Raw genomic sequence first — 125,101 nt, forward strand, 5'->3', positions numbered from 1 at the left:
ATGCTACAAATAAACTTTCACTTGTTCCAATATCTCAAGATAAGCTACTTTGAAAAACAGTGCTGTTCGCTCAAACGTTGTTGAGAATTGACAGATTCGTAGACATTTGCTTTCCAAACAGTAGGTCTACGTTTTTCTCGCTATTGTATTTTGAAATGTGTGAAGGGCAAACTGACAGCCATACAAATTTAATCCATAGATGGCAGTTCCCATTCAAGTCAGGACTGGCAGCTATTGCTAGTGTACACTTTAGTTTAACTGTCAGTGCCAGGGTTAGAGGTTCCAAAATCATTGTATGGATTGTGTCTATGGCCACAATGCAACAAGCTGTTCTACATTTAGCGCTCGTACTGCCCAAATTGTGGCCTTCCCGACTAAGTGTTTGTGATAACTTAATCCACAACAATTTTTTAGAAGCTATTGATCCTCTGTAGCTGAATTTCTTTCTATGTGGCTGTTCAGACAGGAGTAAAAATATTTTTTGACACATTTTGGCAACATTATTTACATTTATTAGCACCCCCAGAACCCCTACTTCCCACAGCTATGTGCATCAGAAAGTCTTTCGAGGCTCTTAGAAAATATATATCATCTGTTCTGCCTTTGTCTCCTTCCCATTAACTGGACTGGTTGTTAAAGACTTGACCAGGTGAAAACCAGCCTAATGATGAGCTTCCACTAGCTGGCTTTCACCTTGTCAGTTTTTCAGACTAGTGCAGATAAAGGAGAGGGGGTGAGGAAAGGACCCCTGAGAAGATCCTTTTGCTTACCGTCATGGTATTTTTCACCACTTGAAGTGCATTGCTTTTAAACGAGACCTCTGGTTCTCGTTTCAAGAAGGACCAATTAAGATCGCTATGCAGATCAGACTGAAGAGAAACAAAGACATGAACAATAATGAAAACCATAACCTAGATAGAGAGAATGTTCAGAGAAAACAAGACAGTATAATAATGGAGTCGTTTTAAAAAGAACATCTTGAGGACTTTCTGAAACCTGTGAAATATCCAACCTAAAATGATTCTGTTCTGCCTCACCTTTCTTTTGTCAACACAATTATAGTTAGAGCCATTAGTGGTCAACTCCACTCACCCCTCCATTGCCGTTACAGATTCCAACCTCAACCCTCTTGGTCAGGTCACAATCCACAGATGGCTCTGAACCTGGCTGCTTGGCCTTGGGTCGCTGGCGTCCATCCTCCAGGTCAACAAGCTGCCAGCTCATGAGAATGTCCGTCTCCGCAGTGACGGCAACAGGGCTTTCCTGCTGGGCCCGGCAGGCATTGAGGCGCGGGATAGCCCTCTCCCTCATGACTTTTATCTTGATGCAGCTCCCAGCATTCCTCAGGACAGTGACAGCCTCATGGTGGCTGACCTCCTGCATGTCCAGGCCATTGACCTGGATGGACAAGTGACAAATGATCCGGGTTGTATGCCAACAAACGTAGAAGCAGGGGTCAAGGGTGGGTAATAGAAGCTATCGCATCAAAATGTGCATTCACTGAAAATAAACAGGTATATTTATGGGCCCACAATAGCTCATTCATATCCACATTTGGTCTAAGAGTTTGACATTTAATTTGTAGTGCCAATGAAAGGTCAATTCTTTGACCAATATCAATATCACTCATATATAGATTTTTGTATACTTGCTTTTAGAGCAAAATATTTTTTGTTCTACAAACCAGCATAACTCCGTTGTAACAGTAGCCTATACATGCAGAAAGAGAAGCTGTCTAACACTGCAGCCAACAGTTTGTGCATTTGTGTCCATCTAATGGCACCCTCCGCTGGCCAGGAGGTGAATTGCAATGGCCTCTTTTACTAAGCCTGGTATGGAGGGGATGTAGGCTGGTGATTTAACATATGGTGGTCATAAGACCTACATGTAAATAATCAGATCGGCTAAAACTATAGGGACTATAAACATGGGAGGATGTTTGGGTCCAACCTCCAGTACTCTGTCTCCAATGTGGACCCCCGCCTTTTCTGATGGCCCTCCTTTCGACACTCTGGAAATAAAGATGCCCTGAAAAAGGAACATATACACTAGTAGTAGTACAACAACTGGCATTTAAATGGTGAACATGATAAAGAGAATTTTTTTTATCAACTGTGGTTTCACTGCGCCTCCAATAATCGAAATCTGGATTTGTCTGCATCTCTCATGCTTCTTAAATAAGTCAGCTGAGACCTACCACTGAAATGTAATATCAACTGCTTAAGTAAATATTCTGCTATATTACTGCTGGTTAACATTCCTGCCATTTATAAATGCCACTCCACAGATATTGTTATTAGCTATGGTTATAATGCAGGAGGTGGTGCTTCGATTGGAGTTGCAGCAGTGCTGCATCAAGTCTGACAGCTCTGCTGCTCCTGCGAAAAGGCTGACCTCATCATGCTCCTTGTAAGGCAGGGAGCCCTTCCCTCCTGCAATGCTGATTCCCAGACTGCCCCTCTGGCCGCAAACTTTGATCTGTAGCTAAGTGGGAAAAAACACAATTAGAGTACAAATGAGGCTGTATCTCAACAAAGCGACCTACAGAAAGAACTTGGCCTGCATACAAATGAAAAATTATAGTACACCAATATCACAAAGTTTCTATACCATGGGACTTGCATTGTAACACTAGTAGGAACTGAAGTTTGAAAAACAAATGGAATACATTATATCATAGGGCGTGCAGATTTACTCTTAAGGGCACTTTGGAGATGACCGATTCGTGTGACGAGGTCCTGTCGGCAGCCCCAGCTTGGACCTGTTTCCCGGAGCTAGCAAGGTTTTCAGTGCTATGTGGGGGGGACTGGGGACTGGGCCCTGCTTGCTGAGCTCTGCATCGCTGCAGTTTCCTGTCCTCCTGGTTGTCTCCTCTGTCATGCCTGAACCTCCTGGGCATCCCCTCTCCCTCAGAGAAATGGACAGAACCATCCTGGGAGAAGGGAGGAAGAGAAGGAAGAGGGAGAGAAAGGAAAAAGTAGCAATCTGTAGCTTTCAGCAGCTTAAGTACAACCTTTTGATCTTGACCTCTGGAGACAATAAATATACTCAAAAAAGTGGGACGTCAACAAAGTGAGACCTCAAAATCTAAAGAAAATCTAATCAAAAGAGTACACTCACGTCTTCAAGCTGTTCCTCCTCGATCTGCTCAGCATCCTTCTCTGGACTGGAGCAGCGTCCCCTCACGCTGTCATTGACGGGGAACAGGTTGAGGCCCCCATGCAGGAGCTCCTTGGAGGCTCCCACCCAGCGCAGGCCAGAGATGGGCCAGTTGTGGCTACTGCTGCCACTGGAGGATGTGTTAGCCTGAGCATTTCTACACCCCTGGAGAGTCAGAAAATATCATGCATAGCTAAACATGTTATGATTAGTCTATAATGATTGCAGATTAGTCTGATTGTGGATCAGAGCTCATTTTGCTGATTGAGATTACACTTCAAAGATAAATAAATCTACTTTAAAATTGTGTCATTTAGTTTTAAACTGAAATAGTGCACAGTAACACAATAAACATTTGTACATACAAGTCAGCTTACAACCTGCCTTTACTTTTCTTTTAAATTCATAAGCAGGAATGTACTCTATATACACAAAAGCATGTGGACACCACTTCAAATTAGTGGATTCGGCTGTTTCAGCCAACAACCGTTGCTGACAGGTATAAAATCGAGCACAAAGCCATACAATCTCCATAGACAAACATTGGCATTAGAATGGCCTTACTGAAGAGCTCAGTGACTTTCAACGTGGCACTGTAATAGGATGCCACCTTTCCAACAAGTCAGTTCATCAAATTTCTGACCTGCAAGCGCTGCCCCAGTCAACTGTAAGTGCTGTTATTGTGAAGTGGAAACGTCTAGGAGCAATAACAGCTCAGCTGTGAAGTGGTAGTCCACAGAATGGGACCTCCGAATGCTGAAGCATGTAGCGCATAAGAATTGTCTGTCCTCAGTTGCAACACACACTACAGAGTTCCAAACTGCCTCTGGAAGCAAAGTCAGCACAATAACTGTTCGTCAGGTGTTTCATGAAATGAGTTTCCATGGCCAAGCAGCCGCACACAAACCCCAAGCGTCGGCTGGAGTGGTGTAAAGCTCACCGCCATTGGACTCTGGAGCAGTGGAAATGCATTCTCTGGAGTGATAAATAATGCTTGAATCCGGGTTGGGCGGATGCCAGGAGAACGCTACCTGCCCCAATGCATAGTGCCAACTGTAAAGTTTGGTGGAGGAGGAATAATGGTCTGGGGCTGTTTTTCATGGTTCGGGCTAGGTTCGGGCTTTGTTCCAGTGAAGGGAAATCTTAACGCTACAGCATACAATGACATTCTAGACAATTCTGTGCTCCCAATTTTGTTTGGGGAAGGCCCTTCCCTGTTTCAGCATGACAATGCCCCTGTACACAAAGTGAGGTCCATACAGAAATGGTTTGTTGAGATCGGTGTGGAAGAACTTGACTTGCCTGCACAGAGCCCTAACCTCAACCCCATGAATTGGAACGCTGAATGCGAGCCAGGCCTAATCGTCCAACATCCGTGCCCAACCTCACTAATGCTCATGGCTGAATGGAAGCAAGTCCCCGCAGCATTGGTCCAACATCTAGTGGAAAGCCTTCCCAGAAGCAGAGAGGCTGTTAAATCAGCAAAGGGGGGACCAACTCCATATTAATGGACATGATTTTGGAGTGAGATGTTCAATGAGCATGTTTGCACATACTTTTGGTCATGTAGTGTATGTGGACTGTGTCCAAGTGCTGTGAAATAGTAGCCAAGACCACAAAAGCTATTTAAATTTGTACATTCCAATTATCTCCATCTTAAAGGCCTAGAGCAGTCAAAAATGAGATATTCCTGTGGTTTATATATATATATAATACTGAAATTGTGAAAATGATAACACCCTTTTAGTGTAAGAGATGTTTGAAAAGTCCAGCTGAAATTTCTGCCTGTTTTGGTGGGAGGGAGTTTTGGCCTTTCATGGTAACACATGCAGTAAATGAGTTAATAGACCAATAAGAAATAGTTCCACAACTCTCTGCCAATAACAGCTAATTTTCAGTTTTACCTTCCCCACTCAAACCACTCCTAGACAGTCCTAGCAAAATCCTTGTTCGAGAGGTTTTTCTTTGCTAAGAAGCTATTTCTTAATTTTTTTAGATTTTAATTTAAAAAACAAATCAGGTACTTAATTGTTACCCAGAAAATATTTGATAAAGTCAAAATAGCTGAATTGAACCTTTAAGGCATTGCTGTTCAAAATTAGATAAATCCAGAAGTTATTGTACAATAAGAATACAAAGCCAGGAGAAAACCAGATGCACATTATACATAAATTATACTTTAACACAGAAAAATGTGTTAGATTATGTATTGTTAAGCAGCAATAAACTTTATTTGATTATGAACTAAATTTTTATCTACCTTTAGATCATTGGCACTAATAATGCTCAGATTAAATATTTGTATTTTTGAAGGATTAAAATGGAATCATGATACAGTGAGTTCACTGTGCAGGGACTAGACAGGTTGCCAAAAAAAGCACCATGGCATGAGGAGGAATGCTATGTAATGTAGCAGTACTGTTTTCAGAGATAATTAGTTCTTGTGAAATGATGTTCTTACCGGGACGGTATATCTGTCTACATTTCAGATGAAAGGAAACTTTGTTTTCCAGTCTCAATTAGTTTACATTCTTCTTAATTAATTTACACACTTGAGAACTGCATGCTCATGCAATTCAGTGCCGGTCACGACCAGCTCTTGCATTATTTATCAGTAGTTGATTGTACACTGCTCAAAAAAATAAAGGGAACACTAAAATAACACATCCTAGATCTGAATGAATTAAATATTCTTATTAAATTATTTTTTCTTTACATAGTTGAATGTGCTGACAACAAAATCACACAAAAATTATCAATGGTAATCAAATTTATCAACCCATGGAGGTCTGGATTTGGAGTCACACTCAAAATTAAAGTGGAAAACCACACTACAGGCTGATCCAACTTTGATGTAATGTCCTTAAAACAAATCAAAATGAGGCTCAGTAGTGTGTGTGGCCTCCACGTGCCTGTATGACCTCCCTACAACACCTGGGCATGCTCCTGATGAGGTGGCGGATGGTCTTCTGAGGGATCTCCTCCTAGACCTGGACTAAAGCATCCGCCAACTCCTGGACAGTCTGTGGTGCAACGTGGCGTTGATGGATGGAGCGAGACATGATGTCCCAGATGTGCTCAATTGGATTCAGGTCTGGGGAACTGGCAGGCCAGTCCATAGCATCAATGCCTTCCTCTTGCAGGAACGGCTGACACACTCCAGCCACATGAGGTCTAGCATTGTCTTGCATTAGGAGGAACCCATGGCCAACCGCACCAGCATATGGTCTCACAAGGGGTCTGAGGATCTCATCTCGGTACCTAATGGCAGTCAGGCTACCTCTGGCGAGCACATGGAGGGCTGTGCGGCCCCCCAAAGAAATGCCACCCCACACCATGACTGACCCACTGTCAAACCGGTCATGCTGGAGGATGTTGCAGGCAGCAGAACGTTCACCACGGCGTCTCCAGACTCTGTCATGTCTGTCACGTGCTCAGTGTGAACCTGCTTTCATCTGTGAAGAGCACAGGGCGCCAGTGGCGAATTTGCCAATCTTGGTGTTCTCTGGCAAATGCCAAACATCCTGCACGGTGTTGGGCTGTAAGCACAACCCCCACCTGTGGACGTCAGGCCCTCATACCAGCCCTCATGGAGTCTGTTTCTGACCGTTTGAGCAGACATATGCACATTTGTGGCCTGCTGGAGTTCATTTTGCAGGGCTCTGGCAGTGCTCCTCCTTGCACAAAGGCGGAGGTAGCGGTCCTGCTGCTGGGTTGTTGCCCTCCTACGGCCTCCTCCACGTCTCCTGATGTACTGGGCTGTCTCCTGGTAGCGCCTCCATGCTCTGGACACTACGCTGACAGACACAGCAAACCTTCTTGCCACAGCTCGCATTGATGTGCCATCCTGGATGAGCTGCACTACCTGAGCCACTTGTGTGGGTTGTAGACTCCGTCTCATGCTACCACTAGAGTGAAAGCACCGCCAGCATTCAAAAGTGACCAAAACATCAGCCAGGAAGCATAGGAACTGAGAAGTGGTCTGTGGTCAGCACCTGCAGAACCACTCCTTTATTGGGGGTGTCTTGCTATTTGCCTATAATTTCCACCTGTTGTCTATTCCATTTGCACAACAGCATGTGAGATTTATTGTCAATCAGTGTTGCTTCCTAAGTGGACAGTTTGATTTCACAGAAGTGTGATTGACTTGGAGTTACATTGTGTTGTTTAAGTGTTCCCTTTATTTTTTTGAGCAGTGTATTTCATTTCTGTTAGGTTTCAGAGGCAAAGCACCACGTACATCATTGCAGCTGTTTAGACCAAAGGATATTGTAGAAATCTAGAGGCTTTAATCGATTATAGAAGTCTACTGACATGGCAGGAAACAGTGAGCTCTGCCTTTCCAGGAATGATGAAATCAGAGAGACAGTCCCTTTGGAAGATGTATACACTTCCTTTACAAAATGGCAGATAAGGAAAAGTAAGCTATACAGTTCCATTGGTTATCTATTAAGGACCAGAACACTTCAGAAGCAGGGTGATATCGTGCCTTCAGAAAGTATTCACAAACCCTTGACTTACATTTTGTTGTGCTACAGCCTGAATTGAAAATGTATTAAAATGGGATTTATGGTCACTGGCCTACACACAATACCCCATAATGTCAAAGTGGAATGAAGTTGTTTGAAATGTTTACAAAGTAATTCAAAATGAAAAGCTGAATTGTCTTGAGTCATTAAGTATTCAACCCATTTTTTATGGCAAGCCTAAATAAGTTCAAGAGTACACATTTGTTTAACAAGTCACATAAACTGCATGGCCTCTGTTTAATAATAATAGCGTTTAACATGATTTTGGAATTACTACCCCATCTCTGTATCCCACACATACAATTATCTTTAAGGTCCCTCAGTCCCACGGTGAATTTCAAACAAAGATTAAACCAGAAAGACAAGCAGGTTTTACAATGTCTCACAAAGAAAGGCACCTACAGTATTGGTAGATGGGTAAACATATCCCTTTGAGCATGGTGTTTCAATACACCCAGTCACTACAAAGATACAGGCGCCCTTCCTAACTCACTTGCCGGAGAGCAAGAAAACCACCCAGGGATTTTAAAACAGAGTTTAATGACTGTGATATGAGAAAACTGAGGATGGATCAACAACATTCTTGTTACTCCACAATACTAACCTAATTGATAGAGTGAAAAGGAAGAATGTACAGAAAACTATTCCAAAACATGCATCCTGTTCTCAATACAGTGTTATGTTTGGGGCAAATCCAATACAACACTTTTTAAAATAAAAAAATGAAACCTTTAACTAGACAAGTCAGTTAAGAACAAATTCTTATTTACAATGACGGCCTACAGTGGGTTGTTCAGGGGCAGAACGACAGTATTTACCTTGTCAGCTCGGGATTTGATCCAGCAACCTTTCGGTCACTGGCCAACACTCTAACCACTAGGCTATCTGTATACTCCATATTTTTCAAGCATAGTGGCGGCTGCATCATGTTATGAGTATGCTTGTAATCATTACGGACTGGGGAGTTTTTCAGGATACAAAAAGAAACTGAATGGAGCAAAGCACAGGCAAAATCCAAGAGTAAAACCTGGTTCAGTCTGCTTTCCACCAGATAGTGGGAGATGAATTCCCCTTTCAGCAGGACAATAACCTAAAACAAGGCAAAATCTATACTGGGGTTGCTTACCAAGAAGACAGTGAATGTTCCTGTATAGCCGAGTTACAGTTTTGACTTAAATCTATTTGAAACCCTAGGCAAATCTTGAAAATGGTTGTTTAGCAACGATCAACATCCAATTTGCCAGCGCTTGAAGCGGTTTGAAAATAATAAATGGGCAAATAGTGTACAATCCAGGTGTGCAAAGCTCAGACTTGCCCAGAAAGACTCACAGCGGTAATTCTAACTTGTATTGACTCAGGCGGGTCAATACTTATGTAAATTAGGTATTTAATTTTCAATAAATTAGCAAAAATGGCTAAAAACATGTTTCACTTTGTCATTATGGGGTATTGTGTGTAGATAGGCGGGGAAAAAATATATTTAAACCATTTTGAATTCAGGCTGTAAGAACAAAATGTGGAATAAGTCAAGAGGTATGAATACTTTCTGAAGGCACTGTAGACTTGAAAATCATACAAGCTGTTCAGGGGATATAATTTGCTTTTAAAAGCCTAAATAAAACCAGGGCACGGTTAGGGATAACGATACTCATTGCATTGTATTAATACAATATAAACATCTACTTGAGATAAACACATGGAATTTAAACTTTGTGAATGCAACATTGAATGCAGTCCATACTTACACTCTCATTTCAAGACAAGCAGACTTCACATACAGCACATGACAGTTAGGTGAGGTGTTGCATACTATATACACAAGTCATGCAATGCAAGTTGGATGGACAAAACAGGAGATGAATGGTTGAGGAAAAAGTACTAATGTGTGTATGTGAATGACCACCCTGATGAGTTCTTTATCAATGGGCTTTGTTAAAACTGAGTGATTTCCTTTAAAAAAAAATAATTAAACGGTTAAAGTCTAATCCAATTTTAATGGCAAATACATACAGTATTTAAGAATAATCAATGATAACGGGCATGTGCGGGTTGAATACAAAAAATATGGCATTTATGATTTGACATGTTAACAGTTATGAGACGTTAGATGACATGTTAACAATTGTGAGATGGTGAAGCAAAAACGGAAGGTCTACATTTTTCATAAAGGACTAAAGGCTGAAACTCTAAAGACTAATGGACTAAAAACGAAGTTAAGGGGAATAATGAATCATGTTTGGTTTTAAACCCATTTTATTTTTGTGGTTAAAAGTAATCCAAATCTGTAGGCTCAGTGTCCATGCCAATTTCAAATTGTGTTTTTGTGCAGCTTGATCATTAAAGATGAACTCCACATTAAAACAAATTTATATGGTCCTCTCCTTGAAATACATTTAAAACAAAAAAAGTTAAATCAATGTTGTAGTGTACCATTTGAAGAACAATCTGTTTTTATTAAGACGCAATAAACTTAAAGTAGTGCATTAGTGTATGCTTAAACTGCATTTTCAAAAGATTCCACCCTGGTCCTTATTACCTTGTTTGTAATGAAATTGGCCATTGAAAGTCTAAGCTCATATGCTAAAGGGAGAAAGTGGCAAATGTTAAAATGCAGCTGTTTCTGGTATTAAGAAAACATTTCAACGCAGTGAATCGCAATGAAAAAAAGTAAGACAGCCTTGTCACTTCCACTCAATCTGTTGTGGGAGAGTGGTTATGGTACATGTTCCAAACTTAATTACAAAATTACCAAACATGTCTATATAAAAGTGAGTTTAGGATTTGATTAAGAAGTTAGACAATGGAGTAGAAAAGAAGATTCGAGGCTGTCTACTCACCCAAAGGGAATTATATTGTTTTGATAAAACATTAGCAACTGCATTTTTGTTAATTTCTTTACTTAAAAAGAAAACACTAAAAAGGAAATAAAATACGTACCAAATACCAAGATATAACATTTTTTTTTAAATTCTGCGATAGTTTAAGAAACTTGCTATACATTGTTTTAATTTACAACATCTGAGCTGCCAAAAAGTATAAAAGTATCAATATTCACAAATGACTATACAATAATTCTTAAATCAGTAGGTCCAAAACTAAGTATCCCCAAAATGTAAAAAGAAATATTCCCCCAGTGTTTAAAAAATAAAACAAATATATATAAAGATGTCAACAATATTTAATATACTTAAGACTTACAGTAGTGCAACTACCTATTGTCTGTAAAAAAAGGAAAAAATACATCTTTAAAAAGCACTAACTTTAAAAAATACCTTTAAAAAGGAGCACACCTGTGCATATTATTGCTGTTTGAAAAGATAGCACAATAGTTTGAAAAGAAGGCACATAGGCCCTGGTAGTCTGAGCCAGATACCGTGCAGGGTATTGGAAATGAAGTAAGATACTGGACAAGAGGATCACAGCAGAGTCCCAGGGATGAGCTGCAGGAGGGGTAGGTAGATCGCAGAGGGGTTTGTGGGGAAATGTAGGTTCAAGGGGTTGTGCAGGAGAACATGGCGAGAGACACAGGAGGTAAGAATGTTTCTGAGGTAAGAGTCACACAGACGTGGTGACTGTAGCATTATTGACCTCGTTTTTGTTGGAATCCAGGCCTTTGGCGGCGTTCAGGTCGTTGCGGAGGTTCTCCGCTGCTTTCTTCATAGTCTTCAGCTCGCCTGGGTGAGGAGTGGCCCGTCGCATCAGCGTTCCCTGTGGGGAGGAAACAAAGAGGGACAGGGAGGAGAAACAGTGAGACGGATCTGTATGACTGAATGGACCCAGATTATACAACAGGTCTGTCATTCTGTCATGTATTATATTACCTTCATAGCAACGTATATAATATGTTATACACTCAATCACCAGTTTATGCATGGTTCGTTTCTACAGACAGTGAGTCACATGGCCATGACTTGCTATATACTGTAAAGCAGGAAGACAGGCATTGAGGCATTCAATTACTGTTCGATTGAACATTAGAATGGGCAAAACGGGTGACCTAAGCAACTTTAATCGTGGTATGATCATTGGTGCCTGGTGCGCCGGTTCCAGTATCTCAGAAATGGCAGCCTTCTAGGCTTTTCATGCACGGTAGTGTCTAGGCTTTCCTGAAAATAGTGCAAAAAACAGCTTGTTGATTAGAGGTCGAAAGAGAATGGCAAGAATCGTGCAAGCGAACAGGTGGGCCACAAACCGGCAAATAATGGAGCAGAACAACAGTGGTGTGAAATTCGCATCTCAGTCCTTGTCACGGATGGGCTATTGCAGCAAATGACCACACCAGGTTCCACTCCTATCAGCTAAAAACAAGTGGCGGCTCCAGTGGGCACGCAATCACCAACACTGAACAATTGAGGAGTGGGAAAAAAACATTGCCTGGTCCGACGAATCCCGGTTCATGTTGTGTCATGCTGATGGCAGAGTCAGGATTTGGTGTAAGCAGCATGAGTCCAGGGCCTAGTACACCTTAGGTCGCTTGATACCATTTGAGCAACATTTCCATGTCCCCAAAGAATTCAAGCTGTTCTGGGAGCAAATGTGGTTATGATCCGGTACTATATGGGTCTACCTAATAAACTGGCAACTGAGTGTACATATGCACTTGGACATACAGTAAGGTCCCAAATTATTGGCAACCTTGATGAAAATGTTTTTCTCTAATACTGTATATATATTGTATGCTAAAGAAAATGGGGATACCGAAGATAACAACTATCCATACGTTAAAAATAAATAAAAATGCTCACATGACTAAGTCACTTTAGATAAAAGCGTCTGCTAAATGGCATACTCTATTATTAATGGAACTGAGCCCTTTTCTAAAAATATTTTATGAGACTTGAATTGAAGAGGGCTAGTCCATAAGCGCAGACGAATAATTTTGACTCTTATCTTTGAGGAAAAATAATATTAAATTGTTAAACAAAATCTTTATCTGAGCAATTGTCTTTTTTTCCTTTTACATACAATATAGCTCAGTATTTGTATTATTTATTTTATACAGTCTTTTTTTGCTCATCTTTATCAAGGCTAACAATCATTTTGGACCCGACTGTACTTTAAAAGATCTGAAAGACTAAACCTAGTTTTCAACCAGTTAATGGACTCAACAATGCTTTATATTAGTTGAATATATATATATTTTTAAATCTCTATTCCTTGTTTAGTGAGTATTGACAGTTGACGCTTCAAACGACCCCTGTGAATGGTGAAAGGTCTTTCCTACCTCATCGCCTCCTGTCATTCCCCTTCACACACTCCTCACCACAACCTTAGTCTCTTCACACACTTCTAGCGCTTTACCTCACCTTTTCATCATCCTCGTCATCGTCATCATCCAGGAAGTGGATGGCACTGATCCTGTTCATGGCCCTGTCATCCCAGGTGTCATCAACCACATCATTCACCAGGCTCTCCAGAGCACCGCAGCGAGCCAGGTTGTCTGAGCCTAAAACAGGATACATTTGATGTGTGTGTGAGGATAGTAATCATTCACATCTTTATTAATAATTGGCTTTTCAAAATGATGTTTACATGCACGCTTGAAATGTAAGACCTGTGTGAAAACTAACACAAAAGTGGCCTGAATTCTCCAACTGATTAAAATCAACGTGTTTGGTATGATTGCATCACTCAATCTGCACCCCCAAACCCCCCAGATGAGCACTTGGAACCATCCAGATCACAGTTTCAAATCCCAGTTTAGCCACAAGCTTACAGCTAGACAATCCCCCCCCAACTCGAGCTCACTGACTTGACCTCCACAAGTTTTAGATCCTCATCTGCTGCTCCACAAGTGAATGAGGGTCATGGAATGGAACATAAGCACATAGTCCTCTCATTCCGAGGCACGTCAGGGACTAAGGGGGATGGGCGTAACAAGAAACATGCTCCGTAGTCATTCTCTCAATGATTCAAATAAAATAAAAACATGACATATGGGTGCAGCAACCAGGTTGTGGAGATTGCGCAAAATAATCACTATCAACAGTTGGATCAGGCCTAGATTCCACCAGGCCTCAGCTGAGTTAGAGAGCGAGCCTCTCCTCGCCCAGCACAGAAAGATTTTAATGGCTGAAGTTCAGTCGGGAGGTAAGCCTCTATCTGGGGCAGCAGGCAGCCTACTGGTTAGAGCGTTGGGCTAGTAACCGAAAGATGGCTAGATCGAATCCCCGAGCTGACAAGGTAAAAGTCTATCGTTCTGGCCATGAACAAGGCAGTTAACCCAGTGTTGCTAGGTCGTCATTATAAATAAGACTTTATTCTTAACCGACTTGCCTAGTTAAATAAAAATAAATATTTCTGAGGTCTTCTAATTTTCCAATACATAGCAGAGGAGCAGACCCTTGGGGGCAGCGTAGGATCAGATCAAGTATGGAATCCCACTTAATCCGGCCCGCAGGTGGTTGAATAAAAATGCTATAAAAATGTTATACAGTGCACTCGGAAAATATTCAGACGCCTTGATTTTTTTCTACATTCTGTTACAGCCTTATTGTAAAATTAATTAAATATATTTGTTTTCTTCTCATCAATCTACACACAATACACCATAATGACACATTTTATTTTGATATGTTGCACTTTTTATTTTTATAAACTGAAATATCACATTTACAAAAGTATTCAGAACTTTTACTCAGTACTTTGTTGAAGCACCTTTGGCAGTGATTACAGCCTCAAGTCTTCTTGGGTATGACGCTACAAGCTTGGCACACCTGTATTTGGGGAGTTTATTCCAATCTTCTCTGCAAATCCTTTCAAGCTCTTTCAGGTTGGATGGGGAGCGTCGATGCACAGCTATTTTCAAGTCTCTCCAGAGATGTTTGATCGGGGTAAAGTCTGGGCTCTGGCTGGGCCACTCAAGGACATTCAGAGCCTTGTCCCGAAGCCACTCATGCATTGTCTTGGCTGTATGCTTAGAGTCGTTATCCTGGTCAATGGTGAATGTTCGAACTTCGTCTGAGGTCCTGAGTGCTCTGGAGCAGATTTTCATCAATGATCTCTCTGTACTTTACATCGTTCATCTTTCCCTCGATCCTGACTAATCTCCCAGTGCTTGCCACTGAAAAACATGCTGCCGCCACCATGCTTCACAATAGGGATGGTGACAGGTTTCCTCCAGATGTGACGTTTGGCATTCAGGCCAAAGAATTCAATCTTGACCTCATCAGACCAGAGAATCTTGTTCCTCACGGTCTGAGAGTCTTTAGGTACCCTTTGGCAAACTCCAAGCGGGCTGTCATGTGCCTTTTACTGAGGAGTGGCTTCCGTCTGGCCACTCTACATAAAAGCCTGATTGGTGGACTGCTGTAGAGATTGCTGTGCTTCTGGAAGGTTCTCCTACATCTACAGAGCAACTCTGGAGCTCTGTCAGAGTGACCATTGGGTTCTTGGTCACCTCCCTGACCAAGGCCCTTCTCCCCCTGCTCAGTTTGGCCGGGCGGCCAGCTCTAGGAAGAGTCTTGGTGGTTCCAAACTTCTCCCATTTAACATGCTGACTACAATGCTCGTGTCGCGTGCGCGAGCATTGCAAAATACATTTAGAAATCTTTATTATTCAATTATTGCACCCACACTGCTCGCGAGCATCTGCGTTGCCAAGGGCTAAAATATAAGTCAGTTCTATTTGTGACGCAGATCACACTGCCTCTCCCATCTCCTCATTGGTTTATAGAAGCAGGTACCCACATGCCATCTCCTCATTGGATATACCCACGTGGGTGACTGAAAGACGAACGAGTTCAGTGGCAGTAATGCACCTAATATATGAAAGTTGCCAATCGCAATATAAAGCCAAGAGAAGAAAAGGCCTAGAAGGAGAGATGACTAGAAACAATTTGGTTGACACTTTTATGTGTGGATTAATTGTCAGAGTAGAGGACTTTGTGCATTGCAGGTAAAATAACAACTCAATGTTTATATCCCAGGACAAATTAGCTAGCAACAGCAAGCTAGCTAAATAGGACAAATTAGCTAGCAAGTGCAAGCTAGCTAGCTAAATTGCCATAAATGTTTAATGCTTTTCGACCTGTCCGTCCCCAAATTAATGTCAATGGTTCAGAGTTTGTTTTGATATTTTAACCTGCGTGTCGTGATAGCGTTTGGTGTGGTGGGACAAAATACATTTATGCCCGATGGTGCACGCACGCAGCCGGTTTGGGTTCCGTGTAAGAATGACGGTGCCCACTGTGTTCTTGGGGACCTTCAATGCTGCAGACATTTTTTTGTACCCTTCCCCATATCGTGCCTAAACATAATCCTGTATCGGGGCTCTACGGACAATTCCTTCGACCTCATGGCTTGGGTTTTGCTCTGACATGCACTGTCAACTGTGGGACCTTATATAGACAGGTGTGTGCCTTTCCAAATCATGTCCAATCAACTGACATTTACCACAGGTGGACTCCAATCAAGTTGTAGAAAAATCTTAAGGATGATGAATGGCAACAGGATGCACCTGTGCTCAATTTCGAGTCTCACAACAAAGGGTCTGAATACTTAAGTAATTAAGGTATCGGTTTGTTATTTTCTATAAATTACCAAAAAATCTAAAAACCTATTTTTGCTTTGTCATTATGGGGTATTGTGTGTAGATTGAAGATGATTTTTTATTTTATTTAATCCATTTTATAATAAGGCTGTAACATAACAAAATGTGTACAAAGTCAAGATCTCGGAACACTTTCCGAATGTGTACACACACACGTCAAACGTTTTAGAACACCTACTCATTCAAGGGTTTTTCATTTATTTTTACTATTTTCTACATTGTAGAATAACAGTGAAGACATCAAAACTATGAAATAACACATATGGAATCATGTAGTATCAAAAAATGACATATTTCAGATTCTTCAAATAGCCACCCTATGCCTTGATGACAGCTTCGCACACGCTTGGCATTCTCTCAACTAGCTTCATGAGGTAGTCACCCAGAATGCATTTGAATTAACAGGTGTGCCTTGTTAAAAGTTCATTTGTGGAATTTCTTTCCTTCTTAATGCGTTTGAGCCAATCAGTTGTGTTGTGACAAGGTAGGAGGGTATACAGAAGATAGCCCTATTTGGTAAAAGACCAAGTCCATATTATGGCAAGAACTGCTTAAATAAGCAAAGAGAAATGACAGTCAATCATTACTTTAAGACATGAAGGTCAGTCAATACGGAACATTTCAAAAACTTTGAAAGTTTCTTCAAGTGCAGTCGCAAAAACCATCAAGCACCATCATGAAACTGGCTCTCATGAGGACCGTCACAGGAATGGAAGACCCAGAGTTACCTCTGCTGCAGAGGACAAGTTCATTCGAGTTACCAGCCTCAGAAATTGCAGCCAAATAAATGCTTCACATAGTTCAAGTAACAGACACATCTCAACATCAACTGCTCAGAGGAGACTGCGTGAATCAGGCATTCATGGTCAAATTGCTGCAAAGAAAACACTACTAAAAGGACACCAATAATGAGACAAGACTTGCTTGGGCCAAGAAACACAAGCAATGGACATTAGACCAGTGGAAATGTGTCCATTGGTCTGGAGTCACAATCTGAGATTTTTGGTTCCAACCGCCGTGTCTTTGTGAGACGCAGTGTGGGTGAACGGATGATCTCCGCATTTGTATTTCCCACCTTAAAGCATGGAGGAGTTGTTATTGTGTAGGGGTGCTTTGCTGGTGACACTGTTGGTGATTTATTTAGAATTCAAGGCACACTTAACCAGCATGGCTACCACAGCAATACACCATCCCATCTGGTTTGGGCTTAGTGGGACTGTCATTTGTTTACAACAGGACAATGACCCAACACACCTCCAGGCTGTGTAAGGGCTATTTGACCAAGAAGGAGAGTAGTGGAGTGCTGCATCAGACGACCTGGCCTCCACAATCCCACGAGCTCAACCAAATTGAGATGTTTGGGATGGAAAAGCAGCCAACAAGTGTTCAGCATGTGGGAACTCCTTCAAGACTGTTGGAAAACATTCCCGGTGAAGCTGGTTGAGAGAATGCCAAGAGTGTGCAAATCTGTCATCAAGGCAAAGGGTGGCTATTTGAAGAATCTCAAACATAAAATATATTTAGATTTGTTTAAAAAATTTTGGTTACTACCTGATTCCATATGTGTTATTTCATAGTTTTGATGTCTTCACTATTATTATACAATGTAGAAAAACCATTGAATGAGTAGGTGTTCTAAAACTTTTGACCGGTAGTATTACAAAAAATAATCAGGGAAAAACAATCTCCGTCAACATTGAAATGACTAAAACCAAATCTCAACTGTGTAGAAATTACAATAGACCTACATTTATAGTCTCTTCACTCTGTCCAGCAAGCTAACAGTCACACTAGAGTCAGGGGTGAGCAACTCCAGTCCCCGAGGACCTGATTGGTGTCACACTTCTTTCTCCATCCCTAGCAAACACAGCTGATTAATCAAATTGCATTCTAAACTGAAGATCAAGATTATGTGATTATTGGAGTCAGGTGTGTTAGCTGGGGCAAAACTGTGACACCAATCAGGTCCACTAGACAATCAAGGAGCATAACGAATTCCAAAAGCGAAGGATAGGAAGAAAATGTTAGTACATTTTGACGGAGAGGAAAATGTACAGCCCTCCGGACCTCGGTGAAGACCGAATGCAGCCTGCAGGAAAAATGAGTTTGACAACCCTGGGTTAGAGGCTCTGTGATCCCCACTTCCCCCTCTTAATATGCATCACCAATACAGCGACGGATCAGGGATACAGGACACTGTGTGCTTCTCCAAGTAGATCATGTGATAAGTGCCCCACGGTTTTGATCATGTTAAGACCGAATCTATTGCTTGTAGGACTCTGGAGAATATGCAAAGGAGTGACGTAGAATGGGAATAGGATATAACCTGTAGGATTAAACAAATTTCACTATGGGGTAGAATTTGGAGTAAAGGCGCTTATAGCTGATCTATAAATGATTACATACAGTAGGTGTATAGAGAGGCCAGTGACCCCTGAGAAAGCTTTTAGGTGATGAAATTGCCAATGACCAAGATCACGTAATACAAATTGAAACCCATATAGAAATAATCCCTGTGACATTACAGGTCTCTTTTTACTGTAGGCAGCTGCGGTATAGCTAGTGGTCATAGTGGTTTTGACAGTAGAACATACAAAGCTCAGTGACGGCTTAAAATATGATATCCTGGTATTTTTATCATTTTTGAAGGTAGGACGGTATGAGGTTTCTGAATAATAAAAGTTCTAAATATGCTTTATGGGTAGTGCATGGCCCTAGGATGGCATTAAATTAATTCCAAGTGGTTTGAATGGGCTTTTCTCCATTCTGATTGCTTTTTACTGTTCAACAAAAATAATAGGACAAAACTGACAGTGAACTAGTCCTATTTGTAGAACATTGCATAGGAATTAAAATCCCTTTTTGTAGCCTCAAATTCCAGAACTCAACCAATGGTTTTCCATTTGCATAGTTATTTGTTCAATTCCATAATTTATGAATTTCTTACATTTCCTGCACTCATTTGTTATTAATTTACACATGGCGTTGCGTTTCTTTTGTTCTAGCATGCATCTATTTCACCCCCCAACCAAAATTCCTTTATCAGAATAATTATTCTCCTCAGACCGTATATTTTCGGTTTAACTGCAGTTCTAACTTTCGTTGGATGATTTCCAGGGGTCTCTATTTGGCAAGCTTGCCCTCCCAAAGTTGTTTACTTGTTGTGCTAGCAAGTTTGCTAGCAGTTCTTAGATGTTAGCAGTTTCTTACTGGTGATGAAAATGGATGTTTGTTAGATTTGAAAGAAATTATGGCAATGTAGATTGATGATAGTCTTTCTAAAAATGTCTTTATGCAAAAGTTTATAAACATATTTTACACACACACTTATTTTCACAATTTGAAATACAATTATCAAAAATATACCAACTTCAAGAGAAATAGCCTGGTGGTGGCAGCAGTGCACTGTTTAATGACATGTACAGTACTAGTCAAAAGTTTGGACACACCTACCCCTTCAAGGGTTTTTATTTTTTACATTTTAGAATAATAGTGAAGACATCAAAACTATGAAATAACACATATGGAATCATGTAGTAACCAAAAAAAGTGTTAAACAAATCAAAATATATTTTAGATTCTTCAAAGTAGCCAGCCTTTGCCTTGATGAGAGCTTTGCACACTCTTGGCATTCGCTCAACCAGCTTTACCTGGAATGCTTTTCCAACAGTCTTGAAGGAGTACCTAGATATACTGAGCACTTGTTGGCTGCTTTTCCTTCACTCTATTGTGTTATTGACTGTACGTTTATTTAGGTGTAACTCTGTGCTGTTGTTTTTGTCGCACTGCTTTGCTTTATCTTGGCCAGGTCGCAGTTGTAAATGAGAACTTGTTCTCAACTGGCCTAAATAACAGTGAAATAAAAAATATTCTCTTAAATTAAAAACTGCAGTCCAACTCATCCCAAACCATCTCAATTGGGTTGAGGTCAGGTGATTGTGGAGGCCAGGTCATCTGCTGCAGCACTCCATCACTCTCCTTCTTGGTCAAATAGACCTTACACAGCCTGGAGGTGTGTTGGGTCATTGCCCTGTTGAAAACAAATGATAGTCCCACTAAGCCCAAACCAGATGGGATGGTGTATCGCTGCAGAATGCTGTGGTAGCCATGCTGGTTAAGTGTGCCTTGAATTCTACATAAATCACAGACCGTGTCACCAGAAAAGTAGCCCCTCACCATCACACCTCCTCCTCCATGCTTTACGGTGGGAACCACACATGCGGAGATTATCCCTTGGGGTTGATAGGTACTACAATGCCCATAGAGTTGTCATGTTATGTTGCTACTATGATAATAAACAGGGACAACCAGCTATCTAAGTGAATCGGGCCATACAAAACAAATTGGCCCACTCACACGGATCTAGTGTGTTTGGGAATGGAATAAGCAAGCTAGCTACTACAACGCAATCAACAGAATACTGCACATTTTGCAGAAATGTATAGTCAAATACTAAATCTGATTGTCATTCTTTATTTCAAGGTACACTACGTGACCAAAAGTATGCGACACCTGCTTGTCGAACATCTCATTCCAAAATCATGGGCATTAATATGGAGTTGGCCCCCCATTTGCTGCTATAATAGCCTCCACTCTTCTGGGAAGGCTTTCCACTAGATGTTGGAACATTGCTGCAGGTATTAGTGAGGTCGGCACTGATGTTGGGCAATTAGGCCTGGCTCGCAGTTGGCGTTCCAATTCATCCCAAAGGTGTTCGATGGGGTTGAGGTCAGGTCTCTGTGCAGGCCACTCAAGTTCTTCCACACCGATCTCGACAAACCATTTCTGTATGGACCTCACTTTTTATTTTATTTCACCTTTATTTAACCATGTAGGCCAGTTGAGAACAAGTTCTCATTTACAACTGTGACCTGGCCAAGATAAAGCAAAGCAGTGCGACAAAAACAACAGAGTTTTACAATGCCCCCGTGCTTTGTGCACGGGGGCATTGTCATGCTGAAACAGGAAAGGGCCTTCCTCAAACTGTTGCCACAAAGTTAGAAGCACAGAATTGTCTAGAATGTCATTGTATACTGTAGCGTTAAGATTTCCCTTCCCTGGAACAAAGCCCAAACCATGAAAGAAAGCCCAAGGCCATAATTCCTAATCTACCAAACTTTACAGTTGGCACTATGCTTTGGCGCAGGTAGAGTTCTCCTGGTATCTGCCAAACTCAGATTCGTCCGTCCGACTGCCAGATGGTGAAGCATGATTCATCACTCCAGAGAACGCATTTCCACTGCACCAGAGTCCAATAGCGGCGAGCATTACACCACTCCAGCCGACGCTTGGCATTGCGCATGGCGATATTAGGCTTACGTGTAGCTACTTGGCCATGGAAACCCATTTCATAAAGCTCCAGACAAACAGTTATTGTGCTGACGTTGCTTCCAGAGGCAGTTTGGAACTTTGTAGTGAGGGTTGCAAATGAGGACAGATGATTTTTATGTGCTACGGGCTTTTTTACCTTTATTTAGCTAGGCAAGATATAACTTGCAGGATATCATTGTAGCCAATGTGTGTTAGCCAGTATACCTGTATTTACTGTTACTGCTGCTAATAACATTAGCAATGTTAGCCCTCGGGCTAGCATGTGGCTAGCTATAGCTACCATCGGCCAACAACAGAGTTTTAGCCAGTTTGGTCAAATCAAATCAAATTTTATTTGTCACATACACATGGTTAGCAGATGTTAATGCGAGTGTAGCGAAATTCTTGTGCTTCTAGTTCCGACAATGCAGTAATAACCAACAAGTAATCTAACCTAACAATTCCACAACTACTACCTTATACACACAAGTGTAAAGGGATAAATAATATGTACATAAAGATAAATGAATGAGTGATGGTACAGAACGGCATAGGCATGATGCAGTAGATGGTATAGAGTACAGTATATACATATGAGATGAGTAATGTAGGGTATGTAAACATAAAGTGGCATAGTTTAAAGTGGCTAGTGATACATGTATTACATAAAGATGGCAAGATGCAGTAGATGATATTGAGTACAGTATATACATATGAGATGAGTAATGTAGGGTATGTTAACATTATATAAAGTGGCATTGTTTAAAGTGGCTAGTGGTACATTTTTTCATAATTTCCATCAAATCCCATTATTAAAGTGGCTGGAGTTGAGTCAGTATGTTGGCAGCGGCCACTAAATGTTAGTGGTGGCTGTTTAACAGTCTGATGGCCTTGAGATAGAAGCTGTTTTTCAGTCTCTCGGTCCCTGCTTTGATGCACCTGTACTGACCTCGCCTTCTGGATGATAGCGGGGTGAACAGACAGTGGCTTGGGTGGTTGTTGTCCTTGATGATCTTTATGGCCTTCCTGTGACATCGGGTGGTGTAGGTGTCCTGGAGGGCAGGTAGTTTGCCCCCGGTGATGCGTTGTGCAGACCTCACTACCCTCTGGAGAGCCTTACGATTGTGGGCGGAGCATTGCCGTACCAGGCGGTGATACAGCCCGACAGGATGCTCTCGATTGTGCATCTGTAGAAGTTTGTGAGTGATTTTGGTGACAAGCCAAATTTCTTCAGCCTCCTGAGGTTGAAGAGGCGCTGCTGCGCCTTCTTCACAACGCTGTCTGTGTGGGTGGACCAATTCAGTTTGTCCGTGATGTGTACACCGAGGAACTTAACTTTCCAACTTCTCCACTACTGTCCCGTCGATGTGGATAGGGGGGTGCTCCCTCTGCTGTTTCCTGAAGTCCACAATCATCTCCTTTGTTTTGTTGACGTTCAGTGTGAGGTTATTTTCCTGACACCACACTCCGAGGGCCCTCACCTCCTCCCTGTAGGCCGTCTCGTCGTTGTTGGTAATCAAGCCTACCACTGTAGTGTCGTCCGCAAACTTGATGATTGAGTTGGAGGCGTGCATGGCCACGCAGTCGTGGGTGAACATGGAGTACAGGAGAGGGCTCAGCACGCACCCTTGTGGGGCCCCGGTGTTGAGGATCAGCGGGGTGGAGATGTTGTTACCTACCTTCACCACCTGGGGGTGTCCCGTCAGGAAGTCCAGGACCCAGTTGCACAGGGCGGGGTCGAGACCCAGGGTCTCGAGCTTGATGACGAGTTTGGAGGGTACTATGGTGTTAAATGCTGAGCTGTAGTCGATGAACAGCATTCTCACATAGGTATTCCTCTTGTCCAGATGGGTTAGGGCAGTGTGCAGTGTGGTTGCGATTGCGTCGTCTGTGGACCTAATGGGTCGGTAAGCAAATTGGAGTGGGTCTAGGGTGTCAGGTAGGGTGGAGGTGATATGGTCCTTGACTAGTCTCTCAAAGCACTTCATGATGACGGAAGTGAGTGCTACGGGGCGGTAGTCGTTTAGCTCAGTTACCTTAGCTTTCTTGGGAACAGGAACAATGGTGGCCCTCTTGAAGCATGTGGGAACAGCAGACTGGGATAAGGATTGATTGAATATGTCCTTAAACACACCAGTCAGCTGGTCTGCGCATGCTCTGAGGACGCGGCGGGGAATGCCGTCTGGGCCTGCAGCCTTGCAAGGGTTAACACGTTTAAATGTTTTACTCACCTCGGCTGCAGTGAAGGAGAGCCCGCAGGTTTTGGTAGCGGGCCGTGTCAGTGGCACTGTATTGTCCTCAAAGCGAGCAAAAAAGTTATTTAGCCTGTCTGGGAGCAAGACATCCTGGTCCACGACGGGGCTGGTTTTCTTTTTGTAATCCGTGATTGACTGTAGACCCTGCCACATACCTCGTGCCTGAGCTGTTGAATTGCGACTCTACTTTGTCTCTATACTGGGACTTAGCTTGTTTGATTGCCTTGCGGAGAGAATAGCTACACTGTTTGTATTCGGTCATGTTTCCGGTCACCTTGCCCTGGTTAAAAGCAGTGGTTCGCGCTTTCAGTTTCACGCGAATGCTGCCATCAATCCACGGTTTCTGGTTTGGGAATGTTTTAATCGTTGCTGTGGGTACGACATCGTCAATGCACTTTCTAATGAACTCGCTCACCGAATCAGCGTATTCGTCAATATTGTTGTTGGACGCAATGCGTAACATATCCCAATCCACGTGATCGAAGCAGTCTTGAAGCGTGGAATCAGATTGGTCGGACCAGCGTTGAACAGACCTGAGCGAGGGAGCTTGTTGTTTTAGTTTCTGTTTGTAGGCTGGAAGCAACAAAATGGAGTCGTGGTCAGCTTTTCCGAAAGGAAGTCCTCAGGCTAGCATGTGGCTAGCTATAGCTACCATCGGCCAACAACAGAGTTTTAGCCAGTTTGGTTATCGACGTTCAATGTCTACTATATAAAGAAATGCTGATATGCTGAACTGCTAATAAGTGATTTGTTTCAAGGCTGCTAGTGGTTAGCTAGTAGAGGTAGGCCAGCAGCAGTGTAAAAGGGGCTATGCTAAAAGCCTGCACGCTGTATAAGTGCAACTTTTTTTTAGCTGACAAAGAATTTTTTTAAATCACAGGATATGGTCAAATGATAAATTGGCTTTATTCAGAATGCCAATTTATTTTTGCAAAAACAATGAGGACTCGATATAAGGGTCTTTACCGTCTAATGTGGACAGTGGCTTCATTCTTGCTCGTCTAGTGCTCTTCTTTACATTATATCAAATATACATTTCTCCCGAAATACAAATGTAAAGCGATATGTCGTATTGGAAGGATAAAATAAATCTTCCCTTTAATGCAGAGTGCCAAGCAGAGACGAATCAGGTCACATTTTTACAGTCTTCAGGCTCCCGAGTGGCGCAGCGGTCTGAATCTCAGTGCTAGGGGCGTCACTACAAACCCTGGTTCGATCCCAGGCTGTATCCCAACTGGACGTGATTGGGAGTCCCATAGGGAGGCGCACAACTGTCCCAGCGTCGTCCGGGTTAGGGGAGGGTTGGCCGGGGTAGGCCGTCATTGCAAAATAAGAATTTGTTCTTAACTGACTTGCCTACTTAAATAAAGGTTAAATAAAAATGACTCGTGCCCCAATCCTCCAATCTCAGGGCGGATACTCTATCCACAAGACCACAGAGTTGGTAGTACATGAGAAGACCTTACCTTTACTGTCAGGTTCTGAAGGCTGCTGGGGCAGGAGAACACAGGTGAGCACTTTTTCCCCCGACTCTGGATCCATGTCATTCTGGAAGGTGAGTAGAGGCTGGGACTGGTTCTCTGACAGCCACAGGGCCTTGAGTCGCAGCATGGTCAGAGATATGGGTAGGTGGAGTAGTCTGGAGAGAGATGATAATGTGTTATTTAAAGACTGCAGAGAATATTTTGTGACCCTTATTGATTTGTGGACAGCTCAGAGTCTACGTTAGTGTCAAATATTATGACTTACTTTGCTACATCTAAAAGCATTACTGGGTCTGGTGTATAATAAGATAAATAATATACACTACAGGTTAAAAGTTTTAGAACTCATTCAGGGGTTTTTCTTTCTTTTTACTATTTTCTACATTGTAGAATAATAATGAAGACATCAAAACTATGAAATAACACATACGGAATCATGTAGTAAGCAAAAAAAGTGGCTATTCTCCAAATAGCAACCCTAGGACTTGTGTGTGCAAAGCTGTCAACTTGGATATTCTCTCAACCAGCTTCATGAGGTAGTCACCTGGAATGCATTTCAATTAACAGGTATGCCTTGTTAAAAGGCACTGATAGTCCGCCATAGTAAATAAGAATTTGTTCTTAACTGACTTGCCTAGTTAAATAAAGGTTAAATAAAAGTTAATTTGAGCCAATCAGTTGAGTTGTGACAAGGTGGGGGGGGGGGGGGGGTATACAGAAGATAGCCCTATTTGGTAAAAGACAAAGTCCATATTATGGCAAGAGCAGCTCAAATAATGAAAGAGAAACGACAGTCCATCATTACTTTAAGACATGAAGGTAAGTCAATACGGAACATTTCAAGAACTTTGAAAGTTTCTTCAAGTGCAGTCACAACAACCACCAAGTGCTATCATGAAACTAGCTCTCATGAGGACCGCCACAGGATTGGAAGACCCAGAGATACCTCTGCTGCAGAGGAAAAGATCAATAGAGTTACCAACCACAGAAATTGCAGCACAAATAAATGCTTCAAATCAAATTTTATTGTCACAGTTACAAATAACGTGAAAAAAACCCCCACACAATTGGTTAGGAGTCCGTAAAATGGCTGCCATCTCTTCCGGCACCATTCTAACACAGAGTTCAAGTAACAGACATCTCAACATCAACTGTTCAGAGAAGACTGTGTGAATCAGGCCTTCATAGACGAATTGCTGCAAAGAAAGCACTACTAAAGGACACCAATAAGACGACGAGACTTGCTTGGGCCAAGAAACACGAAAAATGGACAGTAGACCAGTGGAAATTTGTCCTTTGGTCTGGAGTCCAAATTGGAGATTTTTGGTTCCAACCGCCGTGTCTTTGTCAGACGTGGTGTGGGTGAACGGATGATCTCCGCATGTGTATTTGCCACCATGAAGCATGGAGGAGGTGGTGTTATGGTGTGGGGGTGCTTTGCTGGTGACACTGCTTGTGATTTATTTAGAATTCAAGGCACACTTAACCAGCATGGCTACCACAGCATTCTGCAGCGATAAGCCATCCCATCTGGTTTGGGCTTAGTGGGACTATCATTTGTTTTTCAACAGGACAATGACCCAACACCTCCAGGCTGTGTAAGGGCTATTTTACCAAGGAGAGTGAATGAGTGCTGCATCAGATAACCTGGCCTCCATAATCACCCGACCTCAACCCAATTGAGATGGTTTGGGATGAGTTGGACTGCAGACTGAAGGAAAAGCAGCCCACAAGTGCTCAGCATATGTGGGAACTCTTTTCCAACAAAAATGGTTGGAAAAGCATTCCAGGTGAAGCTGGTTGAGAGAATGCCAATAGTAAGCAAAGCTGTCAAGGTACAGGGTGGCTATTTGAAGAATCTAAAATAAAAAAATATATTTTGATTTCTTTAACACTTTTTTGGTTACTACATGATTCCATGTGATATATCATAAGTTTGATGTCTTCACTATTATTCTACAATGTAGAAAATAGTAAAAAATTGAGAAAAACCCTTGAATGAGTAGGTGTTCTAAAACTTTGACCAGTTGTGTATATGATATAATGTGAATATGATCACAGGCTAATAAAGATGCATATAATTTAATTTCTATGTAGCCTACCTATTTCCAGACACATCAAACACATGCAGTTCTGTGGCCTGAGAGATCTCAGAGGGAATTCTTGTCAGCCTGTTCCCTCGAACACAGAAGACATTCAGGCTACTGCAGCCTCCAATCTGGATTAGGGAAGAAAGGCATACAAATAAGACAATTTAAAACTCTAAAAAGACACTGTTTTAATTTATCATCACACACCCACAAAATTCCATATACGAACAGAGAAGGTGTTCTTTGAGGCACACAAACATCTTGAGCAGTGAGGAGTAGGCTTTGGTAAGAACAGTTCACGTAAAAAATATCAAAATTAAGTATTTACCTTTATACCGTAGCATTTTCTAAATCACAGAAAATGAATTTATGTTTATAAAAATTACCTTAATTGTTCCAAAATATATTTAGCATAATGGGCATAGATAGGTAAACCATTAAGAGCATTTGGGAGCTTTGCCACAGAATTGGGCTATGGAGTTTGGCAAAGTAGGAGCTAAAATTAGCTGCAATTAGTAGTGTGTTGAAGTAGGGCCCGGATGGGCCAGCTAAAGTGCTGTAGTCAGACTGTAATCTACTATCAGCCAGCGGCCAGACAGACCTGAACAGGGAACAAATACAGTAATGGAGTCTCATCGTTTTAAAAGGATCTGGCTAAGCTCATGCCCTCACTGGAGTACTTAAGATTGATTTAAAGAGGTGCCTTGAAGAGAAGTCAAATATCAGCAGGAGTTACAGTTAATAGACTACACACTGGTTCTACTCAAAGCCTAGCCATTAGGGGGGGGTCAATACTAAATGAATATGCAACTGTTCAATTAAAATGGAAACAAGCCAAGGTTCAGCAGATATCTTACCTTGAATCTGTGGATTTAAAATCACAACAAGATCAGGTTTTGAAATTTTTAGCCAATTATCAGTCATGACTATTAATTAAAAACATAGCTACATCCCGACACCTGTGGTAAACAAGTAGTTGTCTAGTACTATGTTAATGGTTAGAGATAATAAAACAATGACATTATCTGTGCAAAGTGCTGTGTACTCACAGACACAGGGGCATTGTATAACTACTAAAGGGCTCTTTCAGATTAAACTTTAACCAGAGGGAGCTTGCCTTCGCTTTAAAAGACAAGAGGGTAGAATCAACAACAGTATCTCTCTCTCACACACGCACACACGAAGCAGGCATTCTGGGACAATAAACCAGTGCTGAATACACCAGAGAACTGCAGTCAGTGTGTGTGTGCACTTGTTTTGTCTGTGCTTGAATCCCCTGGAAACAAAAGATAAAATGCCAACAGCCGGAGAGCTGAAATCATGCTCAAGTACAGACAGACAGTCAGTCAAGTCACACACACACACACACAATGAAGAGTCACACAGCCATGTCTAGGGTGAAGACAGTCACAGTGGGAGATGGCTTTTGTGCCTGTGAGAGTGCTCCAGGTCAGGTCGATATAACAAATCGACCTTTGCCTGCATAGTACCACTGTGGCACTGAATGGGATTCAGCTCACAGAAACCAGATTTGCTGGTTAGCAGGTGTAAGGATTAGCCTTTTTACAATACCCATTAAAATCAGATGGGGTCAGGTTTAGTCCAGCAAAGCTCTGCATGCAAATCATACAGTGATCACTGGGGGATGCACTAACCAGATTCCACTGACTCATGACTGAGGCTTCTATGATTTTACATCAATTTTTCCGAGCAGTAGGGTAAATCATGAAGGCAAAATGAGATGCAATCAAGGTTTACACTAGCTTTTTCTGAGCATGTTCAGGCCTAGCATGCACAAGCATTTTGCTTACAGTATTGGGGTAAAATGGTTAACATAGCATTACATATAGGCAACTTCACTCACACATTGACTCTAGAGCACCCACAGAAGAAGTGGCTCACTGCAGCAAGGGAAGAAATTGCTTTTGGATCTAGTCCGCACTCATTCAGATAATACAAGAACGGGGTGGTAAATCACAATGTACAGTGGAACTACTTCACTGCTGCATCACAAAACGTGATCGATAAGGTAAGATCACAACGGGAGATGGAATAATTGGAATATTTTTTATGGAATAAAAAACTTTGAGCAATAAAACAAAAAAAACAAGGACAAGTGCTTGTATCCCAGAAAGAAACTCAGAAGGAAGCAGCCTCATGTCCTGACAACATAAAAAATATAGCTAAGATAATAAAAGCTTGGCACAAATACACTTGCCCAGTGGTTCCCAAACGTTTTATAGTCCCATACCCCTTCAAACATTCAACCTCCAGCTGCGTACCCTCTCTAGCACCAGGGTCAGTGCACTCTCAAATGTTGTTTTTTGCCATCATTGTAAGCCTGCCACACACACCCACACTATACAATACATTTAATAAACATAACAATGAGTGGGCGTTTTTGTCACAGCCCGGCTCGTGGGAAGTGACAAAGAGCTCTTGTAGGACCAGGACACAAATAATAATCAATAATTTTGCTCTTTATTTAATCATCATACATATAAAACCTTATTTGTTAATCAAAAATGGTGAATAACTCACCACAGGTTAATGAGAAGGGTGTACTTGAAAGGATGCACATAACTCTGCAATGTTGGGTTGTATTGGAGAGAGCCTCAGTCTTAAATCATTTTCCACACACAGTCTGTGGCTGTATTTAGTTTTCATGTTAGTGAGGGCCAAGAATCCACTCTCACATAGGTACGTGGTTGCAAAGGGCATCAGTGTCTGAATAGCGTGATTTGCCAAGGAAAGATACTGAGCGCAGCCCAATCCAGAAATCTGTCAGTGGCTTCTGATTAACTTACATTTTCACAGAACCACTTGTTGCAATTTGATGCGGTTCACTTGTTCAGATATCGGTAAGTGGACTGCAGGCAGGGCATGAAAGGGATAACGAATCCAGTTGTCTGTGTCATCCGTTTCGGGAAAATACCTGCGTAATTGCGCACCCAACTCACTCAGGTGCTTCGCTATATCACATTTGACATTGTCCGTAAGCTTGAGTTGATTTGCACACAAAAAAATCATACAAGGATGGAAAGACCTGTGTGTTGTCCTTGTTAATGCAGACAGAGAAGAGCTCCAACTTCTTAATCATAGCCTCAATTTTGTCCTGCACATTGAATATAGTTGTGGAGAGTCCCTGTAATCCTAGATTCAGATTGTTCAGGTGAGAAAAAACATCACCCAGATAGGCCAGTCGTGTGAGAAACTCGTCATCATGCAAGCGGTCAGACAAGTGAAAATAATGGTCAGTAAAGAACTTTAAACTAGTCTTTCAATAAAAATAAAAACGTGTCAATACTTTGCCCCTTGATAACCAACGCACTTCTTCTGTATGTTGTGAAAGCGTTACATGGTCGCTGCCCATATTGCATAGTGCAGAAAATACACAAGAGTTCAGGGGCCTTGATTTAACAAAGTTATCCATTTTCACTGTAGTGTTCAACATGTATTTCAAGCTGTCAGGCATTCACTTGGCAGCAAGAGCCTCTCGGTGGATGCTGCAGTGTACTTAAGTGGCGTCGGGAGCAACTGCTTGCACGCGCGTTTCCACTCCACCATGTCTCCCTGTCATGGCTTTTGCACCATCAGTACAGATACCAACACATCTTGACCTACAAAGTCCATTTGATGTCACAAAGCTGTCCAGTACTTCAAAAATATCCTCTCCTGTTGTCCTGGTTTCCAGAAGAGGATGTCTTCCTTAATTGACCCCCCATAAACGTAACGGACATATACAAGGAGCTATGCCAGGCCCGCCACGTCTGTTGACTCATCCAGCTGTAACGCATAGAATTCCCTGGCTGTATGCGAAGCAATAATTGTTTCAAAACATCTCCTGCCATGTCACTGATGTATCGTGAAACAGTGTTGTTTGATGAAAGCATTGTCTGTATAGTTATTTTTTGCCTTTTCCCAGCCATATCCGGGGCAGCAGGAAGAATGAAGTCCTACACAATAGTATGGGCTTGCCTGTCCTAGCCACTCGGCAGCTCACCATGTAAGACACTTCTAGCCCCTTCTTATTAATGGTATCTATTGCTTTTATATACGTCTTACTACTTAAAAGTCATCTTAATTCTCGCACAAAAAACTTATGTGGCTTATTTTTCTAATTGGCATGTTTTGTTTCTAAATGAGTGAAGGTTTCATCGAGTTGTGAGATAGTACTTTTGCACATTACACACTGTGGCTGAGGAAAGGCACTACTCCCAATATAAGTGAACCCCAAATCAATGTAATTCTCATCATATTTGCACCTCTTTGATGGTCCAACGTCCCTGTCTGTTGTTCGGTGCTTTCCCGGGTAAGGGGACAGTAGCTCTTCGGCTGCATCAGATTCACAATAGTCAGAGTCCATGCTAGCTGGGCTCACAACAAATGTAGAATTACTGATGCTAGCATCGGATGTGCTTGTGGAGGCAGAACAACTTGTGTCGTCAACAGGTGCAGGTGTAGTACTGCTGGTATGGACAAGGCCTTACTTTCTTTTTTACCATTTATCAGTTTTCAAGCAAACGGAATGAGCAGCAGCTACGTTTGGTTAGTGGAATTCCCGCGAGAGAGTAACGGTTAAGGCTCCCTGTATTTGACATTATGTTGTTATTTCGCTGAACACAGATGGTTTAATTTACATTTTTGGCAGTGAAACGAGGCTACTCAGGCGAGAAAAAAAACTCACCAAAATGTATACCCCCATTGGAAAATATATATGGACTGTTTGAAAATGTGAAGATTATTTTATTTTTTTAATTTAAAAAATAAGTTATTTTGTATGTGAATCACATTTTGTATTGGCGTACCTCCGATGGCATTGCGCATACCCGTACCCCAGGTTGGGAATACCTGCACTAGACTATGGACTGTGGTGCCCTGTGAAGCATGAAGGACATACCATTCATCAACAAGTCTCACATTTGCAAACTATTACATGTAGAAAGACTATAGCATACCTCTTTAGGCAATGACGCTAGTCGGTTCCTATCACAGTTGAAGTTGGAAAGTCTCTTTAGTTTTCCAATACTTCTTGGCAAACTCTAAAGAGAGAAACAACAATTAAGAAATAATACATTAAACATCTACAGTTCGCACATGCAGTAATAGGTGTAGCAGTGACAGTAGACCGGCTAGTGGCCTGAGCATGGGGATTACCTGCACAGTCCCACTGTGAGGATGACATAAACATATCTGATTGGCTAGTGGTAAAGAGGATAGGTTCCTGGTGCACACTTAGATGTTTTTAGCCTATTAGGAAGTGAAGACTAAGGGCATAATGGAGGTCAAAGGTTACACAATAATAACAGAATACATCCCTTCAGAAGTAAAAATACAATTTGTTACAAGATCACAAGGTCTTTCAAAGGACCGAAGAGGGCAGCCATCAGAGTTGAGTTTATCAAATTAAAGTGTTTGTTGTGGGCTGAAAAAGTCAGCCATGTGTCTTGTGATAAAAGAAAAGTAATTGGGTCTTACTTATCAAAGCTGCCCTCATAATAATATGTATATCCTGTATGAGCAAGTATAGCGCAACCACAAATCCACCTGTAGCCGATTCTCAGTGAGCACCAGTTCAGTGAGACTCTCACAGTTCCCAATGCTCTCTGGTAGCTGGGCAAGCCGATTCTGGTCTGCTTTCAATATTGACAGTCGCCTCAGTTTTCCTGCAGAGCAAAAAATAAAAATGTTACATACTTTGATATAGACATATGAGAGTAGTCAGGATAGCATGGCAATCAATATAATTCGTAAAACAAGTTAGTTGATTTGCAACCAACACTAGAGCCTATGGCTAATGAAACGACAGATCAATAAAACATCAAATCATTTTATATGGATTTAATGACTGTCACATTTCATTTTCCATTCATCCAAAGTTATATTGTGCCCTAAGGGGCACATCACCTGTGTTATTAAATCAGTTCAGTTACCAAATGTGGACTATCTTATTATGTGATTCAGATTAACTTCCGGTTTATGCTCAGTTTACATTGATGTTGATCCTATCTTTGACCTAATCAGTTTCAGCATGGTCCAATGCATGACATGGTAAAACAAGTGACCAATAACAAACATGTACACAAACACGCATGCATACAAACGCATGAGTGCACACAACTGCACACACACATCACTCACACGTTTATTTTACTATCCTTGTGGGGACCAAAACAATTGATTCCCATTCATAATTATATTTTCCCCAACCTTAACCTAACCCGAACTTTAATCCCAACCCCTTAACCTAACCTTAACCCTAACTGTAACCCCAAGCCTTTTTCCTTGTGGGGACGAACGAAATCTCCCCACTTGTCCGAATTTCTGACTTCTGATCCCCACAAGGATAGTAAAATCAAAAACACACACACTATTGTAGTATACAGTGCAGCAGCGTGCTGACCTATGCCCTCTGGCAGAGCATTGATGAGGTTCTGGGACACCAGCAGGTCAGTAAGGGAGACCAGGCCACCCATCTCCTCTGGAAGGTGCTCCAGCTTGTTCTCTGATACATCTAGACACAGGAGGCTTTTCATGCTGCCCATCTCCTACGGGTTGAACACACTTCAATTGTAAATACATTTCACAGTCTGTGTTAGTGACTAACGATAATGGTGCAGCTCTTGTGATCACATATCAACAGAAGTCGCAATATTAATTTAGCCTAAAAAATAGGTGTTAGCCTTTCACTTTTTGGGGAATCAAATCATATCATACAAGTTCAACTGTAATTTTTCATTTATTTTACCTTTATTTAACTAGGCAAGTCAACAAATTCTTGTTTACAATAACGGCATACCCCGGCCACACCCGGATGACGCTGGGCCAATTGTGCTGCACCCTATGGGACTCCCAATCACAGCCGGATGTGATACAGCCTGGATTCAAACCAGGGACTGTAGTGAGGCCTCGCACTGAGATGCAGTGCCTTAGACCACTGCGCCACTCGGGAGACCCATTATATCAAGGCACTTAAATGACAATTATTAGTCTAAGTATCTCGTAAAAATCTTACTGCAGGTATTTCAGCCAACTGGTTTCCATCCAGCCACAAGTCCTTTAAGCTGACAAGACATCCTATTGTTTCTGGCTGTGAGGGAGGAAGGATTGGAGGCAAAAGAGAGAGACAGAGACACAGAGAGAGAGAAAGACACCGAGAAAAATGAGCGAGAAAGAGACAGACCGAGAAAAAAAGAGAGCGAGAGAAAGAGAGACAATTATACACGACTGAGGCAAATGTAAACAAGACTGTGGAATAATTTCAACCATGTGTAAACTGTCATTCCCTAGCCTTGTTTGGTTTCAGTCAATCTCTCAGGGAGGGAGTGTGTCTCTGTCTCGGAGTTACCTTTTTATAAACATCAAACCTGACATTATGTTGTAACAGACTATAACTTAAACTCAACGGCCCTGTCACACTCCCCCTTCAGGATGATAAGAGGGAGGCATTTCTATCAGTATACTCAATTAAGTTTCACATAACAAGAAAAGGGTTGAGTGAGATTTGAGGGCTGCCCATTCTACACATGCGTAGCTATGCATATTGTTTTCTTCTGTGTGAATGTTATTCCAAGAAATCAACATCTTTACTGAGATTCGCAAAGTCAGAAACTCACCAAATTGTAAAGTTCATTGTTCCCTAGGTCAAGCTCCTCAAGTCTGTGAAGTAGTGATAGTGACCTGTGGAATGCACAAGAGGGGTTATAAAGTTAAAAAAAACATGACATATAGGGTTTGAAAAAATTAAATAAACAAATCATCATACAGTGACGAATTTATATTGTATCTACTTCTCAGTCTGTTTCACTGCTGTTTAATTTGAACCATGTGCGAGTGAAAATGTATTGGCCACATACCAAGCAGTGAGATGGTTAGATGTTCAGAGAGAGACTGTTGTTGTGCCAACATAAGTCGCGCATTGGCTGAATATAGACCAACAACTCTTTAGAGGGTACACTGAATTCTATATCACCTCTAAAGTCTACACACACACACACGTCATGTGAAACACATAAGGCTTCATCTGTGGTCTACCGAATTTGTTACATGCTTATAATGTAGCCACACAGACGTTACTTCTTACACTTTGTGGAACACAGAGCGTTTGTGGAACAGTGATGTCTGGGGGGTTGGGAGCAGAGCGAAATAAGAACTTCAATCTCGCATGGACTAATAAAGTAGGCCTACTTGTCTTCTGCCTCCAATTAATTTTTTGCCCTGAAACATACAGTACCTATCCAGGGTAAGTACTTACTCTGGTAAATATGTCAGCAGATTCTCTCTGAGTTCCAGTGATACCAAGTTGGAGAGGCTGTGGAGAGAGGCAAAAGAGGGAGGGCCATTTGGTGTTTGTTATTGTCCCCAAATGATCACAACCAACAGAAAATACAGTAATCCTTTTCATGAGGATTACTGATTGAAGCCATCTAGGACAGAGTCAATGAATTCCAAGAATTTAGGCTTTTAGGAGCACAACATGGCTTGGAGGTAATATCTTTGTTCCCAAAAGAAAGGAAAATAGTTGTATTTAGTAATCGCAGCAGCGGAGCTATGAAGCTCTGGTGAGAATAAATTATTATGCACAATCTGTAACTAGACGTTTCTTGCCAAGGTATATATATTTTGATTTTATTTAACCTTTTTTTAACTAGGCAAATATTTGCTTCCAGTCTCAGAAGATATGGCTTGGACATCAGTGTTGAAATATAGGCCTAACTTCATTAGTTAAATGAGCAGAGAAGTCTAAAAATCTTGTGGACTGGAAAATTAAAGCCTAAAATCAAATCGTGGGTTATTGTGAATCAAATGGCACAAAAAGTAAACATGTATACAGTACCAGTCAAAAGTTTGGACACACCTACTCATTCAAGGTTTTTAATTAATGTTTTTACTATTTTCTAAATTGTAGAATAATAGTGAAGATATCAAAACTATGAAATAACACATATGGAATCATGTAGTAACCAAAAAAGTGTTGAACAAATCAAAATCTATTTTATATATTTGAGATTCTTCAAAGTAGCCACCCTTTGCCTTAATGACAGCTTTGGTATTCTCTCAACTAGCTTCACCTGGAAGGCTTTTCCAACAGTCTTGAAGGAGTTCCCACATATGCTGGACACTTGTTAGCTGCTTTTCCTTGACTCTGCAGTCCAACTCATCCCAAACCATCTTAATTGGGTTGAGGTCGGGTGATTGTGGAAGCCAGGTCATCTGATGCAGCACTCCATCACTCCCCTTCTTGGTCAAATAGCCCTTACACAGCCTGAAGGTGCTGGGTCATTGTCCTGTTGAAAAACAAATGATAGGGCTCACTAAGCCCAAACCAGATGGGATGGCGTATCGCTGCAGAATGCTGTGGTAGCCATGCTGGTTAAGTGTGCCTTGAATTCTAAATAAAATCACTGACAGTGTCACTAGCAAAGCACCACCACACCTCCTCCTCCATGCTTCACGGTGGGAAACACAAACGCGGAGATCATCCATTCACCTACTCTGCGTCTCACAAAGACATGGCGGTTGGAACCAAAAATCTCAAATTTGGCCTCATCAGACCAAAGGACAGATTTCCACTGCTTGTGTTTCTTGGCCCAAGCAAATCTCTTTCTTATTGATGTCCTTTAGTAGTGGTTAATTTGCAGCAATTAAACCATGAAGGCCTGATTCACGCAGTCTCCTCTGTTACTTCAACTCTGTAAAGCATTTATTTGGGCTGCAATCTGAGGTGCAGTTAACTCAAATTAACTTATCCTCTGCAGCAGAGGTAACTCTGGGTCTTCCTTTCATGTGGCAGTCCTCATGAGAACCAGTTTCATCATAGTGCTTGATGGTTTTTGCGACTGCACTTGAAGAAACTTTCAAAGTTCTTGAAATTTTCTGGATTGACTGACCTTCATGTCTTAAAGTAATGATGGACTGCCATTTCTCTTTGCTTATTTGAGCTGTTCTTGGCATAATATGGACTTGGTCTTTTACCAAATAGGTCTATCGTCTGTATACCTTGACTACCTTGTCACAACACAACTGATTGGCGCCAACGCATTAAGGAAAGAAATTCCACAAGTTCACTTTTAACAAGGCACACCTGTTAATTGAAATGTATTCCAGGTGACTACCTCATGAAGCTGGTTGAGAGAATGCCAAGAGTGTACAAAGCTGTCAAGGCAAAGAGTGGCTACTTTGAAGAATATCAAATATATAAAATATATTTTGATTTGTCTAACACATTTTTGGTTACTACATGATTCAAAATGTGTTATTTCATAGTCTATGTCTTCACTATTATTCTACAATGTAGAAAATAGTTTTAAAAAATAAAGAAAAACCCTTGAATGAGTAGGTGTCTCCAACCTTTTGACTGGTACTGTTTGTAAATGTCATTTCAGGTTCTTCTTTTTTTTGCTCAAATTTCAAGAAAGCTGTTTTTGCTTTGTAATTATGGGGTATTGTCCATAGATTGACGAGGAGAAAAAACAGTTTAATCAATTTTAGAATAAGGCTGTAACGTAGAAGAAGGTGGAAAAAGTCAAGGGGTAGCTCCACCCTCTTCTCTCTGAAGTTACAGGCAAGTATATGGGTCAAATGTCCCATCCCCTTCGAAATTTTGACAGATGCAAAACTGTGATTTGTTCAAATGATCAGTGATGAAAAATCTACACATCGGAACAAAGTTCCTCCTTAGTCGCATCCCACAGTCTGTTGACAGACACTACGATACAATTTATGTTACGTGCGTCTGTCCACGAGAGATTAACAGAGGTGTAGAAAATAGTTTTCCCCCCCTACAAAATCCATTAAGCCTACACCATTTGGGTGACAGCATTTCAGCCCTCCACAGCTAGATGAGCGAGTGAGTGAATGGATGAACAATCAATATCTGGCCTAACACTGTGCATTTATGCACGAGTAGGTCTGTCTTCTCACATCTTCACCAACTGTCACAGAGCTCTTACTAGGTCACCATGGTAAATCAGATCAACACAGCTTTAATATGACTTAATCGAGCACAATAAGTAACATTACTCAGTCTACAATCTAGACCTACTTATCACAGAGAGAGAAACACAGCTGAATCATTCTGCAAAACACCATATTTACATTAACCATGTAAGGTTATGCTACATACAGTAATCCCTAATTTACAGCAATATGTCAAGTCAAAACTGGGGCCTATTTAGTTTTACACTAGTACAATTTTTTCAAGTGTTCCTTAATTCAAAATCTGTTGCTGCGTTGTGCATAACACAAAAGGGCCCTGTCAACGAGTATAGAACGATATACGGCCGGTGAGTGTTGGAGGTGTCGTATAATATTAGTGTCTCATCTGATGATGAAAAATCCTAGTAGGAGCCTAAAGAGAGATTATGACTGTAGCTGCTGTATGATAACTGCATGATATATTATTCAGTTATTTGAAGGGAGAAAGGGCTGGCATTCTTTTGCAAGTGAAACGTAAACGAACTTGGCAGGCTGGAGGAAATTACACAGGAAATTTCAGGGTCTCTGGGGATAGAGGGGGACAGGAAAGAAGCAGAACTTACTGATACAACTACCCTTGTAAGTTATTATGCCATAAATCAAATAACACCATGAAATTATACAATGGATCGTCATGAAACTACCAAAAGATATTACACAGTAACATAGCAGTATTTATTAAAATAGATGGTCATGGAAACACACACAGCTCCAAACCACGTCCATTGAAGGAGGGTATGAGTGCCAGCAACTTCCAAAAATGTCAGTTACAGACAATTTGTAGTCACAGTATGTCATTACATTGTTCAGAACCTAAAAACAGGAACCAGTTTCATAACCACCTGTGACTAAGAAATATGACCGACAGTAGCATACAATTTCTTACTCATTCTTTTTTATGTTCAAAGTCACAGCCCATTTGAACATCAAAAGCGCATAAGTGAGAACTACATTCCAACCCATTAAACACGTTTCTGTATGACAGGACTATGAAACATTCTTTTTTTTTTATGCCAGAAAGAAGCACTTACTTTCCAATGTTTTCGGGAAGAGCCTGCAATGAAATGTCATTGATGGAAAGGCATGTTAAATTCTGAAGCTCTGGAAAACTCTCAGGCAATCTGCAAAAACAAGAGAGGAATTCAAATCAAAATCAGATCTTTGCAGCTGAAATAAATGGTGGCAGATTCCTGAAAAAAATCAATGGATCCAATTGCATATATAGGCAATAAGAATACTATAAAATATACTAAAGCTAATACAGGTTTACTACTTTCCTCTCTGACAGGAAAGTTTAATCTATCAACAGGAACTGTAACTTTTTCTTTCCATTTGATGACAGTGCATTTGTAAAGTATTCACACCCCTTCACTTTTTGTTACGTTACAGCCTTATTCTAAAATGGATTAAAAAATATATATAATAATCCTCAATCTACACACAATACCCCATAATGACAAGGTGAAAACAGGTTTTTAGAAATTATAAATACCTCACTTACATACGTTTTCAGACACTTTGCTATGAAATTTGAAATTGAGCTCAGGTCCATCCTGTTTCCATTGATCCTCCTTGAGATGTTTCTACTTCTACTTATGGTAAATTCAATTAGTTGGACATGATTTGGAAAGGCACACGCCTGTCTATATAAGGTCCCACAGTTGACAGGGCATGTCAGAGCAAAAACCAAGCCATGAGGTCGAAGGAATTGTCCGTAGAGCGATCTGGGGAAGGGTCACCAAGAACATAGAGGCCTCCATCATTCTTAAATGGAAGAAGTTTGGAACCACCAAGAATCTTCTTCCTAGAGCTGGCCGCCTGGACAAACTGAGCAATCGGGGGAGAAGGGCCTTGGTCAGGGAGGTGACCAAGAACCTGATGGTGACTCTAACAGAGCTCCTCCATGGAGATGGGAGAACCTTCCAGAAGAACAACAATCTCTGCAGCACTCCACCAATCAGGCCTTTATGGTAGAGTGGCCAGACGGAAGCCACTCCTCAATAAAAGGCACATGACAGGTCGCTTGTAGTTTGCCAAAAGGCACCTAAAGGACTCTCAGACGATGAGAAACAAGATTCTCTGGTCTGACGAAATCAAGATTGAACTCTTTGGCCTGAATGCCAAGTGTCACATCTGGAGGAAACCTGGCAGCATCCCTACGGTGAAGCATGGTGGTGGCAGCATCATGCTGTGGGGATGTTTTTCAGCGGCAAGGACTGGGAGACTAGTCAGGATCGAGGGAAAGATGAACAGAGCAAAGTACAGAGATCCTTGATGAAAACCTGCTCCAGAGTGCTCAGGACCTCAGACTGGGGCGAGGGTTCACCTTCCAACAGGACAACGACTCTATGCACACAGCGAAGACAATGCAGGAGTGGCTTCAGGACAAGTGTCCTTGAGTGGCCCAGTCAGATCCCGGACTTAAACCCGATTGAACATCTCTGGAGAAACCTGAAAATAGCTGTGCAGCAACCATCCCCATCCAAACTGACAGAGCTTGAGAGGATCTGCAAAGAATGGGAGAAACTCCCCGAATACAGGTGTGCCAAGCTTGTAGCGCCATACCCAAGAAGAGCAAAGGCTGTAATCGCTGCCAAAGGTGCTTCAACAGAGTACTGAGTAAAAGGTCTGAATAACTATGTAAATCTGATTTAATTGTTATATATATATTTCAAATGCACTGTATAGTTTTAAGCCTTCATGACAGGATTCCCTTCTATCTAAAATGGTCACTCAGAGACAATCTCAGACACACAATGCTTCTGTCAGTGTGAGAGTGTAGGAGTGTGAAAGGTTTGTTTGTGGGTTGTAATGCCATACCACATTACAATCCAAAGCACAACGCTTAACCGTATTATATCATCTGCAGGTCAGAGCACTACATATTCCCTTCCCCAACTGAGTAGCTGTAAAGCGGTCTAACAAGAACATCTAAGCCAGGGGTACTCAACTCTTACCCTACGAGGTCCAGAGCCGACTGGTTTTTCTGTTCTACCTGATAATTCATTGCGCACACTTGGTGTACCAGGTCTAAATGAGTCCCTGATTACAGCGTAACTATGTAAAAATGCAGTGGAACTGGCTTTGAGGTCCAGAGTGAGTTTGAGAGATCTAGGCTATGTTTACTAGGTAGGCAAATTGCACATCCCAGGGCATGGCCAGTCCCAAACTGAACCATATGGCATTGTGACTGCCACCACTAGGGTGCAAACTATACAGACCTCACCATGAGACAGCTGACAGGCAAACTGGGGCAAAAAATGTCCCATACAATATTCATTAGCATAAATGACCTGTTAAATACAGCAGATCTAATTCTGTAGTTCTTCAATGTCATCATTGAAATTGTTACTAAAACAGGTCCATCAGATAGCAGTTCGAGCAAAAAATAAATCCTGTCTGAAAATACCTTTATAAAAGTTACTCCGTTTTCCTCTCAATACAGCTTGTGTTTGAACAACTCCTTCTCTAAGTCATGCAAAGTTCCTAGATATAACTTACTACAGTGCTGCTACGGTATGTTTCTTTTGTTCACTCCCATTTGCTAAACATTTATGGCGACATGAATTCAAAGTTCAGTTACCTTGTTAATGGGTTTCCACTAAAGTCTGCTACTTGGAGAGCTTTACAGTTAGAGATGCTCTCTGGAATTTCCATGATGTCTATATGAGGGATGAAAAGAAATACATGTTGGATACATCTTGATCAACACACACTGTCTATTTATATTTTCCAACGGGGCTATGCATTTGGGTGAGGCTTTTCTCTCACCCGAGTAGCCTCGTTTCACTGCCAAAAATAAAATTAAACCATCTAGCGTTCAGCAAAATAACATCAATGTCAAATACAGGTAGCATAGTCAAATAATTATCATCCAATCACAACCGTTACTCTCTTGCAGGAATTTGACTGACGGTCCGTATGTAGCCAAACGTAGCTGCTGCTCATGTTGGTATCTGTACTGGCGCAAAAGCCATGACAGGGAGAAATAGTGGAGTGGTAACAAGCGTGCAAGTAGTTGCTCCCAACGCCACTTGGGTACACTGCAGCATCCACCGAGAAGCTCTTGCTGCCAAGGGAATGCCTGACAGACGACCATGTAATGCTTTTACAACATACAAAAGTGCGTTGGTTATCAAGGTGCAAAGTATTGACACGTTTTTTTAAATAGAGACGAGTTTAAAGTTCTCTGTACTGACCATAACTTTCACTTGTCTGACCATTTGCATGATGACGAGTTTCTCACAGGACTGGCATCTAGTGATGTTTTTTCTCGCCTGAATGATCTGAATCTAGGATTACAGGGACTCTCCGCAACTATATTCAATGTGCGGGACAAAATTTAGGCTATGATTGAGAAGTTGGAGCTCTTCTCTGTCTGCATTAACACAGACAACACACAGGTCTTTCCATCACTGTATGATTTTTTTGTGTGCAAATGAACTCAAGCTTACGGACAATGTCAAATGTGATATAGCAAAGCACCTGATTGAGTTGGGTGCAAAATTACGCAGGTACTTTCCCGAAACGGATGACACAAACAACTGGAATCGTTATCCCTTTCATGCCCTGCCTCCAATCCACTTACTGATATCTGAACAAGAGAGCCTCATCAAAATTGCAACAAGCGTGAAAATTGAATATAAAATCAGAAGCCACTACCAGATTTCTGGATTGGGCTGCGCTCAGAGTATCCTGCCTTGGCAAATTGCGCTATTCAGACACTGATGCCCTTTGCAACCACGTACCTATGTGAGAGTGGATTCTTGGCCCTCACTAACATGAAAACTAAATACAGGCACAGACTGTGTGTGGAAAATGATTTAAGACTGAGACTCTCTCCAATACAACCCAACATTGCAGAGTTATGAGCATCCTTTCAAGCACACCCTTCTTATTAACCTGTGGTGAGTTATTCGCAATCATCTTCGATTAACAAATAAGGTTTTATATGCAAGATGGTTAAATAAAGAGCAGAATTATTGATTAGTATTATATTATTTGTGTCCTGGTCCTATAAGAGCTCTTTGTCACTTCCCACGAGCCGGGTTGTGACAAAAACTCACTCATTCCTATGTTTAATAAATGTATCGTATACTGTGTGTGTGGCAGGCTTACAATGATGGCAAAAAACATTTGAGAGTGCGCTGACCCTGGTGTTAGAGGGTGTACACAGCTGGAGGTTGAATGCTTGAAGGGGTACGGGACTATAAAACGTTTGGGAACCACTGGTATAGAGAAACAATATAAATAAACATTGGACATAAAATTAAGACAAGTTGTTAGCCAGGCCTAAGCTTTCTTGACCAAACTATAAAACCATTAACCATGACATCCCTCAATCAAGATGACAAAATAGTTCAGAAAGTCCATCCAACTAGACATTACACTTAAAACTACTGATCCAGACAATGTAAACAGATAGACATAAAACATACATAAAGGAGAACTGTCTATTTAAAATCATTTGTAATCGCCACTAAATTATCATGCTTGTTGCGCCAAACATGGAGAGTTGCATGTGATTTGGTTCTGCTGGGAAGCATTCTGGATTTGGTCCTGCTTGGAAGCATTCTGGATTTGGTCCTGCTTGGAAGCATTCTGGATTTGGTCCTGCTTGGAAGCTCTGTGATGGCAGCTTTCTTTGAGGAATGTTAACCCTTTTAGTCCAGACGTTATGAGAGAAACAACACCATTATGGCTCTGAGAATATGTTCAATGTGTACAGTGAAAGCGAGAGGATGGATAGTGCTGAGCATGACTGGTGGTTTGAGCTACTTCTATTGCTTGTCTAGCACTTACTCACTGCATTTTCTAACATATAGGCCTATCATAGTAATAACATCTTATAACCAAGGTCTAGGTTTCTTCCTAGGTTCCTGCATTTCTAGGGAGTTTTTCCTTGCCATCGTGCTTCTACATCTGCATTGCTTGCTGTTTGTGGTTTTAGGCTGGGTTTCTATATAGCACTTTGTGACATCTGCTGATGTAAAAAGGGCTTTATAAATACATTTAATTGATTGATTGTTATCAAAATATCAGCAGTTAAAAAATGTTTGTTCATTCATAGCACCAGTGGTTGAATCAATGTGAGTTTATTTGGTGGGGTTGAAGATCCTTCCAACAGTGTTTAAGACCAGTGGTTCTCTCTTCTCACCATTACGAGAGACATCAAGTTCTACTAGCTGCATGAAGTTTGCTATTTCTGGAGGAAGTCTTTGGATCTCGTTGTCACTCAGGCCCAGCTTTCGTAGCTTTAGCAGCTGAAAAAATGGCTGAAAAAGACAAACACACATATTAGACTAGCTGTATAGTTGACATGGACGTAGTAAAGCATTCAGTGTGAACAAATGAGATAAAATATGGTTTTCAAATATGGTTTTCAATGGCCTACTATTTGTCCCATCCTGAAAATGTTTCCAGAAACCTATGAACCCAATTAAAAAGGGGCAATCTGCAGTGCTACTGTACATCCATTTTGGGGCTTATAAAATTAATGATGTACCACTTGATTCTTGAAAAATATAACTGTCGTCTTTTTATTGGTTTATTTGTATTGCCATTAGCTTTTGCCGAAGCAACAGCTATTATTCCTAGGGTGCACACAACCTAAAACACAACAGTAGACAAGAACAGTCAATCAGAATTCAAAATATAAGCTTGTTTAACTCAAATGTATTTAAACAAACACTATATAACCTCAAAATATGGTTAAAACTATAATTTAATATCATGGATGTTCAGTCCTTGCGTCAATACCTCTGGTCACATTTCTCCAGCCCCATCACTCAACTTTTTACCAAAAGGGGGCAGGGAAATGCTTTGTTATTGTTTCAATTGCGGATTGCCACTTTAAAATGTTGAGTGACTAACCAGGTTTCCATCCAACCATTTCATGTGGATGAATTACCTGACGCATGAAAAAAGTCACAACCGGGTTGATGGCAACAGGAAATGTCAGTAGAATTTTTTAAATGTTGACAGACAATTTGTTTGTTGTTATCCCACTACAACTTGGGAAAGCATGCAGTTTATAAGGCTACAAAAATGCAATAAGTTAAGATGAAATTCACAGGGTGGTGAAAGCGCACGCTGATGAGCTTGATGCTCCTTTCCAATAAATATCGAGGGTTTTGTTCTGGTGACATGATGATCAATGCTTGGCTGCCATTTAACCAACAAAAATAATCTCGCTCTTATCCATAACAACCTCCTCATGTAGGCTATCTGTAAGCAATTTTTTTCAGCGCACGTGCCAAGACCAGAGTGGGCACGTTTGCTATAAAAACAGGGTAGAGTTGAAAATGTGATGGAAACCCATTGAACTTAACTTTTTTTATTTATTCGGTATATGGGAATTTTACTGCAAAATATATTTATATGTGCACTACGTCCTCATACATAGACTTATCTACAACAAGTCAGTTTGATGGAAAAAATGTTTGGTGGGAAAGTGCACAGTTTTTACATTATTTGCATTAAAATCTGTTGCCAACTGGATGGACACCTAGCTACTGTTAAACATGAAATAACAGGCTAACTGAAAGACCATACTTGACCACAATCAACTAACTAAATAAGTTTTAAACAGCAAAAAGTTCAGCAATTAGGCCTAAGAGTGGTAGTCAGTGGTCTGGCAAATATTGTTTAGTTCCTACACAGTTCTCTGATGTAAATCAACTAGCCTATTCTTTTATCTGGATGATGACCTACTTGGATGCTGCCTTATCCTGACACCATCTCTGTTTCATAAATATTAACATTAACCCCAAAAGACTGGTTTCAAAAACATACAGCATTTTCAAGAACACTATGGTTGTGTTTACACAGCCACTTTAAAAACTCAAATCAAATTTTATTTCTATATCTAGGCCTAATCTTTTTTTTCGGACTGTCCACACTCAGTTTTATATTAACCATATCAGAGTTGCATATTCACACTGGTGTAGCCTCTGATTATTGATTGATTTGATTGTATAAAATACCAATTAGTGAAAAAATTATCAGAATTTGGCTGCTTGTGTAAAGGTGGTATAAATTAGATGGATATCAGATATGCAAATAATTGGCAAAAGATCTGAATTAGGCTGCGTTTACAGAGGCAGCCCAATTGTGTGATTTTGCACAAGTATGGGTAAAAGAGCTATGTGATTGGCCAAAAGACCAATTAGTGGAAAAAGATCAGAATTGGGCTGCCTGTGTAAATGCACATTGACCCTAGGAGTAGAGACCTATAGTGAGACTAACAGAAGTCGTGAGGGAATAGTCCTCCACTTTAATTGAATATGAATAATAAGCTACAGCATAACAGGTATAAAAAAATCTCTATTGAAGTAGGCCTATTTTAAGGACAAATAGCTTACTTTGATTGCAAACAATGCAATCAGTGATGGTGAACTGGACTCCAATTTGCATTTTGAAGAGCACACTCAATCTAGGCTTCCATATTTTACATTCATTTAAATGAAAATGTAGCCTAGACCTTCTACCGGTAGGTAAACTTCCAGAAATGTTCAAGGTTTCACAACTTCAGGACAGAAATCGAGTTAGCCTAAATAGCGTAACACACAGGCTAAATAGCCTAGTGGTTCTTAGGTGCTATGAACTCAAAAGGTAATAAGGAGTCATTCAAATACATCAATGTTTTGATCATCCTTTACCATTGATATAACTTTCATAACTATTGCAGGTTGTCTTTATGACAAAGGCCTGCCCATCTTCGCGTGAAGGAAAGTATATCAATACTGGGACTTGAGGCCTACAGCTTCAACACCAACTGTATATTATGTTTGAATGGTAGCCAGGCTGTGATTTGGCCTACTTATAATAATAATCAAATAGAGGTGACAATGACATGCTAAAATGTAAACTAGAGAATGAAATAGGCAAGCTAATAGGCCTACATGTGCATTTCTTGTTGACTGCGTTTGTGCAGTTACCTGATAAAAATATTACATTGTGGTTGAGTTCTTTGGAAATTGACATTTTCCTGTTCACAATAACAAATTCTGCTATGTCAACAACAAACCTAGCCTAATGATAACTGAACTGTAAACTGGTATTCTTGGGATGGAGGCACAGACACACACACCCAGACAATACAACCTTGGCCTAGCCTATCTGATGTGTGGATTAAACCTACACTGGTTTCATAGATGTTTTTTCCTGGCCTGAAACTCATGGTTTCAATGATCCTTAGGCCAGACAGAGGAGCACACAAGCCTCTATTGTGTTCATTATAGACTAGGGATATTCCAATGTCCCGACAAGACAGGTCAATCAGCTGCTCCAGAATACAATGTCAGCTAGCCTAACCTGCTCTTCCTGTTACCGTTATTCACCCCCAGAGCACACCCAACACAAGAAACCCATCAAGAGGTCTGCGCAGGACAGATTTCTTCATCCCGCTACCGCCCACAACCGCAGCTTTTCATACCGTACCCGCCCGCTCCTGCTGGCTTTCTGTCCGACCGCTTCCCCCCAGTCCCGCAAAGTTATTTTAGGCGAATGTGACAGCTCACTTGCCAGCCATGGTGCCAGCTATTTTGCACCCTATAGGCAACATCAAAATGCACACAAATAACTGAAGAAATATTAAATTACCTGCAATTCTCACAGATTTCTTCATCCCGCTACCGCCCACAACCGCAGCTTTTCATACCGTACCCGCCCGCTCCTGCTGGCTTTCTGTCCGACCGCTTCCCCCCATTCCCGCAAAGTTATTTTAGGTGAATGTGACAGCTCACTTGCCAGCCATGGTGCCAGCTATTTTGCACCCTATGGTTTCCAGTTTGCGTGAAGTCCAGTGAAGTTCCTTGAGGGCAGTAGTGAAATCAGCTTGGAGGGCCATCACCATGCTTCCCCGTAGGGATTGTGCCAGGTTTCCTCCAGACGTGATGCTTGGCATTCATGCCAAAGAGTTCAAACTCTTTCATCAGACCAGATAATTTTGTTTCTCATGGTCTGAGAGTCCTTTAGGTGCCAAACTCCAAGCTGATTGCCATGTGCCTTTTACTGAGGAGTGGCTTCTGTCTGGACACTACCGTGAAGGCCTGATTGGTGGAGTGCTGCTGAGATGGTTGTCCTTCTGGAAGGTTCTCCCATCTCCACAGCGGAACTCTGGAGCTCTGTCAGAGTGACCATCGGGTTCCTTCTCCTCCGATTGCTCAGTTTGGCTGGGTGGCCAGCTCTAGGAAGAGTCTTGGTGGTTCCAAAATTCTTCCAATTAAGAATGATAGAGGCCACTGTTCTTGGGGACCTTCAATGCTGCAGACATTTTTTGGCACCGTTCCCCAGATCTGGGACTCAACACAACCCTGTCTCGGAGCTCTACGGAGAATTCCTTCGACCTCATGGCTTGGTTTTTGCTCTGACATGCACCATCAACTGTGGGACCATATATAGACAGATGTGTGCCTTTCCAAATCATGTCCAGTCAATTGAATTTACCACAGGTGGTCTCCAATCAAGTTGTAGAAACATCAAGGATGATCAATGGAAACAGGATGCACCTGAGCTCAATTGAGTCTCATAGCAAACGATCTGAATACTTACGTAAATAAGGTATATAAACTCAGCCAAGATAGAAACGTCCTCTCGCTGTCAACTGCGTTTATTTTCAGCAAACTTGACATGTGTAAATATTTGTATGAACATAAGTTTCAACAACAGACATAAACTGAACAAGTTCCACAGACATGTGACTAACAGAAATGGAATGTGTCCCTGAACAAAGGGGTGTCAAAATTAAAAGTAGCCGTATCTGGTGTGGCCACAAGCTGCATTAAGTACCGCAGTGCATCTCCTCCTCATGGACTGCACCAGAATTGCCAGTTCTTGCTGTGAGATGTCACCCCACTCTTCCACCAACTGAAGAGTTTGACTGTGTGATATTAGGTTGCTTCCTGTGTAAACATTTTCCGTCTGGATTTTAATGATCCGTGACGCGCAGCGTTGAGATTTCCTGCAATGACAAACTCAGTCCGATGATGCTGTAACACACCGCCCCAGACCATGACGGATCCTCCACCTACAAATCTATCCCGCTCCAGAGTACAGGCCTCGGTGTAACGCTCATTCCTTCGACGATGAACGCGAATCCAACCATCACGCCTAGTGAGACAAAACTGCGACTCATCAGTGAAGAGCACTTTTTGCCAGTCCTGTCTGGTCCAGCGATGGTGGTTTTGTGCCCACAGGCGACATTGTTGCCGGTGATGTCTGGTGAGTACCTACAAGCCCTCAGTCCAGCCTCTCTCAGCTTATTGCGGACAGTCTGAGCACTGATGGCGGGATTGTGCATTCCTGGTGTAACTCGGGCAGTTGTTGTTGCCATCCTGTACCTGTCCCGCAGCTGTGATGTTCGGATGTACCGATCCTGTGCAGGTGTTGTTACACGTGGTCTGCCACTGCGAGGACAATTAGCTGTCCGTCCTGTCTCCCTGTAGCACTGTCTTAGGCGTCTCACAGTACAGACATTGCAAGTTATTGCCCTGGCCACATCTGCAGTCCTCATGCCTCCTTGCAGCATGCCTAAGGCACGTTCACACAGATGAGCAGGGACCTTGGGCATCTTTCTTTTGGTGTTTTTCAGTCAGTGGAAAGGCCTCTTTAGTGTCCTAAGTTTTTATAACTGTGACCCTAATTGCCTACCGTCTTAAGCTGTTAGTGTCTTAACGACCGTTCCACAGGTGCATGTTCATTAATTGTTTATGGTTCATTGAACAAGCACGGGAAGCAGTGTTTAACCTGATGAGGACAGAGGGCGCTGTTGTCACTTTGGGGGAAAAACGTGCCCAATTTAAACGGCCTCGTACTCAATTCTTGCTCGTACAATATGCATATTATTATTACTATTGGATAGAAAACACTCTCTAGTTTCTATAACCGTTTGAATTATATCTGTGAGTAAAACAGAACTCATTTGGCACAAACTTCCTGAACAGGAAGTGTAAAATCTGAAATCGATGCTCTCTTCTGGGTCCTGCCTATAAAATGGGCATGATACCTATTAGTATACATGCACGTCATACACCTTCCCCTGGATGTCAAGATGCAGTAAAAGAAGAAATGGAGTGTTTATCTTGGTCTGAGATGGAATAAGTGCTCTTGGAATGACGTGTCACCCATTTTCTGTTTTTCCAAACAACGATTGTTCTTGACAAAGGACACCTTGTACAACATTCTGATGGAAGATCAGCAAAAGTAGGACCCATTTTATGATGTTATGTCATATATCTGTCGAACTGTGTACTATTAGTTTTGCGCCCAGGTTTTGGGCACTCGGTCGACATAACGTAAGCCTTATGTGGTAATGAAGTTATTTTTAGAATTCTAATACGGCGATTGCATTAAGAACTAGTGTATCTATAATTTCCTATACAACATGTATTTTTTAGTTATGTTTATGAATAGCTATTTGGTCAGAATATGTGTGTCAGAAAAAGTGTCCGAAAAGAATCCGGGCGTTGTGGGACAAAATAGCTACGTTAGCACAATGTATAACCACTGATTTCAGCTCTAAATATGCACATTTTCGAACAAAACATAAGTGTATGTATAACCTGATGTTATAGGACTGTCATCTGATGAACCTTATCAAGGTTAGTCAAAAATAATATATATTTTGCTGGTGTGTCACGATCGCTAACTTTTACTGCTGGGAAATGGCTTGTGTTTCTGGCTATTGTGGTAAGCTAATATAATGCTATATTGTGTTTTCGCTGTAAAACACTTAAGAAATCGGAAATATTGGCTGGATTCACAAGATGTTTATCTTTCATTAGCTGTACACCATGTATTTTTAATGAATGTTTTATGATGAGTATTTAGGTATTTCACGTTGCTCTCTGTAATTGTTCTAGCTGCGTCGGTGCTATTTGTGATTGTAGCTGCAATGTAAAACTATGATGTATACCTCAAATATGCACATTTTCGAACAAAACATGGATTTATTGTATAACATGTTATAAGACTGTCATCTGATGAAGTTGTTTCTTGGTTAGTGACTAATTATATCTCTATTTGGTCAGTTTTGTGATAGCTACCTATGCGGTAAAGAAATTGTGAAAATATGCGGTTGAGTCTTTTGCTATTGTGGTTAGCTAATAGAAATACATAGTGTTTTCACTGTAAAACATTTTAAAAATCGGAAATGATGGCGGGATTCACAAGATGTGTATCGTTCATTTGCTGTATTGGACTTGTGATTTCATGATATTTATATGCTAGTATTTACTTGTGGCCCTATGCTAGGCTATGCTAGTCAGGTTTTTACTGATGAGGATGCTCCCGGGATCAGGGATGGTGATGAAGTAGAGGTTAACAAGAAGTTAAGCTTTTAACCTCTCTTGGGTAGGGGACAGTATTTTGACGTCCGGATGAAAAGCGTGCCCAGAGTAAACTGCCTGCTACTCAGGCCCAGATACTAGGATATGCATATTATTAGTAGATTTGGCTAGAAAACACTCTGAAGTTTCTAAAACTGAATGATGTCTGCGATTATAACAGAACTCATATGGCAGGCAAAAACTTGAGAAAAAATACAACCAGGAAGTGGGAAATCTGAGGTTTGTAGGTTTTCAACTCTTTGCTTATCCAAGATACAGTGGAAATGGGGTCATGTTGCACTCCCGAAGGCTTCCACTAGATGTCAACAGTCTTTAGAACCTTGCTTGACGCTTCTACTGTGAAGTAGGGGTGAATGAGGGGCGATTGAGTAAGGTCTCTCCCAGAGTGCCACGAACTGACCATGCGCGTTCATGTGAGAGTTAGCTTGAGTTCCATTGCATTTCTGAAGACAAAGGAATTCTCCGGTTGGAACATTATTGAAGATTTATGTTAAAAACAACCTAAAGATTGTTTCTATACTTCTTTTGACATGTTTCTACAGACTGTAATATACCTTTTGGGACTTTGTCAGTACTTTCCGCTGGACTTGCCCGCGCGTCGTGAGTTTAGATTGTGTACTGAACGCGCGAACAACAAGGAGGAATTTGGACATAAATGATGGACATTATCGAACAAAACAAACATTTATTGTGGAACTGGGATTCCTGGGAGTGCATTCTGATGAAGATCAAAGGTAAGTGAATATTTATAATGCTATTTCTGACTTCTGTTGACTCCAACATGGCGGATATCTATTTGGGTTGATTTGTCGTCTGAGCGCCGTACTCAGATTATTGCATGGTTTGCTTTTTCCGTAACGTTTTTTAGAAATCTGACACAGAGGTTGCATTAAGGAGAAGTGGATCTAAAATTCCATGTATAACACTTGTATTTTCATCAACATTTATGATGGCTATTTCTGTAAATTGATGTAAATCCCCGGATGTTTTGGAACTACTGAACATAACGCGCCAATGTAAACTGAGATTTTTGGATATAAATATGAACTTTACCGAACAAAACATACATGTATTGTGTAACATGAAGTCCTATGAGTGTCATCTGATGAAGATCAAAGGTTAGTGATTAATTTTATCTATATTTCTTCTTTTTGTGACTCCTCTCTTTGGCTGGAAAAATGGCTGTGTTTTTCTGTGACTTGGCTTTGACCTAACATAATCGTTTGGTTTTCTTTCGTCGTAAAGCCTTTTTGAAAATCGGACACTATGGCTGGATTTACAACAAGTGTATCTTTAAAATAATGTAAAATACATCTATGTTTGAGGAATTTTAATCATGGGATTTCTGTTGTTTTGAATTTGGCGCCCTGCAGTTTCACTGGCTGTTGACGAGGTGAGGCGCTACCGTCCCACATACCCTAGAGAGGTTAACTTCTTGCCGCACGGATCCCTTTAATCGGGATCATTTTCGTAAACAACCGCTGAATTGCAGAGCGCCAAATTCAAAAATAACACTAAAAATATTTATAATCATGAAATATACCAAAACACAGCTTAGTTTGTTGTTAATCCACCTATCGTGTCAGATTTTGAAAATATGCTTTACAGCGAAAGCAATCCAAGCGTTTGTGAGTATATCAATCACTAGACAAAACAGTAAGAACAGCTAGCCCCAAATTAGCTTGGTCACGAAAGTCAGAAAAGCAATAAAATTAATCGCTTACCTTTGATAATCTTCGGATGTTTGCACTCACGAGACTCCCAGTTACACAATAAATGTTATTTTTGTTCGATAAAGATTAGTTTTATAACCAAAAACCACCATTTGGTTTACGTGCTATGTTCAGAAAACCACAGGCTCGTTCCGGTCCTGAAAGGCAGACGAAAATTCCAAAAAGTATCCGTAGTGTTCGTAGAAACATGTCAAACGTTTTTTTATAATCAATCCTCAGGTTGTTTTTAACATACATAATCGATAATATTTCAACCGGACGGTAACCTATTCAATACTACAGAGAAAAAAAAATGTCGAGCTACATCTCTCGCACGCAGGAACTAATCAAAGGACACCTGACGCGTTTTGAAAAATCTCGCTCATTTTTCAAAATAAAAGCTTGAAACTATGTCTAAAGCCTGGTCACAGCCTGAGGAAGCCATTAGAAAAGGAATCTGGTTGATACCCCTTTAAATGGAGGAGGGGCAGGCAACGGAACAGGGATTTTTCCAAATAAAAAGGCACTTCCGGTTTGGATTTCCTCAGGTTTTCACCTGCAGAATCAGTTCTGTTATACTCACAGACAATATTTTGACAGTTTTGGAAACTTGTCAATTATATGCATATTCTAGCATCTGGACCTGAGAAATAGTCCGTTTACCTTGGGAACGTTATTTTTCCAAACACAAAAATTCTGCCCCCTATCTGAAAGAAGTTAACTGACTTGCCTAGTTAAATAAAGATTACACACACACACACCCCAAAAGATATTTACATATACATATGTCCCCATTACCAGTAAAACAATCAAAAACTATTTATTTCAATAACTTTCTGTGCTCTTTCCTCTCTCAACCAGTATTTCTATGAAATGCCGTTTGGGTCTTTGCATGTCAAAAAAGATGTGTAAAATAACACTATTTGACGAGTCAAATAAGCTTGTTGACCAATCAGGATCTGAATATGACTGCACGTCACATTATAATTTAACGCGTTTATTAATTTTTTATGTAGTTATTACACATTGATCACATTAGCACTCGTATTTCTTATGTCACAACGATTCATTGACACGTATGCTATGATTCTGGTAAAGTTGTCTCGCACACCTATCTTGCTGGTCATTAAAAAAAAAAAGTTAGCTAGCTCATGGATGCAAACAATGTTCTTCCCCAAAAACATAGCAAAACAACAATCTGTTTCAGTAGCTATAGTTAACTAGATAGCTAGGTGTCATCTAAAAGAATCCTAATTTATAAGTCAGTTCTTATTTGATTAATGGTGGTCGGACCCATCTATGTGAAGCTAGCCACAATAAGGAGTAGCCACAATAGTGGAATTTGCAGGTAGCCTTCAAAACAAAAGTGTGGCATAATTCTACTATTTGTATTCATTTGCATCACCGTCAATGACATACTTTTATTTTGAAGGCAGACCGCAAATTCCACTATTGTGCCTAATCCTTATTGTGGCTAGCTTCACAACACATAACCCGGTCCAGTCGAGCCTCACTAGCCAGATGAAGCTAGCTGGCTGCTTATAACTCGACTCGACTTCGGCGATGTCATCTACAAAATAGCTTCCAACACTCTACTCAGCAAACTGGACGCAGTTTATCACAGTGCCATTCGTTTTGTTACTAAAGCACCTTATACGACCCACCACTGCAACCTGTATGCCCTAGTCGGCTGGCCCTCGCTACATGTTCGTCGTCAGACCCACTGGCTCCAGGTCATCTACAAGGCTATGCTAGGTAAAGTGCCGCCTTATCTCAGTTCACTGGTCACGATGGCTACACCCACCCGCAGCACGCGCTCCAGCAGGTGTATCTCACTGATCATCCCTAAAGCTAAAACCTCATTTGGACGCCTTTCCTTCCAGTTCTCTGCTGCCTGCGACTGGAACGAATTGCAAAAATCTCTGAAGTTGGAGACTTTTATCTCCCTCAACAACTTTAAAAATCTGCTATCCGAGCAGCTAACCGATCACTGCAGCTGTACATAGTCCATCTGTAAACTACCCACCCAATTTACCTACCTCACCCCCCATACTGCTTTTATTTATTTACTTTTCTGCTCTTTTGCACACCAGTATCTCTTCTTGCACATGTTCATCTGATGATTTATCACTCCAGTGTTAATCTGCTAAATTGTAATTATTCGATTTATTGCCTACCTCATGCCTTTTGCACACATTGTACATAGATTCTCTTTTTTCTACCATGTTATTGACTTGTTTATTGTTTACTCCATGTGTAACTCTGTGTTGTCTGTTCACACTGCTATGCTTTATCTTGGCCAGGTCGCAGTTGCAAATGAGAACTTGTTCTCAACTAGCCTACCTGGTTAAATAAAGGTGAAATAAAATAAAAAAATAAAAAAATAACGTTATCTTTGGGCAACAGGGTTAAGTAGCTGGCTAGCTATTTATTTTCATGAACTGAAGTTCAATAGGCGAACAACATGTGGCTACCTTGCTAATACTTACTCACAAGGATTCCTAAATCATTGCTAAGAATAGTGAAAATGACTGCAGTTTTTACTGGTCATTGTTTTCAGGCTGGTTGTATTGGTGCTAGCTAGGTATCAAGATAAAGCTAGCTACCTCAGAAGTTGCGGTCGAACTAATTATGTTTTTTTACCAAAGAGATATTGTAAACACATCGTTCGTGGCCAGTATTTGCTTGTTTGCAGACTTTTTGGTACAACTTTGACAGTGCTACTGTATATTTTTTGACATGCAAAGACCCAAACGGCATTCCATAGTATGTATGTCGTGAAGCTAATAGCAGTGACGCTATTACTGTGTAACTCCGGTAGGGCAACATCTGAAAAATAGCGCACTTGGTAGTGTGTACCGGTGCTCGACCAGTCGCGAAAGCCAACACCCACGACAGAGAACAGTTGATTGTCAAGGGCAATGAACTCCATTATCTTGGCTTTAATGGATTTCGCCTTTGAGTTGTTTCACTGAAATGTGTTTACTCTTTCAAATGCCTGCTCGATTCACACAGCAGACATTGTGGGCTAGGTTAGGGATGTTGTGTTGCACGTGTAGTGCAAAATTTGACGTGGGGTCATTACGTCTTGTACCTATGTTATATAGGTATGCATGGCAGCTTGACATTGGTTTTTAACATCAACGTTAAACTAGACATCGGGCCGATACCAATGTTGGCATTTTTAGCTAATATTGTCCGATTCCGATATGTTCACCGATATATCGTACATCCCTAGCTTAAAGTTTTTATAAACTATTCAGCTATTTCTTCACATTAAAAGCACAGCAATGTGCACATGGTAGTAGGCTATAAGTGCAAATGTTCCATTAGCAGGAAAACACCATTACCAAAAGTGAGCACAAATGAAATTATGCATGTAATGCTTTTATTAGAAAAGGGTTCATTTTTATGGTGGAAGTTATCTTTCCCAAACTTGAAACTCACTCGCTGTTTATGTGTGCCAGTTAGGCTCTACACCCCTTGTAAAGCAGATGAATGTGCTTAATTAAGAAGTTATTTGGCCACTTTAGTTGTGATACAAACCTTATTAAAACATATGAGCTAGACGACTATGATTCAAACAAGTTGCACAAAAAAAAGACGTTGTTTCTTACGCTGGGCATCATTCACAAGTGATAATATATAATTCACAAGTGATAGGCTAATATTGTCACCCATCAGACTATTCTTGATTTAATCTTGTCTTTACATATACTAAATAACATATGCACCTGTATCGAAACAGGGGCAGTGGGAAAAATAACATGTCATCTATGCACTTAAATAGCGAATGGTGGATGCTTTTCCCCGTGGTTTATTTTCATGCCAGCCAGGTTGCTTATATTTACAACAGGAGTATAACTTATGTGCTTAATATTAAGAAAGTTAATAAATAAATAAATACAATTCGTAGGCCTAGCCTATAGAAAGATGGGATCCTCTTTTTAAGAGGCCATCAAAACTCTGTATTCTCCCGCAATTGCATAACCTATAGAAATGTTGCGCAACATGAGATCAAGGGCTCTCATGAAGTGCTTGATTAGATTTTGAACACCTTTGCATTGATGTCAGAGTGATTAGAGGGACAATAGAGTACTAGGTACCAGGCAGTTAGCAAGTTCGGGAGGCTACTAATGACCAGCAGTAGCAGAGCTTGGAGAAGCCTAATTACTGTGACTAGACGGTCATGTGGAATTTGACTGCCTTCATGACTCATGACCGCCGGTGTGTCGGTAATACGGTCACCACAACAGCCCTACCCATCACTAAGCATGCACTGTTTTCTTAACCACAACTAGATGGATGCATAAAATAATTTATATGGAAATAAATATCCCTGAATGACTGAAATATTGGAATAAAGTAGGCAAATGCAATTCAAGGCATGTATCAAAATGTTGCTTACTGAAACTCAGTCATCCACTCCTTGTAATAAATTTGAAGCAATAGCCTACCCGCATGTGATCAACTAGATTATAAATTCAGCACCGTTTTGATTGGGACAGCACCATCATGCTGAGAGACAAGCGTGGGGACTCGTCTTGATAAATCAATAAATGTCAGATTTTTGTTTTCCCTGAATCTCCATTTGGATATTGGTTATGCTACAATTAGGCTGGGAAAATGTTACCTAAATTGAGGTGAGTGCTGCCCATGATCATCTTGTCTAGTATGCTCATTTATTAAAACATTTTGCCATGTTATGTAGATTAACTAATGGATTATTTTGCTCTACACTCGCAGTCGCCTAGTAGCCTAGGCCTACTCCCGACCAAAAGCCTGTGACTTCACCGACTTGTTTGATAATCAATTAATGTGATTTTGTTTCACTGAATCTCTGTCTGTATAGACAATTTGGTTAATTGGTTTCTGGTTAAGCAAATAAGTGAAGGTGGTATACAGTGCATTTGGAAAGTATTCAGACCCCTTGACTTTTTCTACATTTTGTTACGTTATGCATTTTAAAATGGATTACATTGTATTGTTTTCAATCTTCACACAATACCCCATAATGAAAGTGAAAGTAAATGTTTTGCAAATGTATTAAAAACAAAAATACCTTATTTATATAAATATTCAGACCCTTTGCTATGAGACTTGAAATTGAGCTCAGGTGCATCTTGCTTCCATTGATCATCCTTGAGATGTTTCGACAACTTGATTGGAGTCCACCTTTGGTAAATTCAACTGATCTGGGAAAGGGTAGCAAAAAATGTCTGCTGCATTGAAGGTTCCCAAGAACACTGCAGCCTCCATCATTCTTAAATGGAATAAGTTTGGAACCACCAAGACTCTTCCTAGAGCTGGCAGCCCAGCCAAACTGAGCAATCGGGGGAGAAGGACCAAGAGGTGACATCCCTGACCAAGAGGTCAGAGGTGACCAAGGACCTGATGGTCACTCTGACAGAGCTCTAGAGTTCCTCTGTGGAGATGGGAGAACCTTCCAGAAGGACAACCATCTCTGCAGCAATCCACCAATCAGGCATTTATGGCAGAGTGGCCAGACAGAAGCCACTCCTCAGTAAAAGGCACATGACAGCCTGCTTGGAGTTTGCCAGAAGGCACCTAAAGGACTCTCAGACCATGAGAAACAAGATTCTCCGGTCTGATGAAACAAAGATTGAACTCATTAGCCTGAAAGCCAAGCGTCACTGCTGGAGGAAATCTGGCACCATCCCTACGGTGAAGCATGGTGGTGGCAGCATCATGCTGTGGGGATATTTTTCAGCAGTAGGGACTGGAAGACTAGTCAGGGTTGAGGCAAAGATTAACGGAGCAAAGTACAGAGAGATCCTTGATGAAAACCTGCTCCAGAGCGCTCAGGACCTCAGACTGGGGCGAAGGTTCACCTTCCAACAGGACAACAAGCCTAAGCACACAGCCAAGACAAGGCAGGAGTGGCTTCGGGACAAGTCTCTGAATGTACTTGAGTGGCCCAGCCAGAGCCCAGATTTGAACATCTCTGGAGAGACCTGAACATAGCTGTGCAGCAACACTCCTCATCCAACCTAACAAAACTTGAGAGGATCTGCAGAGAAAAATGGGAGAAACTCCCAAATAAAAGTTGCGCTATACAGGTGTGCCATACAAGACTCGAGGCTGTAATCACTGCCAAAGGTGCTTCAAAGTACTGAGTAAAGGGTCTGAATACTTATGTAAATATTATATTGTATTTGTTTTTTTATACATAAATTAGCAAAAAAAAATCTAAAACCTTGTTTTTGCAGGTAGACTACTATAAAAAAAAAAAAACTTTTTAAATCTACCTGCCACAGTGGCTGGTGGACCAAAAAGTTATTTGCCCTATTCTGACTGTTTTGTGAATACTATGATTTTCCCCATTGTGGGCAATTCAATTGCGGCCACTGTTACCGTTTTGGTAACAGTGTGAAGTGCTTTAATAACTTAATAATTCATAAACAAAATAGTTATCAGTAAAAACACAAAAAAAAAAGTTGGGGGGGGGAGATCAGCTTTAATAGTGTTAACTATAACTACATTTGTAGATCTACCTTTACTTGGTACTTCTGTGAACTCTCATAATCCTTCCTGAAAATATCTTAAAGATAAGTCAGTTTTTGGTAACAAAATGACAAGACATTAGGCAATATAAAATCCTTTCTGAAAAACGAAATATAAAATGTTGATATTAATTGTTATGGGCCGTTACTTCAACAATATTGTGTTGGTGTATTTCTAATATCTTAAGACTTTTTCTAGTATACTTTTTTAAAGACCCCATTCCCCATCTGAGTGACCAGAAAGCAAAGCCTTTGCTTTTTACACATTTCTGGGATGAAACATGGTTGAAAAAATGTATCTATGCCTAAATTTCCCCAAAATATAGACTCCTAGCTTTCATTTGACACCAAATTTGACACCATGGGTCCTATTACATGGAAATGACCAACTGTAAATACTATAGGCCTGTCTTGTGTTAAGGCAAGTGTTACATCACCAGCTTGATAGCAAATGTGATGGGACCACACAATGAGCAGAGCACATTACAGTACAACAGTGATCTGGGGATTTATTCTGTTTGACTTGTCTTGCGCTCACTCAGCTAGCCTAGATAGTATTAGTTACATGCCAAGGAGCACCATCAACTATGGTTGTGGTCTTTCTTACAGCATGGCATGCAAAGCAAGGGAGCTCCCCTCTTCTCCTACTCTCACACAAAGATATTAAATGAAAGCTTAGAGAATGATGAATGGGATGAAAATGCATGTTTTCTCAATGTTCCCTAATGTTTTACCTTGGGTCATTTCCATGTAAAAAGGACCCATGAGCACCAACATGTGAAGTTCATAGTCACATATTGGGTGTCAAATGAAAGCTAAGGGTCTACATTTTTGGTAAATTAAGGCAGATATACAGTACCAATAAAAAGTTGACACACCAACTCATTCAAGGGTTTTTCTTTATTTTACTATTTTCTACATTGTAGAATAATAATGAAGAAAACTATGAAATAACACATATGGAATCATGTAGTAACCAAAGAAAGTGTTGAACAAATCAAAATAGAAATGAGATTCTTCAAAGTAGCCACCCTTGCCTTGATGACAGCTTTGCACACTCTTGGCATTCTCTCAACCAGCTTCACCTGGAAGGCTTTTCCAACAGTCTTGAAGGAGTTCCCACATATGCTGAGCACTTGTTGGCTGATTTTCCTTGACTCTGCAGTCCAACTCATCCCAAACCATCTCAATTGGGTTGAGGTCGAGTGATTGTGGAAGCCAGGTCATCTGATACAGCACTCCATCACTCTCCTTCTTGGTCAAATATCCCTTACACAGCCTGGAGGTGTGTTGGGTCATTGTGCTGTTGAAAAACAAATGGGGATACCTAGTCAGTTTCACAAATGAACGCATTCAACTGAAATGTGTTTTCAGCATTTAACCCAACCCCTCTGAAGCAGAGAGGTGCGGGGGGCTGCCATAATCGACATCCACGTCTTCGGCACCCGGGGAACAGGGGCCAATGCTCTAACCACTAGCGCAAACCAGATGGGATGGCGTATCGCTGCAGAATGCTGTGGTAGCCATGCTGGTTAAGTGTGCCTTGAATTCTAAATAAGTGTCACCCCAAAGCACCCACACACCTCCTCCTCCATGCTTCATGTTGGGAACCACACGTGGCAATCATCCATTCACCTACTCTGCATTTCACAAAGACAAGTCGATTGGAACCAAAAGTCTCCAATTTGGACTCAGACCAAAGGACACATTTCCACCAGTCTAATGTCTATTGCTTGTGTTTCTTGGGTCAAGCAAGTCTCTTCTTCTTATGTGAGTCCTTTAGTAGTAGTTTCTTTGCAGCAATTCGACAGCAATTCGACCATGAAGGCCTGATTCAAGCAGGCTCATCTGAACAGCTGATGATGAGATGTGTCTGTTACTTGAACTCTGTGAAGCATTTATTTGGGCTGCAATTTGAGGTGCAGTTAACTCTAATGAACGTATCCTCTGCAGCAGAGGTAACTCTGAGTCTTCCTTTCCTGTGACAGTCCTCATGAAAGCCAGTTTCATCATAGCGCTTGATGGTTTTGTGACTTGACTGACCTTAATTTCTTAAAGTAATGATGGACTGTCATTTCTCTTTGCTTATTTGAGCTGTTCTTGCCATAATATGGATTTGGTCTTTTACCAAATAGGGCTATATTCTGTATATCACCCCGACCTTGTCACAACACAACTGATTGGCTCCAACGCATTAAGGAAATAAATTCCACAAATTCACTTTTAACAAGGCACACCTGTTAATTGAAATGCATTCCAAGTGACTACCTCATGAAGCTGGTTGAGAGAATGCCAAGAGTGTGCAAAGCTGACATCAAGGCAAAGGGTGGCTACTTTGAAGAATCTCAAATCTAAATTATATTTTGATTTGTTTAACACTTTTTTGTTACTACATGATTCCATATGTGTTATTTCATTTTTTATTTAACTAGGCAAGTCAGTTAAGAACAAATTCTTATTTACAATGACGGCCTACAAGAAGGCAAAAGGCCTGCTGTGGGGACGGGGGCTGGGATTTTTATAGGACAAAGCACACATCACAACAAGAGACACCATAACACTACATAACGAGAGAGACCTAAGACAATATAGCATGACAGCAACACATGAAAAACACATCATGGTAGCAACACAACATGACAACAACATGGTAGCAACACAACACATGGTACAAACACTATTGGGCACAGACAACAGCAAAGGACAAGAAGGTAGAGACAACAATACATCACGCGAAGCAGCCACAACTGTCAGTAAGAGTGTCCATGATTGAGTATTTGAATGAAGAGATAAAACTGTCCAGTTTGAGTGTTTGTTGCAGCTCGTTGCAGCGAACTGAAAAGAGGAGCGACCCAGAGATGTGTGTGCTTTGGGGACCTTTAACAGAATGTGACTGGCAGAACAGGTGTTGTATGTGGAAGATGAGGACTGCAGTAGGTATCTCAGATAAGTGGGAGGGAGGCCTAAGAGGGTTTTATAAATAGGCATCAACCAGTGGGTCTTGCGACGTGTATACAGAGATGACCAGTTTACAGAGGAGTATAGAGTGCAGTGATGTGTCCTATAAGGAGCATTGGTGGCAAATCTGATGGCCGAATGGTAAAGAACATCTAGCCACTTGAGAGCAACCTTACCTGCCGATCTATAAATTACTCCTCCGTAATCTAGCATGGGTAGGATGGTCATCTGAATCAGGGTTAGTTTGGCAGCTGTGGTGAAAGAGGAGCAATTACGATCCACTGTATCACATCCGGCCGTGATTGGGAGTCCCATAGGGCGGCGCACAATTGGCCCAGCGTCGTCCAGGTTTGGCCAGGATAGGCCGTCATTGTAAAAAAATATTTGTTCTTAACTGACTTGCTTACTTAAATAAAGGTTAAATGTAAAAAATTACAAAATATATAAAATAAAAAATACGGGAGGAAACCAAGTCTAGATTTAACCTTAGCCTGCAGCTTTGATATGTGCTGAGAGAAGGACAGTGTACCGTCTTAGCTGTACTGGTGTCCTTTGATAGCTCTTTGGTCTTGGCCATAGTGGAGTTTGGATTGTGACTGTTTGAGGTTGTGGACAGATGTATTTTATACTGATAACAAGTTCAAACAGGTGCCGTTAATACAGATAACGAGTGGAGGACAGAGGAGCCTCTTAAAGAAGAAGTTACAGGTCTGTGAGAGCCAGAAATCTTGCTTGTTTGTAGGTGACCAAATACTTATTTTCCACCATAATTTGCAAATAAATTCATAAAAAATCCTACAACGTGATTTTCTGGATTTTTTTTTCTCTAATTTTGTCTGTCATAGTTGAAGTGTACCTATAATGAAAATTACAGGCCTCTCTCGTCTTTTTAAGTGGGAGAACTTGCACAATTGGTGGCTGACAATACTTTTTAGCCCCACTGTGTATATATTTTAAGATATTTTATTTCTCTCCCTCATGAGGATAATGAAAGTTCACAGAACTAAAAAATAAAGGTAGATTTACCAATTGGTTAGTGTTTTTACTTATATACTTTTTTGTTTACAAATTAAGTGATTAAAACTCGTAATTCTGCCTTTCTCCATCTCTTCTCTCTCCAGTTAATGTGACCTCTCCTGGCCCTTACTGAAACATACCCATGAGCCTGCTCTTTCCATTTACTGTAACCAGTGTCCGCACCCACTGAGCGCCGACTGACACCGGACGTCCATGGACAATGAAAAGTAGTTGATACTTGGTCAGTTTGCCCTGGCCTTGATTTCAACATCCACACATGTAGTTTCTTGGTTCAGGACAGACCGGCCTTGATTTGGCCCCAAACAGACCGGTGACCGGACCAAATCTGAACCAATCATAGATGTTTATGTTTCACAAGTTTGGACAGCACAGTACAGTGAAGCACAGTAGAGTACAGTAAAGAAAAGTATTGTATAGTTCAGTACAGTATAATGTACTGTACTATATTGAACTCTACTCCAGGGTTTCCCAAACTCGGTCCAGTGTGTAGGAAACTACCCATATATGCGAAGGATGATATTGTATATTTCTACCTTTGTGAACCTATTCAGGATCCACTATGAAGAGAATGACAATCATGTCTACAGTTATGCTTTTCTGTGTAGTACAGATCAGGGACCCATGATGTAATTCCACTACCATAAAACTCTGTTACCGGGTGTAAATCCACTTCACTTACTGTAGTTCAATAAGCTGTCCTAACTGACACCCCATTTTTCTGAAGACATCTTTGAATCTTAGTTCAGAACAGATATTTAGCAGTTTTTGGAAATCGTGGTCTATAAAAAAAACTGAGATTTTACCGTAATTCTGTTACTAAACTTTGCATCTGCACAGTTCTTCCAGTAACTGCCTTGTCAATTCCATATTGGCCTAAGCTTAGCCCTTGATCATGACTCTCAGTTCCATTACATTAGACATTGGACTAAGGAGTCTTCTGTACAGGGTTCTGTTAAGAGCCCCGATGCTCAGTCTGAACATTAACACTCATCGCTTGTGGTATGATTTTGGAAGCAAAAGGACCTTATCTTTCATATCAGTGAGCAATAATTTTCAAAAAGCAAAAGGTTAAATTGATATGCACCTTTATAGAGTTAGGGTTCCCGCACAGCCGTATTTCCATGTTACAGTGCTTGTTTATGGAAAACAGTAGAAAGACAGAGTGGACTCAGGGGTCACGTTAATGCAGAGTTAACTCGTTAAATTTTGCTGCGTTTTCTAAACGCTGATCTAAAATACTTAAATAAAACGCAAGATTTACTTTCAGAAAAACATTAGGAAATGTAGCTGGCTACATTCTATGATAAACATTAGAAATATGATAGCCATGCATCGTTTTTGCAACACATTTTTTTTTTTTAATTGCACTTCTCGTCATCTGTTGAAAATTAAAACATTTCTGCCGAATGTGTTGCACCAATGTATTTTCTGTGAAGGAAATGCCCCTGATCACTCAATTTAAGCACTCAATTGAAATGGTTAAAACGCAGATAGTTTGCACTTGTGAAATTATTTTGATGTGACAGGAAAGTAGAGGGATTTATGTTTCTAGAACCGTACCGCAATTGAGAATCAATTTACCTTTAGATGCAGTGGCGTGTTCTCATGAATGCCAAGGGAAGCCAGGCTTCCCCAAATATTTGACCAATAAATACATTATTTTAATGTATCTTTCATCTCTCTCTGTGTTTTCAGAACTTTCCATCAATTCGCAAGTGGCCAAATCTCACTGGAGAAATCATCCGAGCGAGGGAAACAGTGTCCCTCTGTCTCAGTATGTGTAGTAGAGGTCGACCAATTAAATCGGAATGGCCGACTAATTAGGGCCGATTTCAAGTTTTCATAACAATCGGAAATCGGTAATTTTGGATGCCGATTTTGCCGTTTTTTTACACCTTTATTTAACTTGGCAAGTCAGTTAAGAACACATACTTATTTTCAATGACGGCCTAGGAACGGTGGGTTAACTGCCTTGTTCAGGGGCAGAACGACAGATCTTTACCTTGTCAGCTCAGGGATTCAATCTTGCAACCTTACGGTTAACTAGTCCAACGCTCTAACCACCTGCCTCACATGAGGAGCCTGCCTGTTACGCGAATGCAGTAAGAAGCCAAGGTAAGTTGCTAGCTAGCATTAAACTTATCTTATAAAAAACAATCAATCAATCATAATCACTAGTTATAACTACACATGGTTGATGATATTACTAGTTTATCTAGCGTGTCCTGCGTTGCATATAATCGATGCAGTGCGCATTCGCTAAAAATGACTGTTGTTGCTCCAACGTGTACCTAACCATAAACATCAATGCCTTTCTTAAAATCAATACACAGAAGTATATATTTTTAAACCTGCATATTTAGCTAAAAGAAATCCATGTTGGCAGGCAATATTAACCAGGTGAAATTGTGTCACTTCTCTTGTGTTCCTTGCATGCAGAGTCAGGATATATGCAACAGTTTGGGACGCCTGGCTCATTGCAAACTAATTTGACAGAATTTTACGTAATTATGACATAACATTGAAGGTTGTGCAATGTAACAGGAATCTTTAGACTGATGGATGCCACCCGTTAGATAAAATACGGAACGGTTCCGTATTTCACTGAAAGAATAAATGTTTTGTTTTCGAGATGATAGTTTCCGGATTCGACCATATTAATGACCTAAGGCTCGTATTTCTGTGTGTTATTATGTTTTAATTAAGTCTATGATTTGATAGAGCAGTCTGACTGAGCGATGGTGGGCACCAGCAGGCTCGTAAGCATTCATTCAAACAGCACTTTTGCGCGTTTTGCCAGCAGCTCTGCTGTTTATGAATTCAAGCCTATTAACTCCCGAGATTAGGCTGGTGTAACCGATGTGAAATGGCTAGCTAGTTAGAGGGGTGCGCGCTAATAGCGTTTCAAACGTCACTCGCTCTGAAACTTGGAGTAGTTGTTCCCCTTGCTCTGCATGGGTAACACTGCTTCGAGGGTGGCTGTTGTCGATGTGTTCCTGGTTCGAGCCCAGGTAGGAGCGAGGAGAGGGACGGAAGCTATACTGTTACACTGGCAATACTAAAGTGCCTATAAGAACATCCAATAGTCAAAGGTATATGAAATACAAATCGTATAGAGAGAAATAGTCCTAGAATTCCTATAATAACTACAACCTAAAACTTCTTACCTGGGAATATTGAAGACTCGTGTTAAAAGGAACCACCAGCTTTCATATGTTCTCGTGTTCTGAGCAAGGAACTTAAACGTTCGCTTTCTTACATGGAACATATTGCACTTTTACTTTCTTCTCCAACACTTTGTTTTTGCATTATTTAAACCAAATTTAACATGTTTCATTATTTATTTGAGGCTAAATTGATTTTATTGATGTCTTATATTAAGTTAAAATAATTGTTCATTCAGTATTGTTGAAATTATTACAAAACTAAAAAAACTAAACATTTAAAAATCGACCGATTAATCGGTATCAGCTTTTTTGGTCCTCCAATAATCGGTATCGGCGTTGAAAAATGATAAATCAATCGACCTCTAATGTGTAGCCCATGTATTTGATGCTGTCTGGACCAAAAGAGTATAACATGTTGCTGCCATAGCATTTGATTGATTGATGCCAGCAATCATTTGTCTCCCTTGATTTAAAAAAAATCATAATTAGCCAATCAGCATTGAGCTGAGCTCAACTGTGGGTAGTCCAGGTGCAGCAAAACACCTCCCAAGGGAGGCCAGCTGGGATTTGGCTTCAGACCAATCAAATCACTTGTCTGTTTCTAGTCTGCTTATGTTGATGTCCTGCTAGCTTGCTAAATTGGCTTTTTCCTAAGCCATGGATGGAGATGGGGATTTGGACTTGTGGTTTTGACTTAATTCTCTGTACAGGCCAATGATTATGACAGTGTTTCTGATCTAACCATAAGTGAATATGTTGTGCCACTGGCCTGAGACGATTGAAGTTCAATATGTAGCCTAGTAGGCTCACATTACCTAGCCAGCTAGCTAACTTAGCTGGTTCATTGTTGCCCGTGGGAGGAAGTCAGGCTATCAAGCATTTTAGCTAGGTAGCCTGTGACAACAAAGACTAAAAGTGTACTGTATCTGTATGAAAGATCCATAGAGCGTTGACAACATGAAAGAGAGGAAGATGGCATTGGCGTTCAACTAGTCTAGAAGTAGGGTGAGTCTAAAATGTTTGTTTTACTTGCGCGCGCACACACACACACACCCCCCAGTACCATGGACAGCCACATTATATTTTGCAACATTGATAGGACTAATTGTTTTTGGTATCTTTAAAATGTGTTTTCAGTGTATTAAACTAAGCACATATAGCCTTGTTGTTTTGATGATGTTTAAGTTGAAATGTTGCTGGAATAGCTGAGGATGTGCTCCTGTTCTCTTTGTGCTGACTCTGTTTTTCTAAATCAGTAGTTGTTTAGTAAACTGTCGAAAACATTAACATGCTTGACCATGCCGCAGGTGATATAACTGTTTGTATGCAATATTTGCTTTGCGGACTTCAGACAGATCTTGTTCTTCGGTTTTGTGATGAAACAAAAGTAGGTGTAGTTGAATTCATTCCGCCCCTGTGACTGTTGTCTTTGTTGCCACGGTATTATTGTATATCACGGTGGTGTATGGACGAATGTGTTAGAGTAAACAATGCCATTATCACAACATAGGTTGTAATATGGCTTTTTAACTGACCTGTCTTCCTCAGTGATGCTACTGCTACTGTTTATATGGAGTATTTGGCTGTTTTGTCTTCCAGAGACAATTTACCTTTAAGCAGAACACGTCAAGGTCCTTGGACTATAAGGACTAAAGTTAAGCTCCTTTAGTCCATTATTGGGCTAAGCCTAGGCCTAACTGTTGTAGTCACTTCAAAACCACAGGGCCAGAGATACTCATCATTGTGACAGGCCTATTTCACCTTTCAAATACTGACAACTACCATATAGTATACACATAGCCAGATATGTGTGACAATCAAGCTGATCCTAATGTTTTTTTTTAATGTAGATTGGTTATTGAATAAAGAAGTTTGCAGCTGATTAGTCTTCTCTCGTCATAATAAAGATCAAATAGCATGACAGTAGAAAGTGTCATTTATGTAGTAGGCGATGTTTTGCAGTTTGCATAATGTCAAATAATAGGGCGTGCGCATCAGTCCACGTAAAAAAATCTGTCCAAGGAAAATGTCTACGACATACGCGTTCCCTCTCTGTCCTGACGAATGACGATATTGCGTAATGATGACCCCCTGAGATGCAATCATGTACCTAACGATCTGTTTAAACTGCAGGTTATGGTATTTTCCATCACATGAACAACAACACGTGGTCATTGGTTACATTTAATTTACTTACAACTTATGTTGTTTCCTGACATGCCACCATGTAAACCTTATCATTGAACTTCGCATTCTACAGGTTTAGCTTAGCAGCTAACTTAGCCAGTTGGAAAACATTCTGCTTACCTTGGGCAAGTCACTGAGTTGGTTAGCATCCAGCAAAAGCTCCTCCAAACTCCGACTGTAGCGGTAGATCTCATCCGGAACGTATAACAGAGAACAGTGCCGCTTATCGATCAATTCAACATGACGATTGCACCGCCACAGGGGTATACACTGAAACATCACTGGGTGATGGCAAAATCCGTTCTTAAAAAATATCCCGAAAAGACGTCAAATAAAAGAAACGGAAGGCGCAACTGAATACGGCCAGCTACTACTCGAACTGAACTAGCTAGATGGCTTGCCAAACACCTTCTTGCTCTTCGAACGAATTTTCAAAGAAAACAAACATCGAAACCACCTCCACAGGCGTAAATAAATTGCACTGGACACCATGGAATACATACGCTGTCTATCTCACTTTGAATACTTATAGGCACCTGATTTTCGCTTGGTTCTTTATCCTTTAATCACGTCGCCTCTCTGATGTTAGTAGTTTTTCTAATCGTGTCCAGAAAACGATCACATCTCTGTTTTATTTCGTGTAACCTACTGTTTTCCTTGTCCCAGAGTTAATTTCCTCTCAGTCCCGTGTCTGACCCGGAACATTCACTCCCTCATTCCAATCTGACGTCACCAATCCTAACCGCTCCTCCCTTTGTATATCTCCCTCCCCCTCTAGAAAAGTAGAAGCCAGAGAGGATTATAGATAGGCTTCTGATTCATTCTTCAGTTGACCTACTGTACCTCAGCTCAGTATTATTTTAGCCTGAAATAGCATACAGTTATAAATATCTTTTATACAGTTTATTCTGGAGTTATACTTTAGAGTAGGTAGGTAGAGTACAAATAAAAAAATTAAAAATGCATTTCAGCATGGGCGATTTTTTCAAATAAAGCATTTCTCTCAAATGTAAACCTGTCTTTATGGGCTCCCTGTCTGAATTGAACATGTAAACCTGGGGTGCATTCAGTTTGGTTCAACGTTTGATACATTTGACGGTTTGTAGTGTACTGAATTACCAAAAGGGTGTGCATCATTCTTCAACCGCCTTTGAGGTAGGGCTATGTTTGCTCCCGTTTGGTGGGTGTGGCGAAGTCTGGCCTAATCAATATGGGTGTGACCATCAGAAATTGCAAAACTCATGCAGCTCACATGCACAACCGCCCTCTGGGCCACAATCACACTGTTCTTCACTGGTCGTTGAGTATAGTAGTTTCGTTTGACTTGTTAAACACCGTTCTGTCATGTTGAATGCACCCAAATGTATGTCCATTTATCAAAAGTAATGAATACAAATATAGAACCCATTTTCTAAATAGTGAGGGTGTAGTGTCTGAACTCAAGTCATTGCTTGCCTTTGTAAATCAAGATGAATAATTAGTCTCCACTTGGTGAACATCTAGGTCAGTGGGTCTCAACCCTGGGGTACTAGTACCCCTGGGGCTATATGGTATACCCACAGGTGATACTTGGAAAGACTCAAGAGCATAGCCATAATGATCAGTTGCATATGATGGGATACCTTGGGTAGAGCAGAATGTGATTAGGGTATACAGTAACCAAACATTTTGAGAACCACTGCCCCTTGACAAAATGAGAGCCTTGATAATATGATGGGCACGACTGACTTGCCTCTAATTTTCTTCTCTTATCCAAGAGGCGCTAGTGCCTACTTAATGACAACACTAGCACCCTGAAATGAACGCTCACATTATGTCCGCAAGTGGATGTAAAGCCAAAAACAATCATACATGGTTTCTGAAATTTAAATGGGAATTTCACCCTGGCTTTGCCACGGCATATAGTCATTACTATATTAACAACATCATGTTTTTATCATAAACATCACAATTATCCAAACCACAAGCTAGAACTAGCACATTTTAATTTCACTGGTAGAATCGGGAAGTTTCGACTCCCTGTGTATTGGTCTGCTCATAGTGAACCACAAAGTCCGGCATTCATAGCTAATGCTGATACCGCCCGCTAGGTAGAGGGGGCATGCAAACAAACATGAATAATTGCGTTGTTTACCCCGAATGACCAAAACACAGTAAATCTCAGAACTTCTCCAGGCACGATTTTTGGCATCATGCTCGTATAGTGTTCTGTGCCTGGCTGTGCTAATTACAAACACGCGCGAAAATGAGTTATCTTCTACCTACCAGAGATTCACCCCGATTCTGCCAGTGGCTTGGGCTATCAAGACCCTTACAAAAAAAGATTGCAGTTTTGAAACTGCAGTAAAAGTGCAGTAACTTCAGTCCACCGTGGTATTTTGGACTCAGTAATTGCAGAATAACTGTAGTGTACTGCAGTTGAACTGCAGTTATTTTGCACTCTAACTGTAGTCACACTGCAGTAAGAAAAAGCTATGTTATTTAGAACGCAGTATTTACTGAATTTAAATTGCACTCTAGCTGCAGTTATACTGCACTCTGACTGCAAATGTTTTCCTAAATGGAATGATGGCTGCGGAGACCAAAGATTATCAGAAGGATTTTCAGGCTGAACTGATGCGGAATCCATTTCGATGGCAGCTCAGAAGTGATGGAACACCAGCAAATTGTTTACTTCACAACAACACTGAAGATTCTCAATTAGAGGTAACCTAATGTTAGCTAGCATAGCTGGGTAAGTTAGCTAGCTAGATAACGCTACAGTCCTGTATTGAACTCTGAAAGCCATAAGCTAAATCGTATAGCAATCTTTTGGTAAACAAACTGTCAGTCAATTTCGCCTATGACATGGTAGTCTGCTAGACTGGCAGCTAACTTCAGCAGAGTAAACAGGTTTGTTTGTTCCTTCTATCTTTGACTGACGTTAGCTAACGTAAGCTAGCTAATGTTACCAATTAAAGAGTATATCAATTTGGTAGCCATATATTCCACCTTTTTCTCAAAAACACTCTGTTACTAAAAATAATATGTTCAATATAGCTAACTCACTCTGTGTGTTGGTAGCAATGATGAATGTGTATAAATTGTCTATGGTAGGTTAGTTGGTTCTCAGCCAGTCTCAACTGGGTAGCAATCTAGTCTCAGCTGGCTGCCAATTTAGTGGCTCTAGTTAGCTAACAGCAAGCTGGCAATATTGAAATGTCCATGTTAGGTATGCTTAGCTAGCCAGTCTAGCAGACTGGGGGTGGATAAATTAGTTATTGTTGTGTATTTTGTTGTAGGTGGTACAGAATCTAAATCCACCAACATATGCTTCCAACCCCTAGCTCTCCACGGGGTGAAGATAAATTGTCCAAAATATTTGCAATCTGACGGCTAAGTAAGCTCAATTTACAGTAAGCATGGTATAAACATGAATTGGGTAATGTTTGTATGGTTTTTGTTATGGGGTTACAGGTGGTTAGAGGTAGCCTGAGGACCACAGAGTACCTTCCTTACTATGTAATCAATTTAGTCTAGCCCTCTCTTCTGACCTTTTCTTTTTGTAAACTCAGGTTATCTGGAGTCATTCCACAGTGCCCTATTGAACAATACCCCAAAGCGGGAACATTTTGGGTACACAAGCATGAGGGAGCGGACACACCTTGTTGTAGTTATCCTTTTAAGGATCGGACCCTTTTTTTCAATTTTCGCCTAAGATGACATACCCAAATCTAACTGCCTGTAGCTCAGGCCCTGAAACAAGGATATGCATATTCTTGGTACCATTTGAAAGGTAACACTTTTAAGTTTGTGGAAATGTGAAAGGAATGTAGGAGAATATAACACATTAGATCTGGTAAAAGATAATACAAAGAAAAAAACAATCGTTTTTTTGTATTTTTTTGTGTTCCATCATCTTTGAAATGCAAGAGAATTTTATTATTCCAGGTGCAACTTAGATTTTGGCCAACATACTCATCATTCATACACATCAATTATTTTACAAGCAGCATGTGCAAACAGCTTGTTGTACAAAGACAAAGATGGTCCAATAGCTACAGTGAGCTCCAAAAGGGGGTATTTTTGGGAGGTATTTTCATCCAATCGGGTGAACCGTTTAGAAATTAAAGCAGTTTTTGTACATGGTCCCACCAATGTAGGGAACCAAAAGTATTTTGTCATACCCTAATCTGTTTCACCTGTCTTGTGCCTGTCCCCTGTGTATTTATACCTGCGTTTTCTGTTTATCTTTTGCCAGTTCATCTTGTTTTGTCAGGTCTTACCAGCACGTTTCCCGTTTCTCCTGTTTTCAAGTTTTTGTTTTCTAGTCTTCCCAGTTCTGACCTTTCTGCTTATCCTGACCCGGAGCCTGCCTGTCGTCCTGTACCTGCCGGACTCTGACCTGGTTTACGAACCTCTGCCTGCCGTTGCCCTGCCTTTTACCTGCCTCTTTGTGATAATAAATATTCAGAGAATCGAACTATCCGCCTCCTGTGTCTGCATCTGGGTCATATCCTGAGTCGTGATAGTACGAACTGGCCATGACTGACCCAGCAGACTCGGACCAGTTTCGCAACTCTGTCTCTTCCCAAGGAGCCACCATTGGAAGACACGAGGAGCTACTTCAAAACCTTATGAAAAGACTCCAGACCTTGGCGGAACGCCATGATCACGCTTTCAATGCATTGCTGGAGCAATTTGGCATATTATCTACTAGGCAGCAAGCCACTACGATAACCCCCCAGACTCTCAGTAACCCCACTACCAGCGGAGCCTCTTCCCAGCCTACCCCGGCTTCCAGAGAACCGCGCTTACCCCCTCCAAAGCGCTATGCTGGAGGTCCAGGAACGTGCCGGACGTTTCTCTCCCAGTGCTCCCTTATCTTCGAGCTGCAGCCCTCTTCGTTTCCCTCAGGTCGCTCGAAGATAGCGTACATGACAACGCTGATGTCTGGCAGGGAACTCGCCTGGGCTACGGCAGTGTGGGAGCAACAATCCACCATTTGCTTCAGTATGGAGGAGTTTGAGGCGGAGGTTGGAAAGGTGTTCAATTCTACGTCGTCCGGGAGGGAGGCTGCACAGAAGATACTTCAACTGCGTCAAGACCCCCGTAGTGTGGCAGACTATGCAGAGTGCCTGCAACCCGGAGTCTCTGTTTGACACATTCCTTCATAGATTATTGGAGGTGGTTAAAGACGAGCTCGCAGCCCGGGAGCTTCCCATGGACCTTGACTCTCTCATAGCCTTGACCATAGGGATCGATGGACGGCTGCGAGAACGTAAGAGGGAGGAAGTCCGTTCCCGGTCACACTCGCTCATCCATGGCTCCCACCTTGCCTCCAAGGAATCCCGGAAGTCCTTGGCGTCTAAAACACCGGGAAAATCCGATGTCACCCAAGTTCCCTCGGGAATCACAGAGGGCTGTCGACTTGCCTACTCTGGAGCCCATGCAACTGGGCAGGGCTAGATTGTCTTCTGCTGAACGCTTATGCAGACTGAGCACCAAGAGCTGCCTGTATTGTGGAACAACAGGACATTATATATCTACCTGTCCATTAGAAGACCAGGCTCATCAGTACGTACGAGTATGCTGGTGAGCCGTACGGGGAGTGTCCAATCCTCCAATACTCGTACCCCTATCCATGTCATCCTGTTGTGGGGTGACTAGTCCAAATTTCTCTGGGTGCTCATTGACTCGGGCCGACGAGACCTTTATCGACGTTATTCTGGTGTCAGAGCTGGGAATCTCCACACAACCCCTCTCCATTCCCATGGACGTCAGAGCGCTGGATGGGTGCTCTATTGGCAGTCACCCACAATATGGTTCCTATTAACCTGTGAGTGTCAGGTAATCGCAGTGAATCAAGCAGTTCCTGCTCATTGAATCTCCACATGTGCCTGTGGTTTTGGGGTTTTCATGGCTTCAGAAGCACAATCCCCTGATCAACTGTGTTACTGGTTCTATCATGGGTTAAAGCCTGTTCTGCCACACATTGTCTGAAGTCGGCGCAACCTGCCACGGGACGTCTTCTTGTGGGCTTGGGAGAAGCCTCGGATATCTCCGTCATTCCCGCGAAGTACCAGGATCTCCGAGAGGCTTTCAACAAGGCCCTCACTACATCTCTCCCTCCGCATCGAACCTACGACTGCACTATCGATCTTCTCCAAGGAATTACACTGACTCGGCGGCGACTTTATTCACTGTTGGGTCCAGAGACTAAGACTATGGAAAGGTACATTGAGGACTCTCTTGCTGCAGGTAGTATTCGCCCATCTGCCTCCCCCGCCGGCACTGGGTTCTTCTTTGTGGAGAAGGACAAATACCTGCGCCCGTGTATCGACTATCAGGGCCTTAATGACATCATGGTTAAAAAACGTTACCCTCTACCACTCATCTCCTTGGCTTTCGAGCGTCTCCAGGGGGCGACAATTTTCTATAAGTTGGACCTTCGGAACGCCTACCATCTGGTTTGAATACGGGAAGAAGACTTAATGGAAGACAGCCTTTAACACGGCTAGCGGGCACTACGAGTAACTTGTTATGTCATTCGGACTGACCAACGCTCCCGCAGTGTTCCAGGCCAATCAGATGGATTCTGACAAGGTGAGAGTGGTAGTGGATTGGCCTCAACCCACATCCATAGCACAGCTGCAACGTTTCCTGGGGTTTGCTCATTTCTACTGCCGTTTCATCCGTGGTTACAGCACCCTGGCTTCCCCCCTCTCAGCACTCACCTTCCCCAATGTTCCGTTCACGTGGTCTCCAGCAGCTGACCGGGCATTCTCGGATCTCAAGCATCGATTCACTACAGCTCCCATCTTGATCCATCCGGAACAGTCCCGTCAGTTCATGGTGGAAGGCGACGCCTTCGACGTCCGAGTGGGGGCCGTCCTGTCCCAGTGTTCTGACCAAGACCAAAAGCTGCATCTTTGCGCTTTCCTTTCCCATCATCTTAACCCTGCTGAGGAAATATGACATGGGAAATGGAGGACTGGAGGCACTGGTTAGAGGGGGCGCAACATCCATTCTTAGTGTGGACTGACCATATGAACCTAGAATATCTCCGCACCACTATGTGCCTCAACTCAAGGCAGGCTCGATGGGCCCTGTTATTCACTCGGTTCAATTAAACTATCTCCTACCTCCCTCAGTCCAAGAATGTGAAGCCTGACACGCTCTCACGCCTGTATAGCCCCGTTGCTACACCAAAGGGCTATACAGGGGTCTGCATGTTCCCTGGTCCTGGTATAGGCACATTCCTCTAGACTGACCTGCCATGCTGGCTCCTGTCGGACCCTGGCTTTCATCTGACAACATTTTTGGTGGCCCACCGTGGTTCCTGATGTTGCTGCATTCATCGCCGTGTGCACAGAATAGAACTCCACGACAAGCTCCGGCTGGCCTCCTTCAACCACTCCCTGTTCCTCACCGCACCTGGTCTCATATATCCCTGGACATCGTCACTGGTCTCCCTCTGTCAGATGGCAACACCACTATCCTTGCGGTGGTGGATAGGTTTTCCAAAGCTCCCCAATTCATTCCCCTTCCCAAGTTACCCTCTGCCAAGGAGATGGCCCAGCTCGTCTTCTGGATCCATGGACTTGCAGTCAAAATGGTCTCCGATCGTGGTCCTCAGTTCTCATCCCGGTTCTGGAAGGCGTCCTGCACCCTCATTGGGTTGTCGGCCAGCCTGTCCTCCGGTTTTCATCCCCAATCTAACGGCCAGTCGGATCTTTGTTGCCTAGTCTCCGCCAACCCCACCGCCTGGAGCCAGCAACTTGTGTGAGTGGAATACGCCGACAACACCCTTCCCTGCTCGGCCACTGGTCTCTCGCCCTCCGAGTGTTCCTTGGGATATCAGCCCCAGCTCTTCCCAGAGCAAGAGAAAGAAATCAGCATACGCTCTGCCCAGATGTTTGTCCGCCGCTGTCAACAAACCTAGAAGACAACCCGGTCCGCTCTTCTCAAGACCACCTCTAGGTATCGGCGACAGGCGGACCGCCACCGGACCCCTGCTCCCTGCAATCACAGAGTGTATGACATTCCACTCGGGATCTGCCCCTCCGGGTGGAATCCGGCAAACTTTCCTGACAAGGTGAGAAACCTGCGTTTTCTGTTCATCTTGTTTTGTCAGGTCTTACAAGCATGTTTCTTCCTGGATCTGACCTGCCTGCTGTCCTGTACCTGCCGAAATCTGACCTGACATCTGCGTCATATCCTGAGTCGTGATAGTGCGTATCCTGAGTTGTGATACTTATGTGTATTAAAGTAGTCAAACATTTAGCATTTGGTCCCATATTCCTAGCATGCAATGACTACAAAAAACTTGTGACTCAACAAACTTGTTGGTTGCATTTGCAGTTTGTTTTGGTTGTGTTTCAGATTATTTTGTGCCCAATATAAATTAATGGCAAATAATGTTGTCATTTTGGGGTCACTTTTATTGTGAATAAGAAGAGAATATGTTTCTGAACAGTTGTACATTAATGTGGATGCTACCATGAGTACTGATAATCCTGAATGAATGATGAGGCACAAAGATCATAACCCCAAGACATGATAACATCTCACCATTACCAATAACAGGGAATGGGGGGGGTGTATTCATGAGTCACAAGCTTGATGTAGTCATTGCATACTAGGAATATGGGACCAAATACTAAAGTTTTGACTACTTTAAGTGAATTGTCCAAATACTTTTGGTTCCCTAAAATGGGAGGACTATGTACAAAACGTGCTGTAAATACTGATATGAAAATGTGTGTGTATTTGCACAGACCAAAAAATCCCATAGCAATATTTCTCCATTGTCCATAATAGCTAGCTTTGAGTAAATAGCATTCCTTTAATGGGCAACTCAACCACCTGGTAGAGCATATTTTTCAAGAGTTCCTAAAATTATGAAGCAACATTTTAATAATTTCATCATTCAAATGTTTTAGACGTCAACAACATTTTACAGTCTTGTAATTTCCCATTTTATACACAATTAGTACTGAAAATGTGTAATTAATGAGGTTCGGTTTTGCTAAAATTCACTTCCTGGTTTTCAAAATACAGGAGTCTGATAATGAAAACCAAATTATAATTTTGTTAAATGGCATTGGTTGAGAAATAAAATATGCCAAACAAAATTCATATGTTTAATTTTGACAACCAATTTTAAATGAAATTATCTCAACCGCCTGGCTCATTTTCTTTGAAGAACATGTAAAATAACACACTTTCATTGAGTGCACACTATGCACCCTCCTACACATTTATATTACATATGTGGTGTCCACTGGACCCGAGGGTAATAAAAGTGTGGAAAAGTGTGTGTGTGTGCCTTCACTCTGTCTTCCTCCTCCCTGGGCCTGCTGTTTCAACATAGCACCAAGAACCTGCATGTCTCCCGCTTTTCTCGCACTCTTTACCCTTTGTAGAGTGTGAAACTACACAATGTCTTGCGGGTACTTGCACAATTATTTCAATACATTATTTCGATACGTTGTAAAAAAAAAAAATGCAGTACTTTCCCACACTCTACCCCAGCCAGGTGCAAATTGGAGAAGGGACACAACTAATACGACGGCAGAGAGACAAGCTAGCTGCAATCAGGTCAGTGTGTGACAAGTGGGTGGACAGCCTTCCCCTGTTTTGCAACCCTGGGCCCAACGTTACTGTTGATGAGCAGCTTATGCCATTTAGGGGCCGCTGCCCCTTCAGGCAGTATATACCATCTAAACCGGCAAAATACAGAATCAAGATCTGGCCTGCCTGTGACGCTGCTTCATCGTATGCGTGAAACTTGCAAGTGTATACGAGGAAGCCAGATGGAGGAGCCCCTGAGAAGAACCAAGGGATGCGGGTTGTCCTAGACGTGACAAAGGGACTCCGTGGCCACAACATCACGTGATAACTTTTTTAATTCGCACAAGCTGGGACCGGAGCTCCTCAAGAGAAATCTGACGATGGTAGCAACAGTATGAAAAAACAAGCCAGAGCTCCCACCTTAACTGTTGAATACACGGAACAAACCTATCAATTCCTCTAAGTTTGTGTTCACGGCCGACAAGTCCATAGTGTCCTACGTGCAAAAAGAAAGGCACAAATGTGGTACTCATGAGTATGCTGCATAGGGATGGGAGAATCTGTGGCTAGGAACATCAAAACCCAGAAATCATAATGGATTACAATGCCACAAAAGGATGGATGGACAATTTAGACAAGCTAGTGCCTGACTACATCTGCAAAAGAAGGACCCTACGCTGGCCACTTGTGATATTCTTCAACATCTTGGACATCTAGGGGTACAACGCGTTTGTAATTCGTCTGTGTGTAGCTGTTGTAGATGAGTCAGGCGCAGGACAGCAGATAAGAGTAATGTACGCAATTTACTCAACAATAACACAATACATGTCAATTAAATCCAAGGCCACACAAAACGGACCGCAATACAAGAAACAATCACACAAACAAACATTTAACAGAAGGTTAAATAATGAACAAGTAATTGGGGGATTGAAACCAGGTGTGTAAGACAAAGACAAAACAAATGGAAAACGAAAAGTGGATCAGCGATGGCTAGAAGGCCGGTGACGTCGACCGCCGAACGCCGCCCGAACAAGGAGAGGGACCGACTTCGGTGGAAGTCGTGACAGCGTTTGTCATCTGGATGGCGTTGAACCCAGATTGGAACAGAGGGAAGCTCCAGATGGCTCTTTCTCGAGGGGCTGGGCAAGGCATTGTTAAGACATCAAATCCAGAGGAGGCAACATATCCCAAGGACCCGGTTTCACGACATGGCCCTTTTGGGGTGTATATCGTGGCTCCTCCCCTCTCTCACTCTCTCTCCCACATCAGGTTTTACAACGGTCATAAATACCTGGTAGAAACTGCCATGCTGTATTGAGGGAGAGTCTATGGAGAACAAAGTGCTTCTCCTGCCAAAACTCCTAATCCCCAAAATGGGAGAATTAAACAATATTTATATTTTGAGAGTGTGGGAATGGTCCGTGGACACTTAAGGGACAGTTATGTCGAGTGTGTTTCATTTGGTGATCTCATGAAGGACAGGAAACACTGTATCTCCTAAAGTGTACATTTCCCAGCTGTCAGGTTTACATCTGAATGTTGTATAAGATGAATGAATAAGTATAAGAATACTTTTGAAAATATAACAATGTGATGTAGTCTTCTAAATGAGAATTGGTTGTTTTATGGTAACTTATGCACAGTCAGTAGCCACGCCCAGGTGGGCACAAACACGATGAGAAGGCCCCTTTTCTACCCAAGTATAAAATCCCCCGTGACGCAATTCACACCAGACCACGTAAACCACGGTGTAATCTAAGGTTGCAAATGGTTTAATTTCTAAGACCATACAGCATGTAGCGTTGGCTACACAGCTAGAAATGGTTGAACTTTAAAACATTGCCACAGAAGGAACAAATCTTACATGAGGCCTTTTCTGTCTGCAGCTGGAAATGTACGTAGCCAAGGATGAAGAATCCCAAAAGCCACGGAACATCTATTCTATGCGACAACATGATGTATCCACTAGGAACGCAACCAGAGACTTTTCTGTCGACTCTCTCCAGCAGATGGACCGGCAACCACAGAGAGAAACAACAAGACATACACCCGTAAATATGTAAATTGCAATATATTTTTGAATGAGCGGTCATTCATGTAAAGTATTAGCAATTTCCAAGGGTTTGCGACGTTCAGTAATGACACCGATGAGGTAATAAAATTCATTGATAAGCGACTGTTTTGATAAGATATGAAAATATCTAAAGAGTTATATTCAGGAAATTGACACTCTATAAACATAATTTTTCCGTGGTGCCCCGACTTCCTAGTTAATTAAAGTTACATGATTAGTTTAATCACGTAATTAAATTACACAGAGAATTGATTTGATAATATACAGTCTTCACATTTAATGATAGTCAACAACACGACACCGGCGTCTGCAGCCATCGTGAGGACGATTCAGGAGGAGGATGCTGGTGCCCCATCCGCCCGACCCACAGAACCAACAACTCCAATACCGGAGGTTCTAACTAAAGAGTTTGGTGCAGTACTTCTCAAGTAAATAAATGTGCAATGTGTTGTCTTATGTACACAAAGTAGGAGCTGCTGGGCAGGTCTGTCTCACTGTCTATGCTATTGGATAGAGAGCAATCACCGCAGCTGTTCACCGCATGTTAGTGGGCAAATGGACATTGTCAAATCAAAACCAAACCTTAATTTACCCGTTGTGACACACGGATGTCACAAACTCCGTTTTAGACAAGACTGACTTTGTGACCCAAATTATGCTATTTACACTAAAGTAAATGTTTACACTAGAATAACTGTTTCTGACTTATATCGATGCCATAATAGGTGTTTTTGAAAGGGATTTGTTGCTTTTTAAAGGCATTTGCTCTTTAAAGGGTTCATATCAATACATTGTTGGTGATAAACTGCAAACCACACACACAGACCAAGTAAAGGATTAACATTGAAAATGTTTGGTGTCCTGTTTTTGAATAGCATCAGTTCGAAAGCACCATCAGCAATTTCTGTTAACAAACCATTTCTGTTGTATTGACACTGCCAAATGATGTCAAATTAGTCCAATCTAGTGTACAATGTCTGTTATGATGATTTGTTGATGTTCCACTGGGCCTGAAATAACGGCATGCTACAGATGTCAGAGTAAAGGCAGGGCAGAGACAATGTACACCACCAGTGGACATCAGACCGAGGACAAGCGTGCCGTCTCTAACCAGAATGAAACCTCAAAGGTATTTCAGCCAGCACCATCACATCAATCTCTAACAGCCATGTTATGACCCTGCTTAGCTACTGTTGCTGATCATTTTCATTTGGGGGAGTAGTGTGTAGACCACGGGAATAAAACAAACGTTGTCCATGGTCAGATGTTTTTGGGCCACCAATGAAAAACTAACAAGTTCAATGACATGAGAAAACACAACCTTATGCTACATGGTATTGGTAAGAATACATGATGTCAAAATAAAAATGTAAATGGTGATGTGTATAATAGATAATCCATTTCAAATGCATTGAATTAAATTCTACTTCCTTTCATTCAAACTCAATTAAAACATTCTGTTTCCTATGAGGTGTGAATTGATATTGGAATTAAATAGCAATTCGCAACTCAATTCAGAATTGACCTCAACCCTGTTAGGATCCTCTCATATTTTAATAAACAAACTCTAGCCTGACAATGCCAATGAGGACTCTGACAAATTGAAAGGGTCTCATTTAGCCCTGTAGCTAGTTTCACTCCAGATCTATTCATAGCCTCAGATGGTCGGGGGACAGATGGCCATGTCTTGTTAACCCAGTGCCTGGCCATTATTTTTGAGTAGTCTTGCTCATGTCACTGAAAACAACTGGTCCAACTGTTGCCAAGTCACTTCATCTTGATGGTTTGGTGCAGTTCGGGGAAAATATTGATTGGGGAATTATTTGTTAGAGGAATGTACCCGTCTTTCTGGGTGATTTGTGATGTTTTATTTGTGCTTCCCGTGTCTGTGTTTTTGTATTTTCATGCCAATACAATACCAGTCGAAAGTTTGGACATACCTACTCATTCAAGGGTTTTTCTTTATTTGACTATTTCCTACATTGTATAATAATAGTGAAGACATCAAAACTATAAAATACCACATATGGAATCATGTAGTAACCTTTTTTTTTTTTTTTATAAATCAAAATATATTTGAGATTCTTCAAAGTAACCACCATTTACCTTGATGACAGCTTTGCACACTCTTGGCATTCTCTCAACCAGTTTCATGAGGTAGTCACCTGGAATGCATTTCAATTAACAGGTGTGCCTTGTTAAAAGTTAATATGTGGAATTTCTTTCCTTCTTAATGCGTTTGAGCCAATCAGTTGTGTTGTGACAAGGTAGGGTGGGTATACAGAAGATAGCTCTACTTGGTAAAAGACCAAGTCCATATTATGGCATGAGCAGCTCAAATAAGTAAAGAGAAATGACAGTCAATCATTACCTTAACCTCTCTAGGGTAGGTGGGACGTTAGCGTCCCACCTCATCAACAGCCAGTGATACTGCAGGGCGTCATATTCAAAACAACAGAAATCCCATAATTTAAAATCCTCAAAAATACAAGTATTTTACACCATTTTAAAGCTACACTTGTTGTAAATCCAGCCAAAGTGTCCGATTTCAAAAAGGTTTTACGACGAAAGCATACCAAACGATTATGTAAGGTATGAGCCAAGTCACAGAAAAAGACAGCCATGTTTCCAGCTAAAGAGAGCATTAGCAAAAAGCAGAAATAGAGATAAAATTAATCACTAACCTTTGATAATCTTCATCAGATGACACTCATAGGACTTCATGTTACACAATGCATGTATTTTATGTTCGGTAAAGTTCATATTTATATCCTAAAATCTGAGTTTAGGCAAGACGCTACTGTATCACTTGGCAAAAAGCCTGAGAAAATGCAGAGCGCCAAATTAATATTAATTACTATGAAAATTACTATAAAATCAAACTTTCCTTAAATCACACATGAAAGATATCAAATTAAAGCTACACTGGTTGTGAATCCAGCCAACATGTCAGAATTCAAATAGGCTTTTCAGCGAAAGCATATGATGCTATTATCTGAGCATAGCACCATTGTAAACAAAAGAGAGAAAACATTTCAACCCTGCAGGAGCGACACAAAACGCAGAATAAAAATATAATTCATGCCTTTGACGAGCTTCTGTTGTTGGCACTCGAATATGTCCCATAAACATCACAAATGGTCCTTTTGTTCGATTAATTCCGTCGATATATGTCCAAAATGTCCATTTATTTGTCGCGTTTGATCCAGAAAAACACCGGTTCCAACTTGCTCAAACATGACGACAAAATATATCAAAGGTTACCTTTAAACTTTGCCAAAAAATGTCAAACTACTTATGTAATACAACTTTAGGTATATTTTAACGTTAATAATTGATACAATTGAAGACGGGATGATATGTGTTCAATACAGGATTAAAACGATATGTAGCATGCCTTCTGTTTGATTGAAACGCATGTCTAGGACACCAGGAGTACCTCGACTTCAAGATGGACGTATTTCTTCATCACACAAAGGAATAACCTCAACCTATTTCTCACGACTGTTGACATCCAGTGGAAGCCGTAGGAGCTGCAAGCAAGTTGCTTAGAAATCTGATGTCCCAATGAAAACTCATTGAAAAGACAGTGACCTCAAAAAAAAAATCTGAATGGTTTGTCCTCGGGGTTTCGCCTGATAAATAAGTTCTGTTATTCTCACAGACATGATTCAAACAGTTTTAGATACTTCAGAGTGTTTTCTATCCAAATCTACTAATAATATGCATATCTTATCTCCTGGCGATGAGTAACTGTCAGTTGGATTTGGGTATGTTTTTCTTCCAAATGTGAAAATGCTGCCCCCTACCCTAGAGAAGTTAAGACATGAAGCTCAGTCAATGCAGAAAATGTCAAGCACTTTGAAAGTTTCTTCAAGTGCAGTCACAAAAACAATCAAGTGCTATGATGAAACTAGCTCTCATGAGGACCGCCACAGGAAAGGAATAGCCAGAGTTACCTCTGCTGCAGAGGATAAGTTCATTAGAATAACTGCGCCTCAGATTGCACCCAAAATAAATGCTTCACGGAGTTCAACAGCCAAATCTCAATATCAACTGTTCAGTGGAGACTATGTGAACCAGGCCTTCATGATCGAATTGCTGCACAAAAAAAACCTACTAAAGGACACCAATAAGAAGAAGAGACATATGCCAAGAAACACGAGCAATGTACATTAGACCGGTAGAAATCCTTCCTTTGGTCTGATGAGTCCAAATGTGAGATTTTTGGTTTTGGTTCCAAACAGATGATCTCTGCGTGTGTGGTTCCCACCGTGAAGCATGGAGGAGGAGGTGTGATTGTGTGGGGGTGTTTTGCTAGTGACACTTGAAAAATAAAAAAACATTTGAATTACGAAGTGTGTCCAAATTTTTGACTGGTACTGTCTATACAGTATATATTGTGTACAATGTGTATATTTATGTTGTATTATACACGGCGCATTTGAAAAAGAGACCTAAGTCTCAATATGTCTTCCCTCTTAAAATAAAGGTTAAATAAATACAAATAAGTAACTTCAAACTGTGACCAGAGTTTGTAAAGAAGAGGAAAATCTCAGTTGAAAAATAGAGTAACAAATGAACATCAACTGAGCATGAGCAACTTACCAATCACATGGCTGATTGGTAAGATAGCTAGGGCTACTTTTTGACCTGTCCAAGAGCTTGAACAATAAGGATTTCCTGTGAATTATATTAATCAATAAAAAAGCAATACAATTATACATAAACAGCAACTTGACACACACCTTTGAGTTTTCCTGAATGGGCAGAGACTATGGTTTTTGTCAGTCTTTGGAGCTTCCACTCTCTTTCTTCATATAGCCTCATGTGCATCTCTCTCCAGGACTCGTACTCTTCCAGCTGGGTATTCCTAAAGTCTCGCTGACAGTGATTTTCCCATAAGTGATCAGTCAATCCAACGTACACCTGTCAAAGAGCATTGGCTGATCAGTTACAATGACAAATCTGCTCACAGTAGATACTGACAACATATTTCTTACAAAACCTTACAAATCTAAGCCATCAGTATTCACAGCAATGAGGTGTAAGAACTTGGTGTAAGAAACATGAAAACCCTATCACCAAGCCTATCACATGCCAAGGTGAAGCCATTACCAATGCAATCCTATCAAATATACAGGAAGTACTTGTGAGTAGGCACGCAGGGGTCAATATAATAATAAATATATGCCATTTAGCAGACATTTTTATCCAAAGCGACTTACAGTAATGCATGCATACATTTTATCCATGTATGGGTCAAGTTAGGTTATAGGTCAAGTATGGATCAAGTTAGATTATGGGTTAAGTTAGGTTATCAGAGGTCTTTCCAGCATTAACCCTTGCAGGCACAACACTTAAATCTGGACTCTTCAAAATCAGTTTAAGACTGGGATTCTTACCGGGTTGCACTCTTCAATATGAAGCAGCTGATCAGGTGTACAGTGCTCTAGTACTGGCTCAAGGATTTCAAATGGGGCCCTCTGATCTCATAGAGCACTAGGAAAAGATCACAGAGCCTCAACATTCCCTCCATCCAAAGGACTACCTGTGTGCGAGTGTTGAGGTTCTCGCACACAGTCAATGTTGTTCTTCAGTGCCCGGATACATTGCTGGTACAAGGACATCATGGTTGGCAGAAAGGCGGACTTGGCACCAGAATACACCTGCCTCTTCCGGTTCATAATGACAAAGCAAAACAGATTTTTAGACATTTTTGCACATGATTAAACATAAAAAACAGAAATAACTTATTTACATAAGTATTCAGACCCTTTGCTATGAGACTCGAAATTGATCTCAGGTGCGTCCTGTTTTCATTGATCATCCTTGAGATGTTTCTACAACATGATTGGAGTCCACCTGTGGATAATTCAAGTGATTGGACATGATTTGGAAAGGCACACACCTGTCTATATAAGGTACCACAGTTGACAATGCATGTCAGAGCAAAAACCAAGCCATGACGTCGAAGGAATTGTCTGTAGAGCTCAGAGACAGGCTTGTGTCGAGGCACAGATCTGGGAAAGGGTACCAAAAAAGGTTTTCAGCATTGAAGGTCCCCAAGAACACAGTGGCCTCCATCTTTCTTAAATGGAAGTTTAGAACCACCAAGACTCTTCCTAGAGCTGGCCGCCTGGCAAAACTGAGCAATCTGGGGTGAAGGGCCTTGGTCGGGGAGGTGACCAAGAACCTGATGGTCACCCTGAAAGACCTCCAGAGTTCCTCTGTGGAGATGGGAGAACCTTCCAGAAGGACAACCATCTCTGCAGCACTCCACCAATCAGGCCTTTATGGTAGAGTGGTCAGACGGAAGCCACTCCTCAGTAAAAGGCACATAACAGCCCACTTGGAGTTTGCCAAAAGGCACCTAAAGGACTCTCAGACCATGAGAAACAAGATTCACTGGTCTGATGAAACCAAGATTGAACACTTTGGCCTGAATACCAAGCATCACATCTGGAATAAACCTGGTGCCAACCCTACCGTGAAGCATGGTGGTGGCAGCATCATGGTGTGGGGATGTTTTTCAACGACAGGGACTGGGAGACTAGTCAGGATCGAGAGAAAGATGAACGGAGCAAAGTACAGAGAGATCCTTGATGAAAACCTGCTCCAGGGCGCTCAAGAGCTCAGACTTGGGGCGAAGGTTCACCTTCCAACAGGACAACGGCCCTAAGCACACAGCAAAGACAACGCAGGAGTGGCTTCGGGACAAGTCTATGAATGTCCTTGAGTGGCCCAGCCAGAGCCCGGACTTGAACCCGATCGAACATCTCTGGAGAGACCTGAAAATTGCTGTGCAGCTATGCTCCCCAGCCAACCTGACAGAGCTTGAGAGGATATGCAGAGAAGAATGGGAGAAACTCCCCAAATACAGGTGTGCCAAGCTTGTAGCGTCATACCCAAGAAACTGTTTTGAGCACTCCTCCTTTGAGCTGTTTTGAACCTCCACTTCAGTTTTCAAAAACTTGTTCTGCAAAGCATCATTGCCACGTTCCTGACCTTATTTGCCTTTGTTTTACTTTACTGTTTAGTTGGTCAGGACGTGAGCTGGGTGGGTAGTCTATGTTATGTGTTTCTATGTTTAGGTTCATTGGTAATTAGCCTTATATGGTTCTCAGTCAGGGACAGGTGTTTGACGTTTCCTCTGATTGAGAACCATATAAAGGTAGACTGTTCACGTTGTTTGTTTGTGGGTGATTGTCTTCCGTGTCTGTGTATGTCGCACCACACGGGACTGTTTCGTTTTCGTTCGTTTATGTAGTCTGTTCCTGTTCGTGCGTTCTTCGTGTTTATGTAAGTTCACATGTTCAGGTCTGTCTATGCCGTTTTGTTGTTTTGTAATTTTCAAAGTGTTTTTCGTGTTCGTCTTCGTCTTTAAATAAATCATTATGGATTCAACCTACGCTGCATTTTGGTCCGACCCTTACTCCTCCTCCTCGTCCGAGGAGGAGGCATTAGACGATCGTTACAATCATCCTTGTCTGTATGGCTGTATTAGGGAGAAATTCAAACATGCTGATAATGGACAATGGACACAATCATCATTCAAATTATTCCAAATGAGTCAAAGCAAGTACGTTAAGTACACTGTACCTTGAGGTCTCTTTTGGAACCAATTTCTTATAGTGTCTGACTAATAAGCCTGGCTGCTTCTCCTGCAAACAGTTTACAGGATTACTGATTCCGGTCTCCTAATCAGAATCAAGACAAACATACATTCAATTGAATAAAAATCGGTGCATGCAAGCCACAACTCTTTATGCTAAATGATATATAATATATTAATACAAAAAATTAAGTATAGGAGTGTCTTACTGCAAGAATGTCTAGGGTTACAGCCAACTCCTGTAGTTTCTTTATGATTTTCAGGACCTGTAAAATAAACAGATGTCTATGCATAAACCATAATGTTTAGCATAAACCTTCCGTTTACATTAGGATCAGTGGAGGCTGTTGAGGAGAGGGTGGCTCATAATTATGTCTGGAGTGGAGCAAATGGAATTGCATCAAATACATGAAAACCATGTGTGCCCATCCTCCCCAATAAAGGTGCCACCAATCACCTGTGATTAGGATACATTATAATACTGTCCTTGCACGATTATAATGGCCAACATTATTGTTTATCATGAACTACCATGGACATCATGCAGAATTTGTGTGAAAAAGTACAAAAGAAAATGTGTATGAAAGCTGAGAAAAATTGACATACATCCCAAAATGGTAATCCTTGTTTCGGTTCACTAGAAAGTCAGAATTGCTGAATGTGCATTCCGAGAAGGAGCTATGTATGGGAACACCCCCGCCCAGCTAGGCTACTCCTTTTACTATGAACTATAAATGGGCAATGCCTGCATCCACCTCGGTTGTAAAATGTGGCTGCCTACGTAGCCTACTGCATGCATGTATGCAGCAGAGGCCCCACATGCAGCCCAGATACACAAGGCACACACTTAAAACAAGGTCTTCACACATGACAGATGGTGAGCGCTACATCTGTATTCATAATTATCTCAAACAAAACCATTCCACTAAGTGTTTCTGCAACTCAGTGCTGAATTGACAGACAGTAGCCACAAGTTGGCAACTGGCTGGGTTGTTAATTATAGCACCAGAGCATCTCCCCTTCCCTCCAACACTCTCCTCCACCCCAACCTGGTCTCATAGGCTAGATGTAACATAGTCAACTTAAATCTGGGAAACACTGAAATTAGTGTGATATGTTACGTTTGGTATGGTTACACAAGTCCAAAGGTTACTTATGACAAAAATGAAAGTAGGGTGCTTGGTCGGGGTGGGCGTATAAAGCGACTGTCTAGCAACCCAAAGGTTGCATGTTCAAAACTCATCACGGACAACTTTTGCATTTTAGCAACTTTGCACCCTCTTACTACTTTTTAGCTACTTTGCAACTACTTAGCATGTTAGATAACCCTTCCCATAACCCTAACCTTAACCGTAACCCTAACCACTAGCCTAATTAATGTTAGCCCCCTAGCTAACGTCAGCGTTAGCCATCTAGCCACTGTTAGCCACAGCAATTTGGAATTCTTATTATATCATATGTTTTGCAAATTCGTAACATATTGTACGAATTGCAATTCGGAACATATCATACAAAATGGATGATGGACATCCACAAAGTAATGCATACCATATGAAACATAACATATCATACTAATTGGCGTGTCCCAGATTTACGTTTACTATGTTATGTCTACCCCTGCTTCTCCACACTCCCAATCCAATCTAAAGTGGTGCCTTCCCAATGCCTTCTCAGAGACAGCAGCATACAATCAGTCACAAGAAACTCCCATGTAAACTTTAACTATAGTTGTTTGTAAACTCTTTCAAACATTCATTAGTGTCAAACAAAACAAGCAATTCATGAATTGATTTAGGAAGCAGCCCTACAGACAATATGCATGTTTAAAATATAATCGGCCATGTAATTTCTTTAGTAAATCAGTAGCCTAATGTACAATAATTGGGATTCAGTCGACAAAGCAAACGAGGGCTACCAAATTTGAATCATTGGTGTCAGTCTATTACTGTTCAGGATGTGAGTAATTGTACAATAAAGAATCAGATTAAAACAGGCACTTACACTTGTTGTTAGTGCGTCTAAAAAACCTTCCTTGCTTCTTTGATTCTTTGAGCTTAAGTTTTAACTGCAACTGTGACTGGAGTCTGACAATTTTATGGGATTTCCTCTGACACCGCCTATTATATAGGTCCTTGATGGCAGGAAGCTTGGCCCCAGTGATGTAATGGGCCATTCAAACTACCCTCTGTAGCGCATTACGGTCAGATGCCGAGCAGTTGCCATACAAGGCGGTAATGCAACCGGTCAGGATTCTCTCGATGGTGCAGCTGTAGAACCTTTCGAGGATCTGGGGACCCAGATCTGGGGACCCTCTCCTGAGGGGAAAAGGTTTTGTCGTGCCCTCTTCACGACTGTCTTGATATATTTGGACCATGATAGTTTGTTGGTGATGTGGACATCGAGGAACTTGAAACTCTCGACCCGCTCCACTACAGCCCTGTCGATGTTAATGGGGGCCTGTTCGGCCTGCCTTTTCCTGTAGTCCACGATCAGCTCCTTTCTCTTGCTCACATTGAGGGAGAGGTTGCTGTCCTTGCACCACACTGCCAGTTCTCTGACCTACTCCATATGGACAGTCTCATCGTTGTCGGTGATCAGGCCTACCACTGTTGTGTCGTCAGAAAACTTAATGATGGTGTTGGAGTCGTGTTTGGCCACGCAGTCGTGGGTGAACAGGGAATACAGGAGGGGACTAAGTACACACCCCTGAGGGGCCCCAGTGTTAAGGATTAGCGTGGCAGACGTGTTGTTGCCCACTCTTACCACCTGGGGGCGGCCCGTCAGGAAGTCCAGGATCCAGTTGCAGAGGGAGATGTTTAGTCTCAGAGTCAAATCAAATCAAATTTTATTGGTCACATACACATGGTTAGCAGATGATAATGCGAGTGTAGCGAAATGCTTGGGCTTCTAGTTCCGACCATGCAGTAATATCTAACAAGTAATCTAACAATTTCACAACAACTACCTTATACACACAAGTGTAAATGAATGAATAAGAATATGTACATATAAATATATGGGTGAGCGATGGCCGAACGGCATAGGCAAGATGCGGTAGATGTATTAGAGTACAGTATATACATATGAGATGAGTAATGTAGGGTATGTAAACATTATATAAAGTGGAATTGTTTAAAGTGACTGGTGATACATTTATTACATCCAATTTTTAATTGTTAAAGTGGCTAAAGATTTGAGTCAGTATGTTGACAGCAGCCACTCAATGTTAGTGATGGCTTTTTAACAGTCTGATGGCCTTGAGATAGAAGCTGTTTTTCAGTCTCAGCTTTCAGTGTTGCTTGCCTCGAAACGAGCATAAAAGGCATTTGGCTCGTCTGTTAGGCTCGCGTCACTGGGCAGCTCACGTCTTGGTTTCCCTTTCTAGTCCGTAATAGTTTTCAAGCCCTGCCACATCCAACGAGCGTCAGAGCTGGTGTAGTAGGATTCAATCTTAATCCTGTATTGACGCTTTGCTTGTTTGATGGTTCGTCTGAGGGCATAGCGGGGTTTCTTATAAGTGTCCGGATTTGTCTCCCGCTCCTTGAAAGCAGCAGCTCTAGCCTTTAGCTCGATGCGGATGTTGCCTGTAATCCATGGCTTCTGGTTGTGATATGTACGTACAGTCACTGTGGGGACAACGTCATCGATGCACTTATTGATGAAGCCGATGACTGATGTGGTGTATTCCTAGATGCCACTGGATGAATCCCGGAACATATTCTAGTCTGTGCTAGCAAAACAGTCCTGTAGTGTAGCATCCGCATCATCTGACCACTTCCGTATTGAGCGAGTTACTGGTACTTCCTGCTTTCGTTTTTGCTTGTAAGCAGGAATCAGAAGGATAGAATTATGGTCAGATTTGCCAAATGGAGGGCGGGGGAGAGCTTTGTATGCATCTCTGTGTGTGGAGTAAAGGTGGTCAGATGCCGAGCAGTTGCTGCAGGATGCTCTCGATGCTCTTGAGGTATTAAATTTGGTTGACAACTAGGCCTGTGATATCAAGCCAGAAAGATGGATTTTAATGTAGTTTATACTATATGAAAAGTTATTCAGGGTGAACCTAGCTATCATATTACGTATCAATACACTATTGTTAGGGTGTTGGGTTGCCTGATTAGGAGTATGGTTTCAGCTTTCAGAGCTCCAAACTCAAGAGTCTTCCTCACACATATTGTGCAATACTTCTATTCGCATATGCTCAGAGGAGGAGCTTGCCCAGCTCTTCTGGCACTATTGAGTATAGCGAGTCTCTCTCTCTCCTGCACACTATCTGGAGGTGCAAGTCTTTTCTTCACCGGCTTCTCATATCTTTGGTAAGTAAGTCCCCGTTTAGGCCATATTATTCCCATATCACTGAATTTTCTCTGTCTGTCAATGAATAAAGTTGCCTATATGTGTGTCAACAGGTTTGGTTTGATATTGGCACAGTGACACAATACAGTAGCCTAATGTGTAAGTTTGTAAGTATAGTTGTATTGTCAGTGTATTTCCATTAGATTTCCAAATAATTAGGCAAGTTTTTACTATAGGCTCAATATTTTATTGTAGGCTGCTATTATTATTGGCTGTAGATCTGATGACTTTTTCAATAATGTTTATTTATTATTTATTTTACATTTATAATTTCTAGAAACGTGAATTATTTCAGTGATTAGTCGATCATTGGGACTTCTTGTAAAAAAAAATCGTAATAATAACATAACTTTTTAGAAGGACATTAGGCCAGGTCCTCACGCCACAAAGTCTATAAAAGGAACGTCATGGTTGAACTATCAAGCGTTGCTATTCCTGGCCATGGTACTGATAAATCATGACAGATGCAGAGAGAGGAATGTTGTCTTGCTGACTTGGCCTATAGCATTATTCCGGTATAGTCCTACTATACCTACTGTTGTTTAATTTATTTGATGGGTGGGGGGAGTTGGCAGTTTATAGTAATATTGTTGACGTCGATTATGTCTAACAAAATTGCTTTAAATTTGTATTAAATATAAATGCCAAAAATGCAACTAAGATAGAATAGGCCTTCACATGGTTTGGGAATGTAATGCCCTTGTCACAATCCTCACCAAATGTCAGAAGAAAAAAAAATGGTTATATTTTCATTAACGTGTTGAACTTTGGTTAAAATATCCAAATTGCAGTATAAATGCACACATTTTTTATTTATTATTCAGACAGCCTTATGTAGCCACTTCATTCCTTTATTCACACTTCAGTTTATTTGAGTATATACTTTCTTAACACTTATTTTTCTAAAAACTGCATTGTTGGTTAAGGCCTTATAAGTAAGCATTTCACTGTAAGGTCACCTGTTGTATTTGGTGCAAATTTGATTTGATTTATTCAACCACTTTGTCAATTATTCCACAACAGACATTTTCAAATGGCAGCAGCAACATATCAGAAACATATATAACATGCATAAATGCAGTAGCAGTACTGCATAAATGCAGCATAAATGCAGTACTTCTTTACTTACCTATTGTTCACCAAATACCTTTTTTGCACCATTGGTTAGAGCCTGTAAGTAAGCATTTCACTGTAAGGTCTACACCTATTGTTTTCGGCGCACGTGACAAATACACTTTGATTTGACTGATATTTTCTTAAAGCAGACCTACTTATAACCACAAATACAGGTAATGATTATTACCTACTATATTACACATCTGAGTTTGATAATAATTTGTATGACAATATTTAGTAAACTGTACATCTGTCAGATTTGCCTTCAATGTATTATTTACCATTTAGTGTTGTGATTGTGATTGTTAATATCAAAAGGTTGCTCTCTCTCTGTCATGTTATTATTTTCTTTACAGTAGATCTGGGCTGTGTCCCTCTGCTGCAGACATGGCTCCCAAAAAGAACAAGACTGCCAAAAAAAACAAAGGGGATATCAATGAAATAACCATAATGGTCGAGGATAGCCCAATCAATAATATCAATGGGCTGAATACCTTGTTAGAGGGAGGAAACGGCTTCAGCTGCATCTCAAGTGAAGTCACTGACCTTGTTTATGCTCCTAATCTCTTGGAGGGTCTTAGTACCATGAGGCAGGACAGTTTCCTCTGTGACCTGACCGTCTCCACCAAGTCAAAGTCCTTCGATGTCCACAAAGTTGTCATGGCCTCCTGCAGTGAGTACATTCAGAATATCTTAAAGAGGGATTCCGCCCTCACAAAGATCGACCTGAACGACCTTTCACCCACAGGCCTGGCCACAGCCATCACATACGCCTACTCAGGGAAACTAACCCTGTCGTTGTACAGCATTGGCAGCACCATCGCAGCAGCCATGTTGTTGCAGATCAACACCCTGGTAAAGATGTGCAGCGACTTCCTCATGCAGGAGCTCAGTGCGGAGAACTGCATGTACGTGGCCAACATCGCCGACACCTACAACCTCAAAGAAACAAAGCAGGCCACCCAGAAGTTCATGAGGGAGAACTTTATAGAGTTCTCTGAGATGGAGCAGTTCCTGAAGCTCACTTACGAGCAGATCAACGACTTCCTCAGTGATGATTCTCTGCAGTTGCCCTCTGAGATTACAGCCTTTCAGATAGCCATGAAGTGGTTGGACTTCAACGAGAAGAGGCTGAAATACGCCCCAGATCTTCTGACCAACATCCGCTTCGGGACCATCTCAGCCATGGACCTGGTCAACCATGTCCAGAGTGTGCCCAGAATGATGCAGGACCCCGAGTGCCATCGTCTCCTAGTGGACGCCATGAATTACCACCTGTTGCCCTACCAGCAGAACATTCTGCAGTCCCGCAGAACAAAGGTACGTGGTGGCATCCGGGTTATGCTGACAGTGGGTGGACGACCGGCCTTGACGGAGAAGTCTCTCAGCAAAGAGGTCCTCTACAGGGATGATGACGATGTATGGAATAGGCTCACAGAGATGCCAGCCAAGAGCTTCAATCAGTGTGTGGCAGTCCTGGATGGCTTCCTTTATGTTGCTGGTGGTGAAGACCAGAATGATGCCAGGAACCAGGCTAAACATGCTGTCAGCAACTTCTGCAGGTGAGGATTTGATTCTATATAAGCTTATTCTGTTGTAAATGTATTTTCTCTGCTCTTAAAGTATGGTCGATATTACATAGACCATGATAGGCTATTGTACTGTACATTCAATTGTGTATTGAATAATAATATGTATCTAATATAGAAATTTGGCAATTAGGTATGATCCTCGATTCAACAGCTGGATTCATTTGACCAACATGATCCAGAAGCGCACCCACTTCAGTCTCAACACCTTCAATGGCCTCTTGTTTGCTATTGGTGGTCGTAACTCTGATGGATGCCAGGCTTCAATGGAGTGCTACGTGCCCTCCTCCAACCAATGGCAGATGAAAGCCCCCATGGAAATCCCCCGGTGCTGCCACGCCAGCTCCGTCACTGATGGCAAGATCCTTGTTAGCGGTGGTTACATCAACAATGCGTACTCCAGGGCTGTGTGCAGCTATGATCCTTCCACTGATGTGTGGCAGGATAAGAACAGTTTGAGCTCCCCTAGAGGCTGGCATTCCGCTGCTACAGTCGGAGAACGGGCTTACGTGATTGGTGGCAGCCAGCTGGGTGGCCGTGGAGAGAGGGTGGATGTCTTAGCTGTTGAGTGTTTCAACCCTCACAATGGCCAGTGGAGCTACTCTGCCCCCCTGAACACAGGAGTGAGCACTGCTGGTATCGTCAGCATGAATAATAAGATCTATCTTCTTGGAGGCTGGAACGAGATTGAGAAGAAGTACAAGAAATGCATCCAGGTGTATAACCCTGACCTCAATGAATGGACTGAGGACGATGAGTTGCCAGAGGCTACAGTTGGCATCTCATGCTGTGTCGTTACCATACCCACACGCAAAACACGAGAGTCCAGGGCCAGCTCAGTTTTATCTGCGCCAGTCAGCATATAGAGTCTGGTAGGGCGTTTGAAAAGTAGTTTACTTGCTAATTAAAGCAAGACCAAAAATCCTTTAGCCAGATCATTTCAGAAAATCCTTTATGGCTTTCAATGCAGAAAGTGATCATCCCTACTTAAGGTCAGAAAAAAAAGTGGTAGCATACAAATGTCACGCATACAACTAATCTGGAATTGAATCAGATATATTCAAATTGTTTTCATGAGTTTTATTAAGGCTTTTATGTGTGACAATTCAGGAAGTTGTTTTGTGTTGTGAGACAAATTAAAATCTTCTATTATGATGGGAACATTTCTTTTATTTTGGGACCTATTCAGCCATAATAGTTGAATCAGCCAATACTCCACAGACCATAGCTGTAATTCCCAATATAATACTTATTTGACGGTATATGTGTGAATAGTAACAGCATTATTTGTACAATACACATAAACATGCCCATATATTGAACCCTTGTTATAATGTCACTATCATTATTTTCCAGTGACATATAGTATAAACAAAGACTAGACATACGATGATGGAAGACTGTATACTTAAAACATCATATACAGGTATACAACTGTGAAATAACATTTCAAACTTGAAAAGAAAATGTCTCTGAAATTAGATGTCAATGCAGAAGGTAAAGGAATTACTCTGTTGCTGGATTAATAAATCATGAAGAAATGTTATATTGTACCTACCAGGAGTGGGTGCTGTTGGTTAGTATTTGTTGCTTCTTTTACTTGAGCATTTAACACACTACCCAGTACAGTTATGTGAATTGGAATGAATTTGATCACTCTTTTGAGATCTTCCTGCATAGCAGGAAATGCAGATGAGCTTAGTGAAACCCATACATTCACTGAAAACACATACTAACACATGGTTATATTAACAGCACTTTTCATGTAGACTACTTTTGGCCAGCTAATAGCCTAACCACCGATCAAGCAACATTGTGGACTAAACATTCAAATCCTGTAGCTGCAGGATTATTTTGCTGTGACAATATAGGTCAAATTATGATCCTATGTACTGTCTGGGAGAATGTAGTTATGATGAAGGTTGAATGGGGTCAAAAATGAATTTGACAGTGGTCATATATGTGTTGTAAAAAATGGTGAATACTGGAACATTAATCTATTAGCCTGAGCTGTTAAGGGTGTGGGCACTCTGCAACAGTGCCTCTTAATTTCCCTGAAAGCTCATGATTTGCCTTGTTCTTATGTTTACATTTTTAAAAGGTGCCCTCACTTGTAGGTGAAGCTGGATTGTCTCATCATACTGTACTACTATGGCTGACTCTGTAAAACAGCACATTTCACTGTGCCTATAGCCTTTTTCTTCAAGGCTATACACCACTATAAAAAAACTACATAAATATTGTCTGAACTTGACTATTTCTCTGTTATTTATACAAAGCTATAATTTACTGTCATATATGCAAACACATATTTCATGTCATCTTTGACCACTTCCAGCAGCATACCACCCTGCATACCACTACTGGCTTGCTTCTGAAGCTAAGCAGGGTTGGTCCTGGTCAGGCCCTGGATGGGAGACCAGATGCTGCTGGAAGTGGTGTTGGAGGGCCAGTAGGAGGCACTCTTTCATCTGGTCTAAAAAATATCCCAATGTCCCAGGGCAGTGATTGGGGACACTGCCCTGTGTAGGGTGCCGTCTTTCGGATGGGACGTTAAACGGGTGTCCTGACTCTCTGAGGTCATTAAAGATCCCATGGCACTTATCGTAAGAGTAGGGGTATTAACCCCGGTATCCTGGCTAAATTCCCAATCTGGCCCTCAAACCATCATGGTCACCTAATAATCCCCAGTTTACAATTGGCTCATTCATCCCCCTCCTCTCCCCTGTAACTATTCCCCAGGTCGTTGCTGCAAATGAGAACGTGTTCTCAGTCAACTTACCTGGTAAAATAACGGTAAAATAAATAAATAAAAAAATAAATATGAGTTTGCATACTTTCATGAGGCCACAGAAGCCAAGTAATTTCATTTGCAGGCATACATCTACAAAAAGTTATTCATCATCAATCAATCAGTATAATAACTGTACATGAGAAGTTTATTTAGTTTGACCTGTTCAATGGAACCAAGGGAATAGTCTAATTAAATGAGTGAGCTAAATCAAGCACACCTCAAATGCTTTCTATATCTGAAAGTATATTACATGTATTTGACCCAGGTCTGCTGAACAGGTCTGAGCTTACTTGGCCTATTTGCAGTAAATCCCATGGCTGTGAGACATATTTGTCGATGAACTTGAATAATCATACATGAGCAACCTTATTTCATGGTCTAACTCCACCCATTGTTGAATCGTTGTGACTATCAGGTTCAAACCTCACATAGAGAAGAAGTACAAGTAGTAGACTACAGAGGGCGACATTTTCAGTCCTCTTCACAGTGCCGAAGTGTGCAAAAACAATTTTAGCCCTGTAACTTGCAGCATAGATAATACAGATAATCTCAAAACCAACATCTGTGAGTTACCAGTAATAAATTACAGATCTAAGGTTAACAGTGTGTATATGTGATACAATAACGTCAACAATGTAGGTCATTCAATGGCAAAATGACTTACTCATTATTCCATCAAGTTTGCTTGCCCCGTTTTGCTATTTTCAAAAGAGCGATTCTGTCTTGATATCTGAAAAACCTTTATTGTTGTTTTTTACTGTATAGTAGTTTGGTTAAGAAAATAAACCCTTTTAAGTTATAAAGATGTTTAATGATCAACTTGAACAATAATATTACTTGGGAAGGAGACAAATGGATAAATAAATAGAGGTAGAGAAGAAGGCCCATTGGCTCCAGACCAGAACCCTGTACCTCCAGAAAGAGGCGAGGCAAGGTGGGGGACCCCCCCACCAAGCGGGCAATTTTTTTAGTGGCCCTCATAGAGATCCTATTAAATTACTAGACAGGCTGTGTCATAAACCTTCAAACTTACAGAATGGGGTGAAAATGACAGCCAGTGAGAAATCCATACCAGTCTAATTGGAATGAAAGGCAGTAGAGGCATAATCCAGATTTTACTTATGCAGGAAAATAAAAGTAAGCCATGTGATATATCAGAAATTGTGTAATAGATTTATTGTCAACCTAAAATATTGTCATATAATTATAAATACCGTTTATACAGGTTTATACAAATTGTGTGTATAAATAGTGTCTAAAATATATGCAAACAGTTTATATACTTTATATGCATTTTTGGTTTTCTTGGAAAGCTGTGTGAGTGCTAAAATATGATACAATATCCGTACTTGTTGCATTTACAACTGTCCTATCATTAACTGATTTCAGCCAGTGTAAACCTGTGGATTGACTGCATTGTTTGATTGGAATGTTGGCATACTGGCAGCTAATAAGAAACATTTATGGAATCATTCCTCTAAAACTGTCTGGCTAGCTAGCTAGTGAAGGTTGTTGACAGCGAGAGCATGTCTGCATGATGCTGATGAGATCCCTTGCTTGTCTTCTCTGTGCTGCATGTTCACCTGCATACTGGACATCTCTCAAACAACTGCAGCATGCAATCGTATGAGGTGGTGATGACTGGGAGGTCCTGCGACAGGGTGATATAATAGACAGCCAAGTGGTAAATTGCATTTTGTTCTAATGAAAGGACAAAGCTTTTTGATAATGCACTTCACAACCAAAATGACTCTACTGGTCTACTGAAGAATTAGCCTACTATTTTATCCATCCAGGTATTTTTTTATACAGCTTTTCACATTTTCATAACACACATTACCTGTCGTTGTTGATGAAGTCATCTGTGTCATCAGGGCAGTAACTCGGGACAATATCCATTGAATATGATATAGTATGTATTAATTTGTGGATGTCCATCATCCCTTTCATATATGTTTCAAATTATGATTCTTATTGCAATTCGTACAGTATGTTATTAATTTGTAATACGTATGATATCCTGTCTAGGATCAGCGTGGCGCTAGCGGCACACCCCCCCCCCCCCCACTGAAAAACCAGTGCCGCGAAATTCAAAAAAAATATTTTTTTTAAATATTTAACTTTCACACATTAAAGTCCAATACAGCTAATGAAAGACACAGATCTTGTGAATCCAGTCAACATTTCCGATTTTTAAAATGTTTTACAGGGAAGACACAATATGTAAAGATGTACATCTATTACCTAAAAACACATTAGCATAATCCACCATCTTTTATTTGTCCACCAACACCAGTAGCCATCACCAATTCGGCTAAACTAAGATATTTATAGCCCCTAACCAACAAAAAAACTCATTAGATGACAGTCTGATAACATATTTATGGTATGGGATAGGTTTTGTTAGAAAAAAGTGCATATTTCAGGTAGATGGCATAGTTTACAATTGCACCCACCGTCACAAATGGACTAGAATAATTACAATGAGCAACGTGTTTACCTAACTACTAATCATCAAACATTTCGTAAAAATACACAGCATACACGAATCGAAAGACACAGATCCTGTGAATACAGACAATATTTCAGATTTTCTAAGTGTCTTACAGCGAAAACACAATAAATCGTTATATTAGCTTAGCACATAGCAATTAGCAGCCCAGCATTGATTCTAGCCAAAGTGAGCGATAAAAGTCAACATCGCCAAAAGATATTAATTTTTTCACTAACCTTCTCAGAATTCTTCCGATGACACTCCTGTAACATCACATTACAACATGCATATACAGTTTGATCGAAAATGTTTATATTTAGCCACCAAAATCATGGTTAGACAATGTGAAATGTAGACAAGCTGGTAAAGAAAAAGTCCTTGCGCCACTTAGACAGTGATCTACTCTTATACATAAATACTCATAAACGTGACTAAAAAATATAGGGTGGACAGGGATTGATAGACAATTTAATTCTTAATACAATTGCGTTATTACATTTTTTAATTTATCCTTACTTTTCAATACAGTTTGCGCCAAGCGAAGCTACGTCAAAAAACATGGCGTCCTAAGCCACTAAAATGTTTCGACAGAAACACGATTTATCATAATAAAAATGTCCTACCTTGAGCTGTTCTTCCATCAGTATCTTGGGCAAAGGATCCTTTCTTGGGAGAAATCGTCTTTTGGTGGAAAGCTGTCCTCTTGCCATGTGGAAATGTCAACTGCGTTCGGGATGAACTGAAAAGCGTGCCCAACTTTTCACATCGTTGCAAAAATAAATGTCCCAAAATCGCACTAAACGGATATAAATTGCTATAAAACGCTTTAAATTAACTACCTTATGATGTTTTTAACTCCTATAATGAGTGAAAAGATGACCGGAGAAATATAACAGGCTAAACTAACGCTTGGAACAGGAGCGGGTCGGTGTCCAGCACGCGCGTTACGCAGCTCCAAAAGAATGACTAGCTTCAGGGTTTTTTCATTTGTAGGGCCTGTGAACGCGCAATCGACCCCATTGGAATCGTCATCACGTAAAGGCATCCAGGGGAAGACGTAAGAAGTGTCCGTATAGTCATAGCAATGACAGTGCCCTTTTAACTGACTTCAGAAGAGTGGCCAACATTTCTCAAATCTGACTCCATGTCAGGGAAATTGCTGTAGAATGGGCTCTGTTCCACTTAGAGACAAAATTTCAACTCCTATAGAAACTATAGACTGTTTTCTATCCAATAATAATAATAATATGCATATTGTACGATCAAGGATTTTGTGGGAAGCCGTTTCAAAAATTAGCCAAATTAGCATAAATAGTCTAAACAGTGCCCCCATCCCCAACAGGATATGTTACAAATTCCAATTTGTGGTGGCTAACGTTAGCTACACTAGGGTTTAGGGTTAAGGTTAGAGTTAGGTTAAAGGGTTAAGGTTAGGGTTAGCTAACATGCTAAGTAGTTTCAAAGTAGCAAAAAAGTAGTAAGTGCTTGCAAAGTTTCTATTGAACTAAAATGCTAAAGTTGTCAGTGATGAGATTCGAACATGCAACCTTTGGTTTGCTAAACGTTCACATTATATGTTGACCCATCCACCTCAACCAACCATTCTTTCTTTGTTTTTGCCTTAAGTAACCTTCTGTCTTATGTAACCATACCAAACATAACATATCACGCTAATATGAGTGTCCCGGATTTACATTTACTATGTTACATCTAGGCTATGAGACCAGGCTGCACCATAGCTGCATTCAATATTTATTTGTGCCCTTGACATGGGTTGCACCTCGGCGGCTAATGTGACTGTTTCATGTAAATTACACTAATTTACAGTGGCATGGAAATACGATGACTTTGCTAAAGTAGGCAAATAACTAGTAGGAAACAACTTTGCCATATTATGATGTTGTAAAATGTACTTTAGAGAGATGGCAATGTTGCCATTACTGTTACTATCAAAGTTAGTCAAAAATAGCTAGAAATGCTAAAGTTGGCAAGCTAAAATAAGGTGGTCCCATCAATCTTAGTTAACTGGCTAAAGTTATACTGCATCTAAAGTCAATCTGGCAACTTCACAATCATGGCAAATGTTTTTCCTACTAATAATTTGCTTTCTTTTGAAATGTTTCCAAGCCAAAACAGTTGTTGGCAGTGCATCCTGCTGCTAGCATGCATTGCATGGTCAATCCGTAAAGGGCTTTTCAGTCTCAAACGGCCGTGATCCGTTAAACACTTTGGTTGGGGGCTATGAAACATGGGAGCCCCATTCAATGATGGGACGCGAAGTGGCCGGAGGGGCGATTTGCAAGTGGAGTTTGGCAAAAGGGGGGATGATTTGTTGACATAATTGTAATCCAAAACCAACCATAATTTACTAGTTGTGACACACCGAAGTTCTAAAATCTGTTTTAGATGAGACTGATTTTATATCCAAAATTATCCTATTTGCACTTTGTAGTAATTTTGCCACTAGAATAAATGTTTGTCACGTGTGCTCCTTCGCCGTCCTCTGGGTCACCAGGCTGCTCGTTATGGTGCACACCTGTCATCATCGTTACACGCACCTGCACATTTTCAGACTCACCTGACTTCATCACTTCCTTGATTACCTGCCCTATGTGTCACTCTTTGGTTCCTTCCCCAGGCATCATTGTTTCTGTTTCATGTCTGTGCGTTGTTCGGGGTTCTTGTTTCGTATAATGTTGTTTATTTTATTAAAACACTCACTCCCTGAACATGTTTCCAGACTCTCAGCGAACATCGTTACAGTTTCTGACTCATATCGACGCCGGATAGGCCTTTTTCAAGCGATTAGTTGTTAAGGGGCAGTCACTTTTTTAAGTTAATATACTGAAATTCGACATTTGCAATAGGAAGTAGAGAAAATGTTGCAGTTTTAAAACAAGTTTAAAACAGTTTTACACATTTTGCAATTGTATAACAAATATAATGCAATTCTACTCCTTTTGCCATGGGGCAGAGAGACATTTGTGCATTTGTATAACAAATTCCATGCAATTCTACTCCTGCTATGGGGCGAGGAAAAATGTTTGCAATTTCATAATACATTTAATGTAATTCTACTACTTTTACCATAGGGCAGACCATTTTTTTCAGTTTTAAACCAAATTTCCTGCAGTTCTACTAATTTTGCCATGGCTTATACCATGTTAATTATATCTGAGTGAGAGTGACTAAGAAAATCAATGTGGGCTCTCTGGAGGTAAGGGCTCCTGGGCATGTGCCCTGCATTCCCAGTCCATATAGATAACTGGCTAAACTAACTTACCAATCAAAAATTATTAGCTGACATGGTCAATTGAGAGACTGTCAGTGACTGACAAAACAAGATTAAAAACTGCTGATGCGCAACCACATTTCGAACTTGCACTTTGTGTATTCTACTATTCTAACTCAACAGTAAGTTGAGATCCCCGACGGAGTTTCTAAAAAAAACTCAGGAGTCGGCGGGCCCATAGTGGCCGAGGACCCTAAGCGACCGCTTATGCCTCTGTTGTGGAAAACTGTATCCAAAGAATCTAGGCAGAGACTATTTAAGGTATAATAGTGAATCTTTAATACAAGCAACTACAGGGTAGATCCCTCTCTGATCTCAGTCAGGGAAGGAGCTCGAAGATTAAATCGTTCCATGTAGGGATGCCCGATATATCGGTGAACATATCAGAATCGGCAGTTATTAGCAAAAAATGCCAACATTGATATCGGCCCGATGTCTAGTTTAACGCCGATGTCAAAGCTGACGTGCATACCTAAACTCAGCAAAAAAAAGAAACTTCCTCTCACTGTCAACTGTGTTTATTTTCATCAAACTTAACATGTGTAACTATTTGTATGAACATAAAATTCAACAACAGACATAAACTGAACATGTTCCACAGACATGTGACTAAAAGAAATGGAATAATGTTTCCCTGAACAAAGGGGGTTTCAAAATCAAAAAGGAACAGTCAGTATCTGGTGTGGCCACCAGCTGCATTAAGTACTGCAGTGCATCTCCTCCTCATGGGCTGCACCGAAATTTGCCAGTTCTTGCTGTGAAATGTTCCCCACTCTTCCACCAAAGCCCCTGCAAGTTCCCAGACATTTCTTCCAGACTTGTTTACATGCTGCTGTGCATTTTGTTGCTAACCTTACTTTATGTATTTTACTTTTTAATTACCGTTTATATTTTTGTTTTTCCCTCGCTCTACTTTTTTTTCTTTCAACTTTTTCACTCCGGACGCTTTATCTGGACGTGGTTCATCAGGACCTTCACAAGCTGAAGCTAAGTAGTAACATTAACATGATGCCTTCTAATTGCAGTCGCTGTACTCATAATACACAGATGGCGAGGATAGCTGTGCTGCAAGCCCAGCTTCAGACGCAATCTTTAGGCAAGGGTAATTTCAGTGTTGGAAAGGATGAAACAGCGTCTGTGCCACCAGTAAGTACAGATAGTAGTATAAATCCCCTTGCACAGTCCACGTAGCCGGACAACTTTCTCATGGCTTCTGGAGGGAAATGCTGTAGGAATGCTCAACCGGTGTCGCTCATTCAGCCGACAGAAACTTTCAAACGATTCTCCCCATTAAGCAGCGGGTCAGAGTCAGAGGCCGAGCCTTCTCTTGTCTCTACTCCTCCCGTTACGGGTCTGAGACGCTGAAGCCTCCCACCATTAGCTCTGACAAATTGAAAGCCCTTGTCATTGGCGACTCCATTACCCGCAGTATTAGACTTAAAATGAATCATCCAGCGATCATACACTGTTTACCAGGGGGCAGGGCTACCGACGTTAAGGCTAATCTGAAGATGGTGCTGGCTAAAGCTAAAACTGGCGAGTGTAGAGAGTATAGGGATATTGTTATCCACGTCGGCACCAACGATGTTAGGATGAAACAGTCAGAGGTCACCAAGTGCAACATAGCTTCAGCATGTAAATCAGCTAGAAAGATGTGTCGGCATCGAGAAATTGTCTCTGCCCCCCTCCCAGTTATGGGGAGTGATGAGCTCTACAGCAGAGTCTCAACTCAATCGCTGGTTGAAAACTGTTTTCTGCCCCTCCCAAAAGATAGAATTTGTAGATAATTGGCCCTCTTTCTGGGACTCACTAACAAACAGGACCAAGCCTGGCCTGTTGAGGAGTGACGGACTCCAACCTAGCTGTAGGGGTGCTCTCATCTTATCCACGAACATAGACAGGGCTCTAACTCCCCTAGCCCCACAATGAGATAGGGTGCAGGCCAGGCAGCAGGCTGTTAGCCAGCCTGCCAGCTTAGTGGAGTCTGCCACTAGCACAGTCAGTGTAGTCAGCTCAGCTATCCCTATTGAGACCGTGTCTGTGCCGAGGTGGTCAAAACTAAACATGGCGGTGTTCGCCTTAGCAATCTCACTGGAATAAAGACCTCCTCCATTCCTGCCATTATTGAAAGAGATTGTGATACCGCACATCTCAAAATAGGGCTACTTAATGTTAGATCCCTCACTTCCAAGGCAGTTATAGTCAATTAACTAATCACTGACCATACTCTTGATGTGATTGGCCTGATTGAAACATGGCTTAAGCCTGATGAATTTACTGTGTTAAATGAGGCCTCCTGGTTACACTAGTGACCATATCCCCCACGCATCCCGCAAAGGCGGTGTTGCTAACATTTTTGATGCCAGTTTTCGTCTTTTGAGCTTCTAGTCATGAAATCTATGCCGCCTACTCAATCACTTTTTATAGCTACTGTTTACAGGCCTCCTGGGCCATATACAGCGTTCCTCACCGAGTTCCCTGAATCCCTATCGGTTCTTGTAGTCATGGCAGATAATATTCAAATTTTTGGTGACTTTAATATTCACATGGAAAAGTTTACAGACCCATTCCAAAAGGCTTTCGAAGCCATCATCGACTCAGTGGATTTTGTCCAACATGTCTCTGGACCTACTCACTGTAACAGTCATACTCTGGCCCTAGATTTCTCCCGTTGAATAAATGTTGTGGATCTTAATGTTTTTCCTCATAATCCTGGACTATCGGACCAACATTTTATTACGTTTGCAATCGCAACAAATAATCTAATCAGACCCCAACCAAGGATCATCAAAAGTCGTGTTATAAATCCTCGGATAACCCAAAGATTGCTAGATGCCCTTCCAGACTCCCTCCGCCTACCCAAGGACGTCAGAGTACAAAAATCAGTTAACCACCCAACTGAGGAACTCAATTTAACCTTGAACAATACCCTAGATGCAGTCGCACCCCTAAAAACTAAAAACATGTCATAAGAAACTAGCTCCCTGGTAAAGAGAAAATACCCGAGCTCTGAAGCAAGCTTCCAGAAAATTGGAACGGAAATGGCGCCACACCAAACTGTAAGTCTTCCGACTAGCTACAGTACCGTGCAGTATCGAAGTGCCCTCACTGCTGTTTCATCCTATTTTTCCAACTTAATTGAGGAAAATAAGAACAATCCAAAATGTATTTTTGATACTGTCGCAAAGCTAACTAAAAAGCCGCATTCCCCAAGAGAGGATGGCTTTCACTTCAGCAGGAATAAATTTAAGAACGTCTTTGAGGAAAGATCATGATCGTTAGAAAGCAAATTACGGACTCCTCTTTAAATCTGCGTATGCTCCAAAGCTCAGTTGTCCTGAGTCTGCCAGGACCTAGGATCAAGGGCGACACTTAAGTACTATATCTCTTGACACAATGATGAAAATAATCATGGCCTCTAAACCTTCAAGCTGCATACTGACCCTATACTGACCCTACTGGTCCTCCTATGTTGTATATAATAAACGGCTCTCTATTCACTGGATGTGTACCAAACTCACTAAAAGTGTCAGTAATAAAGCCTCTATTGAAAAAGCCAAACCTTGAAACAGAAAATACAAAAAAGCTAATCGGCCTATATCGAATCTCCCATTCCTCTCAACATTTTTTGAAAAAGCTGTTGCGCAGCAACTCACTGCCTTCCTGAAGACAAACAATGTATACAAAACGCTTCAGTCTGGTTTTAGACCCCATCATTGCACTGAGACTGCACTTGTGAAGGTGGTAAATTACATTTTAATGGCGTCAGACCGAGGCCCTGCATCTGTCCTCGTGCTCCTAGACCTTAGTGCTGCTTTTGATACCATCGATCACCACATTCTTTCGGAGAGATTGGAAACCCGAATTGGTCTACACGGATCAGTTCTGGCCTGGTTTAGATCTTATCTGTCGGTAAGATATCAGATTGTCTCTGTGGATGGTTTATCCTCTGAAAAATCAACTGTAAATTTCAGGGTTCCTCAAGGTTCCGTTTTAGGACCACTATTGTTTTCAATATATATATTCTACCTCCTGGTGATGTCATTCGGAAACATGATGTTAACTTTCACTGCTATGCGGAATACATGTAACGGACGTGAAATGGCTAGCTAGTTAGCGGGTACGCGCTAGTAGCATTTCAATCAGTTACGTCACTTGCTCTGAGACTTAAGTAGTGTTGCCCCTTGCTCTGCAAGAGCCGCGGCTTTTGTGGAGCGATGGGTAACGACGCTTCGTGGTTGACTGTTGTTGATGTGTGCAGAGGGTCCCTGGTTCGCGCCTGTGTCGGGGCGAGGGGACGGTTTAAAGTTATACTGTTACATTGATGCTGTTGACCCGGATCACTGGTTGCTGCGGAAAAGGAGGAGGTTGAAAGGGGGGTGAGTGTAACGGATGTGAAATGGCTAGCTAGTTAGCGGGTACGCGCTAGTAGCATTTCAATCAGTTACGTCACTTGCTCTGAGACTTAAGTAGTGTTGCCCCTTGCTCTGCAAGAGCCGCGGCTTTTGTGGAGCGATGGGTAACGACGCTTCGTGGTTGACTGTTGTTGATGTGTGCAGAGGGTCCCTGGTTCGCGCCCATGTCGGGGCGAGGGGACGACGTAAAGTTATACTGTTACATACACACAGCTGTACATTTTGATGAAACATGGTGAAGCCTCAAAATTGCCCTCGTTGGAAGCCTGTGTTTCAGACACAAGGAAGCGGATGGCTGCAAATGTTCTACTTTTAAACAAAACAGAGATGCTTGTTCTAGGTCCCAAGAAACAAAGAGATCTTCTGTTGAATCTGACAACTAATCTTGATGGTTGTACAGTCATCTCAAGTAAAACTGACAAGGACCTCGGCGTTACTCTGGACCCTGATCTCTCTTTTGACAAACATATCAAGACTGTTTCAAGGACAGTTTTTTTTTACATCTACGTAACATTGCAAAAATCAGAAACTTTCTGTCAAAAAATTATGCAGAAAAATTTATCCACGCTTTTGTCACTTCTAGGTTAGACTACTGCAAATGCTCTACTTTCCAGCTACCCGGATAAAGCACTAAATTAACTTCAGTTAGTGCTAAACATGGCTGCTAGAATCTTGACTAGAACCCCAAAATTTGATCATATTACTCCTGTGCTAGCCTCGCTACACTGGCTTCCTGTTAAGGCAAGGGCTGAATTCAAGGTTTTACTGCTAACCTACAAAGCATTACATGGGCTTGCTCCTACCTATCTCTTCGATATGGTCCTGCCGTGCATACCTACACGTACGCTACGGTCACAAGATGCAGGCTTCCTTACTGTCCCTAGAATTTCTAAGCAAACAGCTGGAGGCAGGGCTTTCTCCTATAGAGCTCCATTTTTATGGAATGGTCTGCGTACACATGTGAGAGAGACACTCGGTGTCACGACTTCCGCCGAAGTTGGCTCCCTGCCTGTTCGGGAGGTGCTCGGGCGGTCGTAGCCACCGGCCGACTAGCCGCCACCGATCCCTTTTTCCGTTTTCTGTTTGTTTTGTCTTATTCGTTGCAACTGTGTCTATTTGTGTTTGCCTGATGGGCTTCCTTATTTAAAGCTAGTTTACCCGCTCGTTTTGTGCGGGATTATTCTTGTGTTACGTGTTTGTGTTGTTGGGTGTGTTCGTGCTCCGGACCGGGTACCCTGTTTTTTGGGTTGGTCCATATTTTTCGCACCCTGTGTTTGGGCATTGCTTTTGGTGCCATATTAAAGTGCACTTCTCCCTATGGAACTCTCTGCTCCCTGCGCGTGATTCTTCCCTCACACACCTAGTATTCCATGACACTCGGTCTCTACCTTTAAGTCTTTATTGAAGACTCATCTCTTCAGTAGGTCCTATGAATGAGTGTAGTCTGGCCCAGGAGTGTAAAGGTGACCGGAAAGGCACTGGAGCAACTAACCGCCCTTGCTGTCTCTGCCTGGCTGGTTCCCCTCTCTCCACTGGGATTCTCTGCCTCTAACCCTATTACAGGGGCTGAGTCACTGGCTTACTGGTGCTCTTCCATGCCGTCCCTAGGAGGGGTGCGTCACTTGAATGGGTTGAGTCACTAACATGATCTTCCTGTCTGGGTTGGCGCCCCCCTTGGGTTGTGCCGTGGCGGAGATCTTTGTGGGCTATACTCGCTCTTGTCTCAGGATGGTAAGTTGGTGGTTGAAGATATCCCTCTAGTGGTGTGGGGCCTGTGCTTTGGCAAAGTGGGTGGTGTTATATCCTGCCTGTTTGGCCTTGTCCGGGGGTATGATCGGATGGGGCCACAGTGTCTCCTGACCCATCCTGTCTCAGTCTCCAGTAGTTTATGTGTCGGGGGGCTAGGGTCAGTCTGTTATATCTGGAGTATTTCTCCTGTCTTATCCGGTGTCCTGTGTGAATTTAAGTATGCTCACTAATTCTCTCTGGGAGGACCTGAGCCCTAGGACCATGCCTCAGGACTACCTGGCATGATGACTCCTTGCTGTCCCCAGTCCATCTGGCTGTGCTGCTGTTCCAGTTTCAACTCTTCTGCCTGTGGCTACGGAACCCTGACCTGCTACCTGTCCCAGACCTGCTGTTTTCAACTCTCTAGAGACAGCAGGAGCGGTAGAGATACTCTGAATGATCGGCTATGAAAAGCCAACTGACATTTACTCCTGAGGTGCTGACCTGTTGCACCCTCGACAACCACTGTGATTATTATTATTTGACCATCCTGGTCATCTAGGAACATTTGAACATCTTGGCTATGTTCTGTTATAATCTCCACCCAGCACAGCCAGAAGAGGACTGGCCACTCCTCATAGCCTGGTTCCTCTCTAGGTTTCTTCCTAGGTTCTGGCCTTTCTAGGGAGTTTATCCTAGCCACCGTGCTTCTACACCTGTATTGCTTGCTGTTTGGGGTTTTAGGCTGGGTTTCTGTACAGCACTTTGAGATATCAGCTGATGTAAGACGGGCTTTATAAATAAATTTGATCCGACAGGTCCCAGACGTGTTCAATGGGATTGAGATCCAGGCTCTTCTCTAGCCATGGCAGAACATTGACATTCCTGTCTTGCAAGAAATCACACACAGAACGAGAAGTATGGCTGGTGGTATTGTCATGCTGAAGGGTCATGTCAGGATGAGCCTGCAGGAAGGGTACCACATGAGGGAGAAGGATGTCTTCCCTGTAACACACAGTAATGAGATTTTCTGCAATAACAACAAGCTCAGTCCGATGATGCTGTGACACCCCAGACCATGACGGACCCTCCACCTCCAAATCTATCCCGCCCCAGAGTACAGGCCTCGGTGTAACCCTCATTCCTTCGACGATAAATGCGAATCCAACCATCACCCCTTGTGAGACAAAACCGTGACTCGTCAGTGAAGAGCACTTTTTGCCGGTCCTGTCTGGTCCAGCGACGGTGGGTTTGTGCACATAGGTGACGTTGTTGCCGGTGATGTCTGATGAGGACCTGCCTTACAACAGGCCTACAAGCCCTCAGTCCAGCCTCTCAGCTTATTGCGGACAGTCTGAGCACTCATGGAGGGATTGTGCGTTCCTAGTGTAACTCGGGCAGTTGTTGTCATTCTGTATCTGTCCCGCAGGTGTGATGCTCGGATGTACCGATCCTGTGCAGGTGTTGTTACACTGTGAGACAATCAGCTGTCCGTCCTGTCTCCCTGTAGCACTGTCTGAGGCGTCTCACAGTATAAACATTGCAATTTATTTCCCTGGCCACATCTGCAGTCCTCATGCTTCCTTGCAGCATTTATTTTTTTAATTTATTTTACCGTTATTTTACCAGGTAAGTTGACTGAGAACACGTTCTCATTTGCAGCAACGACCTGGGGAATAGTTACAGGGGAGAGGGGGATGAATGAGCCAATTGTAAACTGGCATGCCTAAGGCATGCCTAAGGCATGTTCACGCAGATGAGCAGGGACCCTGCGCATCTATCTTTTGGTGTTTTTCAGAGTCAGTAGAAAGGCCTCTTTAGTGTCCTAAGTTTTTATAACTGTGACCTTAATTGCCTACCATCTGTAAGCTGTTAGTGTCCTAACGACCGTTCCACAGGCGCATGTTCATTAATTGTTTATGGTTCATGGAACAAGCATGGGAAACAGTGTTTAAACCCGTTAAAATGAAGATCTGTTAATTAGTAAACTAAATAACTTATCTTTGAAAGACAGGGTCCCGAAAAAGGGACCTTTCTTTTTTTGCTGAGTTTATATGACGTTATGACCCACGTAAAATGTTGTCCTACACGTGCAACACAGCATTCTAAACCTAGCCCACAATGTCTGTTGTGTGGATCAAGCAGTCAACAAATCGAGCGGTCATTTGAAAGAGGAAGAGAATGTCAGCGAGACAACTCAAAGGCGAATTCCATTAACACCAAGATAATGGCATTCATTGCCCTTGACAATCAACCAATCTCTGTCGTGAGAGATGTTGCTTTCACGACTGTTTGAGCACCGGTACACACTACCAAGTGCGCTATTTTTCAGATGTTACCCTACACAGTAATAGCATTCAGATGTTTCCCTACCGGAGATACACAGTAATAGCGTCACTGCTATTAGTTCCACGACATAATATGGAACGCCGTTTGGGTCTTTCCGTGTCAAAAAAGATACATCAAATAACACTAGTTAACAATAACACTACTTGATGCGTTAAATAAGCTTTTATTTTGACACATCAAATAACACAGTTCTATTACAGAATGCATTATAGAATGCTGTGTGTTCTGAATTTGCACGTGCAAGCGCCACCACAACTATCAGTAGCACTGTCAAAGCTGTACCAAAAAGTCTGCAAACAAGCAAACACCAGCCACGAACGATATGTTTACAATACCGCGTTGGTAATAAAGCATTATTTATTCGATCGCAACTTCTGGGGTACCTAGCTAGCACCAATACAACCAGCCCGAAAACAATGACCAGTAGAAACTGCAGTCATTTTCATTATTCTTAGCAATGTTGTGAGTAAGTATTAGCTAGGTTAGCTAATAGCACTGCCCACCAGTGACTCCTGTGGCGGGCCGGGCGCAGTGCGCACTAACAAAGGGAGCCAGGTGCACGGTGTTTCCTCCGACACATTGGTGCGGCTGGCTTCCGGGTTGGAGGTGCGCTGTGTTAAGAAGCAGTGTGGCTTGGTTGGGTTGTGTTTCGGAGGACGCATGGCTTTCGACCTTTGTCTCTCCCGAGCACGTACGGGAGTTGTAGCGATGAGATAAGATAGTAATTACTAGCAATTGGATACCACGAAAATTGGGGAGAAAAGGGGTTAAAATTAAAATATATATTTTTTTTTAAAGAATGTGAAGCAATGAAATGGGGTAAGTCTACTCGGCGGCACCCACAGAACACAACTGTGCAGAGTTTACACAAATATTAGCATTGTACTATTGCTCTTTTCACGGGACTGTGACTGTGTGAATCACCTCTCCAGTCAGCCTATTGTGTGTATTGACATTCATATTGCACTGTACAGCTTTTCCCAAGGATTGGGGATCAATGAAATGGGGTATCAGTCTACTCAATACCCATCTCCACAAAGGAACTCTGGAGCACTGTCAGAGTGACCATCTCCCCCGATTGCTCAGTTTGGACGAGCGGCCAACTCTAGGAAGAGTCTTGGTGTTTCCAAACGTCTCCCATTTAAGAATGATGGGGGTCACTTTGTTCTTGGGGACCTTCAATGCTGAATTTATTTTTTGTTACCCTTCCCCAGATCTGTGCCTTGACACAATCCTGTCTATGAGTTCTACGAACAATTCCCTCAACCTCATGGCTTGGTTTTTGCTCTGACATGCACTGTCACCTGTGGGACCATATAGACAAGTGTGTGCCTCTCCAAATCATGTCCAATCAATTGAATTTCCCACAGGTGGACTCAAATCAAGTTGTAGAAACATCTCAAGTATGATCAATGAAAACAGGATGCACCTAAGCTCAATTTCCAGTCTCATAGCAAAAGGTTTGAATACTAATGTAAATAAGGTTATGTTTTTATTTTTAATACATTTTCAAAAGATTCTAAAAACCTGTTTTTGCTTTGTCATTATGGGCTATTGTGTGTAGATTGATGAGGGGGGAAATTTAATCAATTTTAATTTAAGGCTGTAATGTAACAAAATGTGGAAAAAGTGAAGGGGTCTGAATACTTTCCTAATGTACTGTATATATCATTCACGACATCTGGGCAGGAGCTATAATCAAGTTAATTATGTGTGTTATTGCTTGAACTCAGGCTTGGATGAACTGCTTTCAATGGGGAAAGATTGATTCCGTACCCCGCTTCTGTGATTGTGTTGAAAACATCACTTAACCTGTGTGGACTTATCAATTGAGCTTTCCCCAATTTAAGTCTCGCCCTGATAACGCTCTGTTTGCCGGGCTTCTCTCACCTTGCTAACTTTGGCGGAAGCCACTTCCTTCCATTGAAAATGAATGAACTCTGCAATTTTGTCTGAGGCCATCACTCACCCTAGTGGACATTGCTGGTTACTCCCATGTTAACTGGGAACAATGTATCGCCTAACCACTCTAGCTTCGTCCAGAGTGGCTCGCCATGAGGTTGCTATCAAGCCAAGAGCATGCTAGTCAGTGCTATATATACACACATCCAATTCAGTGGAGGCTGGAAGCTATAGTGAGCTTCGATTAGTCAATCATGCCAGGATATCGCCAAGTATTTGCTTAAAGTTCAGCTTTCCCAATGTAGGTCTCACCCTGTTCACGCCCCCTTGCGTCACCCAACGGTTCCTCAGCCAATTTGCTTCTCATCGCTTTTATTCCATTGAAAATGACTGGCTTCCGTTGTTTCATCGCCCGACATTGTCCCCCGTTAACACCAGCCGTTAGGCCTACTTTACTTGCATTACTCTAGGCTGGCACTTGACACAATGCATGACAGTAATTTCACTTTGACTTAGTGGTGATATTGGAACAGACCGACCAGTCCTATAATGGCATGCACTCAATCCTAATGTTCTCCTGGCTATAATGTCAGCCACAGAGCATTCTACACATTTCTTCCTGGTCTGTTACTCATTGTATTATGAAAAACTATGACTTTGGCATAATACCCAGTTTGGCAAATATGGCTAACTAGGTGAAAGACCAACACAGTAAGTGAAATCACTTGTCTTGCATTATCATCATTACAATAGATTTTTAGAGGTACTTTGCGTCATGGTTTGTGTATTTTCTGTTAAATGTCTGCTCAGCCCACACTCTATATGTAATGTATACATTAACTATGTATTCATACTATGACTCTCCCATTCCATGGAATGCCCACTGCCCTAATATGACATGTCTGCTAAAATGTTTTATTTTCAATGACAGACAGAACAGATAAGGTAAAGGTATACAAGAAAAAATCCAACTCATTACATGGAATGTGCACAGCTCCATGATGGGAAAACAGCATATGGTTCTTGAACACTTAGAGCAGGGGTGTCAAAGTCAAATGGACGGAGGGCCAAATAAAAAATGTAGCTACAAGCCGAGGGCCGGACTGTTCGAATGTTCATTGAAAAAATTTTAAATGACGCATATAGTCTAGTGAACCTAATTGAACCTACTGAAAACCTAACAAATATATTCCAATATGATCAGATAAATAAAGCAATATTTTCTTATGGCTCTGTCAGTAATCTTTAATTTTCAACAGACACAAAAGACAAATTTCCTTTATATAAAAATCCCCATAACATGAACATTAAATGAAAGAAACCGGTATTCAAGGCACCATCAGTAGCCTATATTTTCTATTTTAGCAAAAGTGGGCTAAATTTACTTCAAAGAAAAAAACAATAGCAATTTTCTATCATCCACTCAACTGAAATATTTTTAAAATATAATTGGATTGAAATACAATAAAATAAAGTGCAAAAATCTATTAATCAAAAACAACACTTTGTTTAAGGAGAAGTAACATGCAGTGAAAACAAATATTAAACTTTAACTTTTAAACTTGAACTGAGTAAAAACTCTAAATATGTGATTGCACAGTAATGTTCACTTGTTTGAGGTTGAGGGTGATACTTGGTGGTGTCCCATCTTTTCCACAAGTTCATCAATGTTCGGGGTAAGGCTCTGAGCTGAGGAAATCCTCAGAATTGAGTGGAGGTGTTCAGCAGTAAGTCGACTTCTGTGTGATGTTTTGTTCAGGTTCATCAAAGAAAACAGTTGTTCACACAGGTATGTGCTGCCAAACATAGACAACGTTTGAGCAGCCTGGATGCGCAGCTGGGGCATTGTGTCGGGGAGGAAACGGGCGAACTCCGCAGCACCCACTGCCGCATATTTTGCCCTCAGTGCGTCATTGCATTGGAGGTCAATCAACTCCATTTGGAGGTTTGGTGGTGAGCTTTCCACGTCAACAGCAAATGGGTTACCGAGCAGTTCCAACCTGCTTTTTTGTGCTTCAAAGTCAGCAAATCGGCGTCGAAAGTCAGCGGCAAGCATACCTATTTTATCAGCCAACTGTGCGCTCGGGAACGCACTGGTAGAGAGCTTCTCTTTCATGGTCTGGCGCTGGGAAAGTGGCTCAAATTTTCTTTCCGCATCTGCGTCTCCCACAGAGTCAGTTTGGTTTTAAATGCCTTCACTGTACTGTACATATCAGAGATGACATGATCCCGACCCTGCAGCTGCAAGTTCATTGCATTCAGATGACTCGTAATGTCACACAGAAAAGCCGTTTCACACAGAAACATTTCGTCTCGGAGTTGTGTTGTGTCTTTCCCTTTGCTGTCCAAGAACAGACAAATCTCCTCACGAAGCTCGAAACATCTTTGAAGCACCTTTCCCTGGCTTAGCCATCGCACCTCTGTGTGATAAGGCAAATCACCATGCTCCGTTTCTAACTCCGTCAGAAATGCCTTGAACTGGCGGTGATTCAAACCTTTGGCTCTGATAAAGTTAACTGTGCGCGTGATGATGCTCATTACATGCTCCATTTTCAAGGCTTTACCGCACAACGCTTCCTGGTGTATGATACAATGATAAGCTGTCAGCTCACCTGTCGCGTTTTCCTCTTGCATCTTTTCCCGTATCTTCGCCACCAGTCCGCTCCTGTGTCCACACATCGCAGGTGCTCCGTCGGTTGTCAAACCCACGAGTTTTTCCCAAGGCAGCTCCATCTCATTTACACATCTTGACACCTCTTCATACAAATCATGCCCCGTAGTTGTGCCATGCATAAGACGTAAAGCCAAAAACTCCTCTGTCACGCTTAGGCTGGAGTCCACTCCGCGGATGAAAATTGACAACTGGGCAATGTCAGAAATGTCGGTGCTCTCATCCACAGCCAAGGAATATGCAATGAAATCTTTTCCCTTTTTCACAAGCTGCTCTTTTAGATTGATGGACAACTGGTCTACTCTCTCGGCAATGGTGTTTCTGCTCAGACTCACATTTAAAAAGAGTTGCCTTTTTTCTGGGCAAACTTCGTCACAAACTTTAATCATGCAGTTTTTGATGAAATCCCCCTCCGTAAATGGCCGGGCTGATTTAGCGATCTCTTCTGCCAAAATAAAACTGGCCTTGACAGCAGCCTGGCCTTGTGATTTGGCTTTTTTGAACAGAGCCTATCGAGATTTGAGGCCTCGTTTTAATTCCTCTGCCTTTTGTAGCCTTTGTTCCATGTCCATATTCTTGTTTTTGTCCGCGTGTTTCGTTTCATAAATGTCGTCTCAGATTATACTCTTTCAGTACCGCCACACTTTCTCCACACAGAAGACACACAGGTTTTCCAGCTACCTCCGTGAACATATACTCCGACTCCCACCTTGTTTGAAACCCCCGGTTCTGTGTCCACCTTCCGTTTTGCCATTTTTGATGGGTATCTGAAAGTTAATTTTACTGTGATGCTGACGACTGCTGTGCCAATAAATATTGAAATGAAGCAGCCTACTGCTCGGTGCGTCACCGTTGCATTGTGGGAAATGTAGTATTGGTGCGTGTAAAAGATCTGCGGGCTGCCGGCTTGCTGCGGTCTGCGGGCCGGTTCTAATAATAAATCAAGATCATCCCAGGGGCCGTAAAAAACCTTCTCGCGGGCCGGATGTGGCCCGCGGGCCTTGACTCTGACATATGTGACTTAGAGACTGTCAGCAGATGTGGTTTTGTTGCAAGCGTTACATTTCAAAAAATTAGAAATTTAAAGAGCTGGGTTGGAGAGACCTATGCTGCCACCTATTGCAGTAACAGCAGAGGTGTAGGCATCCTGATAAATAAGGATACACCCTTGTCCCTTCTATCCCAGCACACAGAGCAAGAACGCCATTTGTTTATGTTGAAATGTACCTTACATGGTGAAAAATACACACTAATTTAATTGTATATCCCTCCATGGGCAAATCTGTTGTTTTTAGATAGAATTCAAGCTATATTAGATCAATTCCAGAAAGTAACTTAATTTAGCAGGCGACCTAACTCGTACATTCGATAAGATTGACAGATGTAGCAACGCAAAAAGACACTTAAGGAACCTCCAGAGGCTGAAAAATGTAATCTCTACAAATAACTTACAGGGCACCTGAAGATTACTATTCCCAACTACAAAAGACGACTCCTTTTTTTCTCAAAGTAAGAAAGGCTATTCAAGAATTGGCTACATTTCTATTTCCCAAAATTCTTTCAATTTGCTGGGTTCAAAAATCTATGACATAGTGATATCGGATCATTCTCCATTATCATGATGAGATTACACCAGCAGAAAATACACATAGCGACAGAATATGGAGAATGAACAGAGCGCATCTTCAAGAACCGAAAAGTATTTAAAATTTGAACCTTTACCATTACAAATGTAGGCATAGAGGACAGAGAAAATCCGACCCTCTATAGAATTTGGAATGTTAATAACGAATACATTAGGGTAATGATAATCGCATACTTAGCAAAAGTTACAGTAAATCTGAGGTAGAAATTCAAATGGGATCTTTTTTTATTAATCACTATTTTAGAAAAAGCCCATAAATCTTTACAAGATAAATCATATTTTGTTTTAACTTAAGCTGGAATATGATCTTTTACTTTTGAAGAGAGTCAACTACAGGTTAAACTCAACTAAAGCATACTACTTAATGGCAAATACCTGGTTAACATCTCGCAGCCCTCACAAAACAAATACAGACAAACCAGTTATAATTTTAAAGTGATTTCTGTGGTGGTGGGTTTAGTCAGCGGAAAATACAATGTGTAGGGGTTGGTAATATTCTCTAGTTGCGCCGTGATTGTCTGTCACTCATGGGGACACTATGTCACTGCAAAATCTATGTGGAATGCTCGATAATTCAAGCCACTTGTGCTGCCATAGATTTACATTCGAAGTACCCATCTATGAAGGCTCAACGTCATTGGCCACAGATAAAATGCCATCAAATCACGTTATATCTACCATAGGTTTGATTGGACTGATCATGTCAACATCATACTTGAAAGATTAGTGGAATCTGTGTAGGTAGCTGGACAGGTAGGATGACTGACAGTGAAGTGTGACAGGTGATAGAGGAATAGATGAGACTGAGGCAGGAATTCCTTTAACCATAAAGTGGTATATTTACTGAGTAGTCGGTGTTACATAACAAAGGAAACAAAATAACATGTATCCAATTAAATTCATAATCACAAAGATCAAATCATAACAATCATTCATTATTAACTTCATTTAGGGATTTCAACAATCCAGATCATTAAGAAGTCAATAGTAATCATCCGTGAGTCATTTAGGCTCGTAACTATTTATCATAAATCATGAAAGAATACAAACAGTGAATGGTTATTCAATCTATAATCCCCATTAGTTTGATATCAAAGTCGATCAGTTAGCAAACAATGACGTTTCTCATTTCACCCTTTCAATTGTCTTCATGTGTACATGTAATTAATTTCATTACATATTAACCATATCGATTACATAATTGGCCTATGATGATCCGTAGGGCCGTGATCATTAACCATTCACATTACACAATATGTTTGAAGCGTGCGCTCCAAGCCGCACTCCGCGGTAATAACTATAAACAATAACTGATGGCCCACTCTCCCGATCGCAACAGATAGTTCAGATGAAAGGTAACAGAGTCGGTGGACTTACGTGGATTCATGGACGCACAGAACTTCTGGAGCAGACGGAGTTAATGAAGAGACAGCAGCGAGTTCAGGGGATGACGTTTTCCTCCTTTTATGGGGATGAGATCTGTCGGTCATTTCCACCTGACCTAATTAAAGCGCCCCTGGCCCAGCTGAGTAAGTGGCCATGAATTAAAGGATTATTCCACCAACTCCATGGGCCTTTTCTACAATACTTTCAAAATCTTCCCTAGCAAGCTAGACAAGCAGTCATCATCATGAATCATGAATCAAGTCAAATCCTTTTCAATCCTTGTCATATGAAAGTACAGATAAAACGTATTGGTGCTCATCTGCCATTGGACCTAAACATTACACAACAAGTTGTAAATAGCAATTTCAACAATGAGTGGTTTGGATGGAATTAGTGGCTAACTGCAAGCGTTGCAAAGCAATCACTAGCCTGCTATTCAGTGGAGAGAGTGTGTGGTCCAGGTCTGGGTTTAAGGATCTCTTTTCCAAGCTTAAAAGGATAAACATTCACATACAACATCATGGGCCAGAAAAGGTTGAGTACATTGGCATGTTGTCAATCCAGCATGATTTCTGCCGCATTCAAAACCACTGGAAACTCGGAACTGGGAAATCTCAGACTTCAGTGAGTTCAAGACAACTGGGAACTCGGAAAAAAACTAGCTTCAACTGGGAAAATGCATTTGAACGGTCAACCAACTCAGAATTTCAAGTCGGGGACTCTGGTCTCTTTCCAGAGCTCCGACCTGAAGATCACTGACGTCATGATTTGACCTTGTTTTTTTCCAAGTTCCCAGTTGTCATGAAAGCACCATAAATCCAGAGAATGACTTTGATGACAAAATTTACCCACAAGAAGGACCGCTGCTCCACCTTCCTGTTCAAGTGGGCACAGCACAATAAAGTGAGTCCAAAAATGTATTGTATGCATAAATTATGTAATATGCCAGGGAGATATGTATACTGTAGCTAAGAAAGTAATACTAAGTGTATGTTGTGGAGTAAGCTGTTAGTAGCCCATGTGCCTCACCCTAATAATTTGGTCCCTTTCCCCCTCATTACTTAGCCCACTGTGCTGACTTGGTGGTGCACATCAGGCCTATAGCCTGTTTTAGAGAAATGTCCTCATCGAATATTGTAAGAGCTTTCATTGTCTGCTTATATGCCCCTTTTATTTATCCCATGGTGTCACGACTCCTGTCAAAGTTGGCTCCCCCGCCTGTTCGGGTGGTGCTCGGCGGTCGTCGTCACCGGCCTACTAGCCGCCACCGATCCCTTTTCTTTTCGGTTAGTTTTGTCTCATTAGTTTCACCTGTTCCTATTTTGTGTGTGCTTGATTTGCTTCCCTATTTAATGTGTGGAACCCGCCCCTTTGTTGTGAGGGATTATTTTCATGTTCACGTTTGTGTCGTTGGTGTTGTTTGTGCTCTAGACCGTGTTACCCGTTGTGTTGGATTGGTCAGTGTTTTTGCGTGCCCTGCGTGTTTGGGTATTTACTTTTGGTGCCGCATTAAAGTGCATCTTTTCCCTGGACCTCTCTGCTCTCTGCGCCTGATTCCTATCTACACACCTAGCCAGCCATTACAGAATCCCACACCTAAACAATGGAATCAGCAGGAGCAGCCACACGGTGGTCCTCCATCACACCACCGTTCTTCACCGGATTGGGTCCGCCATGGATCAGATGATGGAGAGGATGGACCGATGGGAGAGGAGTGGCCTTCCCACTTCATCTCCAGCGCCCCCTCCACCAGCACCACCTACCCCTGCTTCAGCATCCGGCTCCGGGGCCCTGCGTCTGGCGCTCCCCAGGGAGTATGATGGGACGGCGGCTGGGTGTCAGGGGTTTCTCCTCCAACTGGAATTATACCTAGCTACCGTTCGTCTGACTCCCTCAGGGAAGGAGAGCGTGAGCGTCCTCGTCTCCTGTCTGACAGGGCGAGCCCTGGAGTGGGCCAATGCAGTGTGGAATGGCCCAGACTCGACGAGGGATCACTACCCCGAATGGCTGTTCCACCTGCGACAGGAGACGAGGAGCGCGCAGGACTTTGCCCTGGAGTTCCGGACCTTGGCCGCAGGAGCATGGTACATTCGGCCCTCCACGTCACCCGTATCCTCGAGCTTCTTTTTTGTGAAGAAGGAGTGAGGTCTGCGTCCGTGCATTGATTATAGAGGTCTAAATTCAATCACAGTGCGGTTTAGTTACCCACTGCCTCTCATCGCTACGGCGGTGGAATCATTTCACGGGGCGCGTTTCTTCACAAAACTGGACCTGAGGAGTGCGTATAACCTGGTGTGTATCCGGGGAGGAGATGAGTGGAAAACCACATTTAGTACTACATCTGGCCATTATGAGTACCTCGTCATGCCATATGGGTTGAAGAATGCTCCAGCCATCTTCCAATCTTTCGTAGATGAGATTCTCCGAGACCTGCACGGGCAGGGAGTGGTGGTGTACATCGATGACATCTTGATCTATTCTGCCACACGCGCCGCACACGTGTCTCTGGTTCGTAAGGTACTTGGGCGACTGCTGGAGCATGACCTGTATGTCAAGGCTGAGAAGTGTGTGTTCTCCAAACAAGCCGTTTCCTTCCTGGGTTATCGCATTTCCACCTCCGGGGTGGTGATGGAGGGTGACCGCGTTACAGCCGTGCGTAATTGGCCGACTCCGACCACGGTAAAAGAGGTGCAGCGGTTTTTAGGGTTTGCCAATTACTACCAGAGGTTTATCCGGGGTTTTGGTTAGGTGGCTGCTCCCATTACCTCACTGCTGAAGGGAGGACCGGCGCGCTTGCGCTGGTCAGCAGAGGCGGGCAGAGCTTTCAGTCGTCTGAAGGAGCTGTTCACCAATGCGCCAGTGTTGGCGCATACGGACCCCTCTTTAGCGTTCATAGTGGAGGTGGACGCGTCCGAGGCTGGGGTAGGGGCCGTGCTGTCCCAGCGCTCGGGTGCGCCACCAAAGCTCCGCCCTTGTGCCTTTTTTTCGAAGAAGCTCGGTCCGGCGGAGCGAAACTATGACGTGGGGGACAGGGAGTTGTTAGCTGTAGTCAAGGCTCTGAAGGTGTGGAGACATTGGCTTGTGGGGGCGAAACACCCTTTTCTCATCTGGACTGACAATCGTAATCTCGAGTATATCCGGGGAGCGAAGAGACTTAATCCGCGTCAGGTTAGATGGGCCATGTTCTTTACCCGGTTCCGCTTCACCATCTCGTACCGTCCAGGCTCCCAAAACATCAAGGCCGACGCCATGTCCCACCTATATGATACCGAGGAGCGTTCCATCGAGCCGACCCCCATCCTTCCACCTTCGTGTCTCGTGGCACCGGTGGTATGGGAGGTGGACGCGGAGATAGAGAGGGCCTTGCGGTTGGAGCCTTCCCCCCCTCAGTGTCCAGCAGGGGCTCAGTACGTGCCGCGGGGTGTCCAGGACAGGTTACTTCGTTGGGCTCATACTCTACCCTCCTCGGGTCATCCTGGCATTGAGAGGACAGTGCGGAGTCTTAGGGGGAGATACTGGTGGCCCACGTTGGCTAAGGACGTGAGGTTTTATGTCTCCTCCTGCTCGGTGTGCGCTCAGAGCAAGGCTCCTCGACACATGCCTAGAGGGAAGTTACAGCCCCTCCCCGTTCCACAACGGCCGTGGTCACACTTGTTGGTGGACTTCCTCACCGATCTTCCCCCGTCCCAGGGAAGTACCACGATCCTGGTCGTTGTGGATCGGTTCTCTAAGTCCTGCCGTCTCATCCCGTTGCCCGGTCTCCCTACGGCCCTGCAGACTGCGGAGGCTGGGGGTCTCGGTTAGCTTGACCTCGGGTTTCCACCCCGAGAGTAATGGGCAGGTGGAGCGAGTAAACCAGGATGTGGGCAGGTTTCTGCGGTCATATTGCTGGGACCGGCCAGGGGAGTGGGCGAGGTATGTTCCTTGGGCAGAGCTCGCTCAGAACTCCCTTCGCCACTCCTCGACTAACATGTCTCCCTTCCAGTGTGTGTTGGGCTACCAGCCGGTCCTGGCCTCATGGCATCAGAGCCAGACCGAGGCTCCTGCGGTGGAGGAATGGGTGCAGCGCTCAAAGGACACCTGGAAATATATATAAAATCAAACTTTCCTTAAATCACACATATAAGATACCAAATTAAAGCTACACTCGTTGTGAATCCAGCCAACATGTCAGATTTCAAAAAGGCTTTTCGGCGAAAGCATTAGATGCTATTATCTGATGATAGCACAACAGTAAACAAAGAGAGTGTAGCATATTTCAACCCTGCAAACGCAACACAAACACAGAAATAAAATATAAATCATGCCTTACTATTGGCACTCCAATATGTCCCATAAACATCACAAATGGTCCTTTTGTTCGATTAATTCCGTCCATATATGTCCAAAATGTCAATTTATTTGGCGCGTTTGATCCAGATAAAAACAGCTTCCAATTTGCGCAACGTCCCTACAAAATATCTCAAAAATTACCTCTAAACTTTGCCAAAACATTTCAAACTACGTTTGTAATGCAACTTAAGGTATTTGTAAACGTTAATAATCGATCAAATTGAAGACGGGTCTATCTGTTTTCAATACAGAAGGTCAACAAACTAACGCTACTTTTCTAGTCTTGCGCAACTCTCAAACAGTTCACATAACGTTACACTGATTCCAGATGGTGTTCTTCTTCATTCCACAAAGGAATAACCTCAACCTATTTCCAAAGACTGGTGACATCCAGTGGAAGCGGTAGGAACTGCAAACAGGTTGATTAGAAATCTAGTATCCCAATGAAATGTCATTGAACAGACGGTCACCTAAAAAAAAAAAAAACATCTGAATGGT

At 41.9% G+C, this 125,101-nt stretch overlaps 2 protein-coding genes and 1 long non-coding RNA gene across 5 annotated transcripts in view; 1 reads left to right on the forward strand and 2 right to left on the reverse strand.

The window, feature by feature from the left end:
* LOC129854810 (uncharacterized) overlaps window positions 1-856 on the reverse strand; it is a 4,445-nt gene extending 3,589 nt beyond the window's left edge. The window contains exon 1 of the long non-coding RNA XR_008759385.1: window positions 771-856. This is a non-coding gene — a long non-coding RNA (uncharacterized LOC129854810). The remainder of the gene's footprint in view (window positions 1-770) is intronic.
* Window positions 857-8,211: 7,355 nt separating this feature from the next.
* LOC129860070 (leucine-rich repeat-containing protein 1-like) lies at window positions 8,212-70,019 on the reverse strand. Of its 2 annotated transcripts, XM_055930410.1 has the most exons (14): window positions 69,411-70,019; window positions 44,513-44,630; window positions 41,939-42,017; window positions 39,387-39,476; window positions 35,633-35,689; window positions 34,995-35,058; window positions 34,394-34,468; window positions 33,782-33,926; window positions 32,926-33,044; window positions 32,337-32,420; window positions 27,391-27,506; window positions 25,271-25,443; window positions 12,995-13,134; window positions 8,212-11,396 (listed from the first exon to the last, which is right to left on the reverse strand). In XM_055930410.1, the coding sequence occupies exons 1-14, from the start codon at window positions 69,567-69,569 to the stop codon at window positions 11,244-11,246; spliced, it is 1,572 nt and encodes a 523-aa protein (XP_055786385.1). In that variant the 5' UTR covers window positions 69,570-70,019; the 3' UTR covers window positions 8,212-11,243. The 2 variants fall into 2 exon arrangements, with proteins under 2 accessions (XP_055786385.1, XP_055786389.1); XM_055930414.1 differs by lacking the exon at window positions 44,513-44,630 and having other exon boundaries at window positions 69,411-69,493.
* Window positions 70,020-92,744: 22,725 nt separating this feature from the next.
* Window positions 92,745-97,849, forward strand: LOC129860033 (kelch-like protein 31). 2 transcript variants are annotated; one of them, XM_055930363.1, is made up of 3 exons: window positions 92,745-92,850; window positions 94,363-95,568; window positions 95,729-97,849. In XM_055930363.1, the coding sequence occupies exons 2-3, from the start codon at window positions 94,394-94,396 to the stop codon at window positions 96,459-96,461; spliced, it is 1,908 nt and encodes a 635-aa protein (XP_055786338.1). In that variant the 5' UTR covers window positions 92,745-92,850; window positions 94,363-94,393; the 3' UTR covers window positions 96,462-97,849. The 2 variants fall into 2 exon arrangements, with proteins under 2 accessions (XP_055786338.1, XP_055786347.1); XM_055930372.1 differs by having other exon boundaries at window positions 92,758-92,850; window positions 94,366-95,568.
* Window positions 97,850-125,101: the final 27,252 nt, after the last annotated feature.

This window comes from Salvelinus fontinalis, chromosome 1 (assembly GCF_029448725.1).
Source record: "Salvelinus fontinalis isolate EN_2023a chromosome 1, ASM2944872v1, whole genome shotgun sequence".
NCBI lineage: Eukaryota > Metazoa > Chordata > Actinopteri > Salmoniformes > Salmonidae > Salvelinus > Salvelinus fontinalis.

Bases quoted from the DNA above. Each gene is read 5' to 3' on its own strand.
- LOC129860070 (XM_055930410.1), bottom strand. From the start codon at position 69,569: ATGTTTCAGTGTATACCCCTGTGGCGGTGCAATCGTCATGTTGAATTG. The intron at 42,018-44,512 runs GTGAGAAGAGAG...TCCCTCATATAG, and splicing joins ACTTGATGTCTCTCGTAATG to ACATCATGGAAATTCCAGAG. The intron at 35,059-35,632 runs GTAAGTACTTAC...TGCATTCCACAG, and splicing joins CTGCTGACATATTTACCAGA to GTCACTATCACTACTTCACA.
- LOC129860033 (XM_055930363.1), top strand. From the start codon at position 94,394: ATGGCTCCCAAAAAGAACAAGACTGCCAAAAAAAACAAAGGGGATATC. The intron at 95,569-95,728 runs GTGAGGATTTGA...TTTGGCAATTAG, and splicing joins GCTGTCAGCAACTTCTGCAG to GTATGATCCTCGATTCAACA.